Below are 144179 nucleotides of genomic sequence, written 5' to 3' on the forward strand. Positions count from 1 at the left end.
TTGAACCTTAAGCATTATGTTTTAAACATCTTTATTGGATCAAATAGCCAAACACACAAAGACAGAAAGCAAACAAACTTCTTTTTGATGTGAGAAACACAGGTTCCAAACTCAAATTTAATAAATATCTATTAAATACCTAAAATATATGCAAACTCCCTTTTTCTTCGGTTTTATATGTATCACTAGAAATAGGCCCGATGCTATTGCATCGGGAGTGCAGTGAAATGAACATCTGTGTATCCTTAGTGATGCTAACAGGAGCAGTGCAGATTTGAATTCCACTAGCAGCTGCTGTGATTGGTTGCCTGCCACCGGGTTGCCCATCTATCAGCTGTTAGCAGTATTGCTGATTTCCCGATGGTGTGGCCGCAGGAGATTTTAAACACAGCCATGTTTAAATCTCCTGTGCCGACACCGGCAGGAGATCAGCAATATCACTAACAGCTGATAGATCGGCAACCCGGTGGCGGGCGACCAATCACATCAGCTGCTAGCGGTATTCAAATCTGGCGACAATATCGCTACCAGCTGATTGGTCACCAGCCTTGGTGGGGATTTGAATCCCTCGCGGCACCTCTCTTTGGCTCAGCCGGTGGGGCAGGGAATTTGAATCCCGCGCCGCTCATTGGCTGAGCCGGCCCTGGCTGTGCAGCTTTGGTGGGGGATTCAGTCAAATCCTGCGCGGCACCTCTCATTGGCTCAGCTGACAGGGCGGGGCATGGAATTTGAATCCCGCGCCGCTCATTGGCTCAGCCGGCAGCAGCTCAGCCAATGAGCGGTGCTGCGTGGCTTTGAGTGGCGCGGGATTCAGTGTATGTGCACACGTTGTAGATTTAGAAGAAAAAAAACCCTTTGCTTATTTAATATGCCAAAAGTGGAGATACTAAGTAGTATCAACTCACATTCACAATATTTTATTGACTCCGTAATGTAACTATATAAATAGGAGAAAAACTGGAGTAACCAATAAATAAGTAAGAAAGTACAAAATTTATTTAAAAAAATCAAAGAAAAACACATATAATAAAATTGTCAATCAGGACAAGGACACGGAAGTACATACAGTAGTGAGGTGCACATGGGAGTTCAGAGGTAGTACATCAATCTGATTTACATTTGAATGCTTGTCCATATGCTAGGTAAGTAGAGCCATAAATAAGGCACAATAAATAAAGCCCAAGTATTGTATAACAATGCGGGGATCCACAGAAGCTGCGGGAGCTCTATAGCAAGGTTTAAAGCCAAAAGTAAGGCAAAAAAAAAAAAAAGGTCACGGTAAATCAACATAGATCAAGCCCAGCTGGAGATCCGCAGAGTAAAGGGACTGTATCATAAATTAAGGGCAAAACTTACCTGGCCCAGTGCACAACACTACACAGATGGTAATGAGCCCCAAATGAAAAAGAGCTTATTTAATCAGCCCAGAAAGAGACGTTTCGGTCCCAACAGGAACCTTTCTCAAGCCAATAGATATAAGAGATAGATAGATAGATAGATAGATAGATAGAAGGAATGGGACAGATAGATAAATAGATAGATACATATGGGATAGATAGATAGATAGATAGATAGATAGATAGATAGATAGATAGATAGATAGATAGATATGGGATAGGTAGATATGGGATAGATAGATATATCTATTCATATATTTTGCTGTATGTACTGTATGTTGTATGTTCTATGTACTGTATGTTGTATGTACTGTGCTTACTGTATGTTGTATGTTGTATGTACTGTGTGTTGTATGTACTGTATGTTGTATATACTATATGTATTGTATGTTGTATGTATTGTATGTTGCATGTACTGTATATTGTATGTACTGTATGTGCTGTATGTTGTCTGTACTGTATGTACTGTATGTTGTATGTCAAATGCACTGTATGTTGTATGTACTGTATGTACTGTATGTACTGTACGTTGTATGTTGTATGTGCTATATGTTGTGTGTCATGTATGTACTGTATGTACTGTATGTTGTATGCACTGTATGTTGTTTGTTTCTATGTACTGTATGTTGTATGTACTGTATGTACTGTATATTGTATGTACTGTATGCACTATATGTTTATTTACATGTATGTTGTATGTCATGTATGTACTGTATGTACTGTATGTTGTATGCACTGTATGTTGTATGTTATTTATGTTGTATGCACTGCATGTTGTATGTTCTGTATGTGCTGTATGTTGTATGTTGTATGTACGGTGTTTACTGTATGTTGTATGTACTGTATGTTTATGTACTGTAGGTTGTATGTCATGTATGTACTGTATGTATTGTATGTTGTCTGCACTGTATGTTTTATGTATTGTATCTTGTATGTACTGTATGTACTGCATGTACAGTATGTTGTATGTACTGTATGTACTGTATGTTGTATGTTGTATGCACTGTATGTTGTATGTACTGTATGTACTGTATATACTGTAAGTTGTATGTTGTATGTACTGTATGTTGTATGTATTGTATGTGCTGTATGTTGTATGTACTACATGTTGTATGTCATGCATGTACTGTATGTACTGTATGTTGTATGCACTGTATGTTGTTTGTTGTATGTACTGTATGTTGTATGTACTGTATATTGTATTTACTGTATGTTGTATGTACTGTATGCACTGTATGTTGTATGTACTGTTTGTTGTATGTATTGTATGTACTGTATGTTGTATGTACTATATGTATATGTTGTATGTCATGTATGTACTGTATGTACTGTATGTTGTATGCACTGTATGTTGTGTGTACTGTATGGTGTATGTTTTCTATGTTGTATATACTGCATGCTGTATGTACTGTATGTGCTGTATGTTGTATGCTGTACGTACGGTATGTATTGTATGTACTGTATGTTGTATGTGCTGTATATACTGTATGTAGTATGTACTGTATGTTGTATGTCATGTATGTACTGTATGTATTGTAAGTTGTCTGCACTGTATGTTGTATGTTGTATGTAATGTATGTTGAATGTACTGTATGTGCTGTATGTTGTATGTACTGTATGTTGTATGTACTGTATGTACTGTATGTTGTTTGTACTGTATGTTGTATGTTGTGTGCCATGTATGTACTGTATGTTGTATGCACTTTATGTTGTATTTTATATGTACTATATGTTGTATGTACTGTATATTTTATGTACTGTATGTTGCATGTACTGTATGTTGTATGTACTGTATGTAATGTATGCTGTATGTACTGTATGTTGTATGTTGTATGTCATATATGTACTATGTGGACTGTATGTTGTATGCACTACATGTTGTATGTACTGTATGTTGTATGTACTGTATGTTGTATGTACTGCATGTTGTATGTTCTGTATGTGCTGTATGTTGTATGTATGGTATGTACTGTATGTACTGTATGTTGTATGTACTGTATGAACTGTATGTTGTATGTTATTATTATTATTTATTTATATAGCACCATTAATTCCATGGTGCTGTACATGTGGAAAAGGGTTACACACAGGGTTATAGATATCATTAGCAGTAAACAAATTTACAATGACAGACTAGTACAGAGGGGAGAGGACCCTGTCCTTGCAGACTTACATTCTTCGGGATAATGGGGAAGAGACAGGAGGTCAGTGTGCTGCAGCAGTGGTGGTGGTGAGGCGGCAGCTCTGGTAGTGGTGAGGTGTCAGCTTGGGTGGTTGGTGAGGCGGCTGCTATGGCAGTGGTTACACGGAAGCTCGGGTGGTTGATGGGGCGGCATCAGCTCAGGTGGTTGATGGGGTGGCAGCTTGGGTGGTTGGTGAGGCCGCAGCTCAGGTGGTTGGTGAGGCGGCAGCTTGGGTGGTTGGTGAGGTGGCAGCTCGGGTGGTTGGTGAAGCGGTAGAATGGTTATTGCAGGCTGTAGGCTTTCCTGAAGAGATGGGTTTTCAGGTTCTGTCCGAAGGATCCAAGGGTGATGGATAATCGGACGTGTTGAGGCGTGGATTTCCAGAGGATGGGGGATATTTGGGAGAAATCTTGGAGGCGGTGGTGTTGGGAACGAATAAGTGTGGAGGAGAGTAGGAAGTCTTGGGAGGATCGAAGATTACGTGACGGAAGATAGTGGGAAATTATTTCAGAGATATAGGGAGGGGACAGGTTGTGGATGGCTTTGCAGATCAGTGTTAGTAGGTAGTTTGAACTGGATTTGTTGGGGAATTGGGAGTCAGTGGAGGGATTTCCAGAGGGTGAAGCAGGGGAGTAGCGAGGAGAGAGGTGGATTAGCCGAGCAGCAGATTTGAGGACAGACTGGAGTGGTGCAAGGGAGTTAGCGGGGAGGCCACAGAGGAGGGTATTGCAGTAATCGAGGCGGGAGATGATGAGGGCATGCACAAGAGTTTTAGTAGATTGTGGTCTGAGGAAGGGACGGATTCTGGCAATATTTTTGAGTTGGAGGTGACAGGAGGTGGCAAGAGTTTGAACGTGCAGTTTGAAGGACAGGGCAGAATTGAGAGTTACCCTGAGGCAGCGGATTTCAGGTGCGGGAGAGAGCATAATGCCATTTACCATAACAGATAGATCAAGTAGTGGGGTTATGCAAGATGGGGGCAAGATCATGGAGTTTTAGAAAGCAAGAGTTGAAGAAGGAGGATATGGCTGACAGACACTCCAGGATTCTGGACTGAAGAGAGGTGACATCTGAGCCAGAGAGGTAGATTTGAGTGCCATCCGCATATAGGTGGTACTGGAAGCCATGGGACTTTATCTGTTGTCCTAGGCCAAGGGTATAGATGGAAAAAAGTAGAGGCCCTAGGACAAAACCTTGAGGGACTCCAACAGAGAGGGGGTGGGGTGAGGAGGTAGTGTAAGAGTGGGAAACGCTAAATGTGCAGTCAGAAAGGTATGAGGCAATCCAGGACAGGGCAAGGCCTTTGATGCTGAGGGAAGAAAGAATCTGTAGCAGTATGCAGTGGTCGACTGTGTCGAAAGCAGAGGACAGGTCGAGAAGGAGGAGGATGGAGAATTGTCTGTTAGCTTTGGCTGTGAGTAAGTCATTAGCAATTTTGGTCAAAGCAGTTGCGGTGGAGTGATGGGGGCTAAAGCCAGATTGGAGGTTGTCAAGGAGAGAATTAGATGAGAGGTGGGAGGAAAGATGACCATGGACATGCTGCTCAAGGAGTTTGGAAGCAAAAGAGAGCAGTTACAGTGGGGCAAAAAAGTATTTAGTCAGTCAGCAATAGTGCAAGTTCCACCACTTAAAAAGATGAGAGGCGTCTGTAATTTACATCATAGGTAGACCTCAACTATGGGAGACAAACTGAGAAAAAAAAATCCAGAAAATCACATTGTCTGTTTTTTTAACATTTTATTTGCATATTATGGTGGAAAATAAGTATTTGGTCAGAAACAAAATTTCATCTCAATACTTTGTAATATATCCTTTGTTGGCAATGACAGAGGTCAAACGTTTTCTGTAAGTCTTCACAAGGTTGCCACACACTGTTGTTGGTATGTTGGCCCATTCCTCCATGCAGATCTCCTCTAGAGCAGTGATGTTTTTGGCTTTTCGCTTGGCAACACGGACTTTCAACTCCCTCCAAAGGTTTTCTATAGGGTTGAGATCTGGAGACTGGCTAGGCGACTCCAGGACCTTGAAATGCTTCTTACGAAGCCACTCCTTCGTTGCCCTGGCGGTGTGCTTTGGATCATTGTCATGTTGAAAGACCCAGCCACGTTTCATCTTCAATGCCCTTGCTGATGGAAGGAGGCTTGCACTCAAAATCTCACGATACATGGCCCCATTCATTCTTTCATGTACCCGGATCAGTTGTCCTGGCCCCTTTGCAGAGAAACAGCCCCAAAGCATGATGTTTCCACCACCATGCTTTACAGTAGGTATGGTGTTTGATGGATGCAACTCAGTATTCTTTTTCCTCCAAACACGACAAGTTGTGTTTCTACCAAACAGTTCCAGTTTGGTTTCATCAGACCATAGGACATTCTCCCAAAACTCCTCTGGATCATCCAAATGCTCTCTAGCAAACTTCAGACGGGCCCGGACATGTACTGGCTTAAGCAGTGGGACACGTCTGGCACTGCAGGATCTGAGTCCATGGTGGCGTAGTGTGTTACTTATGGTAGGCCTTGTTACATTGGTCCCAGCTCTCTGCAGTTCATTCACTAGGTCCCCCCGTGTGGTACTGGGATTTTTGCTCACCGTTCTTGTGATCATTCTGACCCCACGGGGTGGGATTTTGCATGGAGCCCCAGATCAAGGGAGATTATCAGTGGTCTTGTATGTCTTCCATTTTCTAATTATTGCTCCCACTGTTGATTTCTTCACTCCAAGCTGGTTGGCTATTGCAGATTCAGTCTTCCCAGCCTGGTGCAGGGCTACAATTTTGTTTCTGGTGTCCTTTGACAGCTCTTTGGTCTTCTTCACCATCGTGGAGTTTGGAGTCAGACTGTTTGAGGGTGTGCACAGGTGTCTTTTTATACTGATAACAAGTTTAAACAGGTGCCATTACTACAGGTAATGAGTGGAGGAAAGAGGAGACTCTTAAAGAAGAAGTTACAGGTCTGTGAGAGCCAGAAATCTTGATTGTTTGTTTCTGACCAAATACTTATTTTCCACCATAATATGCAAATAAAATGTTAAAAAAACAGACAATGTGATTTTCTGGATTTTTTTTTCTCAGTTTGTCTCCCATAGTTGAGGTCTACCTATGATGTAAATTACAGACGCCTCTCATCTTTTTAAGTGGTGGAACTTGCACTATTGCTGACTGACTAAATACTTTTTTGCCCCACTGTATATGGGGCGATAGCTGCAAAATTTGTTGGTAGTCTTCAGACTTCAAAATGCCATGCACACAGTCAAGCAGTCCAGTGCCAGAGGCAGCAAAGCAACCCCAAAACATCAGGAAACCTCTGCCATGTTTGACTGTAGGGACCGTGTTCTTTTTTTTAATGCCTCTTTTTTTCTCCTGCAAACTCTATGTTGATGCCTTTGCCCAAAAAGCACTACTTTTGTCTCATCTGACCAGAGAACATTCTTCCAAAACGTTTTAGGCTTTTTCAGGTAAGTTTTGGCAAACTCCAGCCTGGCTTTTTTATGTCTTGGGGTAAGAAGTGGGGTCTTCCTGGGTCTCCTACCATACAGTCCCTTTTCATTCAGACGCCGATGGATAGTACGGGTTGACACTGTTGTACCCTCGGACTGCAGGGCAGCTTGAACTTGTTTGGATGTTAGTCGAGGTTCTTTATCCAACATCCGCACAATCTTGCGTTGAAATCTCTTGTCAATTTTTCTTTTCCGTCCACATCTAGGGAGGTTAGCCACAGTGCCATGGGCTTTAAACTTCTTGATGACACTGCGCACGGTACACACAGGAACATTCAGGTCTTTGGAGATGGACTTGAGATTGCTCATGCTTCCTCACAATTTGGTGTCTCAAGTTCTCAGACAGTTCTTTGGTCTTCTTTCTTTTCTCCATGCTCAATGCGGTACACACAAGGACACAGAACAGAGGTTGAGTCAACTTTAATCCATGTCAACTGGCTGCAAGTGTGATTTAGTTATTGCCAACACCTGTTAGGTGCCACAGGTAAGTTACAGGAGCTGTTAATTACACAAATTAGAGAAGCATCACATGATTTTTCGAGCAGTGCCAATGCTTTTGTCCACCCCCTTTTTTATGTTTGGTGTGGAATTATATCCAATTTGGCTTTAGGACAATACTTTGTGTGCTATTTCATTTTAGACAAATTAAATGAAGATAATAATACCAAATAATTTGTGTTTGCAATCATTTTCAGGAAGAAAATGAGTATTATCTGACAGAATTGCAGGGGTGTCAATACTTTTGGCCATGACTGTATGCTGTATTTTGTATGTACTGTATGTTGTATTTTGTACTGTATGTTGTATGTACAGTATGTACTGTATGTTGTATGTACTGTATGTTGTATGTACTGTAGGTTGTATATACTGTATGTTCTGTATGTACTGTATATTGTATGTACTGTATGTTGTGTGTACTGTTTCTACTGTATAGTGTATGTTGTATGTGCTGTATGTTGTATGTACTGTATGTTGTATGCACTGTATGTACTGTATGTTGTATGCACTGTATGTACTGTATGTTGCATGTACTGTATGTACTGTATGTTGTATGTACTGTATGTACTGTATGTTGTATGTACTGTATGCTGTATTCTGTATGTACTGTATGTTTATGTACTCTATGTTGTATGTACTGTATGCACTGTAAGTTGCATGTACTGTATATTGTATGTACTGTATTTACTGTATGTTGTATGTACTGTATGTGTACCTTCCCAGGTCTTCTCTCTGTGCTGGCTTACACCCTCCTGGCCTGCGCCTCACACACAGCATCCCAAGCCAGCAACCTCAGGTCCTGTCGGGCAATGACCTCCTGGTCCCCTTGACCCTATGTGGCTGCCTTTTTAGCGATTATGTGTCACTTTGGCTGTCGCACATACAGAAACTACACCCTCCCCTTCGCTAGCTGAGTTCTACTGATTCTCCACTAGCCTGGGGCCTGTCCCAACTGTGACCTGGTCTCTCCACCCGACTACGGTCGGTGTGGATTCGAGCGCCACAGGTGATTCTTCACTTCCTTGGCCCATAAGAACCCTTCTCTCTCTCTGGAAATCATCTCCGACCCCTCTGTCACTCCTCTCTCCGCACTAGATCCACCTCACTCCCGTTTCCATGACAACTCTCCGCTACCAACTGTCAACTTTCTCTCCAACTGTCACTCTACCTAAAGGTCTCCTACCCTTATCTACTTCCTTCATCCACACCATCTACCTAGTTCCCCCTCCAGCCTAAGATGGGGCCCTCCCTATATAGGGTCAGGCCCAGATCCCTGGCCTGGAGTGGTGTGGTGTTGGATGCTAGTGTGCGGGTACCGGGTAGTGCCCCCTCCTTACCCGAGAGTGTGGTACCACACCTCTGGCTGAGGTGCAATAGCTTTGTGGAAACTGGACCCTCAGGGGTGCCACACATAGCGTAACATAGAATTACACTGGCCCGAGTGTGACCTGATGTTTTGTCGGATCATACTTGGACCGATAATACAGTTGTCTGCATGACCCCTTATATTTAGAAAACACAAACAAATGCTTTGAATGCCAGAAAAGAGATTGTGAAGGATTGCATTGTCAACCTTCCAGTCCATCATGAACTAAGGCCACTCCTCAACAACTTTTGTTTCTAACATTATGAATCAGTGATCTAGAAATCAACCCACATGTGAAGAACACAACCTACACCTGCTACTTGTTACACTACTTACCTTATCACACCCCACATATGCACTAGCAGTGACCTAGGTTTATGTCTACTTAGGATGAAGGCAAGTCTTCAACACTTACAACAACAGTTGTCCTTACTGAAGGGCTGAACAGTAAAATTACTTAGTTAACAAAAAAAACATTTTTGTGCTTAGGTTTGCTGCTGCCAACTAAAATTCAAAACGATGAAGACTGCAAATCTATCAGCATCTTTTAGTATTAACAAAGAGGCAATTTGTCTCCGGCTACGGGGCATCTGACAGAGCTTTAATTGTCATTCTGCAAATCTTTCAGAGAGAAGTTGATTTTTAAAGAGAAGCTTTACTATGGAATGACAGTTTAGAACAATGTATGAAGAATTGCTCGTACTGCAATGCTCAATATGCACAATGCAATCTATGAGTATATGCAGAAGTTATTTTCTTTGTGAGGAATTGCCTATGTGTTGTGGGTAAGCAAGGAAAAACTGCCTTATAAATAGTGTATTTTTGGCTTATAAAAAAAAGTGGTGCATTTCCAGTACCTGCATACATTACTCCATTACCTCTCTTTCTTTCAGATTTTGCTCACTTTCATCATATCCTTTTAGTTAACTCTCTAGATCATTCTCTAAAAGAGAATTTCTATTTTAAGCTCTGTGATCATTTATACAATGCGCTATGTATAACTCGAGTCAGCTCTTTTATTTGCAGATCAGTGTCATCCCCAGCAGAAGTGCATATGTTACATCTTGTTATTCTTCCTTGTGGCTAAAGAGCATGATATTGTATGAATGCTGAAACAGGAAAAACCCACAAGGTTTGTATAAGAATTTACAGTAATGTGTACTGACTGACATTTTATTTCTAAGTGCAGTGAATTGTGTTATCCAGTGACCATAGACATATGCCATTTGGTATCTGAACACGTTGGCATTATATTTCAATAGCAGTCATTTATATATTACATATTCTGACATAATATAAATTCATGCCTTCTTCCTGAATGTTCCCACACCTTACAATCCAAAATTGAAAGGCATATTACGCATTATATCTATTCTTTCACTAGTATTGAGCTTGCTCTAGACCTTCACTGATCATCTAGAATTATACAGTGTATAAGTAGTGTTGAATTTACACTCATAGTTTACCTTTGACAGATATTGGGAATGTGAAGAAAAAAATGACAGCATGGAATACAGGAAATAAAAACTGGCAAGACAATGAAAAAGAACTAAATAGTGTATATCCCATTTAGGTGTTTTATTTTCATTCTAAAGGGTTTCGTTCTATTTTGCTGACATATATTTATTGAAAGATGTTATCTTAACAATTTGTATTGAAGGCTATGATAAACCTCAGGATCAGAATTACAGATACATTTAGAGCCTATAAACCAACTGTGTGTTATAGATATGCATAGCAGTTACAATTGACAGCTTATTTTATTACACACATGTACGCACGTCAATATCATGAGCTGCAGAAATGCCTTCATAAAATATACAGATACATAGATAAATAGACATACAGACAGACAGATACATAAAGTGTGGGAGTGTTTGTGTGGGAACGTGTGTGAGTGCGCGTGTCACTAAGTGATCAAGTATATGATCTGAGTAATGTCACAAGTAGGGTTGAGCGACCTTGACTTTTTTAGAGTCGAGTCGGGTTTCGCAAAACCCGACTATCTAAATAGTCGGGTCGAGTGAAATCGGCCGATTATGACGTAAAGTTGGGATCGACCGAAACACGAAACCCAATGCAAGTCAATGGGGCAGCATAGTCGGCAGTGAGTGGGGGCCAGGAAAACACCTAGAGTGCCAATTTTAATGCCAAAACCATGCATTCTTCTTAATGAAGCTTGTCAATCTTAATTTCCCTTATAATAATAGTGAAAGTAAGGTAAGTATTTAAACTTTGCAAGTGCTGTGATCCTGAGCAAGCAGGGGGGGCCCACTCGTTGGCATTGGCACTGGCACAGGGCCCCTCAAAGTACAGCGGTGTGTTTGCACAGCAGGGGCGCCTCCCACCGGCAGCGACACTTTTGCGTACTATGAGGGGCCCTGTGCCAGTGACGTTGCCAACGAGTATTCCTCCCCTCACCTGATGAAGGAACCTGCACTTTCATCTGCACCTTCCTCTTTGTCCCCGTGTAAGGTGGTATGGTATGCGGGAAGAGGAACCTGACTTTCAGCAGGGTCACAATCTTGCTGTGTAGCGTGCACGGGGAATGTTGCGTTATGGGTCATTGTACCAGCAGACTCATCTATCACTGGCTGGGCAATGGGCAGGATGAGGAGGAAACACAGATATAGGCCCAAAGAATAAAGTGGTTTAAATGCAGTTCAAAATTGGTAAGAGGACTAACTAGGGGGCATTGCTTTGTTCAGTGGAGGACAACTGTAATGAGAGGCTGACACAGAGAGTAGGCCCAAATCAGTAATTAGTCTAAATGCAGTTCGAAATTGGCAACATTAGTAAACAGGCGGCACAGCTTTGTTCAGTGGAGGAGAACAGCAAGGAGCGGCAGACACCAATAGTAGGCCCCAACCCAACTAGTAGGCCAAATGCAGTCTAACATTAACAACTACTTAACGAGAGCCTGAAAATGGAATTTCAGGACAGGAAACCAGGAGAACAGCAAGGAGCGGCAGACACTGTTAGTAGGCCCCAACCCAACTAGTAGGCCAAATGCAGTTGTTCCATTTAACAACTATTTAACAAGAGCCTGAAGATAGAAGCACAGGAAAGGTAACCTGGAGAACACCTTGGAGCGGAAGACACTGTCTCTACAACCCAGACCCAACTTGTAGGCCGAATGCAGTGTTGTTTTCAACAACTACTTAAGAAGAGCCTCAAGATTGAAGCAATGGAGAGGCAACCTGGGGAACACCTTGGAGTGGAACACACCGTCTCTACACCCCTGACCCAACTTGTAGGCCGCATGCAGTGTTGTTTTCAACAACTACTAAACGAGAGCCAGAAGATTGAAGCAATGGAGAGGCAACCTGGAGAACACCTTGGAGCGGCAGACACTGGTAGTAGGCCCCAACCCAAGTACTAGCCCCACTGCAGTTAGATTTACAAAAAAATACTAAACGAGAGCCTGAAGATCAAAGTTCAGAAAAGGCAACTTGGAGAACACCTTGGAGCGGCAGACACTGGTAGTAGGCCCCAACCCAAGTACTAGCCCCACTGCAGTTAGATTTAAAAAAACTACTAAACGAGAGCCTGAAGATCAAAGCTCAGAAAAGGCAACCCGGAGAACACCTTGGAGTGGCAGACACTGGTAGTAGGCTTTAAACCCAAAATTTTGGTCAATGGAGTTTATAAAATGTTCCAGGGGTACACAGGCAGCATTGGTGTGGTAAGCGGAGGACAATTTCTATTTGGGACTGCAGACAGACTTAGTAGGCTGTCCCCTGTGGACCATGCATCCACAACATTAACCCAGTGCGCCGTAATGGACATGTAACCTTTCGTGGACATGCCTACTGGTCCATGCATCTGTTGTCAGGTGCACCTTTCTACTATTAGATAGCCTGAGAGCATGGACAATGCGGATTTTTACATGATGGTGGAGGGCTGGGATGGCTTTTCTCGCAAAAGAAGTGACGACTGGGTAGCTCTTACCGTGGTACAGCGTAGTCCATCTGGGCTTTATAATTATAAATTAAAGAAAAAAAGTAGGCTGTATGCACTTTGAAATAGGTTCCAGGGGTACACGGGCGGCAGTGGACTGGTCACTGTAGGACTAGTGGAAGGAGGGACCGCAGACAGGTGTAGTAGGCCTAACATTATAAAATTGGGCTGTAGGCATTTTATAATTGGTTCCAGGGGTACATAGGCAGCATTGGTCTGGTCAGTGGAGGAGTAGTAGAAAGAACGGACCGCAGACAGGCTTCGAAGACCTAACATAAAAAAATTGGACTGTAGGCACTTTTAAATAGGTTCCAGTGGTACACGGGCAGCAGTGGTCTGGTCAGTGGAGGAGTAGTAGAAAGAATGGACCGCAGACAGGCTTCGAAAGCCTAACATAATAAAATTGGGCTGTAGGCACTTTATAATTGGTTCCAGGGGTACACAGGCAGCATTGGTCTGGTCAGTGGAGGAGTAGTAGAAAGAAGGGACCGCAGACAGGCTTAGAAGGCCTAACATAAAAAAATTGGGCTGTAGGCACTTTTAAATAGGTTCCAGGGGTACACGGGCAGCATTGGTCTGGTCAGTGGAGGAGTAGTAGAAAGAAGGTACCGCAGACAGGCTTCGAAGGCCTAACATAAAAAAATTGGGCTTTAGGCACTTTATAATTGGTTCCAGGGGTACACAGGCAGCAGTAGACAGGTCAGTGAAGGCCTAGTGGATGGAGGGACCGCAGACAGGCTTCGAAGGCCTAACATAAAAAAAATTGGGCTGTAGGCACTTTAAAATAGGTTCCAGGGGTACACGGGCAGCAGTGGTCTGGTCAGTGGAGGAGTAGTAGAAAGAAGGGACCGCAGACAGGCTTCGAAGGCCTAACATAAAAAAATTGGGCTGTAGGCACTCTTAAATAGGTTCCAGGGGTACACGGGCAGCAGTGGTCTGGTCAGTGGAGGAGTAGTAGAAAGAACGGACCGCAGACAGGCTTCGAAGGCCTAACATAAAAAAAATTGGGCTGTAGGCACTTTAAAATAGGTTCCAGGGGTACACGGGCAGCAGTGGTCTGGTCAGTGGAGGAGTAGTAGAAAGAAGGGACCGCAGACAGGCTTCGAAAGCCTAACATAATAAAATTGGGCTGTAGGCACTTTATAATTGGTTCCAGGGGTACACAGGCAGCATTGGTCTGGTCAGTGGAGGAGTAGTAGAAAGAAGGGACCGCAGACAGGCTTAGAAGGCCTAACATAAAAAAATTGGGCTGTAGGCACTTTTAAATAGGTTCCAGGGGTACACGGGCAGCATTGGTCTGGTCAGTGGAGGAGTAGTAGAAAGAAGGTACCGCAGACAGGCTTCGAAGGCCTAACATAAAAAAATTGGGCTTTAGGCACTTTATAATTGGTTCCAGGGGTACACAGGCAGCAGTAGACAGGTCAGTGAAGGCCTAGTGGATGGAGGGACCGCAGACAGGCTTCGAAGGCCTAACATAAAAAAAATTGGGCTGTAGGCACTTTAAAATAGGTTCCAGGGGTACACGGGCAGCAGTGGTCTGGTCAGTGGAGGAGTAGTAGAAAGAAGGGACCGCAGACAGGCTTCGAAGGCCTAACATAAAAAAATTGGGCTGTAGGCACTTTTAAATAGGTTCCAGGGGTACACGGGCAGCAGTGGTCTGGTCAGTGGAGGAGTAGTAGAAAGAACGGACCGCAGACAGGCTTCGAAGGCCTAACATAAAAAAAATTGGGCTGTAGGCACTTTAAAATAGGTTCCAGGGGTACACGGGCAGCAGTGGTCTGGTCAGTGGAGGAGTAGTAGAAAGAAGGGACCGCAGACAGGCTTCGAAGGCCTAACATAAAAAAAATTGAGCTGTAGGCACTTTTAAATAGGTTCCAGGGGTACACGGGCAGCAGTGGTCTGGTCAGTGGAGGAGTAGTAGAAAGAACGGACCGCAGACAGGCTTCGAAGGTTTAACATAAAAAAATTGGGCTGTAGGCACTTTTAAATAGGTTCCAGGGGTACACGGGCAGCATTGGTCTGGTCAGTGGAAGAGTAGTAGAAAGAAGGTACCGCAGACAGGTTTCGAAGGCCTAACATAATAAAATTGGGCTGTAGGCACTTTATAATTGGTTCCCAGGGTACACGGGCAGCAGTAGACAGGTCAGTGGAGGCCTAGTGGAAGGAGGGACCGCAGACAGGCTTCGAAGGCCTAACATAAAAAAAATTGGGCTGTAGGCACTTTAAAATAGGTTCCAGGGGTACACGGGCAGCAGTGGTCTGGTCAGTGGAGGAGTAGTAGAAAGAAGGGACCGCAGACAGGCTTCGAAGGCCTAACATAATAAAATTGGGCTGTAGGCACTTTATAATTGGTTCCAGGGGTACACGGGCAGCAGTAGACAGGTCAGTGGAGGCCTAGTGGAAGGATGGACCGCAGACAGGCTTCGAAGGCCTAACATAAAAAAAATTGGGCTGTAGGCACTTTAAAATAGGTTCCAGGGGTACACGGGCAGCAGTGGTCTGGTCAGTGGAGGAGTAGTAGAAAGAAGGGACCGCAGACAGGCTTCGAAGGCCTAACATAAAAAAATTGGGCTGTAGGCACTTTTAAATAGGTTACTAAAAAAGAAAGTAAAAAGCACTGGCGCTCCTGACAGTCCCTAGTGGGGAAACAAAATTGCTGAATGTAGCGTGCTGCTGGTGATTGTGACAGGTTCTGTGTAGACCTGTAAAGTATATAAAATGAAAAAGAGTGGTATTCACCTGCGCTGTCTACAAAAACGAACAATAAAATGAAAAATAAATGAATAAATGAATAAGAGAGCACTTACTTAATGAGTAATCATTGGTTATGCAGTGGATGTTGCAATGGGTCCTTAAAGTACTACCAGAATCTTAGGGGAATGAGGAGAGAAAAAAAAAAGGGGGTAAATGTTTGTATTGGTGAATATAGTGAGACTAAATAGATTTATAATATATACTCACTCAGATATTAAATGGAAATGTGCAATGAAGAGACGTGATCCCTGTGTATCTGCAATTGATGCGGGTATTGTGATGACCACGGTTGCTTAATCTTCAGAGGTTTATAGTAGATGCCCCTGCTTAGATAAATGTACAACCTTTATAGGTAATGGTGGTTTTAAATAAATGTGGTCTAGTTTTCCCAGTACACAATAAACTTACTGCTGGTGGGAGTAGCGCAGGATTCCGTTAGGTTAAGGTAGTAAGATGACCATCAGATGCTGGCTGACAAGGATTACTGTGATTAGAATTGATTGCCCATATGTTGAGATGAGGAGAAATGCTCCCCTAGTATGTTGGAGCACTAATATGCCACAATTGCTATGTGCACATAAAATATGCTATACTCACTGTGGTGCTGAGTGCGGAGGGAAGCGGTTCCGGAAAGTCTGAGCCACCGCTAGGTGTACCACTACGACAGAGCGGTGGGTTAAGGAGAGAGTGGCGGCAGAAGCCGTGCGACCGCAAAACCTTGCGTGCCCCGGCCGGATGCAGCGCTGAGGTAGCGGTCGGAGAGGGTGGGTAGAGCTGCTGGTGATGTCACCACGCTACGGGGCTAAAGAGGACAGGTGTGCTAGTATAGCTAGTCAGCAAACCAATGCATTTCAAGGGCTCAGGCCCTCTTCATCAGGGTTAAACCCTTGACGTCACCAGCAGCTCTGCCCACCCTCTCTGACCGCTACCTCAGCGCTGCATCCGGCCGGGGCACGCAAGGTTTCGCGGTCGCACGGCTTCTGCCGCCACTCTCTCCTTAACCCACCGCTCTGTCATAGTGGTACACCTAGCGGTGGCTCAGACTTTCCGGAACCGCTTCCCTCCGCACTCAACACCACAGTGAGTATAGCATATTTTATGTGCACATAGCAATTGTGGCATATTAGTGCTCCAACATACTAGGGGAGCATTTCTCCTCATCTCAACATATGGGCAATCAATTCTAATCACAGTAATCCTTGTCAGCCAGCATCTGATGGTCATCTTACTACCTTAACCTAACGGAATCCTGCGCTACTCCCACCAGCAGTAAGTTTATTGTGTACTGGGAAAACTAGACCACATTTATTTAAAACCACCATTACCTATAAAGGTTGTACATTTATCTAAGCAGGGGCATCTACTATAAACCTTTGAAGATTAAGCAACCGTGGTCATCACAATACCCGCATCAATTGCAGATACACAGGGATCACGTCTCTTCATTGCACACTTCCATTTAATATCTGAGTGAGTATATATTATAAATCTATTTAGTCTCACTATATTCACCAATACAAACATTTACCCCTTTTTTTTTTTTTTTCTCTCCTCATTCCCCTAAGATTCTGGTAGTACTTTAAGGACCCATTGCAACATCCACTGCATAACCAATGATTACTCATTAAGTAAGTGCTCTCTTATTCATTTATTCATCTATTTTTCATTTTATTGTTCGTTTTTGTAGACAGCGCAGGTGAATACCACTCTTTTTCACTTTTAAATAGGTTCCAGGGGTACACGGGCAGCAGTGGTCTGGTCAGTGGAGGAGTAGTAGAAAGAATGGACCGCAGACAGGCTTCGAAAGCTCAACATAAAAAAATTGGGCTGTAGGCACTCTTAAATAGGTTCCAGGGGTACACGGGCAGCAGTGGTCTGGTCAGTGGAGGAGTAGTAGAAAGAACGGACCGCAGACAGGCTTCGAAGGCCTAACACAATAAAATTGGGCTGTAGGCACTTTATAATAGGTTCCAGGGGTACACGGGCAGCAGTGGTCTGGTCAGTGGAGGAGGAGTAGAAAGAAGGGACCGCAGACAGGCTTCGAAGGCCTAACATAATAAAATTGGGCTGTAGGCACTTTTAAATAGGTTCCAGGGGTACACGGGCAGCAGTAGACAGGTCAGTGGAGGCCTAGTGGAAGGAGGGACCGCAGACAGGCTTCGAAGGCCTAACATAAAAAAAATTGGGCTGTAGGCACTTTAAAATAGGTTCCAGGGGTACACGGGCAGCAGTGGTCTGGTCAGTGGAGGAGTAGTAGAAAGAAGGGACCGCAGACAGGCTTCGAAGGCCTAACATAAAAAAATTGGGCTGTAGGCACTTTTAAATAGGTTCCAGGGGTACACGGGCAGCAGTGGTCTGGTCAGTGGAGGAGTAGTAGAAAGAACGGACCGCAGACAGGCTTCGAAGGCTCAACATAAAAAAATTGGGCTGTAGGCACTCTTAAATAGGTTCCAGGGGTACACGGGCAGCAGTGGTCTAGTCAGTGGAGGAGTAGTAGAACGAACGGACGGCAGAGAGGCTTCGAAGGCATAACACAATAAAATTGGGCTGTAGGCACTTTATAATTGGTTCCAGGGGTACACGGGCAGCATTGGTCTGGTCATTGGAGGAGTAGTAGAAAGAAGGTACCTCAGACAGGCTTCGAAGGCCCAACATAAAAAAATTGGGCTGTAGGCACTTTTAAATAGGTTCCAGGGGTACACGGGCAGCATTGGTCTGGTCAGTGGAGGAGTAGTAGAAAGAAGGGACCGCAGACAGGCTTTGAAGGCCTAACATAAAAAAATTGGGCTGTTGGCACTTTTAAATAGGTTCCAGGGGTACACTGGCAGCATTGGTCTGGTCAGTGGAGGAGTAGTAGAAAGAAGGTACCGCAGACAGGCTTCGAAGGCCTAACATAATAAAATTGGGCTGTAGGCACTTTATAATTGGTTCCAGGGGTACACGGGCAGCAGTAGACAGGTCAGTGGAGGCCTAGTGGAAGGAGGGACCGCAGACAGTCTTCGAAGGCCTAACATAAAAAAATTGGGCTGTAGGCACTTTAAAATAGGTTCCAGGGGTACACGGGCAGCATTGGTCTGGTCAGTGGAGGAGTAGTAGAAAGAAGGGGCCGCAGACAGGCTTCGAAGGCCTAACAGAAAAAAATTGGGCTGTAGGCACTTTATAATTGGTTCCAGGGGTACACGGGCAGCATTGGTGTTGTCAGCGGAGGCCGATTGTAATGAGTGTCTGCCAGTTAGTAGTCCCAAACAATAAATAGATGTTAATCTCTCGCATGACAACAAAACAAAACCACCAAAGGGTGCAATCATTCGGTACTGGGGTGGGCTCCTCTGCGGAGTTTCAGACCTAGTAATTTGGCGCAAAGTATATACTTGGGTAAATATAGGACACTGCCCCGGACTATGTTAAGTACCATCATACATGTCAATACAATGGTATTGTCAGTGGCTGGAATTTAAGGATGTCAGCGTATAGACTAAACATTGGTGGAACTGTGAGAGATAATTGTGCAAGTGGTTTAGCAATGTTTGAGCTGGGGGTGGGGGAACTCTCTTGTGGCCGGCGGTACAGGCCCAGGGCCCCTCATGTTACAACAGTGTGTCTGACATTGGGTGCGCACCACCACCGCCAGAGACACTTTATTGTACTATGAGGGACCCAGTGGCAGTGCCATCGACCAAAAGCTGGCACACCCACCTCTTCAGACAAACAGCACTCTCACGGGTGCTGGCGCCAAGTGGCGATACCACGGCCCCGTGTGGGGAGTTTGGCCATTTAGGGAGGTGTAAACATGTCGTATGCTGGACAATCAGGTGCTGCAAGTTACGAGATTGGAAAAGTCATTCAGAATAGTCCACAGGCAAGACCTTTTCATAGGAAAGCTAGGTGTCGGCCGGGCAAGGTGGGGCAAAAGATTTCGAAATCCAGTTGTGGTTCATTTTAATGAAGGTTAGATCATCTACATTTTGGGTAGCCAGACGAGTCCTTTTTTCGGTTAATATTGAACCTGCAGCACTGAGTACTCTTTCTGATAGGACACTAGCTGCCGGGCAAGCAAGCTCCTGCAATGCATATTCTGCCAATTCTGGCCAGGTGTCTAATTTGGATGCCCATTAATCAAATGGGAATGACGGTTGAGGGAGAACGTTGATAAGGGATGAAAAATAGTTAGTAACCATACTGGACAAATGTTGTCTCCTGTCACTTTGAATTGATGCTGCAGTACCTGTCCTGGCTGCGGTCATAGCAAAATCACTCCACAACCTGGTCAGAAAACCCCTCTGTCCAACGCCACTTCTGATTTCTGCCCCTCTAACACCTCTGGTCTGCTGGCCCCTGCAGCTCGTGTGAGAACGATCACGGGCGCTGTGTGCTGGGAATGCCTGAAGCAAACGGTCAACAAGAGTTGATTGTTTGGTTGCTAATATTAGTTCCAAGTTCTCATGTGGCATTATATTTTGCAATTTGCCTTTATAGCGAGGATCAAGGAGGCAGGCCAACCAGTAATCGTCATCGTTCATCATTTTAATAATGCGTGTGTCCCTTTTGAGGATACGTAAGGCATAATCCGCCATGTGGGCCAAAGTTCCAGTTGTTAAATCTGCGGTTGTGCTTGGTTGAGGGGCAGTTTCAGGCAAATCTACGTCACTTGTGTCCCTCAAAAAACCAGAACCCGGCCTTGCCACGCCACCAATTTCCAGTGGCCCCGGAAAAGCTTCCTCATTAAAAATATAATCATCCCCATCATCCTCCTCGTCCTCCTCCTCCTCTTCGCCCGCTACCTCGTCCTGTACACTGCCCTGGCCAGACAATGGCTGACTGTCATCAAGGCTTTCCTCTTCCTCTGCTGCAGACGCCTGATTTTTTATGTGCGTCAAACTTTGCATCAGCAGACACATTAGGGGGATGCTCATGCTTATTATGGCGTTGTCTGCACTAACCAGCCGTGTGCATTCCTCAAAACACTGAAGAACTTGACACATGTCTTGTATCTTCGACCACTGCACACCTGACAACTCCATGTCTGCCATCCTACTGCCTGCCCGTGTATGTGTATCCTCCCACAAAAACATAACAGCCCGCCTCTGTTCGCACAGTCTCAGAAGCATGTGCAGTTTTGAGTTCCACCTTGTTGCAACGTCTATGATTAGGCGATGCTGGGGAAGGTTCAAAGACCGCTGATAGGTCTGCATACGGCTGGAGTGTACGGGCGAACGTCGGATATGCGAGCAAAGTCCGCGCACTTTGAGGAGCAGGTCGGATAACCCCGGATAACTTTTCAGGAAGCACTGCACCACCAGGTTTAACGTGTGAGCCAGGCAAGGAATGTGTTTCAGTTGGGAAAGGGAGATGGCAGCCATGAAATTCCTTTCGTTATCACTCACTACCTTGCCTGCCTCAAGATCTACAGTGCCCAGCCACGACTGCGTTTCTTTCTGCAAGAACTCGGACCGAACTTCCGCGGTGTGTCTGTTGTCGCCCAAACACTTAATAGCCAATACAGCCTGCTGACGCTTGCCAGTAGCTGCCCCATAATGGGAGAAATGGTGTGCAACAGTGGCAGATGCGGATGGAGTGGTTGTGCGACTGCGATCTGTGGACGAGCTCTCGCTTCTGCAGGAGGACGAGGAGGAGGAGGAGGGGGTGCGAACGGCTACAGCCAACTGTTTCCTTGACTGTGGGCTAGGCAGAACTGTCCCAAAATTGCTGTCCCCTGTGGACCCTGCATCCACAACATTCACCCAGTGTGCCGTGATGGACACGTAAAGTCCCTGGCCATGCCTACTGGTACATGCATCTGTTGTCAGGTGCACCTTTGTGCTCACAGATTGCCTGAGTGCATGGATGATGCGCTCTTTAACATGCTGGTGGAGGGCTGGGATGGCTTTTCTCGAAAAGAAGTGTCGACTGGGTAGCTCGTAGCGTGGTACAGCGTAGTCCATCAGGGCTTTGAAAGCTTTGCTTTCAACTAACCGGTGGGGCATCATCTCTAACGAGATTAGTCTAGCTATGTGGGCGTTCAAACCCTGTGTACGCGGATGCGAGGCTAAGTACTTCCTTTTTCTAACCATAGTCTCATGTAGGGTGAGCTGAACTGGAGAGCTGGAGATCGTGGAACTAGCGGGGGTGCCGGTGGACATGGCAGACTGAGAGACGGTGGGAGATGGTATTGTTGCCGCCGGTGCCCTAGATGCAGTGTTTCCTACTACGAAACTGGTGATTCCCTGACCCTGACTGCTTTGGCCTGGCAAAGAAACCTGCACAGATACTGCAGGTGGTGCGGAAAATGGTGGCCCTATACTGCCGGAAGGGATGTTGCGTTGCTGACTAGCTTCATTGGCCAAGGGTGCTACAACCTTAAGGGATGTTTGGTAGTTAGTCCAGGCTTGCAAATGCATGGTGGTTAAATGTCTATGCATGCAACTTGTATTGAGACTTTTCAGATTCTGACCTCTGCTTAAGGTAGAGCAGCTTAGTATACATTTTTTGCAAAAAACGTATCAACCAAATACCCTGTTTTTTACATCTTTTACTAGCACTTGCGGATTACTGCAACATTTTTTCAAACTGAGTGATTTTGGTTTTACTATTCTCTTTTGTGTCTTCAGGTTTCTTGGTGGTGTGTGAACATGATCATACAGACTTGTTCACTGTGCAAGTAGCCCATGTGTTCCTGTTTCCATAATTGTTCTCTTGTGTCTACAAGACTGGGGAGTTCCACCACTCCTCTTGGGCTATCTGCACAAAAAGCTGTTCTACCCTGTATGCACACATGGATTTTTCCTCTCTGAACCCTGTTCACACAGGTTATATACAGATGATCAGGTTTTTAAATACATCAGATAGGGATTGCATACATTAGTTAGGACTGCTCTGATAAGGGTATACCGTGAAGATTGGTAGAGCAGCTTAGTATACATTTTTTGCAAAAAACGTATCAACCAAATACCCTGTTTTTTACATCTTTTACTAGCACTTGTGGATCACTCCACAAACTCACTCACCCTCGCCACTCATGCATAGTAAAACTCGTACAATTAACAGGCAGCCCTGGCTGACCAGCCTGACCAAAGAATTGAGACGGGCTTCCAGGATTGCTGAGCGGAGATGGAAGCGATCCCACTCTGCCGACCACTTCACTGCATACAAGCAGTCCCTCGCCAGCTTCAAGTCTGCGCTCACTGCCGCAAAACAAACTTACTTCTCATCCCTCATATCCTCCCTGTCCCACAACCCTAAACAGCTTTTCAACACTTTCAATTCTCTACTCCGTCCCCCCGCACCTCCTCCTTCCCCCCTCATTTCTGCTGATGACTTCGCCTCTTTCTTTAAACAGAAGATCGATACGATCAGAGAAAGCTTTGGCCCACAGCGCCCACTGCCCCTCTTAGCTGCTCAACCCTGCTCCTCCAAAACCAGCTTCTCCACCATGACAGAAGATCAGCTCTCCACCCTCCTGTCAAGATCACACCTCACCACCTGCACGCTTGACCCGCTCCCATCCCACCTCATCCCTAACCTTTCCACGGTCTTCATCCCAACCCTAACGCACCTCTTCAACCTCTCACTCACAACAGGTGTCTTTCCCTCATCCTTCAAGCATGCCAAGATCACACCCATCCTCAAAAAGCCCTCCCTCGACCCATCCTCTGTGTCTAGCTATCGCCCGATATCTCTTCTCCCTTATGCCTCCAAATTGCTGGAGCAACACGTCCATCTTGAACTGTCCTCCCACTTCTCCTCCTGCTCCCTCTTTGATCGGTTACAATCAGGCTTCCGTTCCCATCACTCAACTGAAACTGCCCTAACTAAAGTCACCAATGACCTACTAACTGCCAGGAGCAAGCGACACTACTCTGTCCTCCTTCTCCTGGACTTGTCTTCTGCCTTTGACACTGTAGACCACTCCCTTTTGCTACAAATCCTCTCATCCCTTGGCATCACAGACTTGGCCCTTTCCTGGATCTCGTCATATCTGACAGACCGAACATTCAGTGTCTCCCTCCCCCACACCACCTCCTCACTTCGCCCCTTGTCAGTCGGTGTTCCTCAAGGCTCTGTTCTAGGACCCCTACTCTTCTCCATCTACACTTTCGGCCTGGGACAGCTCATAGAATCCCACGGTATGCAGTACCATCTCTACGCTGACGACACGCAGATCTACCTCTCCGGACCTGACCTCTCCTCCTTGCTTACCAAAATCCCGCACTGTCTGTCTGCCATTTCAGCCTTCTTTTCTGCTCGCTTTCTACAACTGAACATGGACAAAACAGAATTCATCATCTTTCCCCCATCTCACTCTACCCCTCCACCAGACCTATCCATCAATGTCAATGGCTGCTCACTATCCCCAGTCCCACACGCCCAGTGCCTCGGGGTGATCCTCGACTCTGCCCTCTCTTTCAAGCCACATATCCAAGCCCTTGCCTCCTCCTGTCGTCTCAAACTCAAAAATATTTCCCGGATCCGTGCTTTCCTTGACCGCAACACTGCAAAAACGCTAGTGCATGCCCTTATCATCTCCCGCCTCGACTACTGCAACCTCCTACTCTCTGGACTCCCCTCTAGCACTCTGGCACCACTCCAATCCATCCTACACTCTGCTGCCCGACTAATCCACCTGTCCCCCCGCTATTCCCCAGCCTCTCCCCTGTGTCAAGCCCTTCACTGGCTTCCTATCGCCCAGAGACTCCAGTTCAAAACCCTCACACTGACATACAAAGCCATCCACAACCTGTCTCCTCCATACATCTGTGACATGGTCTCCCGGTACCTACCTACACGCGACCTCCGGTCCTCCCAAGACCTCCTTCTCTACTCCCCTCTCATCTCTTCTTCCCATAACCGCATCCAAGACTTCTCCCGTGCTTCCCCCATACTCTGGAACTCTCTACCCCAACACATCAGACTTGCGCCTACCATAGAAACCTTCAAAAAGAACCTGAAGACTCATCTCTTCCGACAAGCCTACAGCCTGCAGTGATCCTCAACCTACTGAACAGCCGCACAGCCAGCTCTTCCCTCTCCTAGTGTATCCTCACCCACCCCCTGCAGACTGTGAGCCCTCGCGGGCAGGGTCCTCCCTCCTTATGTACTCGTGTGCCTTGTTATCTGCTCATGTTTAATGTATTTGTCTATATTTGCCCCGTATTCACATGTAAAGTGCCATGGAACAAATGGCGCTATAAAAATGTATAATAATAATAAAAGTATAATAATAATTACTGCAACATTTTTTCAAACTGAGTGTTTTTGGTTTTACTATTCTCTTTTGTGTCTTCAGGTTTCTTGGTGGTGTGTGAACATGATCATACAGACTTGTTCACTGTGCAAGTAGCCCATGTGTTCCTGTTTCCATAATTGTTCTCTTGTGTCTACAAGACTGGGGATTTCCACCACTCCTCTTGGGCTATCTGCACAAAAAGCTGTTCTACCCTGTATGCACACATGGATTTTTCCTCTCTGAACCCTGTTCACACAGGTTATATACAGATGATCAGGTTTTTAAATACATCAGATAGGGATTGCATACATTAGTTAGGACTGCTCTGATAAGGGTATACCGTGAAGATTGGTAGAGCAGCTTAGTATACATTTTTTGCAAAAAACGTATCAACCAAATACCCTGTTTTTTACATCTTTTACTAGCACTTGCGGATTACTGCAACATTTTTTCAAACTGAGTGTTTTTGGTTTTACTATTCTCTTTTGTGTCCTCTGCTTAAGGTAGTTGAACATTTTTGACAGATGACTTTGCGCTGATCAATTGGATGTTGTTTAAAAAAATGCCAGACTGCACTCTTTCTAGCATCGGATACCTTTTCAGGCATTGCAGACTGATCTTTAACCGGATGGCCACGCTGTCCTCCAACAGGTTTTGACTTTGCCACGCGTTTTGGGCCAGATACGGGCCCGGCAGATGGAACCTGTTGCGATGTTGATGCCTGCTGCGGCCCCTCCTCCTCCGCTTCAGAACTACTGCCGCCTGCACCCTGTTCCCCCAATGGCTGCCAATCGGGGTCAACAACTGGGTCATCTATAACCTCCTCTTCTAGCTCGTGCGCAACTTCGTCTGTGTCACCGTGTAATTCGGTGGTAGAGCGTTCGTGACGGGGCAACATAGTCTCATCAGGGTCTGATTCTGGATCAGTACCCTGCGAGGGCAATGTTGTGGTCTGAGTCAAAGGACCAGCATAGTAGTCTGGCTGTGGCTGTGCATCAGTGCACTCCATGTCAGATTCAACTTGTAATGGGCATGGCCTGTTAACTGCTTCACTTTCTAAGCCAGGGACGGTATGTGTAAAGAGCTCCATGGAGTAACCCGTTGTGTCGCCTGCTGCATCCTTCTCTGTTGTTGTTTTTGCTGAAGAGGACAAGGAAGCGACTTGTCCCTGACCGTGAACATCCACTAACAACGCGCTGCTTTTACATTTACCAGTTTCACGAGAGGAGGCAAAAGAGCTAGAGGCTGAGTCAGCTGTTATGTTTGCTAATGACAGGTGTTATGAAGGCAATCCAGAAACACAGTGTGCTTAGCGATCAGAGCGCACACAGTGATCTGACAAATACCCAAAAATACAAGAACGAGCTCTGAGACGTGGAAACTCTGTAGACTGCACACCTGATCCTATCCTAAACACAACTAAAAGCGGCTGTGGATTGCGCCTAACAACTACCTAGGCAACTCGGCACAGCCTAAGAAACTAGCTAGCCTGAAGATAGAAAAATAGGCCTGACTTGCCCCAGAGAAATTCCCCAAAGGAAAAGGCAGCCCCCCACATATAATGACTGTGAGTAAGATGAAAAGACAAAACGTAGGGATGAAATAGATTCAGCAAAGTGGGGCCCGATATTCTAGGACAGAGCGAGGACAGTAAAGCGAACTTTGCAGTCTACAAAAAACCCTAAAGCAAAACCACGCAAAGGGGGCAAAAAAAACCCACCATGCCGAACTAACGGCACGGCGGTACACCCTTTGCGTCTCAGAGCTTCCAGCAAAACAAAAGACAAGCTGGACAGAAAAAAAGCAACAAAAAAGCAAAAGGCACTTAGCTATACAGAGCAGCAGGTCACAGGAACAATCAGGAGAAGCTCAGATCCAACACTGAAACATTGACAAGGAGCAAGGATAGCAGCATCAGGCGGAGTTAAGTAATGAAGCAGTTAACGAGCTCACCAGAACACCTGAGGGAGGAAACTCAGAAGCTGCAGTACCACTTGTGACCACAGGAGTGAATTCAGCCACAGAATTCACAACAGTACCCCCCCCTTGAGGAGGGGTCACCGAACCCTCACCAGAGCCCCCAGGCCGACCAGGATGAGCCGCATGAAAGGCACGAACAAGATCGGAAGCATGAACATCAGAGGCAAAAACCCAGGAATTATCTTCCTGAGCATAACCCTTCCATTTAACCAGATACTGGAGTTTCCGTCTAGAAACACGAGAATCCAAAATCTTCTCCACAATATACTCCAATTCCCCCTCCACCAAAACCGGGGCAGGAGGCTCAACAGATGGAACCATAGGTGCCACGTATCTCCGCAACAACGACCTATGGAATACATTATGTATGGAAAAGGAGTCTGGGAGGGTCAAACGAAAAGACACAGGATTGAGAACCTCAGAAATCCTATACGGACCAATAAAACGAGGTTTAAATTTAGGAGAGGAAACCTTCATAGGAATATGACGAGAAGATAACCAAACCAGATCCCCAACACGAAGTCGGGGACCCACACGGCGTCTGCGATTAGCGAAAAGTTGAGCTTTCTCCTGGGACAAGATCAAATTGTCCACTACCTGAGTCCAGATCTGCTGCAACCTATCCACCACAGAATCCACACCAGGACAGTCCGAAGACTCAACCTGTCCTGAAGAGAAACGAGGATGGAACCCAGAATTGCAAAAAAATGGAGAAACCAAGGTAGCCGAGCTGGCCCGATTATTAAGGGCAAACTCAGCCAACGGCAAAAAGGACACCCAATCATCCTGGTCTGCAGAAACAAAACATCTCAGATATGTTTCCAAGGTCTGATTGGTTCGTTCGGTCTGGCCATTAGTCTGAGGATGGAAAGCCGAGGAAAAGGATAGGTCAATGCCCATCCTACCACAAAAGGCTCGCCAAAACCTTGAAACAAACTGGGAACCTCTGTCAGAAACAATATTCTCAGGAATGCCATGCAACCGAACCACATGCTGAAAGAACAAAGGTACCAAATCAGAGGAGGAAGGCAATTTAGCCAAGGGCACCAGATGGACCATTTTAGAAAAGCGATCACAGACCACCCAAATGACTGACATCTTTTGAGAAACGGGAAGGTCAGAAATGAAATCCATCGAAATATGTGTCCAAGGCCTCTTTGGGACCGGCAAGGGCAAAAGCAACCCACTGGCACGAGAACAGCAGGGCTTAGCCCTAGCACAAATCCCACAGGACTGCACAAAAGTACGTACATCCCGTGACAGAGATGGCCACCAGAAGGATCTAGCCACTAACTCTCTGGTACCAAAGATTCCAGGATGACCAGCCAACACCGAACAATGAAGTTCAGAGATAAGTTTATTAGTCCACCTATCAGGGACGAACAGTTTCTCTGCTGGACAACGATCAGGTTTATTCGCCTGAAATTTTTGCAGCACCCGCCGCAAATCAGGGGAGATGGCAGACACAATGACTCCTTCCTTGAGGATACCCGCTGGCTCAGATAAACCCGGAGAGTCGGGCACAAAACTCCTAGACAGAGCATCCGCCTTCACATTTTTAGAGCCCGGAAGGTACGAAATCACAAAGTCGAAGCGGGCAAAAAATAACGACCAACGGGCCTGTCTAGGATTCAAGCGCTTGGCAGACTCGAGATAAGTCAAGTTCTTATGATCAGTCAATACCACCACGCGATGCTTAGCTCCTTCAAGCCAATGACGCCACTCCTCGAATGCCCACTTCATGGCCAGCAACTCTCGATTGCCCACATCATAATTACGCTCAGCGGGCGAAAACTTCCTGGAAAAGAAAGCACATGGTTTCATCACTGAGCAATCAGAACCTCTCTGTGACAAAACCGCCCCTGCTCCAATCTCAGAAGCATCAACCTCGACCTGGAACGGAAGAGAAACATCTGGCTGACACAACACAGGGGCAGAACAAAAACGACGCTTCAACTCCTGAAAAGCTTCCACAGCAGCAGAAGACCAATTAACCAAATCAGCACCCTTCTTGGTCAAATCGGTCAATGGTTTGGCAATGCTAGAAAAATTACAGATGAAGCGACGATAAAAATTAGCAAAGCCCAGGAACTTTTGCAGACTTTTCAGAGATGTCGGCTGAATCCAATCCTGGATGGCTTGGACCTTAACTGGATCCATCTCGATAGTAGAAGGGGTAAAGATGAACCCTAAAAATGAAACTTTCTGCACACCGAAGAGACACTTTGATCCCTTCACAAACAAAGAGTTAGCACGCAGGACCTGAAAAACCATTCTGACCTGCTTCACATGAGACTCCCAATCATCTGAGAAGATCAAAATGTCATCCAAGTAAACAATCAGGAATTTATCCAGATACTCACGGAAGATGTCATGCATAAAAGACTGAAACACAGATGGAGCATTGGCAAGTCCGAACGGCATCACTAGATACTCAAAATGACCCTCGGGCGTATTGAATGCAGTTTTCCATTCATCTCCTTGCCTGATTCTCACCAGATTATACGCACCACGAAGATCTATCTTAGTGAACCAACTAGCCCCCTTAATCCGAGCAAACAAGTCAGATAACAATGGCAAGGGATACTGAAATTTAACAGTGATCTTATTAAGAAGGCGGTAATCAATACACGGTCTCAGCGAACCATCCTTCTTGGCTACCAAGAAGAACCCTGCTCCCAGTGGTGATGACGATGGGCGAATATGTCCCTTCTCCAGGGATTCCTTCACATAACTGCGCATAGCGGCGTGTTCAGGCACTGATAAATTAAATAATCGACCTTTAGGGAATTTACTACCAGGAATCAAATTGATAGCACAATCACAATCCCTATGCGGAGGTAGAGCATCGGACTTGGGCTCTTCAAATACATCCTGATAATCAGACAAGAACTCTGGGACCTCAGAAGGGGTGGATGACGAAATCGACAAAAATGGAACATCACCATGTACCCCCTGACAACCCCAGCTGGATACCGACATGGAATTCCAATCCAATACTGGATTATGGGTTTGTAGCCATGGCAACCCCAACACGACCACATCATGCAGATTATGCAACACCAGAAAGCGAATAACTTCCTGATGTGCAGGAGCCATGCACATAGTCAGCTGGGCCCAGTATTGAGGTTTATTCTTGGCCAAAGGTGTAGCATCAATTCCTCTCAATGGAATAGGACACCGCAAAGGCTCCAAGAAAAACCCACAACATTTAGCATAATCCAAATCCATAAGATTCAGGGCAGCGCCCGAATCCACAAACGCCATGACAGAAAACGACGACAAAGAGCATATCAAGGTAATGGACAGAAGGAATTTGGACTGTACAGTACCAATGACGGCAGACCTAGCGGACCGCTTAGTGCGCTTAGGACAATCAGAAATAGCATGAGTGGAATCACCACAGTAGAAACACAGACCATTCAGACGTCTGTATTCCTGCCGTTCAACTCTAGTCATAGTCCTATCGCACTGCATAGGCTCAGGTTTAACCTCAGGCAGTACCGCCAAATGGTGCACAGATTTACGCTCGCGCAAGCGTCGACCGATCTGAATGGCCAAAGACAAAGACTCATTCAAACCAGCAGGCATAGGAAATCCCACCATGACATCCTTAAGAGCCTCAGAGAGACCCTTTCTGAACAAAGCTGCCAGTGCAGATTCATTCCACTGAGTGAGTACTGACCATTTCCTAAATTTCTGACAATATACTTCTATATCATCCTGACCCTGGCACAAAGCCAGCAAATTTTTCTCAGCCTGATCCACTGAATTAGGCTCATCGTACAGCAATCCGAGCGCCAGGAAAAACGCATCGACACTACTCAATGCAGGGTCTCCTGGCGCAAGAGAAAATGCCCAGTCTTGAGGGTCGCCGCGCAAAAAAGAAATAATAATCAAAACCTGTTGAATAGGATTACCAGAAGAATGAGGTTTCAAGGCCAGAAATAGCTTACAATTATTTTTGAAACTTAGAAACTTAGTTCTATCTCCAAAAAACAAATCAGGAATAGGAATTCTTGGTTCTAACATAGATTTCTGATCAATAGTATCTTGAATTTTTTGTACATTTATAACGAGATTATCCATTGAAGAGCACAGACCCTGAAAATCCATGTCCACACCTGTGTCCAGAATCACCCAAATGTCTAGGGGGAAAAAAAAAAGTGAACACAGAGCAGAAAAAAAAAAAAAAAAATGATGTCAGAACTTTTTCTTTCCCTCTATTGAGAATCATTAGTTTGGCTCCTTGTACTGTTATGTTTGCTAATGACAGGTGTTATGAAGGCAATCCAGAAACACAGTGTGCTTAGCGATCAAGAGCGCACACAGTGATCTGACAAATACCCAAAAATACAAGAACGAGCTCTGAGACGTGGAAACTCTGTAGACTGCATACCTGATCCTATCCTAAACACAACTAAAAGCGGCTGTGGATTGCGCCTAACAACTACCTAGGCAACTCGGCACAGCCTAAGAAACTAGCTAGCCTGAAGATAGAAAAATAGGCCTGACTTGCCCCAGAGAAATTCCCCAAAGGAAAAGGCAGCCCCCCACATATAATGACTGTGAGTAAGATGAAAAGACATAACGTAGGGATGAAATAGATTCAGCAAAGTGGGGCCCGATATTCTAGGACAGAGCGAGGACAGTAAAGCGAACTTTGCAGTCTACAAAAAACCCTAAAGCAAAACCACGCAAAGGGGGCAAAAAAAACCCACCATGCCGAACTAACGGCACGGCGGTACACCCTTTGCGTCTCAGAGCTTCCAGCAAAACAAAAGACAAGCTGGACAGAAAAAAAGCAACAAAAAAGCAAAAGGCACTTAGCTATACAGAGCAGCAGGTCACAGGAACAATCAGGAGAAGCTCAGATCCAACACTGAAACATTGACAAGGAGCAAGGATAGCAGCATCAGGCGGAGTTAAGTAATGAAGCAGTTAACGAGCTCACCAGAACACCTGAGGGAGGAAACTCAGAAGCTGCAGTACCACTTGTGACCACAGGAGTGAATTCAGCCACAGAATTCACAACAGTACCCCCCCCTTGAGGAGGGGTCACCGAACCCTCACCAGAGCCCCCAGGCCGACCAGGATGAGCCGCATGAAAGGCACGAACAAGATCGGAAGCATGAACATCAGAGGCAAAAACCCAGGAATTATCTTCCTGAGCATAACCCTTCCATTTAACCAGATACTGGAGTTTCCGTCTAGAAACACGAGAATCCAAAATCTTCTCCACAATATACTCCAATTCCCCCTCCACCAAAACTGGGGCAGGAGGCTCAACAGATGGAACCATAGGTGCCACGTATCTCCGCAACAACGACCTATGGAATACATTATGTATGGAAAAGGAGTCTGGGAGGGTCAAACGAAAAGACACAGGATTGAGAACCTCAGAAATCCTATATGGACCAATAAAACGAGGTTTAAATTTAGGAGAGGAAACCTTCATAGGAATATGACGAGAAGATAACCAAACCAGATCCCCAACACGAAGTCGGGGACCCACACGGCGTCTGCGATTAGCGAAAAGTTGAGCTTTCTCCTGGGACAAGATCAAATTGTCCACTACCTGAGTCCAGATCTGCTGCAACCTATCCACCACAGAATCCACACCAGGACAGTCCGAAGACTCAACCTGTCCTGAAGAGAAACGAGGATGGAACCCAGAATTGCAAAAAAATGGAGAAACCAAGGTAGCCGAGCTGGCCCGATTATTAAGGGCGAACTCAGCCAACGGCAAAAAGGACACCCAATCATCCTGGTCTGCAGAAACAAAACATCTCAGATATGTTTCCAAGGTCTGATTGGTTCGTTCGGTCTGGCCATTAGTCTGAGGATGGAAAGCCGAGGAAAAGGATAGGTCAATGCCCATCCTACCACAAAAGGCTCGCCAAAACCTTGAAACAAACTGGGAACCTCTGTCAGAAACAATATTCTCAGGAATGCCATGCAACCGAACCACATGCTGAAAGAACAAAGGTACCAAATCAGAGGAGGAAGGCAATTTAGCCAAGGGCACCAGATGGACCATTTTAGAAAAGCGATCACAGACCACCCAAATGACTGACATCTTTTGAGAAACGGGAAGGTCAGAAATGAAATCCATCGAAATATGTGTCCAAGGCCTCTTTGGGACCGGCAAGGGCAAAAGCAACCCACTGGCACGAGAACAGCAGGGCTTAGCCCTAGCACAAATCCCACAGGACTGCACAAAAGTACGTACATCCCGTGACAGAGATGGCCACCAGAAGGATCTAGCCACTAACTCTCTGGTACCAAAGATTCCAGGATGACCAGCCAACACCGAACAATGAAGTTCAGAGATAAGTTTATTAGTCCACCTATCAGGGACGAACAGTTTCTCTGCTGGACAACGATCAGGTTTATTCGCCTGAAATTTTTGCAGCACCCGCCGCAAATCAGGGGAGATGGCAGACACAATGACTCCTTCCTTGAGGATACCCGCTGGCTCAGATAAACCCGGAGAGTCGGGCACAAAACTCCTAGACAGAGCATCCGCCTTCACATTTTTAGAGCCCGGAAGGTACGAAATCACAAAGTCGAAGCGGGCAAAAAATAACGACCAACGGGCCTGTCTAGGATTCAAGCGCTTGGCAGACTCGAGATAAGTCAAGTTCTTATGATCAGTCAATACCACCACGCGATGCTTAGCTCCTTCAAGCCAATGACGCCACTCCTCGAATGCCCACTTCATGGCCAGCAACTCTCGATTGCCCACATCATAATTACATAGTAACATAGTAACATAGTAACATAGTTAGTAAGGCCGAAAAAAGACATTTGTCCATCCAGTTCAGCCTATAATTACGCTCAGCGGGCGAAAACTTCCTGGAAAAGAAAGCACATGGTTTCATCACTGAGCAATCAGAACCTCTCTGTGACAAAACCGCCCCTGCTCCAATCTCAGAAGCATCAACCTCGACCTGGAACGGAAGAGAAACATCTGGCTGACACAACACAGGGGCAGAACAAAAACGACGCTTCAACTCCTGAAAAGCTTCCACAGCAGCAGAAGACCAATTAACCAAATCAGCACCCTTCTTGGTCAAATCGGTCAATGGTTTGGCAATGCTAGAAAAATTACAGATGAAGCGACGATAAAAATTAGCAAAGCCCAGGAACTTTTGCAGACTTTTCAGAGATGTCGGCTGAATCCAATCCTGGATGGCTTGGACCTTAACTGGATCCATCTCGATAGTAGAAGGGGTAAAGATGAACCCTAAAAATGAAACTTTCTGCACACCGAAGAGACACTTTGATCCCTTCACAAACAAAGAGTTAGCACGCAGGACCTGAAAAACCATTCTGACCTGCTTCACATGAGACTCCCAATCATCTGAGAAGATCAAAATGTCATCCAAGTAAACAATCAGGAATTTATCCAGATACTCACGGAAGATGTCATGCATAAAAGACTGAAACACAGATGGAGCATTGGCAAGTCCGAACGGCATCACTAGATACTCAAAATGACCCTCGGGCGTATTGAATGCAGTTTTCCATTCATCTCCTTGCCTGATTCTCACCAGATTATACGCACCACGAAGATCTATCTTAGTGAACCAACTAGCCCCCTTAATCCGAGCAAACAAGTCAGATAACAATGGCAAGGGATACTGAAATTTAACAGTGATCTTATTAAGAAGGCGGTAATCAATACACGGTCTCAGCGAACCATCCTTCTTGGCTACAAAGAAGAACCCTGCTCCCAGTGGTGATGACGATGGGCGAATATGTCCCTTCTCCAGGGATTCCTTCACATAACTGCGCATAGCGGCGTGTTCGGGCACTGATAAATTAAATAATCGACCTTTAGGGAATTTACTACCAGGAATCAAATTGATAGCACAATCACAATCCCTATGCGGAGGTAGAGCATCGGACTTGGGCTCTTCAAATACATCCTGATAATCAGACAAGAACTCTGGGACCTCAGAAGGGGTGGATGATGAAATCGACAAAAATGGAACATCACCATATACCCCCTGACAACCCCAGCTGGATACCGACATGGAATTCCAATCCAATACTGGATTATGGGTTTGTAGCCATGGCAACCCCAACACGACCACATCATGCAGATTATGCAACACCAGAAAGCGAATAACTTCCTGATGTGCAGGAGCCATGCACATAGTCAGCTGGGCCCAGTATTGAGGTTTATTCTTGGCCAAAGGTGTAGCATCAATTCCTCTCAATGGAATAGGACACCGCAAAGGCTCCAAGAAAAACCCACAACATTTAGCATAATCCAAATCCATAAGATTCAGGGCAGCGCCCGAATCCACAAACGCCATGACAGAAAACGACGACAAAGAGCATATCAAGGTAATGGACAGAAGGAATTTGGACTGTACAGTACCAATGACGGCAGACCTAGCGGACCGCTTAGTGCGCTTAGGACAATCAGAAATAGCATGAGTGGAATCACCACAGTAGAAACACAGACCATTCAGACGTCTGTATTCCTGCTGTTCAACTCTAGTCATAGTCCTATCGCACTGCATAGGCTCGGGTTTAACCTCAGGCAGTACCGCCAAATGGTGCACAGATTTACGCTCGCGCAAGCGTCGACCGATCTGAATGGCCAAAGACAAAGACTCATTCAAACCAGCAGGCATAGGAAATCCCACCATGACATCCTTAAGAGCCTCAGAGAGACCCTTTCTGAACAAAGCTGCCAGTGCAGATTCATTCCACTGAGTGAGTACTGACCATTTCCTAAATTTCTGACAATATACTTCTATATCATCCTGACCCTGGCACAAAGCCAGCAAATTTTTCTCAGCCTGATCCACTGAATTAGGCTCATCGTACAGCAATCCGAGCGCCAGGAAAAACGCATCGACACTACTCAATGCAGGGTCTCCTGGCGCAAGAGAAAATGCCCAGTCTTGAGGGTCGCCGCGCAAAAAAGAAATAATAGTCAAAACCTGTTGAATAGGATTACCAGAAGAATGAGGTTTCAAGGCCAGAAATAGCTTACAATTATTTTTGAAACTTAGAAACTTAGTTCTATCTCCAAAAAACAAATCAGGAATAGGAATTCTTGGTTCTAACATAGATTTCTGATCAATAGTATCTTGAATTTTTTGTACATTTATAACGAGATTATCCATTGAACAGCACAGACCCTGAAAATCCATGTCCACACCTGTGTCCAGAATCACCCAAATGTCTAGGGGAAAAAAAAAAAGTGAACACAGAGCAGAAAAAAAAAAAAAAAATGATGTCAGAACTTTTTCTTTCCCTCTATTGAGAATCATTAGTTTGGCTCCTTGTACTGTTATGTTTGCTAATGACAGGTGTTATGAAGGCAATCCAGAAACACAGTGTGCTTAGCGATCAGAGCGCACACAGTGATCTGACAAATACCCAAAAATACAAGAACGAGCTCTGAGACGTGGAAACTCTGTAGACTGCACACCTGATCCTATCCTAAACACAACTAAAAGCGGCTGTGGATTGCGCCTAACAACTACCTAGGCAACTCGGCACAGCCTAAGAAACTAGCTAGCCTGAAGATAGAAAAATAGGCCTGACTTGCCCCAGAGAAATTCCCCAAAGGAAAAGGCAGCCCCCCACATATAATGACTGTAAGTAAGATGAAAAGACAAAACGTAGGGATGAAATAGATTCAGCAAAGTGGGGCCCGATATTCTAGGACAGAGCGAGGACAGTAAAGCGAACTTTGCAGTCTACAAAAAACCCTAAAGCAAAACCACGCAAAGGGGGCAAAAAAAACCCACCATGCCGAACTAACGGCACGGCGGTACACCCTTTGCGTCTCAGAGCTTCCAGTAAAACAAAAGACAAGCTGGACAGAAAAAAAGCAACAAAAAAGCAAAAGGCACTTAGCTATACAGAGCAGCAGGTCACAGGAACAATCAGGAGAAGCTCAGATCCAACACTGAAACATTGACAAGGAGCAAGGATAGCAGCATCAGGCGGAGTTAAGTAATGAAGCAGTTAACGAGCTCACCAGAACACCTGAGGGAGGAAACTCAGAAGCTGCAGTACCACTTGTGACCACAGGAGTGAATTCAGCCACAGAATTCACAACAGTACCCCCCCCTTGAGGAGGGGTCACCGAACCCTCACCAGAGCCCCCAGGCCGACCAGGATGAGCCGCATGAAAGGCACGAACAAGATCGGAAGCATGAACATCAGAGGCAAAAACCCAGGAATTATCTTCCTGAGCATAACCCTTCCATTTAACCAGATACTGGAGTTTCCGTCTAGAAACACGAGAATCCAAAATCTTCTCCACAATATACTCCAATTCCCCCTCCACCAAAACCGGGGCAGGAGGCTCAACAGATGGAACCATAGGTGCCACGTATCTCCGCAACAACGACCTATGGAATACATTATGTATGGAAAAGGAGTCTGGGAGGGTCAAACGAAAAGACACAGGATTGAGAACCTCAGAAATCCTATACGGACCAATAAAACGAGGTTTAAATTTAGGAGAGGAAACCTTCATAGGAATATGACGAGAAGATAACCAAACCAGATCCCCAACACGAAGTCGGGGACCCACACGGCGTCTGCGATTAGCGAAAAGTTGAGCTTTCTCCTGGGACAAGATCAAATTGTCCACTACCTGAGTCCAGATCTGCTGCAACCTATCCACCACAGAATCCACACCAGGACAGTCCGAAGACTCAACCTGTCCTGAAGAGAAACGAGGATGGAACCCAGAATTGCAAAAAAATGGAGAAACCAAGGTAGCCGAGCTGGCCCGATTATTAAGGGCGAACTCAGCCAATGGCAAAAAGGACACCCAATCATCCTGGTCTGCAGAAACAAAACATCTCAGATATGTTTCCAAGGTCTGATTGGTTCGTTCGGTCTGGCCATTAGTCTGAGGATGGAAAGCCGAGGAAAAGGATAGGTCAATGCCCATCCTACCACAAAAGGCTCGCCAAAACCTTGAAACAAACTGGGAACCTCTGTCAGAAACAATATTCTCAGGAATGCCATGCAACCGAACCACATGCTGAAAGAACAAAGGTACCAAATCAGAGGAGGAAGGCAATTTAGCCAAGGGCACCAGATGGACCATTTTAGAAAAGCGATCACAGACCACCCAAATGACTGACATCTTTTGAGAAACGGGAAGGTCAGAAATGAAATCCATCGAAATATGTGTCCAAGGCCTCTTTGGGACCGGCAAGGGCAAAAGCAACCCACTGGCACGAGAACAGCAGGGCTTAGCCCTAGCACAAATACCACAGGACTGCACAAAAGTACGTACATCCCGTGACAGAGATGGCCACCAGAAGGATCTAGCCACTAACTCTCTGGTACCAAAGATTCCAGGATGACCAGCCAACACCGAACAATGAAGTTCAGAGATAAGTTTATTAGTCCACCTATCAGGGACGAACAGTTTCTCTGCTGGACAACGATCAGGTTTATTCGCCTGAAATTTTTGCAGCACCCGCTGCAAATCAGGGGAGATGGCAGACACAATGACTCCTTCCTTGAGGATACCCGCTGGCTCAGATAAACCCGGAGAGTCGGGCACAAAACTCCTAGACAGAGCATCCGCCTTCACATTTTTAGAGCCCGGAAGGTACGAAATCACAAAGTCGAAGCGGGCAAAAAATAACGACCAACGGGCCTGTCTAGGATTCAAGCGCTTGGCAGACTCGAGATAAGTCAAGTTCTTATGATCAGTCAATACCACCACGCGATGCTTAGCTCCTTCAAGCCAATGACGCCACTCCTCGAATGCCCACTTCATGGCCAGCAACTCTCGATTGCCCACATCATAATTACGCTCAGCGGGCGAAAACTTCCTGGAAAAGAAAGCACATGGTTTCATCACTGAGCAATCAGAACCTCTCTGTGACAAAACCGCCCCTGCTCCAATCTCAGAAGCATCAACCTCGACCTGGAACGGAAGAGAAACATCTGGCTGACACAACACAGGGGCAGAACAAAAACGACGCTTCAACTCCTGAAAAGCTTCCACAGCAGCAGAAGACCAATTAACCAAATCAGCACCCTTCTTGGTCAAATCGGTCAATGGTTTGGCAATGCTAGAAAAATTACAGATGAAGCGACGATAAAAATTAGCAAAGCCCAGGAACTTTTGCAGACTTTTCAGAGATGTCGGCTGAATCCAATCCTGGATGGCTTGGACCTTAACTGGATCCATCTCGATAGTAGAAGGGGTAAAGATGAACCCTAAAAATGAAACTTTCTGCACACCGAAGAGACACTTTGATCCCTTCACAAACAAAGAGTTAGCACGCAGGACCTGAAAAACCATTCTGACCTGCTTCACATGAGACTCCCAATCATCTGAGAAGATCAAAATGTCATCCAAGTAAACAATCAGGAATTTATCCAGATACTCACGGAAGATGTCATGCATAAAAGACTGAAACACAGATGGAGCATTGGCAAGTCCGAACGGCATCACTAGATACTCAAAATGACCCTCGGGCGTATTGAATGCAGTTTTCCATTCATCTCCTTGCCTGATTCTCACCAGATTATACGCACCATGAAGATCTATCTTAGTGAACCAACTAGCCCCCTTAATCCGCGCAAACAAGTCAGATAACAATGGCAAGGGATACTGAAATTTAACAGTGATCTTATTAAGAAGGCGGTAATCAATACACGGTCTCAGCGAACCATCCTTCTTGGCTACAAAGAAGAACCCTGCTCCCAGTGGTGATGACGATGGGCGAATATGTCCCTTCTCCAGGGATTCCTTCACATAACTGCGCATAGCGGCGTGTTCATGCACTGATAAATTAAATAATCGACCTTTAGGGAATTTACTACCAGGAATCAAATTGATAGCACAATCACAATCCCTATGCGGAGGTAGAGCATCGGACTTGGGCTCTTCAAATACATCCTGATAATCAGACAAGAACTCTGGGACCTCAGAAGGGGTGGATGACGAAATCGACAAAAATGGAACATCACCATGTACCCCCTGACAACCCCAGCTGGATACCAACATGGAATTCCAATCCAATACTGGATTATGGGTTTGTAGCCATGGCAACCCCAACACGACCACATCATGCAGATTATGCAACACCAGAAAGCGAATAACTTCCTGATGTGCAGGAGCCATGCACATAGTCAGCTGGGCCCAGTATTGAGGTTTATTCTTGGCCAAAGGTGTAGCGTCAATTCCTCTCAATGGAATAGGACACCGCAAAGGCTCCAAGAAAAACCCACAACGTTTAGCATAATCCAAATCCATAAGATTCAGGGCAGCGCCCGAATCCACAAACGCCATGACAGAAAACGACGACAAAGAGCATATCAAGGTAATGGACAGAAGGAATTTGGACTGTACAGTACCAATGACGGCAGACCTAGTGGACCGCTTAGTGCGCTTAGGACAATCAGAAATAGCATGAGTGGAATCACCACAGTAGAAACACAGACCATTCAGACGTCTGTATTCCTGCCGTTCAACTCTAGTCATAGTCCTATCGCACTGCATAGGCTCAGGTTTAACCTCAGGCAGTACCGCCAAATGGTGCACAGATTTACGCTCGCGCAAGCGTCGACCGATCTGAATGGCCAAAGACAAAGACTCATTCAAACCAGCAGGCATAGGAAATCCCACCATGACATCTTTAAGAGCCTCAGAGAGACCCTTTCTGAACAAAGCTGCCAGCGCAGATTCATTCCACTGAGTGAGTACTGACCATTTCCTAAATTTCTGACAATATACTTCTATATCATCCTGACCCTGGCACAAAGCCAGCAAATTTTTCTCAGCCTGATCCACTGAATTAGGCTCATCGTACAGCAATCCGAGCGCCAGGAAAAACGCATCGACACTACTCAATGCAGGGTCTCCTGGCGCAAGAGAAAATGCCCAGTCTTGAGGGTCGCCGCACAAAAAAGAAATAATAATCAAAACCTGTTGAATAGGATTACCAGAAGAATGAGGTTTCAAGGCCAGAAATAGCTTACAATTATTTTTGAAACTTAGAAACTTAGTTCTATCTCCAAAAAACAAATCAGGAATAGGAATTCTTGGTTCTAACATAGATTTCTGATCAATAGTATCTTGAATTTTTTGTACATTTATAACGAGATTATCCATTGAAGACCACAGACCCTGAAAATCCATGTCCACACCTGTGTCCAGAATCACCCAAATGTCTAGGGGAAAAAAAAAAAGTGAACACAGAGCAGAAAAAAAAAAAAAAAATGATGTCAGAACTTTTTCTTTCCCTCTATTGAGAATCATTAGTTTGGCTCCTTGTACTGTTATGTTTGCTAATGACAGGTGTTATGAAGGCAATCCAGAAACACAGTGTGCTTAGCGATCAAGAGCGCACACAGTGATCTGACAAATACCCAAAAATACAAGAACGAGCTCTGACACGTGGAAACTCTGTAGACTGCACAACTGATCCTATCCTAAACACAACTAAAAGCGGCTGTGGATTGCGCCTAACAACTACCTAGGCAACTCGGCACAGCCTAAGAAACTAGCTAGCCTGAAGATAGAAAAATAGGCCTGACTTGCCCCAGAGAAATTCCCCAAAGGAAAAGGCAGCCCCCCACATATAATGACTGTGAGTAAGATGAAAAGACAAAACGTAGGGATGAAATAGATTCAGCAAAGTGGGGCCCGATATTCTAGGACAGAGCGAGGACAGTAAAGCGAACTTTGCAGTCTACAAAAAACCCTAAAGCAAAACCACGCAAAGGGGGCAAAAAAAACCCACCGTGCCGAACTAACGGCACGGCGGTACACCCTTTGCGTCTCAGAGCTTCCAGCAAAACAAAAGACAAGCTGGACAGAAAAAAAGCAACAAAAAAGCAAAAGGCACTTAGCTATACAGAGCAGCAGGTCACAGGAACAATCAGGAGAAGCTCAGATCCAACACTGAAACATTGACAAGGAGCAAGGATAGCAGCATCAGGCGGAGTTAAGTAATGAAGCAGTTAACGAGCTCACCAGAACACCTGAGGGAGGAAACTCAGAAGCTGCAGTACCACTTGTGACCACAGGAGTGAATTCAGCCACAGAATTCACAACAGTCAGCAAGGTAAGCCAAAACTTGCTCTTGCTGCTCCGGCTTTAAAAGCGGTTTTCCTACTCCCAGAAAAGGGAGCGTTCGAGGCATTGTGCAGCCAGACGACGAACCTGGCTCCACAGCTCCAGACTTAGGTGCAATATTTTTTTCCCACGACCACCTGATGCTCCACCACTACCACTACCCTCATTACCAGCTGACAATGAACGCCCCCGGCCACGACCTCTTCCACCAGACTTCCTCATTGTTTTAAAAACGTAACCAAACTAACGGTATTTGTTGCTGTCAAACAACTTACACGGTGAGCTATAACTTCAGTATGATTTAGATACCCCTTTACAGGTGGGTGAGACCGCAAGGAAAAGCAGGCACAATGTTACACACTCTGTTTTTGGTGGCACCAAATGAGAGAGATGCCACACACGCAGGACTGTCACTCAAGCACAAATGTCAATATTAATCTCCCACTGTTTGTTTTTATTTTTTCAGGGAGAATTTAGAAACCCAAAAAAAAAAAATGATTTTTTAAGGAAGAATTTAGAAACAAATTAAAAAAAAGTGATTTTTTTCAGAGAGTATTTAGAAACCAAATAATAAAAAAAAAATAGGCTTTCTATGGCCCACTATCTGAGAGAGAGAGATGGCACACCCAGGAGTCAGGACTGGCACACAAGCAGAAAGGCCAATATTAATCTCCCACTGTTTTTTTTTATTTTTTCAGGGAGAATTTAGAAACCCCTAAAAAAAATGATTTTTTTAAGGAAGAATTTAGAAAACAAATTAAAAAAAGTGATTTTTTTCAGAGAGAATTTTTAAACCAAATAATAAAAAAAACAAATAGGCTTTCTATGGCCCACTATCTGAGAGAGAGAGATGGCACACCCAGGAGTCAGGACTGGCACATAAGCAGAAAAGCCAATATTAATCTCCCACTGTTTTTTTTTATTTTTTCAGGGAGAATTTAGAAACCCAATAAAAAAAAATAGGCTTTCTATGGCCCACTAGAGAGATGGCACGCTCAGGACTGGCACATAAGCCCAAAGGGCAATATTAATTTCCCATTGTTTTTTTTTTTCCGGGAGAATTTATAAAACCAATTAAAAAATAAATAAATAGGCTTTCTATGGCCCACTATTTGAGAGAGAGATGGCACGCTCAGGACTGGCACACAAGCCCAAAGGGCAATATTAATCTCCCACTGTTTTTTTTTTTTTCAGGGAGAATTTATAAAACCAATGAAAAAATAATAAATAGGCTGTTCGGAGTCGAGTTTCCTCTGCTGCACTGGGGGAATCTCAATCCGTCTCCGCTGCGGTCTCCCATTCTTCTCCAGCCGCGGTGGAGTCTGCTCAGCAGGGACGTCGATCCCAGCGTCTTGCTCAGTCTGACTCTATGCGAAGAGTTACTGCTGCTTTTCCTGCTTCTGCCATTGAAGCCAGTGCTGGGCAGCGGCGAGTGGACGTTTCTGGATCTAAGTCCTGCTTTTCTCTGTCTGAGCATGCCCAGGGCAGGATCTCCCGTTGGAGATCGAGGGTCACATGCTCAGGTATTGCAGCACATCCCATTGGTCCTCTTGGCAGGTCCTGAAAGGGCAAAACTTCTGGAGCTGCTTCCTGTGCTGCTACTATATAAACTGCGCATGACCGCACGGCCATGCGCTAGTATTGTCTTGTAAATATGTGTGTGTGTTGTGAGTGAAAGTTGCTCTTTAAATAACCCTCCCTATTGAATGTCTGTTCGCGGAAGGTGTATGTTTGCTATCTAGTGCCCGACTTATCCAACAGCACGAAACACACATTACAGCTACCAGTTGCTGTGTCCGCCAGTACGGCGCCGTGCGCTTGCTCTGCGCTTTCCTGACCCAAGCCTGGGTGGTTAGTGGCGTCCGTCAGTGCGGCACCGCACGCACTCTTGTGCCTTTATATTATTATTTATGTTCCTCTGACACACCCAGTTGCGGTGTTGTGCCAGCAAGTGTCTAATCGGACTTCAATCCTGTGTAGGGGTTAAGTCCGCTGACTTCTTGCTCGCGCTTTATGTGCGGTACTGCGGTCCTGTGACGCAACAGGATCGCTTCCTTCACGCAGGGTGAAGTTAACCCATGTGTGTATACTTAGTACCGCCATATAGTCCGTCTTACTAGCAGCAGGGTCTTTTACCTGCACGGTGGACCTCGGACTGCGAACGCACCTAGTTTCTTATTATCTATACTTGGTGCGTTCCACCGGTCCTTAACATAATACTAGCGCCAAGGTCTGGCTAGTAAATGATGGACGATCAGCGTTCACAGCGGTACATCCAGCAGCTGGAGGGAAGGTTGGCGGCTCTTGAGCGTTCAACCTCAGCTGTGGATGTCACTGCTGTCGCTGTTCAGGCTGCTAGTGTTGCTGCAGCCACTTTGTCCACTGCCGCTCCTGTCCCGACTCTTACTCGCCTCCCGTTTCCAGAGAAATTCTCTGGTGACAGTAAGTCTCGTAGGGGTTTCGTGAGTCAGTGCTCTATCCATCTCGAGCTTCTGGCCTCTCGTTTCCCTACAGAGCGGGCTAAGGTGGGATTTATAGTGTCTCTTCTATCAGACAGGGCGTTGCAGTGGGCTACGCCGCTATGGGAGCGTAACGATCATGTGGTACAGAGTGCTCCGTTGTTTCTGAGCACTCTGAAACAGGTCTTTTTAGGACCTCGTGTCACCCATGATACGGCGCTCCAATAGTTGGCATTGACTCAGGGCTCGTCCTTGGTCAGTCATTTTGCCGTCCACTTTCGCACTTTAGCATCTGAGCTGGAGTAGTCGGATAAAGCTCTCATTCCAATATTTTGGAGGGGGCTGGCTGACCACGTTAAGGACGCCCTGGCCACTAGGGAGATTCCCGCCACACTGGAGGAATTAATAACTCTATCCACTCGTATTGATCTCTGTTTCCACGAGCGGAGGTTAGAACGAGCCCAGTGTAGGCAGAGGTTTCGGCTGGCTCCCACCTTCGCCAAACCTTTGGAATCTCCAGACCAGGCTCCTGAGCGCCATGAGCCTGTGGTAGAGTCACGAGCGGGATCTAAGTCCCGGACCGCTCGTGCACTCCAGATTTGTCATCTTTGCCAACAGTCAGGACATCTTGCCTCCAGATGTCTCCAGCGGTCGAGGAAACGTCAGCGTCTAGTGGTAGTTGGTGGAGGTGCACTAGACACGGCGACGTTTGCCTCCAAATTGTCCTTTAAGGGGACAATAACATTGGGCTCATCCTCTCACTCGGTAGAACTCTGCGTGGATTCTGGGGCGGAGGGCAATTTTATGTCTTCAGCCTTCGCCCAACGTCACGCAATTCCTCTGGTCATGCTATCTCAACCAGTAACGGTACGAGTGGTGAATGGGTCGACACTGCCCGCACAGATTACACATCAAACTATCCCTTTTACTCTGTCCATGTCACCATCTCATCAGGAGGTTATATCTCTACTCGTCATTCCTGAGGGAATTGATGAGGTTCTCTTAGGGATACCTTGGTTACGGTACCACTCTCCTCACATCGAGTAGTCCTCAGGCAGAATTCTGGCATGGGGTGAATCTTGTGGGAACAGGTGTCATCAAGAGTGCGTTCAGGTTGCTACTATAGAGGTACCCGCAGATCTTTCCTCTCTCCCCAAGCAATATTGGTCTTATGCAGACGTGTTCTCCAAAAAGGCAGCGGAGACCCTTCCGCCCCATCGCCCCTATGACTGTCCTATTGATCTCTTGCCTGGTGCTGAGCCTCCCCGGGGTCGAGTCTATCCATTCTCTCTCCTGGAAATGGAGGCAATGTCTCAGTACATTCAAGAGAATTTGGCAAGAGGGTTCATCAGGAAGTCAGTGTCACCTGCTGGGGCAGGGTTCTTTTTCGTGCAGAAAAAGAGTGGAGAACTACGTCCATGCATAGACTACAGGGGTCTTAATGCTATCACAGTTAAGAACAAGTACCCTTTGCCTTTGATATCTGAGCTTTTCGATGGGCTTCGGAGAGCTAGAGTGTTTACTAAACTAGATCTGCGGGGTGCTTATAACCTGATTCGCATCCGTGAGGGGGACGAATGGAAAACGGCGTTTAACACCAGAGATGGGCACTATGTGTATCTGGTGATGCCCTTCGGGCTCTGTAATGCACCTGCCGTGTTCCAAGACTTTGTCAACGACATCTTCCGTGATATGCTTTCCACCTCGGTTGTAGTCTATCTGGATGATATCCTCATCTTTTCTCCAGATATTGACTCCCACCGGAGAGATGTTGGCAGAGTCTTCGACCTCCTACGGGCAAACTCTCTTTATGCGAAGTTGGAGAAGTGTGTGTTTGAGCAGGAGTCCTTACCTTTCCTGGGCTATATCATCTCCGCCCAGGGATTGGCTATGGATCCTGCCAAGCTACAGGCTGTGATGGACTGGCAAGAGCCCCATTCTCTTAAAGCGGTGCAGCGCTTTATGGGGTTCATAAACTATTACCGCCAGTTCATTCCCCACTTCTCAACTCTGGTAGCTCCCTTGGTGGCCCTCACCAAGAAGGGAGCGAATCCCAAATTGTGGTCGGAAGAGGTCTCCAAGGCCTTCACTTCTATTAAGTCCCACTTTGCTAGCGCTCCCATCTTACATCGTCCCGACATGGATAAGCCATTCCTAATGGAGGTGGATGCCTCGTCCGTTGGTGCTGGAGCAGTCCTCTATCAAAAGGATGCTCAAGGTCGGAAGCATCCATGCTTCTTCTTCTCTAAGACCTTCACGCCAGCGGAGAGAAACTACTTTATCGGGGACAGGGAGTTGCTAGCAATGAAGTTGGCCTTTTCGGAGTGGAGACACCTTCTGGAGGGTGCGCGGTTTCCCTTCCAAGTTTACACGGACCACAAAAATTTGGTCTATTTACAAACAGCCCAGCGGCTAAATTCTCGCCAGGCCAGATGGTCCCTGTTCTTCTCCCAGTTCCACTTTTCCCTTCATTATCTCGCCGGGGAGAAGAATATCCGTGCTGACGCTCTCTCTCACTCCCTTATGTCAACTGAGGAGGAGGAAGAGGAGCCTCGTCTTATTGTCCCTTCCGAGAGCCTGAGAACCGTAGCGCCGGTTTCGCTAGAGTCTGTGCCTCCGGGCAAGACTTTTGTGCCCATTAATTTGTGACCGGAGGTTCTCTCTTGGGCTCATTCGTCCAGGGTGGGTGGACACTTTGGGACAAAGAGGACATCTGAGCTACTGGCGAGGACGTACTGGTGGCCGCATATGGTCTGGGATGTCAGGGATTATATTCTGGCGTGTGTCTCCTGCGCCAAAAATAAATCTCCACGTCAAAGGCCAGCTGGGTTGCTCTATCCCTTGCCGGTGGCAGATAGGCCCTGGGAGATGGTCGGGATGGACTTTGTTGTGGGTTTACCCAAGTCTCGCGGCTGTACCATCATTTGGGTTATCACCGATCATTTCTCAAAAATGGTGCATTTGGTGCCCCTACCACGGTTACCTTCTGCACGGGCCTTGGCAGCGTTGTTCATCAAACACATCTTCCGCCTATATGGTATGCCTGACAAAATTGTCAGTGACCGGGGTCCCCAATTTGCGTCTCGGTTCTGGAGAGAGCTTTGTCGTCTTCTCAGTATTGAGTTGAATCTCTCTTCCGCTTATCATCCCGAGACGAATGGGTTGTTAGAGAGGGCCAACCAGACCTTGGTCACATACCTGCGACATTTTGTTTCAGACAGGCAGGATGACTGGGCATCCTTGCTATCATGGGCAGAGTTTGCACTGAACAACGCTGTAGCCGACTCCACTGGACAAACCCCTTTCCTCCTCAACTATGGTCAGCATCCATGGGTACCTGTGCCTATGCCCGTGTCTTCCGCCGACTCCAGGGTGGCAGACTGGGCTGTGGAGGCACGGGATATTTGGGACCGCACTCAGGATGCCATTCGGGCCTCTAAGGAGAGAATGAGGTCCTCCGCCGATGCTCATCGGTGCCCCGCTCCGACCTTTGCTCCTGGCGACTTAGTGTGGCTCTCCGCCCGTAACATCAGGCTGCGAGTTGAGTCCACTAAATTTGCTCCTCGCTACTTGGGTCCGTTCAAGGTCCTCGAGCAGGTTAATCCTGTGGTCTATCGTTTGGCCCTTCCGCCACGCCTGGGTATCACCGACACCTTTCATGTGTCCCTCTTGAAACCTGTGTATATGTCCTGGTTTTCCGAGTCATCTGCTGGGACATCGGGTTTGTCTACGGACGATTATGAGGTGAACGCTATTTTGGGGTTCAAGGTGGTACGTGGCAAAAAATTTTATTTGGTGGACTGGAAGGGTTATGGCCCCGAGGACAGGTCCTGGGAGCCTGTTGAGCACATTCGGGCCCCGCAGCTCATTGCTGCCTTCGAACGTGGCGAGGCCCAAGGAGGGGGGGGCCTTAGGAAGGGGGGTAATGTTAGGAGTCGAGTTGCCTCTGCTGCACTGGGGGAATCTCGATCCGTCTCCGCTGCGGTCTCCCATTCTTCTCCAGCCGCGGTGGAGTCTGCTCAGCAGGGACGTCGATCCCAGCGTCTCGCTCAGTCTGACTCTATGCTAAGAGTTACTGCTGCTTTTCCTGCTTCTGTCATTGAAGCCAGTGCTGGGCAGCGGCGAGTGGACGTTTCTGGATCTAAGTCCTGCTTTTCTCTGTCTGAGCATGCCCAGGGCAGGATCTCCCGTTGGAGATCGAGGGTCACATGCTCAGGTTTTGCAGCACATCCCATTGGTCCTCTTGGCAGGTCCTGAAAGGGCAAAACTTCTGGAGCTGCTTCCTGTGCTGCTACTATATAAACTGCGCCTGACCGCACGGCCATGCGCTAGTATTGTCTTGTAAATATGTGTGTGTGTTGTGAGTGAAAGTCGCTCTTTAAGTAACCCTCCCTATTGAATGTCTGTTCGCGGAAGGTGTATGTTTGCTATCTAGTGCCCGACTTATCCAACAGCACGAAACACACATTACAGCTACCAGTTGCTGTGTCCGCCAGTACGGCGCCGTGCGATTGCTCTGCGCTTTCCTGACCCAAGCTTTTAGGACTGGCGGAACGCACCAAGAAAGATGTAATAGATGCATTCGCAGTCCGGGGTCCACCGTGCAGGTAAAAACCTGCTGCTAGTAAATGGCAGCGTAATATGGCGGTGGAAGCGAACCCGGTAAAACCACAGGTCCGCAATACCGCACTAAAGAGTGCAAGCAAGGAGTCAGCGAACACAACCCCAAGACACAGGATTGAAGTCCGATTAGACCACTTGCTGACACAACACCGCAACAGGGTGTGTTAGGCAACTCTTATAATTAGAGCACCGAAGTGCGAACTGTGCCGTGCTGGCAGGCACCACTAAGCACCCAGACATGGGTCAGGAAGCGCACTACTGGCACGTGGCGCCGCACTGGCGGTCACAGCAATAGACGCTGATACGTGTGTGACACGTTGAGTGATTAGTCGGGCGCTAGATAGCAGCCATACTCCATACGTGAACAGTCATACAATAGGGTAGGGGTATTTAATGAACGACTTGCACTCACAACAAACACACGTATTCAATTGTAAGACAATACTAGCGCATGGCCGTGCGGTCATGCGCAGTTTATATAGCAGCAGCACAGGAAGTGGCTACAGTACCTTTGCCCTTCCAAGACCTGCCAAAAGGACCAATGGAATGTGCTGCAGAGCCTGAGCACATGACTCTCGATCTCCAACGGGAGATCTTACCCTGGACATGCTCAGTACGTGCAGACAAGGACTTAGTCCCAGAGAAGTCCGCTCGCTGCTGACCAGCACTGACTTTAATGGCAGAGACTGGAGAAGCAGCAGTAACTCTCAGAACAGAGTGAGAATGAGCAAGACGCTGGGACCGACGTCTTTGCTGAGCAGACTCCACTGCGGCTGGACAAGAATGGGAGACTGCAGCGGAGGTGGCTCGAGATTTCCCCTGTGCAGAAGCGGGAACTCGACCCCTAACATTACCCCCCCTCCTAGGGCCCCCCCCTCCTTGGGCCTCGCTACGCTCGAAGGCAGCAATGAGCTGCGGAGCCTGAATGTGCTCAGCAGGATCTATCCTCAGGACCGTAACCCCTCCAATCCACCAAATGAAATTTTTTGCCACAAACCACCTTGTAACCCAAGATAGCGTTCACCTCGTAATCGTCCGTAGATGAACCCTACGTCCCAGTAGATGACTCAGAAAACCGGGACATGTAGATGGGCTTAAGGAGGGACACGTGAAAGGTGTCGGTGATACCTAGGCGTGGAGGAAGGGCCAGACGGTAAACCACAGGATTAACCTGTTCGAGGACCTTAAAAGGACCTAAGTAGCGAGGTGCAAACTTGGTAGACTCAACTCGCAGCCTGATGTTACGGGCGGAGAGCCACACTAAGTCGCCAGGAGCAAAGGTTGGAGCGGGGCGCCGATGTGCGTCGGCGGAGGACCTCATTCTCTCCTTGGAAGCCTGAATGGCATCCTGAGTGCGATCCCAAATGTCCCGTGCCTCCACAGCCCAGTCTGCCACCCTGGAATCGGCGGAAGACACGGGCATGGGCACAGGTACCCGCGGATGCTGACCATAGTTAAGGAGGAATGGAGTCTGTCCAGTGGAATCAGCGATGGCATTGTTAAGAGCAAACTCCGCCCATGGTAGCAAAGATGCCCAGTCATCGTGCTTAGCCGAAACAAAATGTCGCAGATATGTGACCAAGGTCTGGTTGGCTCTCTCTACCAACCCATTCGTCTCGGGATGATAAGCCGAAGAGAGATTCAACTCGATACTGAGAAGACGACAAAGCTCTCTCCAGAACCGAGACGCAAACTGGGGACAGATGGATCTGGATAAGTTGGAAACTTGGGCTGAAAGGTGGCAGATGAGGTTTAACAATGATAAATGTAAGGTTATACACATGGGAAGAAGGAATCAATGTCACCATTACACACTGAATGGGAAACCACTGGGTAAATCTGACAGGGAGAAGGACTTGGGGATCCTAGTTAATGATAAACTTACCTGGAGCAGCGAGTGCCAGGCAGCAGCTGCCAAGGCAAACAGGATCATGGGGTGCATTAAAAGAGGTCTGGATACACATGATGAGAGCATTATACTGCCTCTGTACAAATCCCTAGTTAGACCGCACATGGAGTACTGTGTCCAGTTTTGGGCACCGGTGCTCAGGAAGGATATAATGGAACTAGAGAGAGTACAAAGGAGGGCAACAAAATTAATAAAGGGGATGGGAAAACTACAATACCCAGATAGATTAGCGAAATTAGGATTATTTAGTCTAGAAAAAAGACGACTGAGGGGCGATCTAATAACCATGTATAAGTATATAAGGGGACAATACAAATATCTCGCTGAGGATATGTTTATACCAAGGAAGGTGACGGGCACAAGGGGGCATTCTTTGCGTCTGGAGGAGAGAAGGTTTTTCCACCAACATAGAAGAGGATTCTTTACTGTTAGGGCAGTGAGAATCTGGAATTGCTTGCCTGAAGAGGTGGTGATGGCGAACTCAGTCGAGGGGTTCAAGAAAGGCCTGGATGTCTTCCTGGAGCAGAACAATATTGTATCATACAATTAGGTTCTGTAGAAGGACGTAGATCTGGGGATTTATTATGATGGAATATAGGCTGAACTGGATGGACAAATGTCTTTTTTCGGCCTTACTAACTATGTTACTATGTTACTATGTTACTATGACCTCGGTCACTGACAATTTTGTCTGGCATACCGTGAAGACGAACGATGTGTTTGACAAACAACGCTGCCAAGGCCCGTGCAGAAGGTAACCGGGGAAGCGGCACCAAATGCACCATTTTAGAAAAATGGTCGGTGATTACCCAAATAATGGTACAGCCACGAGACTTGGGCAGACCCACAACAAAATCCATCCCGACCATCTCCCAGGGCCTGTCTGCCACCGGCAGAGGGTATAACAAACCAGCTTGCCGTTGTCGGGAAGACTTATTCTTGGCACAAGAGACACATGCCTGAACGTAGTCTCCGACGTCACGAACCATATGTGGCCACCAGTACGTCCTCGCCAGTAGCTCAGATGTCCTTTTTGCCCCAAAGTGTCCACCCACTCTGGATGAATGAGCCCAAGCGAGAACCTCCGGACGCAAATTGATGGGAACAAAAGTCTTGCCCGGGGGCACAGACTCTAGCGAAACCGGAGCTACAGTTCTCAGACTCTCCGAAGGGACAACTGCATGCTCGCAAACGCCAGAAGCCTGACAAACAAGATGGAAGAACTAGAAGCAGAAATATCTACAGGTAACTTTGACATAGTGGGAATAACCGAGACATGGTTAGATGAAAGCTATGACTGGGCAGTTAACTTACAGGGTTACAGTCTGTTTAGAAAGGATCGTAAAAATCGGAGAGGAGGAGGGGTTTGTCTCTATGTAAAGTCTTGTCTAAAGTCCACTTTAAGGGAGGATATTAGCGAAGGGAATGAGGATGTCGAGTCCATATGGGTTGAAATTCATGGAGGGAAAAATGGTAACAAAATTCTCATTGGGGTCTGTTACAAACCCCCAAATATAACAGAAAGCATGGAAAGTCTACTTCTAAAGCAGATAGATGAAGCTGCAACCCATAATGAGGTCCTGGTTATGGGGGACTTTAACTACCCGGATATTAACTGGGAAACAGAAACCTGTGAAACCCATAAAGGCAACAGGTTTCTGCTAATAACCAAGAAAAATTATCTTTCACAATTGGTGCAGAATCCAACCAGAGGAGCAGCACTTTTAGACCTAATACTATCTAATAGACCTGACAGAATAACAAATCTGCAGGTGGTTGGGCATTTAGGAAATAGCGACCACAATATTGTGCAGTTTCACCTGTCTTTCACTAGGGGGACTTGTCAGGGAGTCACAAAAACATTGAACTTTAGGAAGGCAAAGTTTGAACAGCTTAGAGATGCCCTTAATTTGGTAGACTGGGACAATATCCTCAGAAATGAGAATACAGATAATAAATGGGAAATGTTTAAGAACATCCTAAATAGGCAGTGTAAGCGGTTTATACCTTGTGGGAATAAAAGGACTAGAAATAGGAAAAACCCAATGTGGCTAAACAAAGAAGTAAGACAGGCAATTAACAGTAAAAAGAAAGCATTTGCACTACTAAAGCAGGATGGCACCATTGAAGCTTTAAAAAACTATAGGGAGAAAAATACTTTATCTAAAAAACTAATTAAAGCTGCCAAAAAGGAAACAGAGAAGCACATTGCTAAGGAGAGTAAAACTAATCCCAAACTGTTCTTCAACTATATCAATAGTAAAAGAATAAAAACTGAAAATGTAGGCCCCTTAAAAAATAGTGAGGAAAGAATGGTTGTAGATGACGAGGAAAAAGCTAACATATTAAACACCTTCTTCTCCACGGTATTCACGGTGGAAAATGAAATGCTAGGTGAAATCCCAAGAAACAATGAAAACCCTATATTAAGGGTCACCAATCTAACCCAAGAAGAGGTGCGAAACCGGCTAAATAAGATTAAAATAGATAAATCTCCGGGTCCGGATGGCATACACCCACGAGTACTAAGGGAACTAAGTAATGTAATAGATAAACCATTATTTCTTATTTTTAGTGACTCTATAGCGACAGGGTCTGTTCCGCAGGACTGGCGCATAGCAAATGTGGTGCCAATATTCAAAAAGGGCTCTAAAAGTGAACCTGGAAATTATAGGCCAGTAAGTCTAACCTCTATTGTTGGTAAAATATTTGAAGGGTTTCTGAGGGATGTTATTCTGGATTATCTCAATGAGAATAACTGTTTAACTCCATATCAGCATGGGTTTATGAGAAATCGCTCCTGTCAAACCAATCTAATCAGTTTTTATGAAGAGGTAAGCTATAGACTGGACCACGGTGAGTCATTGGACGTGGTATATCTCGATTTTTCCAAAGCGTTTGATACCGTGCCGCACAAGAGGTTGGTACACAAAATGAGAATGCTTGGTCTGGGGGAAAATGTGTGTAAATGGGTTAGTAACTGGCTTAGTGATAGAAAGCAGAGGGTGGTTATAAATGGTATAGTCTCTAACTGGGTCGCTGTGACCAGTGGGGTACCGCAGGGGTCAGTATTGGGACCTGTTCTCTTCAACATATTCATTAATGATCTGGTAGAAGGTTTACACAGTAAAATATCGATATTTGCAGATGATACAAAACTATGTAAAGCAGTTAATACAAGAGAAGATAGTATTCTGCTACAGATGGATCTGGATAAGTTGGAAACTTGGGCTGAAAGGTGGCAGATGAGGTTTAACAATGATAAATGTAAGGTTATACACATGGGAAGAGGGAATCAATATCACCATTACACACTGAACGGGAAACCACTGGGTAAATCTGACAGGGAGAAGGACTTGGGGATCCTAGTTAATGATAAACTTACCTGGAGCAGCCAGTGCCAGGCAGCAGCTGCCAAGGCAAACAGGATCATGGGGTGTATTAAAAGAGGTCTGGATACACATGATGAGAGCATTATACTGCCTCTGTACAAATCCCTAGTTAGACCGCACATGGAGTACTGTGTCCAGTTTTGGGCACCGGTGCTCAGGAAGGATATAATGGAACTAGAGAGAGTACAAAGGAGGGCAACAAAATTAATAAAGGGGATGGGAGAACTACAATACCCAGATAGATTAGCGAAATTAGGATTATTTAGTCTAGAAAAAAGACGACTGAGGGGCGATCTAATAACCATGTATAAGTATATAAGGGGACAATACAAATATCTCGCTGAGGATCTGTTTATACCAAGGAAGGTGACGGGCACAAGGGGGCATTCTTTGCGTCTGGAGGAGAGAAGGTTTTTCCACCAACATAGAAGAGGATTCTTTACTGTTAGGGCAGTGAGAATCTGGAATTGCTTGCCTGAGGAGGTGGTGATGGCGAACTCAGTCGAGGGGTTCAAGAGAGGCCTGGATGTCTTCCTGGAGCAGAACAATATTGTATCATACAATTATTAGGTTCTGTAGAAGGACGTAGATCTGGGTATTTATTATGATGGAATATAGGCTGAACTGGATGGACAAATGTCTTTTTTCGGCCTAACTATGTTACTATGTTACTATGTTACTATGACAATGAGCCGAGGCTCGTCCTCCTCCTCCTCAGCTGACACGAAGGAGCGAGAGAGAGCATCAGCACGAATGTTCTTCTCCCCGGCGAGATAATGTAGGGTAAAGTGGAACCGGGAGAAAAACAAGGACCATCTGGCCTGACGAGAATTCAGCCGCTGGGCTGTTTGTAAATAGACCAAATTCTTGTGATCCGTGAAAACTTGGAATGGGAACCGAGCACCCTCCAAGAGATGTCTCCACTCCGAAAAGGCCAACTTCATTGCCAGCAACTCTCTATCCCCGATGGAGTAATTTCTCTCCGCTGGTGTGAAGGTCTTTGAGAAAAAGAAGCATGGGTGCTTCCGACCCTGAGCATCCTTTTGATAGAGGACTGCTCCAGCACCAACGGATGAGGCATCCACTTCCAAAAGGAATGGCTTACCCACATCGGGACGATGTAAGATAGGAGCACTGGCAAAATGGGACTTTATAGAAGTGAAGGCCTTGGAGACCCCTTCGGACCACGATTTGGGATTCGCTCCCTTCTTGGTGAGGGATACCAAGGGAGCTACCAAAGTTGAGAAGTGGGGAATGAACTGGCGATAGTAATTTATGAACCCCATAAAGCGCTGCACCGCTTTAAGAGAATGGGGTTCCTGCCAGTCCATCACTGCTTGTAGTTTGGCAGGATCCATAGCCAATCCCTGGGCCGAGATGATATAGCCCAGGAAAGGCAAGGACTCCTGCTCAAACACACAATTCTCCAACTTTGCATATAAGGAATTCGCCCGTAAGAGTTCGAAGACTCTGCCAACATCTCTCCGGTGGGAGTCAATATCTGGAGAGAAGATGAGAATATCATCCAGATAGACTACAACCGAGGTGGAAAGCATATTCCGGAAGATATCGTTGACAAAGTCCTGAAAAACGGCTGGGGCATTACAGAGCCCGAAGGGCATCACCAGGTACTCATAGTGCCCATCCCTGGTATTGAAAGCCGTTTTCCATTCGTCCCCCTGACGGATGCGAATTAAGTTGTAGGCACCCCGCAGATCTAGTTTGGTGAATATCTTTGCTCCCCTTAGCCTGTCAAAGAGCTCCAATATCAGGGGCAACGGGTACTTATTTTTAATGGTGATAGCATTGAGACCCCTGTAATCAATGCAAGGACGTAATTCCCCGTTCTTCTTCTGTACAAAGAAGAATCCCGCCCCTGCAGGAGACACTGACTTCCTAATGAATCCTCTTGCCAAATTCTCCTGGATGTATTGAGACATAGCCTCCGTCTCAGGGAGAGAGAGGGGATATACCCTTCCCCGAGGAGGTTCAGCTCCAGGCAAGAGGTCAATAGGACAGTCATAGGGGCGATGAGGCGGTAGAGTCTCTGCTGCCTTTTTAGAGAATACATCTGCATAGCACCAATAGTACCTTGGAAGAGATGAAAGGTCTGCGGGTACCTCGGTAGTAGAGACCTGTACACACTCACTCACACACCTGCCCATACAAGACTTACTCCAACCCAATATTCTCCCAGAGGACCACTCAATATGTGGGGAGTGGTAACGGAGCCAGGGTATTCCCAGTAAAATCTCATCCATTCCCTCGGGTAGGACTAGAAGGGAAATAATCTCCTGGTGGGAAGGGGACATGGACAACGAGAATGGAACAGTCTGGTGTGTGATTTGTTGTGGAAGTGTCGACCCATTCACAACTCTAACAGTTACAGGTTTGGCGAGCATAACAAGTGGTACAGCGTGGCGCAGAGCAAAAGCAGAGGACATGAAATTTCCCTCTGCTCCTGAATCCACACAAAGCTCGACTGGTAGAGTGGATGAGTCAAACAGGATTGTCCCTTTAAAGGACAGTTTGGAGGAAAAAGCCGCTGTGTCTAGTGAACCTCCCCCTAAGGTCACTAGACGCGATCGTTTTCCCGACCGCCGTGGACATTTATTAGTGTAATGTCCTCGTTGGTGACAATTTTTACAAACCATGGGTACTCGAGCGGCCTGAGACTTAGGTCCCGCTCGAGAAACCTCCATGGGCTCATGGGAGTCGGACGCCAAAACGGAAGATTCAAGAGGTCTGGTGAAGGTGGGAGCCAGTTTAAACCTCTGCCTACACTGGGTCTGCTCTAACCTTCGTTCGTGAAAACGGAGGTCGATGCGGGTAGATAGAGAAATAAGCTCATCCAGTGTGGTGGATATCTCCCTGGTGGCTAAGGCGTCCTTCACGTGGTCTGCCAGTCCCCTCCAGAACACCGGAATTAGAACTTTATCCGACCACTCTAACTCCGAGGCTAGAGTCCGGAACTGGATGGCAAACTGACTGACCACGGACGAACCCTGAGTGATTGTCAATAACTGGAGTGCGGTATCGTGTGTAATACAGGGTCCCAAAAAGACCGGCTTCAGAGCATCCAGAAAGAGCGGAGCACTCTGTACCACACGGTCATCACGCTCCCAAAGTGGCGTTGCCCACTCCAATGCCCTGCCCGACAAGAGAGATAAAATAAATCCCACTTTCGCCCGTTCCGTAGGGAAACGCGCCGCCAGGAGCTCAAGGTGTATGGAGCACTGGCTTACGAATCCGCGACATTGTTTACTGTCACCAGCAAACTTGTCAGGAAGCGGGAGACGGGATAAAGTCGGGGCAGAGGTGGCAGCGGACAAACTGGCTGCGGCTACACTTGCAGCCTGAACAGCGACAGCAGTGACATCCACAGCTGAGGTTGAACGCTCTAGAGCCGCCAACCTTCCCTCCAGCTGCTGGATATACCGCTGTAAACGCTGATAGTCTGCCATTTACTAGCCAGACCCTGGCGCTAGTATTCTGTTAGGAACAGTACGTGCAGACAAGGACTTAGTCCCAGAGACTAGTCCCAGGATTGCTTCTTTCACGCTGGGTGAGGTTTAACCCACGCGTGTATACTTTAGTGTACCGTCATATAGTCTGCAAATTGCTAGCAGCAGGTTTTCACCTGCACGGTGGACCCCGGACTGCGAACGCATCTATTTAATCTGTCTTGGTGCGTTCTGCCAGTCCTAACATAATACTAGCGCCAGGGTCTGGCTAGTAAAATGGCGGACGACCAGCGTTTACAGAGGTACATCCAGCAGCTGGAGGGAAGGTTGGCGGCTCTTGAGCGTACAACCTCAGCTGTGGATGCCACTGCTGTAGCTGTGCAGGCTGCAAGTGTAGCCGCAGCCAGTTTGTCCGCTGCCGCCCCTGCTCCGACTTTATCCCGTCTCCCGCTTCCTGACAAGTTTGCTGGCGACAGTAAACATTGTCGCGGATTCGTGAGCCAGTGCTCTATACATCTTGAGCTCCTGGCATCACGTTTTCCTACGGAGCGGGCGAGAGTGGGATTTATCCTATCTCTCTTGTCGGGCAGGGCGTTGGAGTGGGCAACGCCACTCTGGGAGCGAGATGATGTGGTACAGAGTGCTCCTCTCTTCTTGGACACTCTGAAGCAGGTCTTTTTAGGGCCTCGGGTTACCCACGACACCGCACTCCAATTGTTGTCTATTACACAGGGTACGTCCGTGTTCAGCCAGTTTGCCATCCAGTTCCGGACTCTAGCTTCAGAGTTAGAGTGACCAGATAAAGTTCTTATTCCGGTGTTCTGGAGGGGACTGGCAGACCATGTGAAGGACGCCTTGGCCACTAGGGAGATACCGGCCACACTGGAGGAACTTATCTCTGTGTCTACCGGCATCGACCTCCGTTTTCACGAGCGGAGGTTGGAGCGGACCCAGTGTAGGCAGAGGTTTCGGCTGGCTCCAACTTTCGCCAGACCTCTGGAATCCCCTGTCTTGGCGTCAGATTCCCATGAGGCCATGGAGGTTTCTCGAGCGGGACCTAAATCTCTAGCTGCTCGAGTACCCGTGGTTTGTAATAACTGTCAACAACATAGACATTACGTCAATAAATGTCCGCGGCGGTCGGGAAACGATCGCGTCTAGTAACCATTGGGGGAGGTTCACTAGACACAGCAGCATTCTCCTCCAAACTGTCCTTTAAAGGGACAATCCTGTTAGGCTCCTCCACTCTAACAGTCGAGCTTTGTGTGGATTCAGGAGCAGAGGGAAACTTCATGTCCTCTGCTTTTGCTACACGTCATGCTATACCACTAGTCATGCTCGCCAAACCAATAACGGTTAGAGTTGTGAATGGGGCGACACTCCCACTGCAAATCACACACCAGACAGTTCCGTTCTCGCTGTCCATATCTCCTTCCCACCAGGAGATTATTTCCCTTCTTGTCCTTCCTGAGGGAATGGATGAGATTTTGCTGGGAATACCCTGGCTCCGTTTCCACTCCCCACATATTGAGTGGTCCTCAGGGAGAATATTGGGTTGGAGTAAGTCTTGTTTGGGCAGGTGTGTGAGTGAGTGTGTATAGGTCTCTACTACTGAGGTACCCGCAGATCTTTCATCACTTCCCAGGTATTATTGGTGTTATGCAGACGTGTTCTCTAAAAAGGCTGCTGAGACTCTACCACCCCATCGCCCTTACGACTGTCCTATCGACCTCTTGCCTGGAGCCGAACCTCCTCGGGGAAGGGTATATCCCCTCTCTCTCCCTGAGACGGAGGCTATGTCTCAATACATTCAGGAGAATTTGGCAAGAGGGTTTATAAGGAAGTCAGTGTCTCCGGCAGGGGCGGGATTCTTCTTCGTGCAAAAGAAGAACGGGGAGTTACGTCCTTGCATCGATTACAGGGGTCTCAATGCTATCACTATTAAGAACAAATACCCGTTGCCCCTGATATCGGAGCTCTTTGACAGATTAAGGGGAGCTAAAATATTCACCAAATTAGATCTGCGGGGTGCCTACAATCTGATTCGCATCCGTGAGGGGGACGAGTGGAAAACGGCTTTCAATACCAGGGATGGGCACTATGAGTACCTGGTGATGCCTTTCGGGCTCTGTAATGCTCCAGCCGTTTTTCAGGACTTTGTCAACGATATCTTCCGGGATATGCTTTCTACCTCGGTCGTAGTCTATCTGGATGATATTCTCATCTTCTCTCCAGATATCGACTCCCACCGGAGAGATGTTGGCAGAGTCTTCGAACTCTTACGGGCGAATTCCTTATATGCAAAGTTGGAGAAGTGTGTGTTTGAGCAGGAGTCCTTGCCTTTCCTGGGCTATATCATCTCGGCCCAGGGATTGGCTATGGATCCTGCCAAACTACAAGCAGTGATGGACTGGCAGGAACCCCATTCTCTTAAAGCGGTGCAGCGCTTTATGGGGTTCATAAATTACTATCACCAGTTCATTCCCCACTTCTCAACTTTGGTAGCTCCCTTGGTATCCCTCACCAAGAAGGGAGCGAATCCCAAATCGTGGTCCGAAGGGGTCTCCAAGGCCTTCACTTCTATAAAGTCCCATTTTGCTAGCGCTCCCATCTTACATCGTCCCGATGTGGGTAAGCCATTCCTTTTGGAAGTGGATGCCTCATCCGTTGGTGCTGGAGCAGTCCTCTATCAAAAGGATGCTCAGGGTCGGAAGCACCCATGCTTCTTTTTCTCAAAGACCTTCACACTAGCGGAGAGAAATTACTCCATCGGAGATAGGGAGTTGCTGGCAATGAAGTTGGCCTTTTCGGAGTGGAGACATCTCTTGGAAGGTGCTCGGTTCCCTTTCCAAGTTTTCACGGATCACAAGAATTTGGTCTATTTACAAACAGCCCAGCGGCTGAATTCTCGTCAGGCCAGATGGTCCTTGTTTTTCTCCCGGTTCCACTTTACCCTACATTATCTCGCCGGGGAGAAGAACATTCGTGCTGACGCTCTCTCTCGCTCCTTCGTGTCAGCTGAGGAGGAGGACGAGCCTCGGCTCATTGTCCCTTCGGAGAGTCTGAAAACTGTAGCTCCGGTTTCGCTAGAGTCTGTGCCTCCGGGCAAGACTTTTGTTCCCATCAATTTGCATCCGGAGGTTCTCTCTTGGGCTCATTCGTCCAGAGTGGGTGGACACTTTGGGGCAAAAAGGACATCTGAGTTACTGGCGAGAATGTACTGGTGGCCACATATGGTTCGTGACGTCGGAGACTACGTTCAGGCATGTGTCTCTTGTGCCAAGAATAAGTCTTCCCGACAACGGCCAGCTGGTTTGTTATACCCTCTGCCGGTGGCAGACAGGCCCTGGGAGATGGTCGGGATGGATTTTGTTGTGGGTCTGCCCAAGTCTCGTGGCTGTACCATTATTTGGGTAATCACTGACCATTTTTCTAAAATGGTGCATTTGGTGCCGCTTCCCCGGTTACCTTCTGCACGGGCCTTGGCAGCGTTGTTTGTCAAACACATCTTTCGTCTTCACGGAATGCCAGACAAAATTGTCAGTGACCGAGGTCCCCAGTTTGCGTCTCGGTTCTGGAGAGAGCTTTGTCGTCTTCTCAGTATCGAGTTGAATCTCTCTTCGGCTTATCATCCCGAGACGAATGGGTTGGTAGAGAGAGCCAACCAGACCTTGGTCACATATCTGCGACATTTTGTTTCTGCTAAGCAGGATGACTGGGCATCTTTGCTACCGTGGGCGGAGTTTGCTCTTAACAATGCTGTCGCTGATTCCACTGGACAGACTCCATTCCTCCTTAACTATGGTCAGCATCCGCGGGTACCTGTGCCCATGCCCGTGTCTTCTGCCGATTCCAGGGTGGCAGACTGGGCTGTGGAGGCACGGGACATTTGGGATCGCACTCAGGATGCCATTCAGGCTTCCAAGGAGAGAATGAGGTCCTCCGCCGACGCACATCGGTGCCCCGCTCCAACCTTTGCTCCTGGCGACTTAGTGTGGCTCTCCGCCCGTAACATCAGGCTGCGAGTTGAGTCTACCAAGTTTGCACCTCGCTACTTAGGTCCTTTTAAGGTCCTCGAACAGGTTAATCCTGTGGTTTACCGTTTGGCCCTTCCTCCACGCCTAGGTATCACCGACACCTTTCATGTGTCCCTCCTTAAGCCCGTCTACATGTCCCGGTTTTCTGAGTCATCTACTGGGACGTCGGGTTCGTGTACGGACGATTACGAGGTGAACGCTACCTTGGGGTACAAGGTGGTTCGTGGCAAAAAATTTTATTTGGTGGACTGGAGGGGTTACGGTCCTGAGGATAGATCCTGGGAGCCTGCTGAGCACATTCGGGCTCCGCAGCTCATTGCTGCCTTTGAACGTAGCGAGGCCCAAGGAGGGAGGGCAATGTTAGGGGTCGAGTTCCCGCTTCTGCACAGGGGGAATCTCGAACCACCTCCGCTGCGGTCTCCCATTCTTATCCAGCCGCAGTGGAGTCTGCTCAGCAAAGACGTCGGTCCCAGTGTCTTGCTCATTCTCACTCTGTTCTGAGAGTTACTGCTGCTTCTCCAGTCTCTGCCATTAAAGTCAGTGCTGGTCAGCAGCGAGCGGACTTCTCTGGGACTAAGTCCTTGTCTGCACGTACTGAGCATGCCCAGGGTAAGATCTCCCGTTGGAGATCGAGGGTCATGTGCTCAGGCTCTGCAGCACATTCCATTGGTCCTCTTGGCAGGTCTTGGAAGGGCAAAAATGCTGTAGCCACTTCCTGTGCTGCAACTATATAAACTGCGCATGACCGCACGGCCATGCGCTAGTATTGTCTTGCAATTGCTAATGTGTGTATGTTGTGAGTGCAAGTCGTCCTTGGATACCCCTACCCTATTGAATGTCTGTTCGCGGAAGGTGTATGGTTGCTATCTAGCGCCCGACTTATCCTACAGCACGAATCACACATTACAGCGTCCAGTTGCTGTGACCGCCAGTACGGCGCCGTGCACTTCCTCTGTGCTTTCCTTACCCAAGCCTGGGTGGTTAGTGGCGTTCGTCAGTGCGGCACCGCATGCACTCTTGTGCCTTAATATTGTTATTCTGTTTCCTTACACACCCAGTTGCGGTGTTGTGCCAGCAAGGGTCTAATCGGACTTCAATCCTAGTTGGGGTTGAGTTCGCTGACTACTTGCTCGCGCTTTAGGTGTGGTACCGCGGTCCTGTGACTTAACAGGATTGCTTCTTTCATGCTGGGTGAGGTTTAACCCACGCGTGTATACTTTAGTGTACCGCCATATAGTCTGCAAATTGCTAGCGGTGGACCCCGGACTGCGAACGCATCTATTTCATCTGTCTTGGTGCGTTCCGCCAGTCCTAACATAGGCTTTCTATGGCCCACTATTTGACAGAGAGATGGCACGCTCAGGACTGGCACACAAGCCCAAAGGGCAATATTAATCTCCCACTGTTTTTTTTTTTTTTCAGGGAGAATTTATAAAACCAATGAAAAAATAATAAATAGGCTTTCTATGGCCCACTATTTGACAGAGAGATGGCACGCTCAGGACTGGCACACAAGCCCAAAGGGCAATATTAATCTCCCACTGTTTTTTTTTTTCAGGGAGAATTTAGAAACCCCACAAAAAAAAACAAAAAAAAAAAATTAGGCTTTCTATGGCCCACTATGTGAGATGGCACACACAGGGATGGCACTCGAGCAGAAATGCCAATGTTAATCTCCCACAGCTTTTTTTTTTTATGGAGAATTGAAAAAAAAAAAAAAAACACACAGGGACTGTCCTACAATTACTATCTCCCTGCAGTAATCTCAGCCAGGTATGGCAGGCAGCAATAAGGAGTGGACTGATGCACAAATTAAATAAAAATTGTGGACAAACAAACAAGATAGCTGTGCAGAAAGGAAGGAACAGCAGGATTTGTGCTTTGAAAAAAGCAGTTGGTTTGCACAGCGGCGTACACACAGCAATGCAGCTATCAGGGAGCCTTCTAGGGCAGCCCAATGAGCTACAGCGCTGAGGAAAAAAAATGTAGCTTCCACTGTCCCTGGAAACAAAGGTGGTGTTGGACAGTGGAAATCGCTACAGCACAAGCGGTTTGGGGGTTAATGGACCCTGCCTAACACTATCCCTGCTTCTGAAGAAGTGGCAGCAACCTCTCCCTATGCTCAGATCAGCAGCAGTAAGATGGCGGTCGGTGGAAACGCCCCTTTATAGCCCCTGTGACGCCGCAGACAGTAAGCCAATCACTGCAATGCCCTTCTCTAAGATGGTGGGTACCAGGACCTATGTCATCACGCTGCCCACACTCTTCGTCCACCGTCATTGGCTGAGAAATGGCGCTTTTCGCGTCATTGAAACGCAACTTTGGCGCGAAAGTCGCGTACCGCATGGCCGACCCCGCACAGGGGTCGGGTCGGGTTTCATGAAACCCGACTTTGCCAAAAGTCGGCGACTTTTGAAAATGAACGATCCGTTTCGCTCAACCCTAGTCACAAGTATGGGGGGTTTACACCTTTTTTATTATACTGGCATATGATAGATTTTGATGTACATTCTCTATCAACTGATGAATGATGAGTATCAAAATATATTGACGCAGGAGAGTAACTTGCAGGTATGTCTCGCACACAAATATATATATATATATATATATATATATATATATAAAAATATATATATATATATATATATATATATATATTCAGTATACATCTTTTTGGCGGATTGTAAGATGCACTGGTTTATAAGACACACCCCAAAATTTGGGGAGGAAAACAGGAAACAAATGTTTTTTTTTAATAACATGGTGTGTTTTATTATCCGCTTTTGAGGTAGCTTCACTGGGGGGCAACAATGGGGTCCGATCCACGCCCCTGTGCTCCAATCCACCCCCGTGTTCCAATCCACCCTTCCGTGCTCCGATCCACCCCCCTGTGCTCCGATCCACCCCCCCATGCTCCGATCCACCCCCCCGTGCTCCCCTCCCCACCCCATCATACTTACCAAGCCTCCCGGGGTCCGTCTGTCTTCTCCATGGGCGCCGCCATCTTCCAAAATGGGGGGCGCATGCGCAGTGCGCCCGCCGAATCTGCCGGCTGGCAGATTCGTTTCAAGTGCATTTTGATCACTGTGATAAAACCTATCACAGTGATCAAAATAAAAAAAATACTAAATGACCCCCCCCCCCCTTTGTCACCCCCATAGGTAGGGACAATAATAAAATAAAGCATTTTTTTTTTCTTCCACTAAGGTTGAGGTAAGATTTGATAAATCCGCAGTGCTAAACCGTTGCGGATTTATAGCGGATTTACCTCGGTTTTTCTGCGCATTTCGCTGCGGTTTTACAACTGCAGTTTACTATTGGAGCAGTTGTAAAACCGCTGCGGAATCCGCAGAAAGAAGTGACATGCTGCGGAATGTAAACCCCTGCGTTTCCGTGCAGTTTTACGCAGCATGTGTACAGCGATTTTTGTTTCCCATAGGTTTACATTGAACTGTAAACTCATGGGAAACTGCTGCGGATCCGCAGCGTTTTCCGCAGTGTGTGCATATACCTTTAGAACAGCGGTTCTCAACCTGGGGGTCGCGACCCCGAGGGGGGTCGAACGACCAAAACACAGGGGTCGCCACCAGTGGCGTAGGAAGGGGGGAGAAGAAGAAAAAAAAAAAAAAAGACGCCCCTTTAAATCTTCGGGCGGCGCCGTCCGCCGCCACGACCAGGGCCAGCTCCCCCCACCCCCGGGCCCCGCCCCCGCTCTAATACTCACCTCTATTGGTTCCTGCAGCGCCGGCAGCTGCAGCGTCCTCTGACTCTGCGACGTTTTAGAGCAGAGGGTGCCATGACGTCACTACTGTGCGCGCCGCTCTGCCTCTCTGTCCTGAGCGTCGCAGAGCCGGAGAGACGCTGACTGGCTGCACCGGACCTGCGCTAGGAACGGGAGAGGTGAGGATTTTACTTTTTTTTTTTTTTCTTTATGTCTGACTGTCTGGGGGCAATGCTGGACACACTGGGACAATACTGGAGACCATGGGGCAGATTGCTGGACACACTGGGGCAATACAGGAGACCATGTGGCAGAATGCTGGACACACTGGGGCAATACAGGAGACCATGGGGCAGATTGCTGGACACACTGGGGCAATACAGGAGACTATGGGGCAGATTGCTGGACACACTGGGGCAATACTGGAGACCATGGGGCAGAATGCTGGACACACTGGGGCAATACAGGAGACCATGGGGCAGATTGCTGGACACACTGGGGCAATACAGGAGACTACTATGGGGCAGATTGCTGGACACACTGGGGCAATACTGGAGACCATGGGGCAGAATGCTGGACACACTGGGGCAATACTGGAGACCATGGGGCAGATTGCTGGACACACTGGGGCAATACAGGAGACCATGTGGCAGAATGCTGGACACACTGGGGCAATACAGGAGACCATGGGGCAGATTGCTGGACACACTGGGGCAATACAGGAGACTATGGGGCAGATTGCTGGACACACTGGGGCAATACTGGAGACCATGGGGCAGAATGCTGGACACACTGGGGCAATACAGGAGACCATGGGGCAGATTGCTGGACACACTGGGGCAATACAGGAGACTACTATGGGGCAGATTGCTGGACACACTGGGGCAATACTGGAGACCATGGGGCAGAATGCTGGACACACTGGGGCAATACTGGAGACCATGGGGCAGATTGCTGGACACACTGTGGCAATACAGGAGACTATGGGGCAGATTGCTGGACACACTGGGGCAATACTGGAGACCCTTTGGCAGATTTCTGGACACATTGAGGCAATGCTGGAGACCCTGGGGCAGACTTCTGGACACACTGGGGCAATGCTGGACACTGGGGCAGATTGCTGGACACACTGGGGGTAATATGCTGGACACACTGGGGCAATGCTGGACACTGGGGGTAATATGCTGGACACACTGGGGCAGATTGCTGGACAACATGGGGGTAATATGCTGGACACACTGGGGGCAGGACTTGAGGCATGGGCAGAATGTAGATACGGGGCATGATTGGAGACACGGGGCAGGATTGGATCATGGGGCAGGACGGATACGATGGAGGCTGGTGGGGCAGGATGGGGAGATCATATGGAGTAGAATGGATACTCATGAGGGCAGGATGCGAGAACATATGGCTGGAGCTAGGAATGAGATAAACGGGGCCAGGGTGGGGAATAGTGTTACCATAAGCATAATAGGGGATAATTAAGGGATATTATTACTGCAGTGATGTATTTATTTTATTTTTTGAGTATACTGTTTTAAATGGGGGGGCGGTCCTGTTACTGTGCAGAGTGACACTATATCGCCTTTTTATCTTCATGTGGTGTAATGTAGAAGTTGTGAAAAATTAAGTAATGTGTTCTGCAAGCGGAGCTCTAGATAACTGTGTTATTTCCTGCAGAAACGAGTCCTGGCTGGAAGGAATGATGGCGGTCTGTGCTGGATGAAAGATGAAGGACTTCACCTAGAGACGTCACTGGTGAGTCAGTGTTACCTATACACTGACACTATACACTGTATACTATATAGAGGTCCTGTGTATAATGTCACCAGTGATCTCTGTATTACCTCTATACATAATGCATATCAGATATTTACATTCCGAATCATAACTAATAAAATTACAGTTTTAAAGTAGCCACCAAAATTATTTTTTGGGTTGGGGGTCACCGCAACATGAGGAACTGTATTGCGGGGTCACGGCATTAGAAAGGTTGAGAACCACTGCTTTAGAATTAGGCTATGTGCACACGGTGCGGATTTGGCTGCGGATTCGCAGCAGTGTTCCATCAGGTTTACAGTACCAAGTAAACCTATGGAAAACCAAATCCGCTGTGCCCATGGTGCGGAAAATACCATGCAGAAACGCTGCGTTGTATTTTTCGCAGCATGTCAATTCTTTGTGCGGATTCCGCAGCGTTTTACACCTGTTCCTCAATAGGAATCCGCAGGTGAAATCTGCACAAAAAACACTGGAAATCCGCAGTAAATCCGCAGGTAAAACACAGTGCCTTTTACCCGCGGATTTTTCAAAAATGGTGCTGAAAAATCTCATACGAATCTGCAACGTGGGCACATAGCCTTAGGGTTAGGGTTGGAATTAGGGTTGGGGTTAGGGGTGTGTTGGGGTTAGGGTTGTGATTAGGGTTATGGCTGCAGTTGGGATTAGAGTTAGGCATGTGTTGGGGTTAGTGTTGGAGGTAGAATTGAGGGGTTTCCACTGTTTAGGCACATCAGGGGTCTCCAAACCAACATGGCGCCACCATTGATTCCAGCCAATCTTGTATTCAAAAAGTCAAATGGTGCTCCCTTACTTCCGAGCCCCGACGTGTGCCCAAACAGTGGTTTACCCCCACATATGGGGTACCAGCATACTCAGGACAAACTGCGCAACAATTATTGGGGTCCAATTTTTCCAAGTACCCTTGTGAAAATAAAAAATTGCTTGATTTTTTATTTTCACGGCTCCGCGTTGTAAACGTCTGTGAAGCACTTAGGGGTTCAAAGTGCTCACCACATATCTGGATAAGTTCCTTGGGGGGTCTAGTTTCCAAAATGGGGTCACTTGTGGGGGGTTTCTACTGTTTAGGCACACCAGGGGCTCTGCAAAGGCAACGTGACGCCCGCAGACCATTCCATCAAAGTTTGCATTTCAAAAGTCACTATTTCCCTTCTGAGCCCCGACGTGTGCCCAAACAGTGGTTTACCCCCACACATGGGGTATCGGCGTACTCAGGAGAAACTGAACAACAACTTTTGGGGTCCAATTTCTCCTGTAACCCTTGGGAAAATAAAAAATTCTGGGCTAAAAAATTATTTTTGAGGAAAGAAAACGTATTTATTATTTTCACGGCTCTGCGTTATAAACTTCTTTGAAGCACTTGGGGGTTCAAAGTGCTCACCACACACCTAGATAAGTTCCTTTCAGGGTCTAGTTTCTAAAATGGGGTCACTTGTTGGGGGTTTCTACTGTTTAGCCACATCAGGGTCTCTTCAAAGGCAACGTGACGCCCACAGAGCATTCCATCAAAGTCTGCATTTCAAAACGTCACTATTTCACTTCCGAGCCCAGGCATGTCCCCAAACAGTGGTTTATCCCCACATATGGGGTATCACCGTACTCAGGAAAACCTGCACAACAACTATTGGGGTCAAATTTCTCCTGTTACCCTTAGGAAAATTAAAAAATTCTGGTCTAAAAAATTATTTTTTGAGGAGAGAAAACTTATTTATTATTTTCACGGCTCTGCGTTATAAACTTCTGTGAAGCACTTTGAGGTTCAAAGTGCTCACCACACATCTAGATAAGTTCCTTTGGGGGTCTAGTTTCCAAAATGGAGTCACTTGTGGGGAGTTTCTACTGTTTACGCACATCAGGGGCTCTGCAAACGCAGTGTGATGCCCGCAGAGCATTCCATCAAAGTCTGCATTTCAAAACATCACTACTTCCCTTCCAAACCCCGACGTGTGCTCAAACAGTGGTTTACCCCCACATATGGGGTATCAGCGTACTCAGGAGAAACTTGACAACTTTTGGGGTCAAATTTCTCCTGTTACTCTTGGGAAAAGAAAAAATTGCGGGCTAAAAAATCATTTTTGAGAAAAGAATTTTTTTTTTATTTTCATGGCTCTGCGTTATAAACTTCTGTGAAGCACTTGGGGGTTCAAAGTGCTCACCACATATCTAGATTAGTTCCTTTGGGGGTCTAGTTTCCAAAATGGGGTCATTTGTGGGGGATCTGCAATGTTTAGGCACACAGGGGCTCTCCAAACGCGACATGGTGTCCGATAATGATTGGAGCTAATTTTCCATTTAAAAAGCCAAATGGCGTGCCTTCCCTTCCGAGCCTTGCTGTGCGCCTAAACAGTGGTTTACCCCCACATATGGGGTATCAGCGTACTCAGGACAAACTGGACAACAACATTTGGCATCCAATTTCTCCTATTACCCTTGGCAAAATAGGAAATTCCAGGCTAAAAAATAATTTTTGAGGAAAGAAAAATTATTTTTTATTTTCATGGCTCTGCGTTATAAACTTCTGTGAAGCACCTGGGGGTTTAAAGTGCTCAATATGCATCTAGATAAGTTCTTTGGGGGTCTAGTTTCCAAAATGGGGTCACTTGTGGGGAGCTCCAATGTTTAGGCACACAGGGGCTCTCCAAACGCGACATGGTGTCCGCTAACAATTGGAGCTAATTTTGCATTCAAAAAGTCAAATGGCGCGCCTTCCCTTCCGAGCCTTACCATGTGCCCAAACAGTGGTTTACCCCCACATGTGAGGTATCTGTGTACTCAGGAGAAATTGCCCAACAAATTTTAGGATCCATTTTATCCTGTTGCCCATGTGAAAATGAAAAAATTGAGGCGAAAAGATATTTTTTTTGAAAAAAAAGTACTTTTTCATTTTTACGGATCAATTTGTGAAGCACCTGAGGGTTTCAAGTACTCACTATGCATCTAGATAAGTTCCTTGGGGCGTTTAGTTTCCAAAATGGGGTCTCATGTGGGGGAGCTCCAATTTTTAGGTACACGGGGGCTCTCCAAACGCGACATGGTGTCCGCTAAAGAGTGGAGCCAATTTTTCATTCAAAAAGTCAAATGGCGCTCCTTCCCTTCCAAGCCCTGCTGTGCACCCAAACAGTGGTTTACCCCTACATATGAGGTATCATCATACTCAGGACAAATTGCTCAACAACTTTCATGGTTCAGTTTCTCCTTTTACCATTGAGAAAATAAAAAAATTGTTGCTGAAAGATCATTTTTGTGACCAAAAAGTTAAATGTTCATTTTTTCCTTCCATGTTGCTTCTGCTGCTGTGAAGCACCTGAAGGGTTAATAAACTTCTTGAATGTGGTTTTGTGCACCTTGAGGGCTGCAGTGTTTAGAATGGTGTCACTTTTGGGTATTTTCAGCCAGATAGACCCCTAAAACTGACTTCAAATGTGAGGTGGTCCCTAAAAAAAATGGTTTTGTAAATTTCGTTGTAAAAATGAGAAATCGCTGGTCAATGTTTAACCCTTATAACTTCCTAGCAAAAAAAAAATTTGTTTCCAAAATTGTGCTGATGTAAATAGACATGTGGGAAATGTTATTTATTAACTATTTTGTGTCACATAACTCTCTGGTTTAACAGAATAAAAATTCAAAATGTGAAAATTGCGAAATTTTCAAAATTTTCGCCAAATTTCCATTTTTATCACAAATAAACGCAGAATTTATTGACCTATATTTATCACTAACATGAAGCCCAATATGTCACGAAAAAACAATCTCAGAACTGCTAGAATCCATTGAAGCGTTCCTGAGTTATTACCTCATAAAGGGACACTGGTCAGAATTGCAAAAAACGGCCATGTCATTAAGGTCAAAATAGGCTGGGTCATGAAGGGGTTAAAGCTAAATGAATAAAAGAGAAATTATAATCAAATCAATATTTAGTATGACCACTCTTTGCCTTCAAAACAGAATTAATTATTCTAGTGACACTTGCAATTTCTGAAGGATCACTTCACCATGGAGATGGTGTCATTTTTTTCTGCAGTTTTACGGCGTTTTAATGTGTGATGTGAACTGCATCATGTGGTTTTTAGCAATGCAATGTAACTGATGTGAAGTGTTGTAATAATGTACATATGCTGCTGTGTAAATACTGTAAACATAATGCCTATTGTGAGTAACATGCACTTAGTTCAGGTGTAGAGAAAGTATAGGATATACTGTAGTTTAGCATTTATAACATAGAGATGGTTAGACAGTGACAGGCATTAAAAAATATAATATGCTTAGTGCATACTGTTTGAAGCTAGTGACTATAGTTAAATAGGTGAAAGGTTAAGTTTTCACATCAAAAGACAACTGGGGCAGACAGAGTAAAGAGACAGTAAATGATCGGTCCAGCCCAAAGTGGGAGAGGATAGGGCCAGTAAAAAGCATCAACTTCCTGGTTTAGTCAGTTAGTGAAGGAGTTTGTGGGTGACAGTTGCTATGGGTAGTTCAAGGTGCAGTGGGCTGAAGCATGGCATTGGCAAAGACATTCTGGCGTTATGAGGTTTCACAAAATTCTATATGGACATTCTTGCAACGCCCGGAGCCTAATGCTCAAGTCTGGGGCCGTGGAGAGCAATGACAACCCTTCCATACAGTAGAAAATGGGTGTGGAACCCCGTAAGGGAAACGTTGTGGATTTCTGGCATACTGCGGAGCCAGATTGGGAAACCTAGAGGCTGACAGGAGGATCAGGAATAGGGGTAATCTGTGCTGAATGTGAGAACATGAGTGAGATGTACTGTGTGAAGGAAGGATGTGATGGAGGGTGCTGTCCCTGTTACTGTGTGTTAAAGATGGCTGTACTTGAACTGTTCAGTAAAGACAAACTTGTTCAAACAAACCAGGTGTTGCCTACTGAATGTGCGTCTGTTCCTTAATCTGGGATCGTGAAGACAGCGGAGGCCTGCAGTTAAAACATGAGTGAATTGCAGTGCGCTTACAGCACACGGTAACTGGGACACCGTTTGTAAGGCATTGGGATTATCCCACTGCACGGGATAAATCCTAAGCCTTATTTGTCTCTGCGGTCTCCCATTCGGACTCGGCCGCTGCAGGTGCTGCTCAGCATATATGTCGGTCCCAGCGTCTTGCTCAGGCTCACAGTGTTCGTTTGGTTACTGCTGGCTCTCCAGCCAAGTCTATGACAATCAGCGATAGGCAGCTGAATCCTGATGCTCTGGAGTCTAAGTCCAGAAATCACCTTACTGAGCATGTCCGTGATATGGCATCTTCCTATTGCTGGTCGGACGTCTCCTGCTCTGGTGATGTGGCAGCTCCGGATTGGCCCATGGGCGTTGTCTTGGCCGACTGCGTGTGAGTGTTTGGGGTGGAGCCTTTTGTATAAAAGATCCCCAATGGCACCCGCGGATGCGCTAGTATCATTTATGTATGGCTATGTGAGTGGAGACTCTACTACTCTGTCTGCATGTGTTGTGTGTCTAGTTTTGGGACTGTGCACTTAGGCAGGCAGCTAGTATCAGTGGGGGCAATTAGCCGCTTCGCTTAGCATCTGTTTCCTACATGTGTGCAGTTAGCACAGTAGAGCCTCAGATCAAGCTTAACCCTAGTCAGGGTATTATATACAGCATCTGTTACCGTGTGTGATTTACACGATTCGGTTGCAGTGCTTGTTCTATCCATATGCTTTAGTCCTGTGACATCTAACATGGCACTGCTCTTAGTAATCTTCTGTTCCATACCGCTCAGGGAATTAAGAGAGCAGGGTACTGTGCATTCTGTTCACACTGTGTGGCCTTAACTCAGTGTGCACGAGCAATTGCTCGCTGCTGCGCTTCTGCCATTGTTCACTAGCAGCAGTTTTCTATCTCTCCCCGTGGACCCGGGTTGCGATTGCACTTTATTGCTTATATATAGTTAGTGCAATCCGCCAACCCTAATGCCATTTATTTGTGGGTTGCCAGGGTCTGGGAGAACAACAGTCCCTCTCCCATTAATACCACCCTGCACACCTTACAACTATTCAAAACATCTTGGAGAAATAATCACAGATCTTCTGTGGATGTTGGCCTGTGCAAAGCCTTCTGTCTCTTTATGCAGTCCAATACATACTAGATGATGTTAAGATCAAGGCTTTGATGTTGAGATCAAGGGTCTGACAGTTCTTAATGACATTAGCTATATGTGTGGTGTCATTGTCCTGCAACAGAATAAATTTGGAGCTAATCAGACACTTCTCTGATGATATTGCTTGATGGATAAGGGCATTGAGGACACCATGATTTCTGACAAAGTCCCCAGTGCTGTTTTCAGAAATACAACTTCAACCTTGCAAGAAACGTCCACAGTGCTTCATTGTTGCCTGTATGGACTCATTATTGTATCTCTCGTCAGCCATTTGGTGAACAAACTGACTTGTGTTACAGATTAATTTTTTGAATTTTGACTCGTCCGTCCAGACCATCTGCTGCAATTTTCCTGCACCACATTCCTATGTTTTCATGACTAGTTGACTCACTTGGCCTTGTTGTCATATAGAAGTATGGGCTTTGGTTGAAATTCTTCCATGAAGACCACTTTTGATCCGATATCTCTGAACATCAAATGGGTGTTGCTAGGTCCATAGGGTTGCAGCTAATTCTTAGGAGCTGAAATTGTAGGAAAATAAGCATGATGTGTCTTTCATCTGCTGCACTGTTTCCTTGGCTGACTACTGAATCTGAGGTCTTCAATTTTTGCTCATTTCATGAAAAAAACAACATATTTTGAAACCTCTATGTGCTTTGAAATTTTTGCCTGGTTGAGATGTTGTTGATGCAGTTTAACTATCTTGTGTCTATTTGCTGTGTCAAATTTTGCCATGGTGTTTGTATGACCTGTGACATGAAACTGCCTTCCACAACCTCACCTTTGTAGAAGAGTTTGGCTTTTCCTCGCTCAGTGTTAAACCTCCTACACAGCTTTTTATGCTTCAGTTAGCAACTGTATTCCAGTCTACACATGAAAGTGATCATTATTATTTAGATTTCTCTTTGCATTTTGTTTAATTGATAAAATACTACCAAAACTTCCACTTTTGAATGCATTCTTACTTTGCAGCATTTTTTTCATTTATGCAATAAAAATTACATGTGGACTATAATATGATAACTTTGTAAACAAGTGGAATTGAATCCCAAAAGGGTTAACTTTATTTTATGGCAACAGCAAGACATGGAAGAAAATTGCAAACCTACAGCCTTCAGAATTTCATCAGTAACAGCAAATCTACTGTTGCTCCATTGGTGACTCCAAATCTTATTAGTTAGTTAATAGATTTGTATTCATATTTTAAAGTCAATGATGATATACTTAATGTGAAAGTCCTAATAATGGTCCTGTATTCAGTAAATTGTAACTAGGGAAGGGTAATATTGGAATGAAGTATACTCATAGTATATTTGTGTGTTTTCCTATGACACTGCAACTTTTTTGTTAATTGGCTTCTAGGGAAATTAATTCTTACCATGTCAGATTATGCTTATGTACAGAATACATGGCTGAGTTATAGAAATGAATCTAGTTAGTGATTTCACAAAGGACAGGCTGGGATCAATGATGTATGCAAGCTTTTGAGTTGCTATAAAATTGCTAGATAAGCAATTAGCATGAATACATGCACGTTTCTACAAGTTTTTATACAAAATCATGGATTTGATGCTTCATAAACATTGTTTATTAAATCATATATGTACTAGTGATGTGCCCAACGTCATGTATCTCTGTGCTGGAGAATATATAGGATTAGGCATGTTAAATTGTACATGCCCAATCCTTTTATCTTGGAGATAAACTGCCTCCATAGATATCTGGATGCAGCATAATATCCAGTCAACACATGCACTCTTAACTGAACAAAGTGAGCATGTACAATATTTGGGAAGAGTGTTAGAAATAGATGTTGTACAAAATAAATCAATTGAATGTTTATGGTCAGCCTTACGGAAGTAGACTAAAAGGAACCTATCACCAGAAAAAAGTTATTAACTTGCATATATAAAAATAAAAAATCATATTTTTTCACAAAAATTATATTTTTGCCCCCAATATTTTATTTTCCCAAGGGTAAGAGAAAAAATTGGACCTCAAAAGTTGTTGTACAATTTGTCCTGAGTACGCTGATACCCCATAGGTGGGGGTAAACCACTGTTTGGGCGCACGGGAGAGCTCGGAAGGGAAGGAGCGCCGTTTGACTTTTCAAGGCAAAATTTACAGGAATTGAGATGGGACGCCATGTGTTGTGAATTCAGCTTTTGGGCTCCCTCCGGTGGTTGTAGAGGGTAATGCAGTTGTGCCTGGACTGCAGGAGTGGACAGGTGTATCTACTGATTGCAAAACTGACTGGGGTATATAGCTTTGCAGGATCCTTTAGTCAGTGCCAGTTGTCCATTGTTCTGGAAGGATTCACTTCCCTGCTGGTCTCTCCAGTTTGCTGTGCTTTTCTACAAAGACAAGTCCTGGCTTTGTTTTTGCTGTCCACCTGCAGTGGACCTTATAGTTCTGTGCTTTTTCATGTTCTTGTCTTGTCCAGCTTAGTCTGTGAAGGATTTTTTGCAGCCTGGCTATTTCTCTGGAGATGCAGATATACCCCCCATGTCTTTAGTCAGATGTGGTAATCCGTATTTTCTGCGGTGGATATTTTCTAGTGTTTTTATACTGACCGCATAGTACTCTGTTCTTTTCTTTCTTTTTAGCTAGTATGGCCTCCTATGCTAAAATCTGATTTCATATCTGCGTATGTTATTTCCCTCTCCTCTCACAGTCAATATTTGTGGGGGGCTATCTATCCTTTGGGGATTTTCTCTGAAGCAAGATAGGTTTCCTGTTTCTGTCTGTAGGGGTAGTTAGATCTTAGGCTGTGCCGAGGGGTCTAGGGAGTGTTAGGTACCCCCCACGGCTACTTCTAGTTGCGCTGCTAGATTCAGGGTTTGCAGTCAGTACAGGGACCACCTTCTCCAGAGTCCGTCTCATGCTGCTCCTAGGCCACCAGATCATAACAGCCATGTTGCATTTGGAGAGCCACTTATGTGCCTAAACTTTGAAACCCCCCACAAGTGACACCATTTTGGAAAGTAGACCCCCTATGGAACTTATCTAGATGTGTGGTGAGCACTTTGACCCACCAAGGGCTTCACAGAAGTTTATAATGCAGAGCCGTAAAAATAAAACAAACATTTTTTCCCACAAAAATTATTTTTTTAGTCCCCAGTTTTGTATTTTCCCGAGGGTAACAGGAGAAATTGGACACCAAAAGTTGTTATCCAATTTGTCCTGAGTACGCTGATACCCCATATGTGGGGGGAACCTGTCATGATCCCAATGGCAGGGGATCACAAAAGGACAAGCACAAAAACAAAACAAGCTCTAGGGTGATGGAACCTGAGCTGACCACGATCCTGAACCTAATCACACAACTAGCAGTAGCCGGGGAACGTGCCTATGATGATTCCTAGACGTCTTGCGCCAGCCGAAGGATTAACTTCCCCTATTAGAAGAAACACAGACCTCACTTGCCTCCAGAGAAACACCCCACAGAAATAGCAGCCCCCCACATGTAATAACGGTGAAATGAGAGGAAAGCACATACGTAGTTATGAAAATAGAATCAGCAAAAATGAGGCCCGCTAAAGCTAGATAGCAGAGGATACAAAAGTGAACTGCGCGGTCAGCGAAAAACCCTTCAAAAAACCATCCTGAAATTACTTGAACTCATGTGCCAACTCATGGAACATGAGGAGTAATTTCAGCCCACTAGAGCAACAAGCAGCAAGGAATCACATATCTGCAAGCTGGACTAAGACAAAAATAAAGCAAAACGTGGAACAGGAAAATCAAAACTTAGCTTGTCCTGAAGATAACAGACGCAGGGAGCAGAGGTAAAAAGACACGCTGATTACATTGCTAGCCGGCGAGGAAATGACAAAAAAGCCAGGTTAAATAGGAAACTCCCATAACCTGATGGAACAGGTGGACACCAGAGACCGCAGAGAACACAAGTCACCCAGTACCATCAGTAACCACCAGAGGGAGCCCAAAAACAGAACTCACAACAGGAACCACCGTTTGGGCGCATGGGAGGGCTCGGAAAGGAAGGAGCGCCATTTGGAATGCAGACTTAGATGGAATGGTCTGCAGGCATCACATTGTGTTTGCAGAGTACCTAATGTACCTAAACAGTATAAACCCCCACAAGTGACACCATTTTGGAAAGTAGACCCCCTAAGGAACTCATCTAGATGTGTTGTGAGAGCTTTGAACCCCCAAGTGTTTCACTACAGTTTATAACTCAGAGCCGTGCAAATAAAAAATATTTTTTTCCTCAAAAATTATATTTTAGTTCCCAGTTTTGTATTTTTCCAAGGGTAACAGGAGAAATTGGACCCTAAATATTGTTGTTCAATCTGTCCTGAGTACGCTGATACCTGATATGTGGGGGGGGAACCACCGTTTAAGCACATGGCAGAGCTCTGAAGGGAAGGAGCATCATTTGGAATGCAGACTTAGATGGATTGGTCTGCAGGTGTCACATTGCGTTTGCAGAGCCCCTAATGCACCTAAACAGTAGAAACCTCCCACAAGTGACCCCATATTGGAAACTAGACCGCCCAATGAACTTATCTAGATGTGTTGTGAAAACTTTGAAGCCCCAAGTGTTTCACTACAGTTTATAACGCAGAGCCGTGCAAATAAAAAATATTTTTTCCACAAAAATTAATTTTTAGCCCCCAGTTTTGAATTTTTCCAAGGGTAACAGGAAAAATTGGACCCTATATATTGTTGTCCAATTTGTCCTGAGTATGCTGATACCCAATATGTGGGGGGGAACCACCGTTTGAGCGCATGGCAGAGCTCAGAAAGGAAGGAGCATCATTTGGAATGCAGACTTAGATGGATTGGTCTGCAGACGTCACATTGCGTTTGCAGAGCCCCTAATGTACCTAAACAGTAGAAACCCCCCACAAGTGACCCATATTGGAAGCTAGACCCCCCAGTGAACTTATCTAGATGTGTTGTGAGAACTTTGAGCCCCCAAGTGTTTCACTACAGTTTATAACGCAAAGCCATGAACATAAAAAAAAAAAATTCCCCCAAAAATAATTTTTTAGCCCACAGTTTTGTATTTTCCCAAGGGTAACTGGAAAAATTGGACCCCAAAAGTTGTTTTTCAATTTGTCCTGGGTACGCTGATACCCCATATGTGGGGGGGAACTACCGTTTGGGCGCATGGGAGGGCTAGGACGGGAAGGAGCGCCATTTGGAATGCAGACTTAGATGGAATGGTCTGCAGGCGTCACATTGCGCTTGCAGAGCCCCTAATGTACCTAAACAGTAGAAACCCCCCACAAGTGACCACATATTGGAAACTAGACCCCAGAAATGAACTTATCTAGATGTGTTGTGAGAACTTTGAGCCCCCAAGTGTTTCAGTACAGTTTATAACGCAGAGCCGTGAAAATAAAAAATCTTTTATTCCCAGAAAAATTATTTTTTAGCCCCCACTTTTGTATTTTCCCAAGGGTAACAGGAGAAATTGGACCCCAAAAGTTGTTGTCCTATTTGTCCTGAGTACGCTGATACCCCATATGTTGGGGATAACCCCTGTTTGGGCACATGGGAGAGCTCGGAAGGGAAAGAGCACTGTTTTACTTTGTCAACGCAGAATTGGCTGGCATTGAGATTGGACGCCATGTCCTGTTTGGAGAGCCTCTGATGTGCCTAAACAGTGGAAACCCCCCAATTATAACTGAAGCCCTAATCCAAACACACCCCTAACCCTAATCCCAATGGTAACCCTAACCACACCTCTAACCCAGACACACCCCTAACCCTAATCCCAACCCTATTCCCAAGCGTAAATGTAATCCAAACCCTAACCCTAACTTTAGCCCCAACCCTAACTGTAGCCTTAACCCTAGCCCCAACCCTAACCCTAGCCCTAACCCTAACCCTAGCCCTAACCCTAGCCCTAACCCTAGCCCTGACCCTAACCCTAACCCTAGTCCTAACCCTAATGGGAAAATGGAAATAAATACATTTTTTTAATTTTTTAATTTTTCCCTAACTAAGGGGGTGATAAAGGGGGGCTTGATTTACTTTTATAGCTGGTTTTTTAGCGGATTTTTATGATTGGCAGCCGTCACACACTGAAAGACGCTTTTTATTGCAAAAAATATTTTTTTGCGTTACCACATTTTGAGAGCTATAATTTTTCCATATTTGAGTCCACAGAGTCATGTGAGGTCTTGTTTTTTGTGGGACGAGTTGACGTTTTTATTGGTAACATTTTCGGGCACGTGACATTTTTTGATTGCTTTTTATTCTGATTTTTGTGAGGCAGAATGACCAAAAACCAGCTATTCATGAATTTCTTTTGGGGGAGGCGTTTATACCATTCCGCGTTTGGTAAAATTGATAAAGCAGTTTTGTTCTTCGGGTCAGTATGTTTACAGCGATACCTCATTTATATCATTGTTTTATGTTTTGGCGCTTTTATACGATAAAAACTATTTTATAGAAAAAATAATTATTTTTGCATCACTTTATTCTGAGGACTATAACTTTTTAATTTTTTTGCTGATGATGCTTTATGGCAGCTCTTTTTTTGCGGGACAAGATGACGTTTTCAGCGGTATCATGGTTATTTATATCTGTCTTTTTGATCGCGTGTTATTCCACTTTTTGTTTGGCGGTATGATAATAAAGCGTTGTTTTTTGCCTCATTTTTTTTTTCTTAAGGTGTTAACTGAAAGGGTTAATTACTGGGACAGTTTTATAGGTTGGGTCGTTACGGACGCGGCAATACTAAATATGTGTACTTTTATTGTTTTTTTTATTTAGATAAAGAAATGTATTTATGGGAATAATATTTTTTTTTCTTTATTTAGGAATGATTATTATTTTTTTTTTTACACATGTGGAAATTTTTTTTTAAACTTTTTTACTTTGTCCCAGGGGGGACATTACAGATCGCTGATCTGACAGTTTGCACAGCACTCTGTCAGATCAGTGATCTGACTTGCAGCGCTGCAGGCTTACCAAGCACCTGCTCTGGGCAGGCACTTGGTAAGCCACCTCCCTCCCTGCAGGACCCGGATGCCTCGGCCATTTTGGATCCGGGGCTGCTGCAGGGAGGAAGGGAAGAGACCCTCGCAGCAACGCGATCACATCGCGTTGCTGCGGGGATCTCAGGGAAGCACGCAGGGAGCTTGGTAAGTCCGTGACAGCTCCTGGCACATAGTGTCAGATGTCAGCTGCGATAGGTAGCCGTTTTGAAACTGTGCAGAAGGGTGCATAGGTCCTTAATTTGTGCCCACTTCATAAATGTGATATGTGCCACATCTGTACTGCATTTCCCCAGGCTATACGACATGACATACTATATCAGGGCTCATTGCTGCTGCTACAGTTGCTGCAACATGTGAAGAGTGAAATTCCACCTTGTCAGCACATTGCATATCAACCTATTAACTGGCATGGACAAAGACTTCGGCATTGATGCAAATCGATAACCTGAGGGGTTCAAACGGCAGAAGTGAGCAAACAGCTTCCGTGCTTTTTGCAGCAACTCACCCAGTCCACGATAATGGCAGAGAAAATGCTGCACCACCAGAGAACTCAGCCTAGAGAGCTGTCCAAAACTCTTCAGCTGTATGACTGCGATCTCCAAGGCATATCAATTTTAACACTGCCTGCTTGCGGGTGAGCCCTGGCTGCGCAGTATGGAGGTGGTGGGGATTCGCTCTGCACTGTTGGAATGCGTGTCTTATTAAGGAAGAGGTTGAGGGTGCAGTTAGAGGCCCTAGAGGAGATAGAGGAGGAGGCAGAAACAGTGGAGGAAGTGTTAAATATAGAGGTTTGTCCTGAAAGATTTGGAGATTCCAAGACTTCTGGAGCAGTGCCTGCCCCCACAGCCACCAGAGTCACCCAGTACCCAGTCAGCGAGGTGCAATGACCTTGGTCATGCTTACTCTTCCATGTGTCTGTGGTGAAATGCACCCTAGCAGACATAGATTTGGTCAAGGAATGGGTGATATTGTCTGCGATGCTGGTGTAGCACAGGCACAGCTTTCTTAGAAATGTAATGGCGACTGGGCAACTGGTCCTGGGGGACTGCGACGACCATTAGCTTTCGGAAACCATCTGAATCAGGTAGAAAGGCAGCATTTCCGTGGCTGCATAGGCAGCATCAATAGTAAAAAGGTGGACACACAGGGTTAATAGCGGTAATGGACTGCATTACACCGCGGCAGAACGCGGTCCGTTAACGCTGCCATTAACCCTGTGTGAGCGCTGACTGGAGGGGAGTATGGAGCGGGCACTGACGGCAGGGGAGCAGGGAGCGGTCATTTCGCGGCCGCACTGTGCCCGTCGCTGATTGGTCATGGCCGTTTGACCGCGACCAATCAGTGACTTGGGATTTCCGTGACAGACAGACAGAAAGACAGACAGAAATAAAGATAGAGGAGGCCTCCTGAAGAAGCCGTCAGTGAAACGCGTGTCGTGGCAGAGGGACGCCGAGGAAAGACCACACCACACACTACGGTAATGTGTATTTGCTTTACCTTATGGAGCGCTATTTTCCGCACTTACCACTCTGGTTTTCAGAGCTCCCTTATATAGGGTACTATATGTTGTTATAGCCATAGCACAGGATAGTCTAAATCTTAGACAGGAATACACTATATACTATTTGGCTTACATTGGCCATGGCACTTTCTTCATTGTACCTAATTGGGCACCTATGTGCGGTATTTTGCCTCACTTTATCTAGCTACACCACAGTGTCACAAGATTTGGTGGCTTTCCAATGGTTTTGTCCCTCTTTTTATTGGATCCTGCACTTTTTTGTCATTGTTTGTTATCATCATTTTTTCAGTGTATGTCCTTTCATGTTTTATTTTTTGTTTAATAAATTATATTTTATCCAGAAAGTACCTCTTGTTTTGGGATTTACTGTTTAGTATTAAGCACCCAAAAAAATGTGATTTATACAAAAATATTTGAAGACTACATTGGATTTAAAAAGAAATCCTGATTTAAACAATAGATCATTTTTTTATTTATTGTTTTCCTTTTAACACAATGTTGGGTTATATTTACATAATTTCAAAATTAAATTTTCTGAAATAAAAATGTTTTCATACATTTCGAAAATAAGTAATGCAAGTACAGACAAATAGCTAATAGTTGATTATTGCCCAAAGTCATAGATGCGCCAAACTTTTGTTATATATACAGGTACTTCTCACAAAATTTTAACTAATAACAAACTCTGAGACCTTGATTTATAAGGTATAGTGTGAAATTTCCAAAATCAGCGATGGTTTGGGGAGCCATGTCATCTGCTGGTGTAGGTCCATTGCGTTTTATCAAGACCAAAGTCAGCACACTGTCTACCAGGACATTTTAGAGCACTTCATGCTTCCCTCTGCCGACAAGCTTTTTGGAGGTGGATATTTTATTCTCCAGCAGGACTTGGCACCTTTCTACACTGCTAAAAGTACCAATACCTGGTTTAAAAATAACAGTATCACTGTGCTTGATTGGCCAGCAAATTCGCCTGACCTTAATCCCATAAAGAATCTATGGTGTATTGTCAAGAGGAAGATGAGAAACACCAGATCCAACAATGCAGACAAGCTGAAGACTGCTATCAAAGCAACCTGGGCTTCCATAACACCTCAGCAGTGCCACAGGCTGATCGTCTCCATGCCTCGCTGAATTGATGCAGTAATTGATGCAAAAGGAGCCTCAACCAAGTATTGAGTGTATTAATGAACATACATTTCAGTAGGCCAACATTTCAGATTTTAAATCAACCTGGTGTTATAATGTATTCTAATTTACTGAGATAATGACTTGTTGTTTTTTTGCTGTAAGCCATAATCATCAACATAAACAGATATAAGCACTTGAAATAGATCACTCTGTGTGTAATGACTCTACATAATATATGAGTTTCACTTTGGGTATTAAAAAACTTAAATAAATTAACTTTATGATGATATTCTAATTTTGCGAGAAGCATCGGTAGATATGCATAGACATGAAATGGTGCTTTGTTCATCAAAATAATTACAACATACAAAATATCCTTTCTGATTGCACAATGATGCATAATATATCACAGATTAAAACAACGTTCATTCAGCTAGAGAACTTATACTGTTCCATTAATACAGCTTCTGAATTTAACAATATATTTTGTGACATCTTATTGGAACAAAGTTCAAATTAAAATGCATTGAAATACATTTGACTCAGCCAGAGGCCTAAAACCCATTTGCAATTGTATGCTGGCACCCCAGAAACTCAAAACTTTAAAAATGAAAATGCTTTTCACTTTCTAATGTCGAGAGAATAAATAGTTTTCCATTCATGAGCATTAATGGAAATTGAACTAGCAATGAATAATGCTTGCTGTGTTATTGCTAGTAGCTTTTAATAGCTATTCAGTGAGTTTTCATCTACCCACTACATAGGTTTGTTTGGAAAATAAATTGTATATATTGCATTTTTTATGCAATTAATAACATTTTGTGCTGCCATAGTTTCATAGGCATACTGGGATTCTCATCCTTTTAACATTGCTTAACATAATTTATAACTTTATTATAAGCACTTTAGAGAATAGTTGAGGATCTAAGGTGAAGAAGAATAATTTGTCTCCTTATCATTCAGTTGAATATGGCAAATAAAACCTTTAGTAAATGTATTATTGTTGCATTTCCTGATAATGCTGTAAAAAACTGTTTGTCAGTTGAAGAAGTGGTGATCGTCATAGAAACAGTATTTTTGCTAGTAGTTCAAAAGTCATTCTTTATGGCAACCAAGTAGAAATTAGTTATCACAGCTTGAACTAAATTACACGAGAGCTACTATCAAGACTGCTTCCGACTCAAACTCAGTTGGTTTAATGAAATAGGGCAAGGCAATTTCAGCAGGGATTGGATTGACATCTACCTTTGAGTAGAGACATCTATGATGCTTTGGAAGATCCACCAAAAATATTTTATATTTAGCTTTGGAATATGTTGCTATAAGATCCTCATCTAAAAAAAGTTATTTTTTTTACTACTATTGACTAGTCCTAGCTGATTTCTATTTGGAGATAATTTCTGACAATTAATTTATCCATAAAGTAAAATTATTCACTCATTCAACTTGTACTTACTTTATCATGATTATATTATTTTTAAGCACGTAAAAAAATAAATTGGAACATCATAATTGTAGTCATTGTTACAGATTCAGAATCATCCTCATAGTTTAAAGGTTTGTCTCAACTTCTTCAATGGTTATAAGCAACTTTGCAACGTATTTTTCGGACTAAAAGACGCACTTTTTCCCCCCCAAAAAAGGGGGGAAAATAGGGGGTGCGTCTAATAGTCGCAATGCAGGCTTACCTAGGTGGCAGAGGTGCGGTGGCAGAGGTCCGGTGGCAGAGGTGCGGTTGCGGGGGTGTGGCGGCAGAGGAGGCGCAGTAAGCGGGGTCCCTTTCCCCGGTATGGTGATGCAGCAGGCCCGGTATGCAGCAGAGCCGGGTGAATCCTCTTGTTATCGGTGGTGGCGGCCATTTTCCGGAGGCCGCGCGTGCGCAGATGGAGCGCTCTGCTTCCCGGGGCTTCAGGAAAATGGCCGCCGCGATCTCCATCTGCGCACGCGCGGCCTCCCGCGGCCATTTTCCTGAAGCCCCGGGAGCAGAGCGCTTCATCTGCACACGCGCGGCCTCAGGAAGATGGCCGCGCCCACCGATAACAAGAGGATTCACCCGGCTCTGCTGCATACCGGGCCTGCTGCATCACCATACCGGGGAAAGGGACCCCGCTTCCTGCGCCTCCTCTGCTGCCACACCCCCGCCACGGCACCTCTGCCACCGGACCTCTGCCACCGCACCTCTGCCACCTAGGTAAGCCTGCATGGTACGCCAGGGACCCCTCTCACGCCATACCTCTCACTGCACCTCCTGATCCCAGCACCTCCTGATCCCAGCACCTCCTGATCCCAGCACCTTTCATCCCAGCACCTCCTGATCCCAGCACCTCCTGATCCCAGCACCTCCTGATCCCAGCACCTTCTCATCCCAGCACCTTCTCATCCCAGCACCTTCTCATCCCAGCACCTCCTCATCCCAGCATCACCCCACCTTGCCTCCTGTGACCCTGCTCTGCCACCGCCATAAGATACTGTAAATTCGGACAATAAGACGGACCCCCATGTTATAAAAAATCTTTTTTTCTGCAATTTTCACCCCAAATTTGGGGTGCGTCTTATGGTCCGGTGCGTCTTATAGTCCGAAAAATACGGTAAATTCTAATTAAAAATCCTTTCCATTCTCAAGAAAAGTGGTATTTTATTTGTATAGTTTTCTGCTCATTGCACATTTTAAGACTAATGGTATTAGTTGGCAACATCGCGTGAAGAAAGGAACTATATTCAACCAATATTACACGCTAGCCGGACTAATGAGAAGCTCAGTCGTAACTACATCATATGAAGGGGGGGTGGGAGGGGTGTGGAAACCACACAAAGTACGACCCAAGAGCAAAAATTGAACTATAAAAACTAACAATCTTTATTCATAACACAGTATAAAAGGACATGACATGAGACACAGTGATGGAAAACAATGTTGCACAGAGAAGGACCGCGGCTGTGCAGGAATATGACATGCAGGACAAGAACTGGCTCATAAATATACCACAGTGGTGTAAAGAGGGGGGATAGCAAACCATAGAGGCATATATAGAAACTAACCATTAATGTCCATGTGGATCTTACAATAGGGCCCCATAGCACCCAATAAAGAGTCTAAAACAAAGCTGTACCATGCTGCACAATATGTAGGTTGCATATAGTGGGCACCCAAACAATAATCAAATGCAGGATGACAAGGATGCCACAGATCACACAGGACAAAACTGCTAGTATGGATGAAACCTATGTTGCGCCCCCATGGCCGCTACCACACTAGTACAACCACTCCCCATGTAGTAATGAGCGCACTCAGCTGCTCCCTCATATTACCTAATAATGGGCGGCCAACTTCACTTCTGCCAGCTCAGTGTCCTGCATGTCGCCCGACACGTGTTTCGGAGATAGACTCCTTCGTCAGGGGGCATGTCAGATGGATCCCATGCCCGGGTTAATATAGTCCACCGCTTACTTCGTCATCGGCGTGCACCAGAAGTGATGCAGGCGTTGCTGCGGCAACCAGTAGCTCCCGGCGGCGGCATCATGTGAGGGTGCTGCCAGCGTCATGGCAACCACCCACACATAGAGACACCGCAGGCCGCCCAGAGCAGTGGCGCCCAGCACGCCTGCGTACAGGTGATGCCGAGGAGGAAAAGGTGCCCAGATATAGAATGTGGGCCAATCAACAGGGGGGAAAAAAACAACCATGCTGCATATAAAAGGCGCCTGCCCCTAGTGATGGATACAATATGGTAAGCAATACCCCTCACAATAATTAGCCGCTGCATTGCACCCACAAAGGCACTTTCCCCTAGTGATGGAATACCATATAACTGCGGTACGGAAAAAGAAACCCCGCATAAGACCGATATAACTAGAAGAGACATAGTGCTACATCAAAGTCCCAGCCTAAAATACAGACTAACCTAAGACCGTATCAAAACACATAAGACTCACACGTACAATAACAAAAAAGGAAAAAGAAAACACAAGGTAGGTTGTACTCTGCATCAAGTTGTATGGCGCTATATTGGATCAGGTACTGGCCTCAAAATCTGGGTATGTCTATTGCACTCTCAGTTACATGTAATTGACATATTAAAGCAACAAATTTGTAGATTACTTTGGTTTCTCAATTGTAAAATTAAGACAAAATTAAAATTATAGATATATCTAGCATATAAATAGGATGTTATAGTAGTGAAAAATAATATAGGAAACATAATGCAAATTAGTATCAGAACATGGGCATAAAATGCAACAAAAATACCTAGAACTGCAATGTGTGAACGAAGACATGTGTGAACCAAGGACAACGGCCACATAGCAGATGTAAACTGCAAGTACATTGATCATTAATCCAGTATGTCTCTACTATAAAAATACATTAATGATCCGATGAATACATCCTGTGTAGAGCTTTCATCAAGGACAAATTGATATAAAGTATTCAGATAACCAGAAGTATTTTAGCTGCAGATTCTATTACCCAAGTTTCCACTTTATTTGATCAATACTTGATTACTCCTAGCCCTGGATCCATGATTGGATTATGCATCATTCTTTACTTAGTTGTGCCACCACAACCAAATCAGGGGAGCTACCAACCTTCTGACTCACCTTCACCTGTTCACTACGGTGTGGCACAGGGAGGTCTTATTTTTAATTTCTCCAGATATTTTATATGTATATTTATTTTTCATGATTTGTTCTTCAAGCGATAATGAAAAAACTATATTATTAAAAATTAGCAAAATAAATAAGCAAGCCCAAATGCATAGTTGATTAAAGTATAACATAAGAAGCAAAGATGTAAGTTAGTTGAATAGCATAAATAAGACCATATACAAAGAACACACATAAACTAAGATAGGATAGATAAACATAAAATAATCCTGGAGAATTTTTTCTGAAAAGATTCAAAACTTACATAGTAACATAGTTAGTAAGGCCGAAAAAAGACATTTGTCCATCCAGTTCAGCCTATATTCCATCATAATAAATCCCCAGATCTACGTCCTTCTACAGAACCTAATAATTGTATGATACAATATTGTTCTGCTCCAGGAAGACATCCAGGCCTCTCTTGAACCTCTCGACTGAGTTCGCCATCACCACCTCCTCAGGCAAGCAATTCCAGATTCTCACCGCCCTAACAGTAAAGAATCCTCTTCTATGTTGGTGGAAAAACCTTCTCTCCTCCAGACGCAAAGAATGCCCCCTTGTGCCCGTCACCTTCCTTGGTATAAACAGATCCTCAGCGAGATATTTGTATTGTCCCCTTATATACTTATACATGGTTATTAGATCGCCCCTCAGTCGACGTTTTTCTAGACTAAATAATCCTAATTTTGCTAATCTATCTGGGATTTGTAGTTCTCCCATCCCCTTTATTAATTTTGTTGCCCTCCTTTGAACTCTCTCTAGTTCCATTATATACTTCCTGAGCACCGGTGCCCAAAACTGGACACAGTACTCCATGTGCGGTCTAACTAGGGATTTGTACAGAGGCAGTATAATGCTCTCATCATGTGTATCCAGACCTCTCTTAATGCACCCCATGATCCTGTTTGCCTTGGCAGCTGCTGCCTGGCACTCGCTGCTCCAGGTAAGTTTATCATTAACTAGGATCCCCAAGTCCTTCTCCCTGTCAGATTTACCCAGTTGTTTCCCGTTCAGTGTGTAATGGTGATATTGTTTCCTTCTTCCCATGTGTATAACCTTACATTTATCATTGTTAATCCTCATCTGCCACCTTTCAGCCCAAGTTTCCAACTTATCCAGATCCATCTGTAGCAGAATACTATCTTCTCTTGTATTAACGGCTTTACATATTTTTGTATCATCTGTAAATGTCAATATTTTACTGTGTAAACCTTCTACCAGATTAATAATGAATATGTTGAAGAGAACAGTTCCCAATACCGACCCCTGCGGTACCCCACTGGTCACAGCGACCCAGTTAGAGACTATACCATTTATAACCACCCTCTGCTTTCTATCACTAAGCCAGTTACTAACCCATTTACACACATTTTCCCCCAGACCAAGCATTCTCATTTTGTGTACCAACCTCTTGTGCGGCACGGTATCAAACGCTTTGGAAAAATCGAGATATACCACGTCCAATGACTCACCGTGGTCCAGCCTATAGCTTACCTCTTCATAAAAACTGATTAGATTGGTTTGACAGGAGCGATTTCTCATAAACCCATGCTGATATGGAGTTAAACAGTTATTCTCATTGAGATAATCCAGAATAACATCCTTCAGAAACCCTTCAAATATTTTACCAACAATAGAGGTTAGACTTACTGGCCTATAATTTCCAGGTTCACTTTTAGAGCCCTTTTTGAATATTGGCACCACATTTGCTATGCGCCAGTCCTGCGGAACAGACCCCGTCGCTATAGAGTCCCTAAAAATAAGAAATAATGGTTTATCTATTACATTACTTAGTTCTCTTAGTACTTGTGGGTGTATGCCATCCGGACCCGGAGATTTATCTATTTTAATCTTATTTAGCTGGTTTCGCACCTCTTCTTGGGTTAGATTGGTGACCCTTAATATAGGGTTTTCATTGTTTCTTGGGATTTCACCTAGCATTTCATTTTCCACCGTGAATACCGTGGAGAAGAAGGTGTTTAATATGTTAGCTTTTTCCTCGTCATCTACAACCATTCTTTCCTCACAATTTTTTAAGGGGCCTACATTTTCAGTTTTTATTATTTTACTATTGATATAGTTGAAGAACAGTTTGGGATTAGTTTTACTCTCCTTAGCAATGTGCTTCTCTGTTTCCTTTTTGGCAGCTTTAATTAGTTTTTTAGATAAAGTATTTTTCTCCCTATAGTTTTTTAGAGCTTCAATGGTGCCATCCTGCTTTAGTAGTGCAAATGCTTTCTTTTTACTGTTAATTGCCTGTCTTACTTCTTTGTTTAGCCACATTGGGTTTTTCCTATTTCTAGTCCTTTTATTCCCACAAGGTATAAACCGCTTACACTGCCTATTTAGGATGTTCTTAAACATTTCCCATTTATTATCTGTATTCTTATTTCTGAGGATATTGTCCCAGTCTACCAGATTAAGGGCATCTCTAAGCTGGTCAAACTTTGCCTTCCTAAAGTTCAGTGTTTTTGTGACTCCCTGACACACTTGCAATACATACTGTATGTATGAGGAACTAATAAATTATAATAATGTGCAAAATACAGTTGTCAAATAGGGATGGATATCTTAAAAAACAGATCAAAAGAGTGCAACAAGAGATAAAGATTACTGGTAAAAAAAAATTACATTAATAGCACAGAGCATGCAATACAAACACTGTATATGAGGAGCTGAATGAATTCATGTGCAAAATGCAATAATCATGTAAAATGGATGTCTCTAGAAACCATATCAAAAGCATATAAATAGAAATGTAAACCAGTGGTCAGAAGCCCGAAATGGCTGCTAGTATGCAGTAATGACTTGCCCACCAAGAGCATACAATTTTTCAGATTACTACAGCTATGTGGATACATAATTTGTGTAGCTTATATGTACAGTACTTTGCAAAAGTTTTAGGTGGGTGTGGAGAAAATGCTGCAAAATAAGAGTGCTTTCAAAAATAGAATGGTTTGTAGCTATTTTTAACAATTAACAAAATGCAGAGGATGGACAAAAGATACATTTAAATCAATATTTGGTGTTACCTCCCTTTCCTTTCGAGCCAGCAATTCTTTTAAGTACCTCTGCAAACAGTTTTTGAAAAAATGTGACAGGGATTTTGTTCCAACTGACCATAAATCGTCTATGAATATTGGCTTGCACAATTTATTTTGACTCTTCATATAGTCGCACACAGACTTGATAATGTTGAGATCATGGCTCAGTGAGGGCCATGCTATCATTTCTAATATGTACTGTTTCTATTAACACCAAAGATAGTTCAGAATGACATCGGCTGCTTGCTCAAGGTCATTGTCCTGCTGCAGAATAAATTTGGAGCCAATCTGATGCCTCCCTGATAGCATTACATGATGGATAATAATCTGCTTGTTGTTCTCAGCATTGAAGACACCATTCATTTTGACCAAATTTCTAACTTCATTTGCAAAACTGCAGCTCCAAACTTGAAAGGAAGCTCCACAATGTTTCACTGTTGTCTGCAGACACTCATTATTATGCTGCTCTCCAGCACTTCTGCAAACTGCCTTCTGTTCCAGGCAAATAAGTTACCATTTTTCTGTACTCTATGTTTCCTTCAATAGATGAGCTGTTTGGCCTTGTTCCCATGTCAGAGATATGGTTTGTGGTCACAATTCTTCCATGAAGACCACTTCTGATTAGACTTTGCTGAACAGTAGATTAGTGTAGATGGATCCCACTAGTTGCTGCCAAATCTAAGCTAATGGCACTGCTTGACATCTTCCAATTTCAAAGGGAAGAATGCTTTGTGTGCCTTTCATCTGCTGCACAAAGTTTCTTCGGCCAACCACTGTATTTACTGTCCCCAAGGTTACCCAATTCTTGGTGTTCTCAATGCTTGAGTATAAAAGGTTGAAACTTATGCATATAGCAAAACTATAATGGTGGCATTCAAATTGCTACAAATGTATTCTACTGCAACAAATTTACAACATATATAGAACCCTAAAGAACAAGAAAGAACTCTGGAAATTATAATATGACTCCTTCAAAGTCTTGATCTTAGCATCATGATGTCAGTGTGAGATTACATGAAAAGACAGAAGGGTTTCCACAAGCCTACATCCACAGAAGATCAAGAATTAGTTCTCTAAGATTTTTGAACAATCTCTTAGACAAGCTGCATCAAAAACTGTTTGAATGTGTACATATAAAACTTGATGCTCTTATGCTATTATGAAGGCTTCAGGTGTTGTCTTTCATTCTTTCACTTTGTACTTTAATTGATAAAAATAAACTATTAAAACTTACATTTTTTAAAGTCATTGTTTTTTAGCAACATATATACTATATATATACATATATATAAAGAACCTGAAGACCTACCTCTTCCGACAAGCCTACAACCTGCAGTTAACACAGATCGACCAAAGCGCTGCACGACCTGCTCTACCCTCGCTTACTGTATCCTCACCCATCCTTTGTAGATTGTGAGCCTTTGCGGTGAGGATCTTCTCTCCTCCTGTACCAATTGTGACCTGTATTGTTTAAGATTATTGTACTTGTTTTTATTATGGATACCCCTTCTCACATGTAAAGCGCAATGGAATAAATGGCGCTATAATAATAAATAATAGGGTTGAGCGACTTTTACTTTTATAGGGTCGGGTTTCACGAAACCCGACTTTCTCAAAAGTCGGGTCGATTGAAATCGGCCGATCCTATAGAAAAGTCGGGGTCGGGGTCGGCCGAAACACGAAACCCAATGCAGTGCATTGGGTTTCTAATGGTTCCCAGGGTCTGAAGGAGAGGAAACTCTCCTTCAGGCCCTGGGATCCATATTCAAGTGTAAAATAAAGAATTAAAATAAAAAATATTGCTATACTCACCCTCTGACGCGCCCTGGTACTAACCGGCAGCCTTCCTTCCTTAGAATCAGCGCGTGAAAGACCTTAGATGACGTTGCGGCTTGTGATTGGTCGCGCGACCACCCATGTGACCGCTCACGCGACCAATCACAAGCCGCGACGTCACCGAAGGTCCTTCAAGCGCTGATTCTAAGGAAGGAAAGCTGCCGGTTAGTACCAGGGCGCGTCAGAGGGTGAGTATAGCAATATTTTTTATTTTAATTCTTTATTTTACACTTAAATATGGATTCCGATACCGATTTCCGATATTGCAAACATATCGGAACTCGGTATCGGAATTCCAATATCAGATTCAGAAGATCGCCGACCTCATGGCCGACCCCACACAGGGGTCGGGTCGGGTTTCATGAAACCCGATTTTGCCAAAAGTTGGCAACTTCTGAAAATGGCCGACCCGTTTCGCTCAACCCTAATAAATAATAATAATCTATACAGTACAGACCAAAAGTTTGGACACACCTTCTCATTTAAAGATTTTTCTGTATTTTCATGACTTTGAAAATTGTAAATTCACACTAAAGGCATTAAAACTAGGAATTAACACATGTGGAATTATATACTTAACAAAAAAGTGTGAAACAACTGAAAATATGTCTTACAGTATATTCTAGGTTCTTCAAAGTAGCCACCTTTTGGTTTGATGACTGCTTTGCACATTCTTGGCATTCTATTGATGAGCTTCAAGAGGTAGTCACCGGGAATGGTTTTCACTTCACAGGTGTGCCCTGTCAGGTTTAATAAGTGGGATTTCTTACCTTATAAATGGGGTTGGGACCATCAGTTGTGTTGTGCAGAAGTCTGGTGGATACACAGCTGATATTCCTACTGAATAGACTGTTAGAATTTGTATTATGGCAAGAAAAAAGCAGCTAAGTAAAGAAAAACGAGTGGTCATCATTACTTTAAGAAATAAAGGTCAGTCAGTCCGAAAAATTGGGAAAATTTTGAAAGTGTACCCAAGTGCAGTTGCAAATACCATCAAGCGCTGCAAAGAAACTGGCATCTTCATATAGTACTTTACAGACACCACACTGGTCCCGCAACAGGATCTTCTACCTGTAGCTTCCAACATAGTAAAATACTATTACAGTTAGGGCCAGAAATATTTGGACAGTGACACAATTTTCGCGAGTTGGGCTCTGCATGCCACCACATTGGATTTGAAATGAAACCTCTACAACAGAATTCAAGTGCAGATTGTAACGTTTAATTTGAAGGGTTGAACAAAAATATCTGATAGAAAATGTAGGAATTGTACACATTTCTTTACAAACACTCCACATTTTAGGAGGTCAAAAGTAATTGGACAAATAAACATAACCCAAACAAAATATTTTTATTTTCAATATTTTCTTGCAAATTCTTTGGAGGCAATCACTGCCTTAAGTCTGGAACCCATGGACATCACCAAACGCTGGGTTTCCTCCTTCTTAATGCTTTGCCAGGCCTTTACAGCCGCAGCCTTCAGGTCTTGCTTGTTTGTGGGTCTTTCCGTCTTAAGTCTGGATTTGAGCAAGTGAAATGCATGCTCAATTGGGTTTAGATCTGGAGATTGACTTGGCCATTGCAGAATGTTCCACTTTTTGGCACTCATGAACTCCTGGGTAGCTTTGGCTGTATGCTTGGGGTCATTGTCCATCTGTACTATGAAGCGCCGTCCAATCAACTTTGCAGCATTTGGCTGAATCTGGGCTGAAAGTATATCCCGGTACACTTCAGAATTCATCCGGCTACTCTTGTCTGCTCTTATGTCATCAATAAACACAAGTGACCCAGTGCCATTGAAAGCCATGCATGCCCATGCCATCACGTTGCCTCCACCATGTTTTACAGAGGATGTGGTGTGCCTTGGATCATGTGCCGTTCCCTTTCTTCTCCAAACTTTTTTCTTCCCATCATTCTGGTACAGGTTGATCTTTGTCTCATCTGTCCATAGAATACTTTTCCAGAACTGAGCTGGCTTCTTGAGGTGTTTTTCTGCAAATTTAACTCTGGCCTGTCTATTTTTGGTATTGATGAATGGTTTGCCTCTAGATGTGAACCCTTTGTATTTACTGTCATGGAGTTTTCTCTTTACTGTTGACTTAGAGACAGATACACCTACTTCACTGAGAGTGTTCTGGACTTCAGTTGATGTTGTGAACGGGTTCTTCTTCCCCCAATTAAGTATGCGGCGATCATCCACCACTGTTGTCATCCGTGGACGCCCAGGCCTTTTTGAGTTCCCAAGCTCACCAGTCAATTCCTTTTTTCTCAGAATGTACCCAACTGTTGATTTTGCTACTCCAAGCATGTCTGCTATCTCTCTGATGGATTTTTTCTTTTTTTCAGCCTCAGGATGTTCTGCTTCACCTCAATTGAGAGTTCCTTTGACCGCATGTTGTCTGCTCACAGCAACAGCTTCCAAATGCAAAGCCACACACCTGGAATCCACCCCTGACCTTTTAACTACTTCATTGATTACAGGTTAACGAGGGAGACGCCTTCAGAGTTAATTGCAGCCCTTAGAGTCCATTGTCCAATTACTTTTGGTCCCTTGAAAAAGAGGACGCTATGCATTACAGAGCTATGATTCCTAAACCCTTTCTCCGATTTGGATGTGGAAACTATCATATTGCAGCTGGGAGTGTGCACTTTCAGCACATATTATATATATAATTGTATTTCTGGACATGTTTTTGTAAACAGCTAAAATAACAAAACTTGTGTCACTGTCCAAATATTTCTGGCCCTAACTGTATATATATTAACACCACATATAATACTATAATAATGTTATTTATGTTATTAAATATTTTACCACTTTTTTTGCTTCAAATATTTTTTCTCTATTTTCCACCTCTAAAACCTGGGTGCATCTTATAGTCCGGTGCGTCTTATGATCTGAAAAATACCGCATATATACATACACACATATACACATATACATATATACATACAAACATATACACTATGTGTACTTTTGCAGTAATGGGGACATATTTGTTTATTTTTGATAATATGTCCTCTAAAAGATTTGTGTGAATCATATATTTTTTTAAATTTCTTTATTGTTAATTATTTTTCACTGGAATTAAGGAATCAATGGAGGTCACAGTTACAGAGAAAAACATCCCAATACAGGAGTTCTACTTTGCTGGGCACACACCATAAAAACTCCAGTAAAAGCTTTGGCAGTGCTTATGCTAAAATTCCGCCCATGGAAAATGAAGAGCAGGAAGGAGGTGTCATTCAAATGCACTGCTGATGAAAGCCGATGGCCGGATAAAATCAAAAGGAATTTTATTGATTTACAGATCAACAACATTTCAAGGTCCCACACGACCTCTTCATCAGGACAAAAACCTAAAAGTGACTGTCAGGAATGTTTGTCTTGTAAGTGGATTTAAAAAAAAATGTCGTTGGAAGCCTGGGCTACTTTATATTTTTGATGTTGATGGTAATTGCTTCATGCTTACCTTGCTAGATATAAGTAATTGCATGCTCCTGTGACCCTTACCATTTTTTGAAGTTATATCTATTTTTATACATATTTTTAATTTCCCATGATGTAACAAATATATTAGGGCATGTTTCTAAGTTCTGTCCTGTATAAAGATGTAACTTTGATTGTTTGTGCATTTTATATTTAAGTTCTTCTCTTACAAAGTGAACATAAAAATTTAAAATTTGTGAAATAACTTTCTACCTTCTCATTTTAAACATAAACTAGATGTTACATTTTCTGCTATAAATTTATGTGCTAGTAGGTCATCTAAAAGCTCATTTGCCTGTATTTTATATTCCTGTGTAATGCTGGATTAATTACAACGATATTTACAGATTGCAGAATTCACGACAATTCCTGACATCTAATTTTAAATACTTCTCTAGGAAATGTTAATCAAAGGAATCAATAGTAACTAAACATTTCCTTGAGATCATTTTTTCCAGCTGTCATTTGATGTGATAAATTGAACCTTGACATAATCAATAAAATGCGTGAGATTTGTTAATGTGCATTAGAACATCCTGAAAATATTTCATACTGCTTCTTCCTAGTAAATTGCTGACGCAGTACTGAAAACGATAGCTCTAATTATGTACATATTATCTGTGCATTTCTCAAAAAACAGATTCCAAAACTAAATTCACAATTTTGTAGATAAAGTATTGTTATATCCTAGGAAACAAATAAGCATATGACATTTAATTACTGTATTAAATTGCACTTTAGTTTATGTGAAGTATGGATATGAAGAAGTCACATTTATGAGTACAAAATGGCCTTCATTTTACAATTTTGTTATTCACTATTCTTATCCTGGCAATAACATTTTCGACTAAAAAATTTTAATATTATATATAATTCTGTCAAAGCATGATTTACAGAGGCCTTTGAGGCTTTACAGCCAAGATAGAGAGTGAGGATTTCTATAAAACTGCAGACTATACTCCCTGTTGGCTCACAGACTCTTTGCTGACTAAAAGCATTTATAATGTTGCTCTCAGAACTATTCTCTTTTTCCCTGAATATAATTATAATATAGCTACTTCTAAAACTCACTGAATAATGCAAAAAATATTAGAATATATTATACACGGAATATTAAGTAATAATAATATTAGTTAAAGGCTAAGTATTTCAATAGATAAAACAAAATATAAACATAAGAGTTTTCAAAATTTTGGTAATTTTGAGAGATGATTAGTGCTAATTTTGGGGAATTTAAAACAAATTTATATAGAGATTAAGCAATAGAGTCAGCAGAAGTTTTATTTTAGACTTTGAAGTGACACATAAAACTAGATTTTATTCTGCTGGAAAAAAATACAGCTATTTTCTGCATGGACTTTCAAAGAATACTTGAAGTAATATACTTATATAAGACAAAAAAGACAAACATCCATCAAGTTCAACCAAGTCTTAAAGTATTAAAGGATACATCATGAGTAGAGATGATCTAATCTTTTGAAAATCAAATTTACCTTGTTCAACAAAAAAATAATTCACAACAAAGTGCAATGCTGTAATTGCCCTTCAAAGATGTGTGTGACATGTTGAGATCTCCAAAGACTGTAGCAAACCTCCATCAAGCTCTTTCACACAAACACAGTCTTAATAATGTTAAAGTGATGTCACCATAAAATTGGATGGTAAAATTGTCCAAAAATTATCCCTTTTAGTCATTTGTGATCATACAGACTAACTTAAGCTGACAGTGTTGCTGACAGAGGAAAAAGTCCTGCTGTGACTTAGACTAATGATGTGCTATATATTCCACAACCATCTCCACTTCCTCACCAATTAAACATTTGTCGAAAGCATAAAAGGCCAATTGTGATTTTCAGTTTTGGTAGTAATATAGCTGGAATTACTGGTTGCTGTGGTGGTTCTCCTTCTGCTTGTGCCTCTCACATTTTTGGCTGTGGCGTGTGTTTTTTAGCTTTTACACTGCCCCTTCCTTTGTCATTGCCACGTTATCTTTAAAAATACATTGTGCATAACACTATAATTACTTTTGACACTCGTTTCAGCCTATATTATTTGATCCTTGCAAAAAAAAAAGCAAAAATTAGTTAAGTACGTACATGCACAGAAAGCAAGATACAGCAGCAGACTTTAGAATGGATGTGAAACCAATAGAATGAGCTGGGGCACATGTTGATATAAGTGCAATGTGTAGGTGCATGGGCAGGTGCAAAACAGTAATATGGGTCCTGCTCTGATGCTGTCTATTTTGAGGTTTGCTGACACATGGTATGGTGAACTGCAAGAGTTAGGGTCCATCTGTACTTCTTCTTATGGTGAGATGGCATGGTGGGATAGTGTCAACTAAGCACCCTATGCTTTTTACATGTACCATTACTATTTATTTATTTACTTATTGCAGGTTGTTTGCCCATATTGCTTTTATTCTACGTTCCATAGTTTAGATGTGGTATGTATGTCACATTTCACTAGTAAAACAGGTGTGCGAAAACACATATTCAAATTAAGATGTCTATATTTTAAAAAAATGTTGCAATATCTTAACACAATTTTACCCTCATCCCCAAAATGACAACATAAGACATACTAGTACATACATGTAATACCTATACAAAAATCCAGGAACATCCTGTAACAGGATGTAGTTTTGGTGTGGCATGTATGGATGTAACGTTTCACTAGTGAAACCATGTGCCAAAAAATGCTTATAACAGACCCTTTGTGAAGTAGACAGTTACAGCCCGGGGCTGTTAGGTACAGTGTGGTCTGCTCCCCTAATCTACCTATGGGTAAGCATTTATTACTATAAAGATCTTGGGGCTACTAATATGGGGACATTATGATATATGCATGGCTGTATGGCCAAGTTATTTTTTGGATTTTTGGTCCCTTTGATGATGACTTCTTTGATATACGCACTGATTATGTGTATCCCAGGGATGAACTGTGCTGACAACATGTCACCATATGTACCGATATGCTTCCTCAACCATACCTTTCTGTTCTGTACACACTGCATACAGCAGGTATACACATATAGATGTTACGTGTTATTGATTGATTAACCCCTTCCCGACCTTTGATGCCACGTAGGCGTCATGAAAGTCGGTGCCAATCCGACCCATGATGCCTATGTGGCATCATGGAAAGATCACGTCCCTGCAGATCGGGTGAAAGGGTTAACTCCCATTTCACCCGATCTGCAGGGACAGGGGGAGTGGTAGTTTAGCCCAGGGGGGTGGCTTCACCCCCCCATGGCTACGATCGCTCTGATTGGCTGTTGAAAGTGAAACTGCCAATCAGAGCGATTTGTAATATTTCACCTATTAAAACTGGTGAAATATTACAATCCAGCCATGGCCGATGCTGCAATATCATCGGCCATGGCTGGAAACACTTATGTGCCCCCACCCCACCGATCGCCCCCCCAAGCCACCGATCTGTCCGGTACACTGCTCCGGCTCCCCTCCGTCCTGTGCTCCGCTCCCCCCGTGCTCTTGTCCGCTCTCCCCCATGCTCCAATCACCCCCCTGTGCTCCAATCACCCCCCTGCACTCCGATCCACCCCCCCGTGCTCCATTCCACCCCCCCATGCTCCGTTCAACCCCCCCGTGCTCCGTTCCACCCCCCCATGCTCCGTTCCACCCCCCCATGCTCCGTTCCACCCCCCGCTCTCCGATACACCCCCCCATGCTCCGATTCCCACCCCCGTGCTCCCCTCCCACCCCATCATACTTACCTATCCTGCCAGGGTCCGTCCATCTTCTCCCTGGGCACCGCCATCTTCCAAAATGGCGGGCGCATGCGCAGTGCGCCCGCCGAATCTGCCAGCCGGCAGATTCGTTCCAAAGTGCATTTTGATCACTGAGATATAATCTATCACAGTGATCAAAATAAAAAAAATAATAAATGACCCCCCCCCCCTTTGTCACCCCCATAGGTAGGGACAATAAAAAAATGAAGAATTTTTTTTCCCCACTAATGTTAGAATAGGGTTAGGGTTAAGGGTAGGATTAGGGGTAGTGTTAGGGGTAGGGTTAGGGGTAGGGTTAGGGCTAGGGGTAAGGGTAGGGTTAGGGTTAGGGGTAGGGTTAGGGCTAGGGCTAGGGTTAGGGTTTCAGTATGTGCACACGTATTCTGGTCCTCTGCGGATTTTTCCACTGCGGATTTCATAAATCCGCAGTGCTAAACCGCTGCGGATTTATGGCGGATTTACCGCGTTTTTTCTGCGCATTTCACTGCGGTTTTACAACTGCGATTTTCTATTGGAGCAGTTGTAAAACCGCCGCGGAATCCGCAGAAAGAAGTGACATGCTGCGGAATGTAAACCGCTGCGTTTCCGTGCAGTTTTTCCGCAGCATGTGTACAGCGATTTTTGTTTTCCATAGGTTTACATTATCTGTAAACTCATGGGAAACTGCTGCGGATCCGCAGCGTTTTCCGCAGCGTGTGCACATACCTTTAGAATTAGGCTATGTGCACACCGTGCGGATTTGGCTGCGGATCCGGAGCGGATTGGCCGCTGCGGATTCGCAGCAGTGTTCCATCAGGTTTACAGTTCCATGTAAACCTATGGAAAACCAAATCCGCTGTGCCCATGGTGCGGAAAATACCGTGCGGAAATGCTGCATTGTATTTTCCGCAGCATGTCAATTCTTTGTGCGGATTCCGCAGCATTTTACACCTGTTCCTCAATAGGAATCCGCAGGTGAAGTCCGCACAAAAAACACTGGAAATCCGCGGAAAATCCGCAGGTAAAACGTAGTGCCTTTTACCCGCGGATTTTTCAAAAATGATGCTGAAAAATCTCACACGAATCCGCAACGTGGGCACATAGCCTTAGGGTTAGGGTTGGAATTAGGGTTGTGGTTAGGGTTAGGGGTGTGTTGGGGTTAGGGTTGTGGTTAGGGGTGTGTTGGGGTTAGGGTTGGAATTAGGGTTGTGGCTACAGTTGGTATTAGGGTTAGGGGTGTGGGGGGGTTAGTGTTGGAGGTAGAATTGAGGGGTTACCACTGTTTAGGCACATCAGGGGTCTCCAAATGCAACATGGCGCCACCATTGATTCCAGCCAATCTTGTATTCAAAAAGTCAAATTGTGCTCCCTCACTTCCGAGCCCCGACGTGCGCCCAAACAGTGGTTTACCCCCACATATGGGGTACCAGCATACTCAGGACAAACTGCGCAACAATTACTGGGGTCCAATTTCTCCTGTTACCCTTGTGAAAATAAAAAAATGCTTGCTAAAACATCATTTTTGAGGAAAGAAAAATTATTTTTATTTTCACGGCTCTGCGTTGTAAACGTCTGTGAAGCACTTGGGGGTTCAAAGTGCTCACCACATATCTAGATAAGTTCCTTGGGGGGTCTAGTTTCTAAAATAGGGTCACTTTTGGGGGGGTTTCTACTGTTTAGGCACACCAGGGGCTCTGCAAACGCAACGTGACGCCCGCAGACCATTCCATCAAAGTCTGCATTTCAAAAGTCACTACTTCCCTTCTGAGCCCCGACGTGTGCCCAAACAGTGGTTTACCCCCACACATGGGGTATCAGCGTACTCAGGAGAAACTGGACAACAACTTTTGGGGTCCAATTTCTCCTGTAACCCTTGGGAAAATAAAAAATTCTGGGCTAAATAATTATTTTTGAGGAAAGAAAACGTATTTATTATTTTCACGGCTCTGCATTATAAACTTCTATGAAGCACTTGGGGGTTCAAAGTGCTCACCACACATCTAGATAAGTTCCTTTCGGGGTCTAGTTTCCAAAATGGGGTCACTTGTTGGGGGTTTCTACTGTTTAGCCACATCAGGGGCTCTGCAAATGCAACATGACGCCCGCAGAGCATTCCATCAAAGTCTGCATTTCAAATCGTCACTACTTCAATTCCGAGCCCCGGCATGTGCCCAAACAGTAGTTTACCCCCACATGTGGGGTATCACCGTACTCAGGAGAAACTGGACAACAAATATTGGGGTCAAATTTCTCCTGTTACCCTTGGAAAATTAAAAAATTCTGGGCTAAATAATTATTTTTGAGGAAAGAAAACGTATTTATCATTTTCACGGCTCTGCATTATAAACTTCTGTGAAGCACTTGGGGGTTCAAAGTGCTCACCACACATCTAGATAAGTTCCTTTCGGGGTCTAGTTTCCAAAATGGGGTCACTTGTGGGGGGTATCTACTGTTTAGCCACATTAGGGGCTCTGCAAACGCAACGTGACGCCCACAGAGCATTCCATCAAAGTCTGCATTTCAAAACGTCACTACTTCACTTCCGAGCCCCGGCATGTGCCCAAACAGTGGTTTACCCCCACATATGGGGTATCAGCGTACTCAGGAGAAACTGGACAACAACTTTTGGGGTCAAATTTCTCCTGTTACCCTTGGGAAAATAAAAAATTGCAGGCTAAAAGATCATTTTTGAGAAAATAATTTTTATTTTTTATTTTCATGGCTCAGCGTTATAAACTTCTGTGAAGCACTTGGGGGTTCAAAGTCCTCACCACACATCTAGATTAGTTCCTTTGGGGGTCTAGTTTCCAAAATTTGGTCATTTGTGGGGGATCTCTAATGTTTAGGCACACAGGGGCTCTCCAAACGTGACATGGTGTCCGCTAATGATTGGAGCTAATTTTCCATTTAAAAATCCAAATGGCGTGCCTTCCCTTCCGAGCCCTGCCATGCGCCCAAACAGTGGTTTACCCCCACATATGGGGTACTATCGTACTCAGGACAAACTGGACAACAACAATTGGGGTCCAATTTCTCCTATTACCCTTGGCAAAATAGAAAATTCCAGGCTAAAAAATAATTTTTGAGGAAAGAAAAATTATTTTTTATTTTCATGGCTCTGCGTTATAAACTTCTGTGAAGCACCTGGGGGTTTAAAGTGCTTAATATGCATCTAGATAAGTTCTTTGGGGGGTCTAGTTTCCAAAATGGGGTCACTTGTGGGGGAGCTCCAATGTTTAGGCAAACAGGGGCTCTCCAAACGCGACATGGTGTCCTCTAACAATTGGAGCTAATTTTCCATTCAAAAAGTCAAATGGCGCGCCTTCCCTTCCGAGCCCTGCCGTGTGCCCAAACAGTGGTTTACCCCCACATATGAGGTATCAGCGTACTCAGGAGAAATTGCCCAACAAATTTTATGATCCATTTTATCCTATTGCCCATGTGAAAATGAAAAAATTGAGGCTAAAATAATTTTTTTGTGAAAAAAAGTACTTTTTCATTTTTCCAGATCAATTTGTGAAGCACCTGAGGGTTTAAAGTGCTCACTAGGCATCTAGATAAGTTCCTTGGGGGGTCTAGTTTCCAAAATGGGGTCACTTGTGGGGAAGCGCCAAAGTTTAGGCACACAGGGGCTCTCCAAACGCGACATGGTGTCCGCTAACGATGGAGATAATTTTTCATTCAAAAAGTCAAATGGCGCTCCTTCCCTTCCGAGCTTTACCTTGTGCCCAAACAGTGGTTTACCCCCACATGTGAGGTATTGGTGTACTCAGGAGAAATTGCCCAACAAATTTTAGTATCCATTTTATCCTGTTGCCCATGTGAAAATGAAAAAAGTGAGGCTAAAAGAATTTTTTTGTGAAAAAAAAGTACTTTTTCATTTTTACGGATCAATTTGTGAAGCACCTGGGGGTTCAAAGTGCTCACTATGCATCTAGATAAGTTCCTTGGGGCGTCTAGTTTCCAAAATGGGGTCACTTGTGGGGGAGCTCCAATTTTTAGGCACTCGGGGGCTCTCCAAACGTGACATGGTGTCCGCTAAAGAGTGGAGCCAATTTTTCGTTCAAAAAGTCAAATGGCGCTCCTTCCCTTCCAAGCCCTGCCGTGCGCCCAAACAGTAGTTTACCCCCACATGTGAGGTTTAAGCGTACTCAGGACAAATTGGACAACAACGTTCATGGTTCAGTTTCTCCTTTTACCATTGGGAAAATAAAAAAAATTGTTGCTAAAAGATAATTTTTGTGACTAAAAAGTTAAATGTTCATTTTTTCCTTCCATGTTGCTTCTGCTGCTGTGAAGTACCTGAAGGGTTAATAAACTTCTTGAATGTGGTTTTGAGTACCTTGAGGGGTGCATTTTTTAGAATGGTGTCACTTTTGGGTATTTTCAGCCATATAGACCCCTCAAACTGACTTCAAATGTGAGGTGGTCCCTAAAAAAAATGGTTTTGTAAATTTCGTTGTAAAAATGAGAAATCGCTGGTCAAATTTTAACCCTTATAACTTCCTAGCAAAAAAAAATGTTGTTTCCAAAATTGTGCTGATGTAAAGTATACATGTAGGAAATGTTATTTATTAACTATTTTGTGTCACATAACTCTCTGGTTTAACAGAATAAATATTCAAAATGTGAAAATTGCAAAATTTTCAAAATTTTCGCCAAATTTCCGTTTTTATCACAAATAAACGCAGAATTTATTGACCTAAATTTACCACTAACATGAAGCCCAATATGTCACGAAAAAACAATCTCAGAACCGCTAGGATCCGTTGAAGCGTTCCTGAGTTATTACCTCATAAAGGGACACTGGTCAGAATTGCAAAAAACGGCAAGGTCTTTAAGGTCAAAATAGGCTGGGTCATGAAGGGGTTAATAAATATTGTATTTGTTTTTTAACTTTGTTGTTCGGGACTCTTTTACTCTATCTTTTTTTGGTCTCATGTTTCCGGAGTTGTCCTTTGAGGGGATACCGTTGAGGTGTCCAGGGAGAGTTATTTACTCTCAGTTATATTACTGATTCGTGCTTTATGATTACTCATATATAAGTTACACCTAAATGTCTGGAGTTTGAGGAATTTTCTTTTGTATTTTTGAAGAAAAATTATTACCTGTTCACAAAAAGGAGGGCAAAAGAAAAGCATAAAATCAGTACAGTTGCTTGTGGCAACAAACCACATTGTCTCTGACTGACAAATATTCCAGACTAATTTTTCATTTACTATGATATGATATTTTATTTTCTTATCCTTCCATTAATATAGTTCCCTACCAGGCTAGATTTCATACCAGTTTGCCATATTATTGATACAATTCCCCTGTAAACACATATTTATTATATTTCACTCATCCTTTGCTTATGGACCTGAAGTCTTTGTAGCTTACAAGTGCTATGCGCCTTTACAAGATATGTATTCCTGTCAGAGACTAGAGAATTTTTCTAGAGTAAAGTACGCCACTAAAGATGTATAACTTTTAATGAATTTGACTTGAGAACTTATCCGCACTCTGTCCCACCAATGCTCCTTCCATATTGGTGTAGATGACCATGAGTCACAAAATTTTTGCACAACTTCCACATTACATGAACATTTATCATTTGAAGGTGTTTTACATAGGAAAACTCAATTAAAATGCCTTCATAAATTGGTGACCTAATCTTTTATTTGCAGAAGGTATCCTAAATTGTAACTTTTTTTTTTAAAAAAGCAGATGTTGAACTTTGCATTTTTTGTTATTTTTTGCACACCTTTTTTTACTAGTTAAATTATTTGTGTAAATGAAATTAATATGCAGCAGGACCAATGGCAGTTACACTATATCAATGATCAATGTGACACTGATGCTGGCACCTTTCTCAATTTAATTTATTTGTAGAATTATTCTTAGATTATTACGCTCATCTTCCTCAGTGCTGCAGCCGTAAAACATCATACTGTTAAGAGTATTTGTCTAAAGTCGGGCTTTCTCTTCCTATATCTACAGCTCAACTGTGAGCTCTGACTTCCTCTCACAATACAAAATCATCCTAAAAAGGCTGCTGTATTCCCTTTCTCAGCTTTTATATGGACTATTACATGTCCTCCTGCTTGTCTGCCATATACCATGGAAAGTAATAGTTGCAAGGAAGTATGAAGCAGCCCACACAGTTATGTCTGCAGTTGTGTAAGTCTTATTTGGTTGATTTAATCTTCTGCAATGTGTAAAATAATGGCAAACATTTTGGGGGAAACTTAAAGAAATTGAATTGCAAATTGATTGAACTCATTGGGATCTGCAAATTTAAAAAAAAAAATTGATACAAATTTGATTCACATTGAATTAATTTGCCCATCTTTAGTTCTGATACAAAACTTCATTTGATAAATTAAAATTTCCTCCCAATCCACCTTAATTTGATGATTTGAAAAATTGTACTATTTATTTATTCACTTCAGACTTAATTGCAGGTGGACATGCAAATAACTAGCAAAATATGCCTGCTTTGAAAATTCTTGGATTGTGCTAAGGTGTATTGGTCGAATGGACCAACCATTTAAAAGATTTATGCAAACTGTCAGATTTATACAAAAAATGTCTTAAAAGTATAGAAGAAGCCATGATTATACTATATTTATAATTTCAATTAGATGGTGGCCCGATTCTAACGTATCGGGTATTCTAGAATATGCATGTCCACGTAGTATATTGCACAGCTCACGTAGTATATTGCCCAACCACGTAGTATATTGCCCAGCCATGTAGTATATTGCCCAGCCACGTAGTATATTGCCCAGCCATGTAGTATATTGCCCAGTCACGTAGTATGACTACGACTGCATACGCAGCATCAATAGTAGAAAGTTGGTCACACAGGGTTAATAGCTGCATAACCAGAGTGAGTTACACTGCGCTCCGGTATCGCTGGCATTATCCCTGTGTGAGGGCTGACTGGATGACTGGAGGGGAGTATGGAGCGGGCACTGACTGCGGGGAGGAAAGAACGGCCATATTGCTGCCGGACTGTGGCTGTCGCTGATTGGTCGTGGCAATGGTCGTGGGCATTTTGCCACGACCAATCAGCGACTTGGATTCCATGACAGACAGAGGCTGCGACCAATGAATATCCATGACAGTAAGACAGAAGGACAGACAGAAGGAAAGACAGAAAGAATGACGGAAGTGACCTTTAGACAATTATATAGTAGATAAAAGCAATAAAGAATGGTTTTGAACATGAATTAACATATTTATACATTACACAATGCCACAAACACTTAAGGGGAATGTGTCACCAGGTTTTTCCCCTCCAATCTAAGACTAATAGAGTAGTGCAAAACTTCTGAAATTCAAATTCACAAGCTTCACTGTATTTTCCCCCAAAGTTGAACTCATGAAGAATAAATTCTCCACAAATGTCAATACTGCAAAGCCTCTAATTCAAAGCCTGCAAATACGTCAAAACCTCTAGGTGTATATCTCTCAAATATCTCCACTTTGAGGCCTAGGTGTAGAGGAGAAGACTGGGCTGTGAGTGCTGACAGGGCACAGGGTCCGGAACTGCTGGGGCCGAACCTACTGTTGCAGGGGGAAGGAGATTGGAGATGGTGCAAACCCTTATCCTGTGTAGAAAGGGTGTGGCCAGCCAGCGAGGTATAAAACGGTTTGCACAGGAAAATAAGGGAGCGACGAGTCAGAGAGGACCAGCACGGGGCTGCGGGGAAAGATAGGCCACATAGTAGCTATCATGGCCGGGAACAGGGAGGACTCCCAGGTTTTGGTGTGCGTGCGGTGGAACGCATGCCGAGTGGAGGATTGTGGTGAACACCACTTTGCTGCGCTGCAGCATAACGGACTAGAGGCTCAGTGGGTAAGACCGGTGACTGCCCGCAGAACTGATGCTGACATGTTAGGCGGGGAAGCCAGAAGAACTTAGCAATGGCCTCAGCTGGTAGCCGATCAGCCATCTGACTCAGGAGAATAAACGGACAACCGAGTTATGCTAATTGGAATTAATATATAGACTGCCATTCTGAATTACTCTTTCCCCTGTTTACCCCTCAATCTTTATATGTTTATTTTCTGTTGCTCTTTGTGAAGAGGTTACCCCTTTATCGATAAAATAAGTAATTGATAACCCCTGCTCTGTGCTTTTGTGTCACTGCATCCGAATACTTGTGTTACGTATGCACCTCTTTAACTCCTTGCATTCCTTGAACTACTTTTGAATAGTAATCTAAAGAAAATTTTGAATGCTGGAAAGTAATGCATTTCATAGGCCTTCTGCCAAGCAATCAGAGATTCTTTGGAATTTTCCCTTCTCTAGTAGACCATTTTGTTTAAATTATAGGTTTCACATCTCACAAGCCAGGAAGCACCCTTTCCCTGACACACACAATTTTTTATAGATAAGCAAAATTGGGACAGATGGCTATTAAACTTCCCTTCTTGTTTGCATAAATTATGCTGTTATAACAGTGCTGTTACTGCAGTAAATTTTCTTCTGCTTCTTGGCCAGCTCTTTTTTTAGTGACTGTGATAGCCTTCTTTTATTGGCTGTGCTAGACCTTGTTATGTGATAGCTACAAGGCATTACAGTGAAGCTTGAGTGGCCCAGCCAGTCTTCACTATCCCACTCTCTAGCTGCTGCAGGATTCAGCAGTTTGTGAAATTGTGCCGGTGCTTATTCTTTTTTGATCTTTGCAAATTGAATTGCAAGGGGTTCGAGTACCAGGGACCTGTGAATTTGAGGAGATTCAACTCAAAGTCAATCAATATGCTCATTTCTAGAGAGCAGCATAATGTACAGATAGAGTGTTAGGGCTAGCGGAACGCACCAAATAATAGGAAGATGGTATAAGGTGCGTTCGCAGCCCGGGGTCCACCGTGCAGAGCTGGAACCTGCTGCTGAGTAATGACGGACTATATGGTGGTATAATGTGGATACACACACACGTTTTACCTTCACCTGGTATGAAGGAAGCTATCCCTGTTGCGTCACAGGGCCGTGGTACCGCACAAAGAGCGCAAGCAAGGAGTCACAGAACTCTACCCCAAGACTCAGGGAAAGAGTTCCTTTAGACCTCTTGTGCTCGACACCACTACTGGGGTGTCAGAGTTAAACAGAAATAATAATTTAATGCACAAGAGTGTGTGCAGTGCCGCTCTGGCGGACGCCATTAACCACCCAGACTTGGGTCAGGAAAGCGCTCTATTAGCGCACGGTGCCGCACTGGCGGTCACTGCAATAAGATGCTGGATCGTGTGCTAGGTGTGCAGGTAGCACTGTCGGGCGCTAGATAGCAAGCATCCACCATTCGTGAGCAGTCAACACTAGGAAGGGGAATGAATAAAGAGCGACAGTCACACATCTACACACACACGTTTTCAAGTATATACTCTTAGGACTGGCGGAACGCACCAAGTTTAAGATGAAATAGTATTAGGTGCGTTCGCAGTCCGAGGTCCACCGTGCTAGTAATGATGGACGATATGGCGGTACAATGTGAATACACACATGGGTTAACTTCACCCTGTGTGAAGGAAGCGAACCCTGTTGCATCACAGGGCCACGGTACCGCACCAAGAGCGCAAGCAAGAAGTCTCAGAACTCAATCCCAAGACACAGGATTTGAGTTCATAAAGACCTCATGCGCTCGACACCGCTACTGGGGTGTCAGAGTGACAGAAATAATTGTATTAAGATGCACGAGAGTGCGTGTGGTGCCGTACTGGCGGACGCCACTAACCACCCAGGCTTGGGTAAGGAAAGCGCAGAGAAAGTGCAGAGCGCCACACTGGCGGTCACAGCAATTAGACGCTGTAATGTGTGTTACGTGGTGATGGCTTGGACGGGCGCTAGATAGCTTCCATCATTCACGAACAGTCATCAACACAAGGAATGGGAATGATTTAGGAGCTTTCATCCATCGACATACATCCATCTACACACACACTGTTAGGGCTAGTGGAACGCACCAAATAATAAGACTGATAGTGTACGGTGCGTTCATAGCCCGGGGTCCACCGTGCAGAGATGGAACCTGCTGCTGAGTAATGACGGACTATATGGCGGTACTCATAAGTAGAGATGAGCGACCTTGACCTTTTTAGAGTCGAGCCGGGTTTCGCGAAACCCGACTATCTCAAAAGTCGGGTCGAGTGAAATCGGCCGATTATGACGTAAAGTCGGGATCGACCGAAACACGAAACCCAATGCAAGTCAATGGGGCAGCATAGTCGGCAGTGAGTGGGGGCCAGGAAAACACCTAGAGTGCCCATTTTAATGTCAAAACCATCCATTCTTCTTAATAAAGCTTGTCAAGCGTAATTTACCTTATAATAATTGGAAGGCATTTGAAATTGGGGGTCATTTGGCTAAAGTTGTGTGGGGTAGGGCTGGTTCAAGTAATTAGTGGGCCCAGGAAATCTGGACCACGTCACGGCAGTGGAGCAGGGAGAGGTAAGTATTTCAACTTTGCAAGTGCTGTGATCCTGAGCAAGCAGGGGGGCCCACTTGTTGGCATTGGCACTGGCACAGGGCCCCTCAAAGTACAGCGGTGTGTTTGCACGGCGGGGGCGCCTCCCACCGGCAGCAACACTTTTGCGTACTATGAGAGGCCCTGTGCCAGTGACGTCGCCAACTAGTATTCCTCCCCCCACCTGATGAAGGAACCTGCACTTTCATCTGCACCTTCCTCTTTGTCCCCGTGTAAGGTGGTATGGTATGCGGGAAGAGCAACCTGACTTTCAGCAGGGTCACAATGTTGTTGTGTAGCATGCACGGGGAATGTTGCGTTATGGGTCAATGTACCAGCAGACTCATCTATCACTGGCTGGGCAATGGGCACGATGAAGTGGAAACACAGATATAGGCCCAAAGAATAAAGTGGGCTAAATGCAGTTCAAAATTGGTAACACAGGAATAACCAGGGGGCATTGCAGTGGAGGACAACTGGAATGAGAGGCTGACACAGAGAGTAGGGCCAAATCAGTAAGTAGTCGAAATGCAGTTCAAAATTGGCAACCGTAGTAAACAGGCGGCACAGCTTTGTTCAGTGGAGGAGAACAGCAAGGAGTGGCAGACACCGATAGTAGGCCCCAACCCAAATAGTAGGCCAAATGCAGTCTAACATTAACAACTACTTAACGAGAGCCTGAAAATGGAATTTCAGGACAGGAAACCAGGAGAACAGCAAGGAGTGGCAGACACCGATAGTAGGCCCCAAACCAACTAGTACGCCAAATGCAGTTGTTCCATTTAACCACAATTTAATGAGAGCCTGAAGATAGAAGCTCAGGAAAGGCAACCTGGGGAACACCTTGGAGTGTAACACACCCTCTCTCTCCACCCCATACCCATTTTGTAGGCCTAATGCAGTGTACTTTTCTACAACTACTAAACGAGAGTCGGAAGACCAAAGCAATGGCAAGGAAACCTGGGGAACACCTTGGAGTGTAACACACCATCTCTCTCCACCCCATACCCAATTTGTAGGCCTAATGAAGTGTAGTTTCCAAGAACTACTAAACGAGAGCCGGAAGATCGAAGCTCAGGAAAGGCAACCTGGGGAACACCTTGGAGTGTAACACACCCTCTCTCTACACCCCATACCCAATTTGTAGGCCTAATGCAGTGTAGTTTCCAAGAACTACTAAACGAGAGCCGGAAGATCGAAGCTCAGGAAAGGCAACCTGGGGAACACCTTGGAGTGTAACACAACGTCTCTCTACACCACGGAAGGGCTGATTCTTAGGAAGGAAGGCTGTTGGAAATAAGCATTGCCCGTCCGAGGGTGATTATATTCTTATTAGGTATATACTCACCCTCGGACGCGCCCTGCTTCTTTATTTGGAATGAATGTTTATTTGCAATGTGGTGTTGACTTTCTCTATTATTTTGGTAATTAATGATTTTATTATTTTCATTGTTTTGCATCTTCTCGGCAATAATATAAAGAAGACGCGACAGGACAACACTCGGTGGATGCCATATGTGTGTTTTCAATTTAAAAAACCTTTCAGTTAACTACTTGCAGGAGAAAGTAATTGTAGCTGGTGGCCATTTTTAGTACTGTACCAGATTTTAGTTGTGTGTTTGTTTTTAATGTTAAAATGTCTGCATTTGATATCTCTCCAGTATTTTCTTTTTTGTAAGCAAAATACTTATTTTTATATTTTCTGATGTTGGTTCCAGGGGTACACGGGCAGCAGTGCCCTGGTCAGTGTAGTAGTAGTTGAAAGAATGGACCGCAGACAGGCATCGAAGGCCTAAAATAAAAAAATTGGGCTGGCTGTAGGCAATTTTAAATTGGTTCCAGGGGTACACGGGCAGCAGTGGTGTGGTCAGTGGAGGCCTAGTGGAAGGAGTGACCGCAGACAGGCATCGAAGGCCTAAAATAATAACACATGGCTGTAGGCAATTTTAAATTGGTTCCAGGGGTACACGGGCAGCAGTGACCTGGTCAGTGTAGTAGTAGTTGAAAGAATGGACCGCAGACAGGCATCGAAGGCCTAAAATAAAAAAATTGGGCTGGCTGTAGGCAATTTTAAATTGGTTCCAGGGGTACACGGGCAGCAGTGGTGTGGTCAGTGGAGGCCTAGTGGAAGGAGTGACCGCAGACAGGCATCGAAGGCCTAAAATAATAACACATGGCTGTAGGCAATTTTAAATTGGTTCCAGGGGTACACGGACAGCAGTGGTGTGGTCAGTGGAGGCCTAGTGGAAGGAGTGACCACAGACAGGCATCGAAGGCCTAACATAACAAAAATGTCAATACAATGGTATTGTCAGTGGCAGGCATTGAAGGATGTCAGCGCATAGACTAAACATTGGTGGAGCTGTGAGATAATTTTGCAAGTGGTAGAGCACTGTTTGAGCTGGGGTGGGGGGAAACTGTCTTGTGGCCGGCGGTACAGGCCCAGGGCCCCTCATATTACAACGGTGTGTCTGACGTTGGGTGCGCACCACCACCGCCAGAGACACTTTATTGTACTAGGAGGGACCCAGTGGCAGTGCCGTCGACCAAAAGCGGGCTCACCCACCTCTTCAGACAAACTGCACTCTCACGGGTGCTGTCGCCAAGTGTCGATACCACGGCCCCGTGTGGGGAGTTTGGCCATTTAGTGAGGTGTAAACATGTCGTATGCTGGACAATCAGGTGCTGAAAATTACGAGATTGGAAAAGGCATTCAGAATAGTCCACAGGCAAGACCTTTTCATAGGAAAGCTAGGTGTCAGCCGGGCAAGGTGGGGCAAAAGATTTCGAAATCCAGTTGTGGTTCATTTTAATGAAGGTTAGATCATCTACATTTTGGGTAGCCAGACGAGTCCTTTTTTCTGTTAGTATTGAACCTGCAGCACTGAATACTCTTTCTGATAGGACACTAGCTGCCGGGCAAGCAAGCTCCTGCAATGCATATTCTGCCAATTCTGGCCAGGTGTCTAATTTTGATGCCCAGTAATCAAATGGGAATGACGGTTGAGGGAGAACATCGATAAGGGATGAAAAATAGTTTGTAACCATACTGGACAAATGTTGTCTCCTGTCACTTTGAATTGATGCTGCAGTACCTGTCCTGTCTGCGGTCATAGCAAAATCACTCCACAACCTGGTCAGAAAACCCCTCTGGCCAACGCCACTTCTGATTTCTGCCCCTCTAACTCCTCTGGTCTGCTGGCCCCTGCAGCTCGTGTGAGAACGATCACGGGCGCTGTGTGCAGGGAATGCCAGAAGCAAACGGTCAACAAGAGTTGATTGTTTGGTTGCTAATATTAGTTCCAAGTTCTCATGTGGCATTATATTTTGCAATTTGCCTTTATAGCGAGGATCAAGGAGGCAGGCCAACCAGTAATCGTCATCATTCATCATTTTAGTTATGCGTGTGTCCCTTTTGAGGATACGTAAGGCATAATCCGCCATGTGGGCCAAAGTTCCAGTTCTCAAATCTGCGGTTGTGCTTGGTTGAGGGGCAGTTTCACGCAAATCCACGTCACTTGTGTCCCTCAAAAATCCAGAACCCGGCCTTGCCGCGCCACCAATTTCCAGTGGCCCCGGAAAAGCTTCCTCATTAAAAATATAATCATCCCCATCATCCTCCTCGTCCTCCTCCTCCTCTTCGCCCGCTACCTCGTCCTGTACACTGCCCTGGCCAGACAATGGCTGACTGTCATCAAGGCTTTCCTCTTCCTCAGCTGCAGACGCCTGATCCTTTATGTGCGTCAAACTTTGCATCAGCAGACGCATTAGGGGGATGCTCATGCTTATTATGGCGTTGTCTGCACTAACCAGCCGTGTGCATTCCTCAAAACACTGAAGGACTTGACACATGTCTTGAATCTTCGACCACTGCACACCTGACAACTCCATGTCTGCCATCCTACTGCCTGCCCGTGTATGTGTATCCTCCCACAAAAACATAACAGCCCGCCTCTGTTCACACAGTCTCTGAAGCATGTGCAGTGTTGAGTTCCACCTTGTTGCAATGTCTATGATTAGGCGATGCTGGGGAAGGTTCAAAGAACGCTGATAGGTCTGCATACGGCTGGAGTGTACGGGCGAACGGCGGATATGTGAGCAAAGTCCACGCACTTTGAGGAGCAGGTCGGATAACCCCGGATAACTTTTCAGGAAGCACTGCACCACCAGGTTTAAGGTGTGAGCCAGGCAAGGAATGTGTTTCAGTTGGGAAAGGGAGATGGCAGCCATGAAATTCCTTCCGTTATCACTCACTACCTTGCCTGCCTCAAGATCTACAGTGCCCAGCCACGACTGCGTTTCTTTCTGCAAGAACTCGGACAGAACTTCCGCGGTGTGTCTGTTGTCGCCCAAACACTTCATAGCCAATACAGCCTGCTGACGTTTGCCAGTAGCTGCCCCATAATGGGAGACCTGGTGTGCAACAGTGGCAGCTGCGGATGGAGTGGTTGTGCGACTGCGGTCTGTGGACGAGCTCTCGCTTCTGCAGGAGGACGAAGAGGAGGAGGAGGGGGTGCGAACGGCTACAGCCAATTGTTTCCTAGACCGTGGGCTAGGCAGAACTGTCCCAAACTTGCTGTCCCCTGTGGACCCTGCATCCACCACATTTAACCAGTGTGCCGTGATGGACACGTAACGTCCCTGGCCATGCCTACTGGTCCATGCATCTGTTGTCAGGTGCACCTTTGTGCTCACAGATTGCCTGAGTGCATGGACGATGCGCTCTTTAACATGCTGGTGGAGGGCTGGGATGGCTTTTCTGGAAAAAAAGTGTCGACTGGGTAGTTCGTAGCGTGGTACAGCGTAGTCCATCAGGGCTTTGAAAGCTTCGCTTTCAACTAACCGGTAGGGCATCATCTCTAACGAGATTAGTCTAGCTATGTGTGCGTTCAAACCCTGTGTACGCGGATGCGAGGCTAAGTACTTCCTTTTTCTAACCATAGTCTCATGTAGGGTGAGCTGGACTGGAGAGCTGGAGATCGTGGAACTAGCGGGGGTGCCGGTGGACATGGCAGACTGAGAGACGGTGGGAGATGGTATTGTTGCCACCGGTGCCCTAGATGCAGTGTTTCCTACTACGAAACTGGTGATTCCCTGACCCTGACGGCTTTGGCCTGGCAAAGAAACCTGCACAGATACTGCAGGTGGTGCGGAAAATGGTGGCCCTACACTGCCGGAAGGGATGTTGCGTTGCTGACTAGCTTCATTGGCCGAGGGTGCTACAACCTTAAGGGACGTTTGGTAGTTAATCCAGGCTTGCAAATGCATGGTGGTTAAATGTCTATGCATGCAACTTGTATTGAGACTTTTCAGATTCTGTCCTCTGCTTAAGGTAGTTGAACATTTTTGACAGATGACTTTGCGCTGATCAACTGGATGTTGTTTAAAAAAATGCCAGACTGCACTCTTTCTAGCATCGGATACCTTTTCAGGCATTGCAGACTGAGCTTTAACCGGATGGCCACGCTGTCCTCCAACAAGTTTTAGCTTTGCCACGCATTTTGGGCAAGATACGGGCCCGGCAGATGGAACCTGTTGCGATGTTGATGCCTGCTGCGGCCCCTCCTCCTCCGCTTCAGAACTGCTGCCGCCTGCACCCTGTTCCCCCAATGGCTGCCAATCGGGGTCAAGAACTGGGTCATCTATTACCTCTTCTTGTAGCTCGTGTGCAACTTCGTCTGTGTCACCGTGGCGGTCGGTGGTATAGCGTTCGTGATGGGGCAACATAGTCTCATCAGGGTCTGATTCTTGATCAGCACCCTGCGATGGCAATGTTGTGGTCTGAGTCAAAGGACCAGGATAGTAGTCTGGCTGTGGCTGTGCATCAGTGCACTCCATGTCAGATTCAACTTGTAAAGAAAATAAAATGATTGTTTCAGGGAGAATTTAGAAAACAAATAAAACAAAAAATAGGCTTTCTAGGGCCCACTGAGTGACAGATGACGCACACAGGAGTCAGGAGTGGCACACAAGCCCAGAGGCCAATATTAATCTCCCACTGATTGATTTAGTGATTTTTTTCGGTAGATTTTGGAACACAAATCAAGCAAAAAAATTAATAGGCTTTCTATGGCCCACAATTGGGGAGAGAGAGAGAGATGGCACACCCAGGAGTCAAGACTGGCACACAAGCAGAAGGGGCAATATGAATCTCCCACAGATTTTTTTTTTTTTCAGGGAGACTTGAGAGAAAAAAAAATACAAAAAAATGATTTTTTTCAGGAATAATTTAGAAACCAAAGAAAATAAAATGATTGTTTCAGGGAGAATTTAGAAAACAAATAAAACAAAAAATAGGCTTTCTAGGGCCCACTGAGTGACAGATGACGCACACAGGAGTCAGGAGTGGCACACAAGCCCAGAGGCCAATATTAATCTCCCACTGATTGATTTAGTGATTTTTTTCAGGTAGATTTTGGAACCCAAATCAAGCAAAAAAATTAATAGGCTTTCTATGGCCCACTGAGTGAGAGATGGCACACACAGGAGTAAGTAGTGGCACACAAGCCCTGAGGCCAATATTTTTCTCCCACTGATTGATTGATTGATTTTTTCAGGTAGAATTAGGAACCCAAATCAACCCAAAAAATAAATAGGCTTTCTATGGCCCACTATTTGTGAGAGAGATGGCACGCTCAGGACTGGCACACAAGCCCAGAGGCCAATATTAATCTCCCACTTTTTTTTTTTTCCAGGGAAAATTTATAAACCCAATAAAAAAAATAATAATAAATAGGCTTTCTATGGCCCACTATCTGAGAGAGAGAGATTGCACGCTTAGGACTGGCACACAAGCCCAAAGGCCAATATTAATCTCCCACTGATTGATTGATTGATTTTTTCAGGTAGAATTATGAACCCAAATCAACCAAAAAAATAAATAGGCTTTCTATGGCCCATTATTTGTGAGAGAGATGGCACGCTCAGGACTGGCACACAAGCCCAGAGGCCAATATTAATCTCCCACTTTTTTTTTTTCCAGGGAAAATTTATAAACCCAATAAAATAATAAAATAATAGGCTTTCTATGGCCCACTATCTGAGAGAGAGAGATGGCACGCTTAGGACTGGCACACAAGCCCAAAGGCCAATATTAATCTCCCACTGATTGATTTATTGATTTTTTCAGGTAGAATTTAGAACCCAAATCAAGCAAAAAAATTAATAGGCTTTCTATGGCCCACTGAGTGAGAGATGGCACACACAGGAGTAAGGAGTGGCACACAAGCCCTGAGGCCAATATTTTTCTCCCACTGATTGATGTTGTGATTTTTTCTGGTAGATTTTGGAACCCAAATCAAGCAAAAAAATAAATAGGCTTTCTATGGCCCACTGAGTGAGAGATGACACAGACAGAGATGGCACTCTAGCAGAAATGTCAATCTTAATCTCCCACAAAAAAAAAAAAAAAAAAAAAAGGAACTGTCCTTCAATTACTATCTCCCTGCAGTAATCTCAGCCAGGTATGGCAGGCAGCAATAAGGAGTGGACTGATGCACAAATTAAATAAAAAGTGTGGACAAACAAACAAGATAGCTGTGCAGAAAGGAAGGAACAAGAGGATTTGTGCTTTGAAAAAAGCAGTTGCTTTGCACAGCGGCATACACACAGCAATGCAGCTATCAGGGAGCCTTCTAGGGCAGCCCAATGAGCTACAGCACTGAGGAAAAAAAAAAAAAAAAAAAAGGAGCTTCCACTGTCCCTGCACACCGAAGGTGGTGTTGGGCAGTGGAAATCGCTACAGCACAAGCGGTTTTGTGGTTAATGGACCCTGCCTAACGCTATCCCTGCTTCTGACGAAGCGGCAGCAACCTCTCCCTAAGCTCAGATCAGCAGCAGTAACATGGCGGTCGGCGGGAACTCCCCTTTATAGCCCCTGTGACGCCGCAGACAGCAAGCCAATCACTGCAATGCCCTTCTCTAAGATGGTGGGGACCAGGACCTATGTCATCACGCTGCCCACACTCTGCGTTTACCTTCATTGGCTGAGAAATGGCGCTTTTCGCGTCATTGAAATGCGACTTTGGCGCGAAAGTCGCGTACCGCATGGCCGACCACGCACAGTGGTCGGATCGGGTTTCATGAAACTCGACTTCGCCAAAAGTCGGCGACTTTTGAAAATGTTCGACCCGTTTCGCTCAACCCTACTCATAAGTATACTCGCGTGGGTTAAACTTCACCCAACGTGAAGGAAGCGATCCTGTTGTGTCACAGGGTCGCGGTACCGCACATAGAAAGCGAGCAAGCAGTCAGCGAACTTAACCCCAACTAGGATTGAAGTCCGATTAGACCCTTGCTGGCACAACACCGCAACAGGGTGTGTTAGGCAACTCTTATAATTAGAGCACCGAAGTGCGAACTGTGCCGTGCTGGCAGGCACCACTAAGCACCCAGACGTGGGTCAGGAAGCGCACTGCTGGCGCGTGGCGCCGCACTGGCGGTCACAGCAATAGACGCTGATACGTGTGTGACACGTTGAGTGATTTGTCGGGCGCTAGATAGCAGCCATACTCCATACGCGAACAGTCATACAATAGGGTAGGTGTATTTAATGAACGACTTGCACTCACAACAAACACACGTATTCAATTGTACACTAGCGCATGGCCGTGCGGTCATGCGCAGTTTATATAATTGCAGGACAGGAAGTGGCCACAGAAACTTTGCCCTTCCAAGACCTGCCAAGAGGACCAATGGAATGCGCTGCAGAGCCAGAGCACATGACCCTCGATCTCCAACGGGAGATCTTGCTCTGGGCATGCTCAGTGTGCGCAAACAAGGACTTAATTCCAGGGAAGTCCGCTCGCCGCTGACCAGCACTGACTTTAATGGCAGGAGCTGAAGAAGCAGCAGTAACTCTCTGTACAGAGTGAGAGCGAGCAAGACACTGGGAGCGACGTCCCTGCTGAGCAGACTCCACTGCGGCTGGAGGAGAATGGGAGACCGCAGCGGAGACGGATCGAGATTCCCCCTGTGCAGCAGAGGAAACTCGACTCCTAACATTACCCCCCCTCCTAGGGCCCCCCCCTCCTTGGGCCTCGCTACGCTCGAAGGCAGCAATGAGCTGTGGGGCCCGAATGTTTTCAGCAGGCTCCCAAGACCTGTCCTCTGGACCATAACCCTTCCAATCCACCAAATAAAACTTTTTGCCGCGTACCACCTTGCACCCCAAAATAGCGTTCACCTCGTAATCGTCCGTAGACGAACCCGATGTCCCGGCAGATGACTCGGAAAACCGGGACATGTATACGGGTTTCAAGAGGGACACATGAAAGGTGTCGGTGATACGCAAGCGTGGAGGAAGAGCCAGGCGGTAGACCACAGGATTAACCTGTTCGAGAACCTTGAAGGGACCCAAGTAGCGAGGAGCAAACTTAGTGGACTCAACTCGCAGCCTGATGTTACGGGCGGAGAGCCACACCAAGTCGCCAGGGGCAAAAGTCGGAGCGGGGCGCCGATGAACATTGGCGGAGGACCTCATTCTCTCCTTGGAGGCCCGAATGGCATCCTGCGTGCGATCCCAAATGTCCCGTGCCTCCACAGCCCAGTCTGCCACCCTGGGATCAGCGGAAGACACAGGCATGGGCACAGGAACACGCGGATGCTGGCCGTAATTTAAGAGGAATGGAGTCTGACCGGTAGAGTCGGCTACGGCATTGTTAAGTGCAAACTCTGCCCACGGTAGCAAGGATGCCCAGTCATCCTGTCTGGCAGAAACAAAATGTCGCAGATATGTGACCAAGGTCTGGTTGGCCCTTTCTACCAACCCATTCGTCTCGGGATGATATGCCGAAGAGAGATTTAACTCAATACTGAGTAGACGACATAGCTCCCTCCAGAATCGAGACGCAAACTGGGGACCCCGGTCTCTAACAATTTTGTCTGGCATACCATGTAAGCGAAAGATATGCTTGATAAACAAGACAGCCAACGCCCGTGCAGATGGTAGCCGTGGAAGAGGCACCAAATGCACCATTTTGGAAAAATGATCGGTGATCACCCAGATAATGGTGCAATTACGAGACTTGGGTAAGCCAACCACAAAGTCCATCCCGACCATCTCCCAGGGCCTGTCAGCCACGGGCAGAGGATAAAGCAACCCAGCTGGCCGTTGCCGAGGAGTCTTGTTCCTGGCGCAAGAGACACACGCCCGAACGTACTCCGCGACATCACGAGCCATATGCGGCCACCAGTATGTCCTCGCCAGTAACTCTGATGTCCTTTTAGTACCAAAATGTCCACCCACCCTGGACGAGTGCGCCCAAGAGAGAACCTCCGGTCGCAAACTAGATGGAACAAAAGTCTTGCCCGGGGGCACAGACTCCAGCGAAACCGGGGCCACGGTTCTCAAACTCTCGGTGGGGACAATAAGCCAAGGCTCCTCCTCCTCCTCCGCAGATGACACAACGGAGCGAGAGAGAGCGTCAGACCGAATGTTCTTCTCCCCAGAAAGGAAATGGAGGGTGAAATGAAATCGGGAGAAGAACAAGGACCATCTGGCCTGGCGAGAATTCAACCGCTGAGCTGTCTGCAGATACACCAAATTTTTGTGATTTGTGAAGAAAACGTGCTCCCTCCAAGAGATGTTCCCACTCCGAGAAAGCCAACTTCATGGCTAGCAACTCCCTGTCCCCGATGGAATAATTCCTCTCTGCTGGTGCGAAGGTCTTGGAGAAAAAGAAGCAAGGATGCTTCCGACCTTGAGCATCCTTTTGGAAGAGGACTGCTCCAGCACCAACAGAAGAGGCATCCACCTCCATGATAAATGGCTTATCAACATCGGGGCGATGAAGAATGGGAGCGCTAGCGAAGTGTGACTTTATAGAGATAAAAGCCTTGGAGACCTCCTCAGACCACAATTTGGGATTCGCCCCCTTCTTGGTGAGGGCAACCAAGGGAGCTACCAAAGTTGAGAAATGCGGGATGAACTGGCGATAATAATTGATGAACCCCATAAAGCGCTGCACCGCTTTAAGAGAATGGTATTCCTGCCAGTCCATCACAGCCTGTAGTTTGGCAGGATCCATAGCCAATTCCTGGGCTGAGATGATGTAGCCTAGGAAAGGTAAGGACTCCTGCTCAAACATACACTTCTCCAACTTGGCATAGAGGGAGTTTGCCCGTAGGAGGTCGAAGACTTTGCAAACATCTCTCCGGTGGGAGTCAATATCTGGAGAGTAGATGAGAATATCATCCAGATAGACTACGACCGAGGTGGAAAGCATATCCCGGAAGATATCGTTCACAAAGTCTTGGAAAACGGCTGGGGCATTACAGAGCCCAAAGGGCATCACCAGATATTCATAGTGCCCATCCCTGGTGTTAAAAGCCGTCTTCCATTCGTCCCCCTCACGGATGCGAATCAGGTTGTAAGCACCCCGCAGATCTAATTTAGTAAATACCCTTGCTCCCCGAAGCCTATCGAACAGTTCAGATATCAAAGGCAAAGGGTATTTATTCTTAACGGTGATGGCGTTAAGACCCCTGTAGTCTATGCATGGACGCAATTCCCCACTCTTCTTCTGCACGAAGAAGAACCCTGCCCCAGCAGGTGACACTGACTTCCTGATGAACCCTCTTGCCAGATTTTCCTGGATGTACTGTGACATTGCCTCCGTCTCCGGGAGAGATAGCGGATAGACTCGACCCCGGGGAGGCTCAGCACCAGGCAAGAGGTCAATAGGACAGTCATAGGGGCGATGGGGCGGAAGGGTCTCCGCCGCCATTTTGGAGAATACGTCTGCATACGACCAATACTGCTTGGGGAGAGAGGAAAGATCTGCGGGTACCTCAGTTGTAGCTACCTGAACGCACTCCCTCTGACACCTACCCCCACAAGATTCACCCCATCCCAGAATTCTGCCTGAGGACCACTCGATATGAGGAGAGTGGTACCGTAGCAAAGGTATTCCCAACAGGACTTCATCAATTCCCTCTGGAATGACGAGCAGGGAAATAATCTCCTGATGAGATGGCGACATGGACAGAGTAAAAGGGATGGTCTGGTGAGTTATCTGTGAGGGCAGAGTCGACCCATTCACCACTCGTACCGTTACAGGTTGAGCTAGCATAACCAGAGGTATTGCGTGGCGTTGGGTGAAGGCAGAAGACATAAAATTGCCCTCCGCCCCAGAATCCACGCAGAGCTCTACCGAGTGGGAGAATGAGCCTATAGTAATTGTCCCCTTAAAGGACAATTTAGAGGCAAACGTCGCCGTGTCTAGTGTACCTCCACCTACGACCACTAGACGCTGACGTTTCCTCGACCGCTGAGGACATCTGGTGGCTAAATGTCCAGACTGCTGGCAAACATGACAGACCCTGAGTGCACAAGCGGTCCGGGACTTAGGTCCCGCTTGTGACACTTCCCTGGCCTCATGTGACTCAGGAACCAGGACCGGAGATTCCAGAGGTTTGGCGAAAGTAGGAGCCAGCCGAAACCTCTGCCTACACTGGGCTCGCTCTAACCTCCGCTCGTTAAAACGGAGGTCAATTCGAGTGGAGACTGTTATTAACTCCTCCAGTGTGGCAGGAATCTCCCTAGTGGCCAGAGCGTCCTTTACATGGTCAGCCAAGCCCCTCCAAAATATGGGGATAAGAGCTTTATCCGACCATTCCAGCTCAGATGCTAAAGTGCGGAATTGGACGGCAAAATGACTGACCAAGGACTCACCCTGAGTTAATGCCAGCAGTTGGAGCGCAGTATCATGGGTGACTTTAGGTCCTAAAAAGACCTGTTTTAAAGTGCTCAAAAACAGAGGAGCACTCTGCACCACATGATCGCCACGCTCCCACAGCGGCGTAGCCCATTCCAACGCCCTGTCCGACAATAGAGACACAATAAATCCCACCTTAGCCCGCTCTGTGGGGAAACGTGCCGCCAGAAGCTCGAGATGAATAGAGCACTGACTCACGAATCCCCTACAAAATTTGCTATTACCAGAAAATTTTTCTGGCAGCGGGAGGCGAGAAAATGTCGGAACAGGGGTGGCAATGGACAAAGTTGCTGCAGCCACGCTGGCAGCCTGTACAGCAACTGCGGTAACATCCACAGCTGAGGTTGCGCTCTCGAGAGCCGCCAACCTACCCTCCAGCTGCTGTATATACCGCAGGGATTGCTGTTTGTCCGTCATCACTAGCCAGACCCTGGCGCTAGTGTAATGTTAGGGCTAGCGGAACGCACCAAATAATAAGACTGATAGTGTACGGTGCGTTCGTAGCCCGGGGTCCACCGTGCAGAGATGGAACCTGCTGCTGAGTAATGACGGACTATATGGCGGTACTCATAAGTATATTCGCGTGGGTTAAACTTCACCCAACGTGAAGGAAGCGATCCTGTTGCGTCACAGGGTCGCGGTACCGCACATAGAAGGCGAGCAAGCAGTCAGCGAACTTAACCCCAACTAGGATTGAAGTCCGATTAGACCCTTGCTGGCACAACACCGCAACAGGGTGTGTTAGGCAACTCTTATAATTAGAGCACCGAAGTGCGAACTATGCCGTGCTGGCAGGCACCACTAAGCACCCAGACGTGGGTCAGGAAGCGCACTGCTGGCGCGTGGCGCCGCACTGGCGGTCACAGCAATAGACGCTGATACGTGTGTGACACGTTGAGTGATTTGTCGGGCGCTAGATAGCAGCCATACTCCATATGCGAACAGTCATACAATAGGGTAGGGGTATTTAATGAACGACTTGCACTCACAACAAACACACGTATTCAATTGTACACTAGCGCATGGCCGTGCGGTCATGCGCAGTTTATATAATTGCAGGACTGGAAGTGGCCACAGAAACTTTGCCCTTCCAAGACCTGCCAAGAGGACCAATGGAATGCGCTGCAGAGCCAGAGCACATGACCCTCGATCTCCAACGGGAGATCTTGCTCTGGGCATGCTCAGTGTGCGCAAACAAGGACTTAGTCCCAGGGAAGTCTGCTCGCCGCTGACCAGCACTGACTTTAATGGCAGGAGCTGAAGAAGCAGCAGTAACTCTCTGTACAGAGTGAGAGCGAGCAAGACACTGGGAACGATGTCCCTGCTGAGCAGACTCCACTGCGGCTGGAGGAGTATGCTTCTGATCCTTGGCTCCCCTGGAAGGTTTCCCTTGGATGTTTGCTCCCACCCGCAGCTATCTGGATTTACAGTGCATTTGTGATCACCTTGCAATCTAGGACTGGTATTATACGCACCTACTGCCAGGCGGCCACTACCTGTCTGGGAATTGGCACAGCTATGTCTGGAGGAGTGCACTGTATGCCTCCCTACACGGACAGGCTTAGTGCGACTAACATGGGCAAGGTTTTGATTGATGTCCCTAAGTCTGTTCATAAACGTGTTGCTTACTCAAGGGGTCGACTTCTGGAGCTGCGCAGGCTAATGCCTTCTCCTGCAGTGGGTAGGCCACATGTCCCGTGTGAGGTAAGGTGACCCTACAGAGGCTGCAGAGCGGGCAAAAAATTTAAGGCAAGGCGAAGACGGTTTAAACCTGTAGTTCCGTCCATCATCATGGGGAATGTTCAATCACTGGGTATTAAGTCGGATGAACTGCTGGCATTAATACGGACCCAGAGGGAATACAAGGAATGCAGTTTGATGTGTTTTACTGAAACATGGTTATGTGGCGAGATCCCAGACTCAAGTGTCTCAGTACCAGGATTTCACATGGTCCGGGTGGATAGAGACACTATGAAGAGCGGCAAAAAAAAGGGAGGTGGAGTTATACTCTATATAAACAATGGTTGGTGCAATCAGGGGCATGTGACTGTAAGGGAGTGCCATTGTTGTCCGAACATTGAATTGCTAGCTGTTGGCCTCAGACCTTACTATATTCCTAGAGAATTCTCGCTTGTTATTGCAATAGTGTTGTACATACCACCAACTGCAAACCATGAGGCTGCAGGTGAAGTGCTGTCAGGAGTCATTGCTCGGCTCCAGCTGAAACACCCCAACTCGCTTACTGTAATCTCTGGGGATTTTAACCGAGCTAAAATTTCTACTGCCTTACCTAAATTCTATCAATTTGTTAAATGTACAACACGTGACAAAATTACTTTGGACTTACTCTATGCGAATGTCAAGAATGCTTATTCATCCTCTATCCTGCCGCCCTTGGGGAAGTCTGATCACAATCTTGTACTATTGTCACCAGTCTACTAACCTGTTGTTAGTACACAGCCTGCTACCATTAAATCAGTTAGAATGTGGAGTCCAGCAAATGAACAGGTTTTGCAGGATTGCTTTCATCTTACAGACTGGGATGTGTTGCTTGGGACAATGGACGAGTATACAAATGTTAATGAAGTGGTTGGTAGAGTGACTGACTACATTAACTTCTGCACTAATATGTTGGTGCTGGCTAAAAAGATTAGGTGTTTTGCAAACAACAAGCCATGGATAACAAAGGAATTGAAGCATTTGCTCAACAGGAAAAAAAAGGCATTTAAACTGGGTGACAAAGAGGAAATTAAAATGATACAGCATGAATTGAAGCATAAAATAAAGGAGGCCCAGGAAGCCTTCAGAATTAAACTTGAAAAGAAACTGTCCCACAATAATACCAGAGAGGTTTGGTCAGGAATGAAATTACTGACTAGGCTTAAGGTGAGGCCTGAAAATGATCGAGGAACAATGGACAAGGCTAATGAGATGAACGAGTATTTCAACAGGTTTAGTAGTACATGTGCACTGCCAACTGATAGTGGATGGGAACTGGGTGCAAATTCTGCAACATCGATATTGGAGGATGAGCAGACTAAATTTAGAGTATCTGAAAATGATGTGAGGAGGCAGTTTAAGTCACTTAACATTGGTAAAGCTGCAGGACCTGATGGTCTCAGCTCACGTGTCCTTAAAGTTTGTGCAGACCAGCTGTGTACTGTCTTTACACGCCTATTTAATGGAAGTATACAAACACAGAGGGTACCAGTGTTATGGAAAACTTCCTGTCTGGTGCCAGTACCCAAGACTCCTGCAACCCTAACTGACTATCGTCCTGTAGCCTTAACATCTCACGCTATGAAGGCCTTGGAAAGATTAGTGCTTGCTCACTTAAGACCAAGGGTCAATGCTTTTATCGATTCCCTTCAGTTTGCCTACCGACATAGATTGGGGGTGGATGAAGCTATTCTTTCTCTGTTACATAGGGTACATTCATTTCTGGAGACTGACGGAACCATGGTGCGAGCGATGTTCTTCGATTTCTCGAGTGCATTTAACTCCCTGCAGCCACTTTTACTACACAAAAAGATGACTGATATGAAGATTGAGGAGGGGATGAGAAATTGGATAACTGACTACCTATCAGATCGGCCACAGTTTGTACAGATGGGAGCAGTTGTGTCAAGCAGATTACTGAGCAGTGTAGGTGCCCCCCAGGGAACGGTGCTTGCGCCCTTTCTATTCACACTGTATACTTCAGACTTTCAGTATAAATCTGAACTTTGCCACCTTCAAAAATTTTCGGATGACTCCGTGGTTGTGGGATGCATTAGGGGAGATCAGGGGATGAGGAATATGGAAGGGCGGTGTCGAATTTCGTGGATTGGTGCAATGGTAACTATCTACAACTAAATGTTAAGAAAACCAAGGAGTTGGTGGCCAACTATAGCAGGATTAAGTTGGAATGCTTGCTGATCACTATTGCTGGTCAGGAGGTAGAGCAGGTGGAGAGTTACAAATAATTGGGGGTCCATTTGGATAGCAAACTGGACTGGAGATGCCACTCAGAGTTTGTCTACAAGAAGGGGATGAATGAAAAAACTCAGAGCAAGGGATACATAAGTATTTCGGTAACTTAATAGGACGCCCAATATATATATACAGTGGGGCAAAAAAGTATTTAGTCAGTCAGCAATAGTGCAAGTTCCACCACTTAAAAAGATGAGAGGCGTCTGTAATTTACATCATAGGTAGACCTCAACTATGGGAGACAAACTGAGAAAAAAAAATCCAGAAAATCACATTGTCTGTTTTTTTTATCATTTTATTTGCATATTATGGTGGAAAATAAGTATTTGGTCAGAAACAAAATTTCATCTCAATACTTTGTAATATATCCTTTGTTGGCAATGACAGAGGTCAAACGTTTTCTGTAAGTCTTCACAAGGTTGCCACACACTGTTGTTGGTATGTTGGCCCATTCCTCCATGCAGATCTCCTCTAGACCAGTGATGTTTTTGGCTTTTCGCTTGGCAACACGGACTTTCAACTCCCTCCAAAGGTTTTCTATAGGGTTGAGATCTGGAGACTGGCTAGGCCACTCCAGGACCTTGAAATGCTTCTTACAAAGCCACTCCTTCGTTGCCCTGGCGGTGTGCTTTGGATCATTGTCATGTTGAAAGACCCAGCCAGTTTCATCTTCAATACCCTTGCTGATGGAAGGAGGTTTGCACTCAAAATCTCACGATACATGGCCCCATTCATTCTTTCATGTACCCGGATCAGTCGTCCTGGCCCCTTTGCAGAGAAACAGCCCCAAAGCATGATGTTTCCACCACCATGCTTTACAGTAGGTATGGTGTTTGATGGATGCAACTCAGTATTCTTTTTCCTCCAAACACGACAAGTTGTGTTTCTACCAAACAGTTCCAGTTTGGTTTCATCAGACCATAGGACATTCTCCAAAAACTCCTCTGGATCATCCAAATTCTCTCTAGCAAACTTCAGACGGGCCCGGACATGTACTGGCTTAAGCAGTGGGACACGTCTGGCACTGCAGGATCTGAGTCCATGGTGGCATAGTGTGTTACTTATGGTAGGCCTTGTTACATTGGTCCCAGCTCTCTGCAGTTCATTCACTAGGTCCCCCCGCGTGGTTCTGGGATTTTTGCTCACCGTTCTTGTGATCATTCTGACCCCACGGGGTGGGATTTTGCGTGGAGCCCCAGATCGAGGGAGATTATCAGTGGTCTTGTATGTCTTCCATTTTCTAATTATTGCTCCCACTGTTGATTTCTTCACTCCAAGCAGGGTTGGCTATTGCAGATTCAGTCTTCCCAGCCTGGTGCAGGGCTACAATTTTGTTTCTGGTGTCCTTTGACAGCTCTTTGGTCTTCACCATAGTGGAGTTTGGAGTCAGACTGTTTGAGGGTGTGCACAGGTGTCTTTTTATACTGATAACAAGTTTAAACAGGTGCCATTACTACAGGTAATGAGTGGAGGAAAGAGGAGACTCTTAAAGAAGAAGTTACAGGTCTGTGAGAGCCAGAAATCTTGATTGTTTGTTTCTGACCAAATACTTATTTTCCACCATAATATGCAAATAAAATGTTAAAAAAACAGACAATGTGATTTTCTGGATTTTTTTTTCTCAGTTTGTCTCCCATAGTTGAGGTCTACCTATGATGTAAATTACAGACGCCTCTCATCTTTTTAAGTGGTGGAACTTGCACTATTGCTGACTGACTAAATACTTTTTTGCCCCACTGTATATTATGTGTATCCCAAGATGGACATAATGAGGACAAATCGGAAAAATATATATAACCAAACAGAGAACACACAACCAAACGAATGCCCAAAAATAAATTCAAAATAGATTTATTTATACAAAAATATATACCAATTGTTAGGGGGAAAGAAACCAAAAAAAAGGCACAACAGCTGTGCCAGGACTGGCACATCCAGGAGAAGGGCAGCATTACAGGTAAAGCCTGCTTTGAGACACTTTATTTTAGCTATTTGCAGCAACAATAGAATTCACTCTATGTGTTATATGTCATAGTGTCTCCAAATTTATGTAGCAGTCTCCTGTACTCCTTATTAGTATTTAAGCATATTAGCATATATTATATGTAGCCGCGCAATTTCCACATTTTCAAGTATTGGGTCTTACATTTCTATAGATTTAGATTCCTACCGCAATTACAGACATCATATTAACCCTCTTGGGTCTCTTTTAAAGGTGTATCACCCATTTTTCATTCATTCATTTTTTATTTTTGTTTAGTGCGTGCACATATATATATATATATATATATATATATGTTAGGAGTCGAGTTTCCTCTGCTGCACAGGGGGAATCTCGATCCGTCTCCGCTGCGGTCTCCCATTCTCCTCCAGCCGCAGTGGAGTCTGCTCAGCAGGGACGTCGATCCCAGCGTCTCGCTCAGTCTGACTCTGTGAGAAGAGTTACTGCTGCTTCTCCAGCTTCTGCCTTTAAAGTCTATACTGGTCAGCAGCGAGCGGACTTCTCTGGGACTAAGTCCTTATCTGCACACAATGAGCATGCCCAGGGCAAGATCTCCCGTTGGAGATCGAGGGTCATGTGCTCAGGCTCTGCGGCACATTCCATTGGTCCTCTTGGCAGGTCTTGGAAGGGCAAAAGTTCTATAGCCACTTCCTGTGCTGCAGCTATATAAACTGCGCATGACCGCACGGCCATGCGCTAGTATCAAGTCATATGTGCTTTGCGCCAGTGTGGTTAGCATAAGTGTGTTCAGGGACCCGGCTGAAATAAGCCCCTAGAATACCGGCACCTCCGGTGAGGAGATTGTATGAGTGTGTTCAGGGACCCGGCTGAAATAAGCCCCTAGAATACTGGCTTCTCCGGTGAGGAGATTGCGTGTTGCTTAACCACAGACTGCTATCAGCTTGGCAGTAAGCTTGTGCTCCTGTGAGGCTAACAGGGCGCAGTGCTTTCCTCTCGCGGCTGCTCTGTGAGGTAACAGAGCTAGTCTACACCGCCATATTGTGCCACCATTCACTAGCAGCAGGTTCTTCCTGCACGGTGGACCCCGGGCTGCGAACGCACCATTAATAATAAATATCTATTTCTACTCGGTGCGTTCCGCTAGCCCTAACAATATATATATATCTTTTATACATATATATATTTTTTCTATAATTGTTGTATATATATATATTTTTTTTTTCAATTCTGTGGTTGGCTTTATATTTATTATTTTTTTCTATTTACATTACGCCATCATTCTACCATTACAGGATTGTATGTTGCCCTGTCTCCTAGTTGTTGTGCCTTTTTTTTGGTTTCTTTCCCCCTACCAATTGGTATATATTTTTGTATAAATAAATCTATTTTGAATTTATTTTTGGGCATTCGTTCGGTTGTGTGTTCTCTGTTTGGTTAAGAAGGGGATGAGCAGATTGTATTTCCTAAGGAAACTGAGGTCTTTTAATGTGTGCAGCAAAATGTTAGAAATGTTCTACCAGTCTGTGGTGGCAAATGCCATCTTTTATGCAATCACATGCTGGGGTAGTAGTGTGCGGACCTCTGATGCTAATAAGCTGAATAAGATTATTAAGAAGGCAAGTTCTGCTGTGGGCTGCAATCTGGACTCTTTTGGGGAGGTAGTGGAGAAAAGAACTCTGAGAAACTGTATGGCAATTATGAACAATAATGCACATCCACTATATGAGCTATTCATGAGACAGAAGAGCACATTCAGTAACCGGCTAATACTTCTGAGGTGTAAGAAGGAAAAATATAGGAAATCGTTTGTGCCAACTGCCATGGGAATGTACAACAATAACATTAGGGTTAAACCGCCAAGGTGAATGTCTACTTATTTCTCTACATTTCAGTTCACTCGTTGTGTATGTCCTATTCTAATGTATAATGTATAATGTTCTTCTGTCAACTCCACTGTCATGTCAACTATGTAATTCTTTTATGATTTTTATGATTTGATTTAAGTTGTGCTGCTGTGATACACTTTATTGATCCCGTGGGAAATTATGGTATCGTATCGTATCGTATCGTATCGTGACCCCAGATCTCCACTGAGAGATCTTGCCCTGGGCATGCTCAGAGTGCAAAGCAGGACTTAGTCCTAGCACCTACAAGGACCTTCCAAGAAGGAACAATGACCTTAGCTGCAGTATCTGATCATGTGACCCTCGATCTCCACTGAGAGATCTTACTCTGGGCATGCTCAGAACGTGAAAAGCAGGACTTAGTCCCAGAAGCGTCTGCTCGCCGCTGCCCAGCACTGACTTCAATGGCAGAAGCAGGAAATGCAGCAGTAACTCTTAGCACAGAGTCAGACTGAGCAAGACGCTGGGATCGACGTCTCTGCTGAGCAGGCTCCACTGCGGCAGGAGAAGAATGGGAGACCGCAGCGGAGACGGCCCGAGATTCCCCCTGTGCAGAGGCAGGAACTCGACCCCAAACATACCGTATATACTCAAGTATAAGCCGAGATTTTCAGCTCAAATTTTTGGGCTGAAAGTGCCCCTCACGGCTTATACTCGAGTCAAGGTGGGTGGCAGGGTCGGCGGCTGAGGGGGTGAGGGCGCTGAGGCATACTTACCTGCTTCCAGTGGTCCTGACGCTCCCCCTGCCGTCCCACGGTCTTCGGTGCTGCAGTTCTTCTATCAGTGGTCACGTGGGACCGCTCATTAGAGAAATTAATAGGCGGCTCCACCTCCCATAGGGGTGGAGCAGCCTATTCATTTCTCTAATCAGCGGTGCGGGGACCGCTGACAGAGAAAGAAGCTGCGGCACCGAAGACAGCTGTCTGGGAGAAGGAGCCGGACGCCAGGACCAGGTAAGTATCGCATAGTCACCTGTCCACGTTCCAGCCGCCGGGCGCCGCTCCATCTTCCCGGCGTCTCTGCGCTCTGACTGTTCAGGTCAGAGGGCGCGATGACGCATATAGTGTGCGCGCCGTCCTCTGTCTGAGCAGTCAGAGTAGAGAGACCCCGGGACCGGACACTGGGAGCTGCAAGCAAGAGAGGTGAGTATGTGTTTTTTTTTTTTTACTGCAGCAGCAACAGTGACAATGGCAGAGCTTTCTATTGGGAAATATGAACGGTGCAGAGCACTATATGGGGCACAGCTATGGGGCAATAATGAACGGTACAGAGCACTATATGGGGCACAGCTATAGGACAATAATGAACGGTGCAGAGCACTATATGGGGCACAGCTATGGGACAATATGAACGGTGCAGAGCACTATATGGGGCACAGCTATGGGACAATATGAACGGTGCAGAACACTATATGGGGCACAGCTATAGGGCAATAATGAATGGTGCAGAGCACTATATGGGGCACAGCTATAGGGCAATAATGAACGGTACAGAGCACTATATGGGGCACAGCTATAGGGCAATAATGAACGGTGCAGAGCACTATATGGGGCACAGCTATAGGGCAATAATGAACGGCGCAGAGCACTATATGGCACAGCTATGGGGCAGTATGAACGGTGCAGAGCACTATATGGGGCACAGCTATGGGACAATATGAACGGTGCAGAGCACTATATAGGGCACAGCTATGGGACAATATGAACGGTGCAGAACACTATATGGGGCACAGCTATAGGGCAATAATGAATGGTGCAGAGCACTATATGAGGCACAGCTATAGGGCAATAATGAACGGTACAGAGCACTATATGGGGCACAGCTATAGGGCAATAATGAAAGGTGCAGAGCACTATATGGGGCACAGCTATAGGGCAATAATGAACGGCGCAGAGCACTATATGGCACAGTTATGGGGCAGTATGAACGGTGCAGAGCACTATATGGGGCACAGCTATGGGGAAATAATGAACGGTGCAGAGCACTATATGGCACAGCTATGGGGAAATAATGAACAGTGCAGAGCACTATATGGCACAGCTATGGGGAAATAATGATCTATTTTTATTATTGAAATTCACCGGTAAATGCTGCATTTCCACCCTAGGTTTATACTCGAGTCAATAAGTTTTCCCAGTTTTTTGTGGCAAAATTAGGGGGGTCGGCTTATACTCGGGTCAGCTTATACTCGAGTATATACGGTATACTAGCGCATGGCGAACCTGTTATACCTGTAGCACTCAAGGACCTTCTTAGTGATCCAATAGGAGCTGCTACAGGACCTGAGCGTGTGACCACCGACCTCCAATGGGAGGTTATCCTGTGGGCATGCTCAGTATGGGAAAAGTAGGACTTAGTCCCTGAAATGCCTGCTCGCTGCTGATCAGTACTGGCTACAAAGGTAGAGCCTGGAAAGGCTTCAGTTACCAATCGCACAGTATCAGCTTGAGCCAGATGCTGGGACCGACGTCTCTGCTGAGCAGGTTCCACTGTGGCTGTAGGAGAATGAGAGACCGCAGAGGACATGGTTCGAGATTTCCCCTGTGCAGCGGCGGGAACTCGACTCCTAACACAGAGACAGTGATTTCAATGCTACTATACTTAGTGGGCCGGTTGTTGTACTTTTGATAAAATCACTGTTTTATAACCTACTGGACTAGTGACCCTGCTGGCATTTAGTCCTCCGTATTCATGAGATCTGTATTAGCCTTCCAAACCACTGATTGGCAGTTTTCTGCATATGCATAAAGTGCACAGAAATCTGTCAAGCAGTGAGGTGGGCAAGGGTATGCATAACTGAGCATTCAGAGAACTAATTGCAGATGCAACAGTGATTTTATCAAAAATTCAGCAATAAAACCAGTAAGTGACGTATTGTTGGTGTCACGATGTGTCTCTAAATAGTGCTGCTCTCAGAAGACGTAGAAAGACCTATATGTCAAAATCCCTTTAAATATTACAGCAGAAAAAGAGCAACAAAAATAATTGCAAATGTTTTAAAAAGTTTAGTAACAATTAAATACTAACAACTTTTAAAGTCCTGGTAGACTAGTTGAACTAAATCAAAGTCTTACCACACTTTATTGTGGTCCCACATGAGGTTTTGTTGAAACTATGTCACAGTACAAGGATTTACTGTTGGAATATCTTATGCTTTTGCATATAGTATATTAATTATTTCTCGTCATATTTAATGTTATCCTCTTCTAACAAAACAGATAATGTATGTTTATTACTAATACACTTTATTGCTGTTGTAAATGTTTTTATCTTTACGGTCTGTATTACCTTAGCACAAATCGAATTTTGGTTGAGTAATTTTTTAAATATATTTGTATGCAATAATATTAATTGTTGTAAATAAGTCCTAAATTTAGAACTTTGTCAGTGAGTTTTACTTAGTAGTATACCTGATCATGTTTTCTTTGAATATTTGAATAAATATTAGAAATTTTAGAAGAAGACATGCTGGATTAAGCGAAGTACATAAACAGTGCTTACAGAGTAACTTTCACCAAGTATTCATGTTGTACTGGACACACAAAATTATGTCTCTTCGTTGAGGAGATATTAGCAGTCAAATTATTTCACACCTAAAGAGTTAACTTTTGATAAGTCAAACATGAACAAAAGGTGAAACGACCTCCTTAACCCCTTTACCCCTGAGCGTGGTTTGCACGTTAATGACAGGGCCAATTTTTACAATTCTGACCACTGTCCATTTATGAAGTGATAACTCTGGAAGGCTTCAATAGATTACAGTGATTCTGAGAATGTTTTTTTTTTTTTCGTGACATATTGCAGCTCATGCTAGTGTTAAAGATTCTTTGATATTACTTGTGTTTATTTGTGTAAAAAATGGAAATTTGGCAAAAATGTTGAAAATTTATCAATTTTTTTTTATTTTTCACTCCCTTAATTTATAGACATATGTCACACAAAATGATCATAAATAACATTTTACATATGTCTACTTTACATCACCACAATTTTTTAAAGAATTTTGAATTCTTAGTACGTTATAAGGGTTAAAAGTTGACCAGAGTTTTTTCATTTTTACAACAAAATTTGCAAAAAGTTTTTCAGGGACCACCTCACATTTGATGTCACTTTGAGGGGTCTATATGATAGAAAATACCCCAAAGTGATAGCATTCTAAAAATGTAACCCCTCAAGCTGATCAAAACCACAGTCAAGAAGTTTATTAACCCTTCAGGTGCTTCACAGGAATTAATGAAATGTGAAAGGAAAAAAAATGAACATTTAACTTGTTTTCACTAAAATTTAACTTTAGACCAATTTTATTTAGTTTCACAAGGGTAACAGGAAAAAATGAACCCCAACATTTATAAGGCAATTTCTCCTGAACATGTCAATACCCCATATATGAGGAAAAACACTGCTTAAGCGCATGTCAGAACTCAGAAGAGCAGGAGCGCCGTTTGACTTTTTCAACATAAAATTGGCTGGACTGGAGATCCAACGCCATGTCGCGTTTGGAGAGCCCCTGATATGCCTAAACAGTGGAAATCCCCCACAAGTGACCCCATTTTGGAAGCTAGACCACCCAATTAACTTATCCAGATATGTGGGGAGCACTTTGAACCCCAAAATGCTTCACAAAAGTTTATAACGAAGAGCCATGAAAATAAAAAATCATATTTTTTCCACAAAAATTATCTTTTAGTCTCAATTTTTTTATTTTCTCAAGGATAACCGAAGAAATTGGACCCCAAAAGTTGTAGTGCCATTTGTCCTTTGTGATGTTCTGGAATGCAGACTTTGATGAAATGGTCTACGGGCAGCATGTTGCATTTACAAAGCTCCTGATGTGCCTAAATGATAGAAACTCCCCACAAATCACCTCATTTTGGAAATTAGACCCCTTAAGGAATTTATCTAGATGTGCCTTAAATGTGACAATGTCAAACAAGTGCCCCCTTTTTAGAACTGATCTACTTTTTCCTGGTATGTGAATTCAATAATGTTTAATCCGGTTTGCAGACCTGTGTAGAGGTACCTCATACAGTGCTAACGGTGCTGCCATCACAATGTATGATGGTCAAGAAAAGGACATCACTCTTGTCCTTGTATTTGACCACCTGCAGGTGGTCATTATATTGGGCACTGCTGTCACCCCTTCTGAGCATCTGCTCAATTAGCGTTCTTGGAAGGCCTCTCTGATTTTTGCAGACAGTGCCGCAGTCTGCTGTACCATGTGCAAAGAGGGATTTGAGTGGGATGCTAATATGAAAATTATCCATATAGAGAGTTAATAACCTTTATCCAGCTGTAAGTGTACCAAATCCAAGACAATTTTTCCCACTTACTACCATGACAAGGGGGCATTCAGCTGGCTCAATCCTGGTGTCCTTATCTTCATAAATTCTAAACCTGTAGTGTAGGTGTACCCTGACACAGCTTATAGAGGTTAATTCCATACCTGGCCTTCTTACTGGGCTGGTACTGAGGCAATTTGAGCCTCACCTTGAAGTGAATTAAAGACTCATCCATGCAGATGTCCATTTTGGGGCAAATGCACTTCCGCAAGCTTTTTGCTGAAGTGTTTGATGACCGGCCAAACATTGAACAGACGGTTAAAGTTGAGGATACTATGCTTCATTATTAAAATGCAGTAATTTGTGGATCCCTCAAAACGTGGCGTGTCCGGGCCACGACTATTTGGAACACTGAAGTGTTGTATAAAACATCAACACTACAATATTGCTGATGTTCTGGCTTCTTCAGGTTCCCCATGTGAAGGACTAGGCCCCAAAACTGCATCACTTCAACTGCGTCTACAGGAGTCCAGTTAGAAAATGATGAATCATGGTTTTGTGCCATGAGCATACAAATTAGTTTGGACCACCAGTGGTGTCAAACTTGATTCCTGATAGCACCACACAAGCAAGAATCAGTGGCTCAAAATTTTCGGGGTCAGTAATGGGGGGTGCTTGTTCACCTTCTGTCCTGGGATGTCTTTATGGTGGTTCAGTAGCACGTGAGGAAGAAGAGGAGGAGAACTTGGAGGATGAATCTGAAAAATAAAGAAAGGCGGGATCCTCTCCCTCACTGTCAGTGTCGGAGGCAAGGAAAGCATATGCCTCCTCCACTGAATAGCATTTTTGGGACAAGTGGCACAACTTTTTTTTAGGTATGTGGTGTTTGTGTCAGTACTTTATTATGTTGTGTGTATGAGAGAGTGTTTGATATAAACTTTTTTTTAAGAAAGAGATAAAAGAAAAAAGCAGCAATTGGAGAGAAGAAAAGTCAGTGAAAAACAAAAAGTATAAAACAGCGAGCACAAGTGCTGATGAGTGAACTTCATCAATAATCAATGCTCAGCGGCTTCTGGATATGTGCACGGAGGTGGTGCAAAGGGGGGGTGGAAAAGAAAAAGTGCTGATAAGTGAACTGCTCCACTAATCAACTCTTGGCAACTCCTGGATGTGCACACAGAGGTGGCGCAAATTGGAGGTGAAAAAGAAAAGTTGAAAACAGTGGGCACGAGTGCTGATGAGTGAACTGCATCACTAATCAACATTCGGCGGCTGCTGGATGTGCGCACAGAGGTGGCGCAAAAGGGGGTGAAAAAATAGGGGAAAACAGGGAGCTCAAGTGCTGATAAATGAACTGCATCATTAATCAACCCTTGGTGGCAGCTGAATGTGTGCATGGAGGAGGTGCAAAGGGGGCGGAGGAGGAAAGGAGGAGAGAGGGGGATTGGGGTGGATGAGGAGAGGAGAGAGATAAGGCAGGGATCAGGGATGAAAACCTTACAGTTGTAGTCTCTCTTCTTTCTTATTCTCTCTTCCTTCTTCTGGAATGCGGGATGGGGAGGAGGCAGAGGGGCATTGGGGTGTAGGAGAGATCAGGAAGGGATCTTCTTTCAGAGATCTTGTCTTCTCTCTTCTTTCTTCTCTGTTCTGTTTTCTTTCTTCTCTGTTCTGTCTTCTGTGTTTTTTGTTCTTTCTTCTCAGAAGCAGGGAGCAATTGTGGTGTCATAGGCTTCTGTGGCACCACAAGGCCCAGCACAAATCCGATAGTGTGACCATCCTGCACAAATCCTCAGCTACTGTGAAGACATGTAGGGTGGTCACAGACAGGTCACAGAGCAGTCACACTGCTTCTGTGCCTTTTGATTGATGCGATTGATGATGACATTGATCACAACAATCGGACCTGGCCCTGGTGACACTGGCTTGCCAGCACTAGCCTAGGGTCGCTGCTCTTACAGCTATGATCCTAGGATGGGCACTGTGGTCACACCGTGGCTGTGCCCTTTGATTGGAGCAATCGATGTAATCATTGATAGCGCCAATCATAGGCTGGGACATTAATGTTTCAGGCAATCTGATTGCCTGAAACACAGAGAAATTCTGGATTGGCTATTCAGAACTGAACAGTCAATCACAGCAATCGTGGTTGCGGGAGGACCATGACACCGCCCAGGATGACAACACCATCTACCCAGAGGTAAGATGGCACTGGAATTTTAATGTGATCACCCCAACTTTAGTAGCAGTGTTGCATTAAAAAAATGATGTAATAATCCATCCCTGGTCAAAAGGCCCAGGGCATATGGACAGATTATTGCATTAGATGTCAAAAAGAGGTTAAAGCTTCAATTTTTGAAAAGTAGGTGATAATCAAGATCCTCTCTTGATATAAAATGTGATTTAACTGCCAAGTTCGTTTGGAATAATATAAATGTAACAAAAAATGAGAAATAAGAACTTTTTTTTCTTCTTTGAGGCAAAATATTGCAGGTTATTTTGTGGCACTTTTGTAAAAGAAATGGGTTTTGTAAAAATATAAAGGAAAGATTTATGTTTCATGCTGGATCCCTTTTGGTTTTGTGTTAGAAGACTGTAAAAAAAAACATCAAAACATGAAACCAATTCAAAAGGTTAATTTTAACCCCTTAGCGACCGCCGATACGCCTTTTAACGGCGGACGCTAAGGGTACTTAAACCACAGCGCCGTTAATTAACGGCGCTGTGGAAAAAGTCCATAGCGCCCCACAGAGGCCGATTTTCTCCGGGGTCTCGGCTGCCGAGGGTAGCCGAGACCCCAGAGAACATGATTCGGGGTTTTTTTAACCCACCCCGCATTTGCGATCGCCGGTAATTAACCGTTTACCGGCGATCGCAAAAAAAACAAAAAACGCGATCTCTTTTTAATTTCTCTGTCCTCCGATGTGATCGCACATCGGAGGACAGAGAAAAGGGGTCCCAGGTGGCCCCCCAATACTCACCTAGCTCCCCCGATGCTCCTCGTGTCTCCCGGTGGGCGCCGCCATCTTCAAAATGGCGGGCGCATGCGCAGTGCGCCCGCCTGCCGGCACCGGGAGAATCTTTGGGGTCTCGGCTGCCGGGGGTAGCCAAGACCCCAAAGAGCATGATCGGGGTCGGTATTACCGACCCCTGTTTTGCGATCGCTGGTAATTAACTGTTTACCGGCGACCGCAAAAAAAAAAAAGTAAAGTGTAATTCTCTGTCCTCTGATGTGATCGCACATCAGAGGACAGAGAAATAGGGGGATTCGAGGACTCTAGCATACTCACCTAGGTCCCTGGATCCTCTTGCTGCTCCTCCTGGCCGCCGGCAGAAGAACATGGCGGACGCATGCCCATTGCGCCCGCCATCTGTCTCCATCTGCCGGCCGGCAGGAGAACAGCAGTTGGGGCTAAAATTAGGGTTAGGGTTAGGGGTAGGGTTAGGGGTAGGGTTAGGGGTAGGGTTAGGGGTAGGGGTAGGGTTAGGGGTAGGTTTAGGGGTAGGGTTAGGGGTAGGGGTAGGGGTAGGGTTAGGGGTAGGGTTAGGGGTAGGGTTAGAGTTAGGGGTAGGGTTAGGGGTAGGGTTAGGGGTAGGGTTAGGGGTAGGGTTAGGGGTAGGGTTAGGGCTAGGGTTAGGGCTAGGGTTGGGGCTAAATTTAGGGTTAGGGTTGGGGCTAAATTTAGGGTTAGGGTTGGGGCTAAATTTAGGGTTAGGCTTCTTTCACACTTACGTCGGTACGGGGCCGTCGCAATGCGTCGGCCCGACATACCGACGCACGTTGTGAAAATTGTGCACAACGTGGGCAGCAGCTGTAGTTTTTCAACGCATCCGCTGCCCAATCTATGTCCTGGGGAGGAGGGGCGGAGTTACGGCCACGCATGTGCGGTCAGAAATGGCGGATGCGACGTACAAAAAAACGTTTCATTGAACGTTTTTTTGTGCCGACGCTCCGCCAAAACACAACTGATCCAGTGCACGACGGACGCGACGTGTGGCCATCCGTCACGATCCGTCGGCAATACAAGTCTATGGGCAAAAAACGCATCCTGCGGGCACATTAGCAGGATCCGTTTCTTGTCCAAAACGACAGATTGTGACGGAATGCCAAACGACGCAAGTGTGAAAGTAGCCTTAGGGCTAGGGTTAGGGTTGGGGCTAAAGTTAGGGCTAGGGTTGGGGCTAAAGTTAGGGTTAGAGCTGGGATTAGGGTTAGGGTTTGGATTAGGGTTGGTATTAGGGTTAGGGTTGGCATTAGGGTTACGCTTGGGATTAGGGTTAGGTTTGGGATTAGGGTTAAGGTTAGGGTTGTGATTAGCGGTGTATTGGGATTAGGGTTAGGTTTGAGGTTAGGGTTGAGATTAGGATTAGGGGTGTGTTGGATTTAGGGTTTTGATTAGGGTTATGGTTAGGGTTGACATTAGGGTTGTTTTGGGGTAAGGGTTGTGATTATGGTTAGGGTTAGTGATTAGGATTATGGATCAGGTTGGGATTAGGGTTAGGGGTGTGTTGGGGTTAGGGTTGGAGCTAGAATTGGGGGGTTTCCACTGTTTAGGTACATCAGGGGGTCTCCAAACACGACAGCCAATTTTGCGCTCAAAAAGTCAAATGGTGCTCCCTCCCTTCTGAGCTCTGCCGTGTGCCCAAACAGTGGGTTACCCCCACATATGGGGCATCAGCGTACTCGGGATAAATTGGACAACAACTTCTGGAGTCCAATTTCTCTTTTTACCCTTGTGAAAATAAAAACTTGGGAGCTACAAAATCTTTTTTGTGAAAAAAAAAAATATTTTTTCTTTTCACGACTCTGCATTCTAAACTTCTGTGAAGCACTTGGGCATTCAAAGTTCTCACCACACATCTAGATAAGTTCCTTGGGGGGTCTAGTTTCCAAAATGGGGTCACTTGTGGGGGGTTACTACAGTTTAGGTACATCAGGGGCTCTGCAATCGCAACATAATGCCCACAGACCATTCTATCAAAGTCTGCATTCCAAAAAGGCGCTCCTTCCCTTCCGAGCTCTGCCGTGCGCCCAAACAGTGGTTTACCCCCACATATGGCGCATCAGCGTACTCGGGATAAATTGGACAACAACTATTGCAGTCCAATTTCTCCTGTTACCCTTGTGAAAATAAAAACTTGGAGGCTACAATATCTTTTTTGTGGAAAAAAAAATATTTTTTATTTTCACGACTCTGCATTCTAAACTTCTGTGAAGCACTTGGGCATTCAAAGTTCTCACCACACATCTAGATAAGTTCCTTGGGGGGTCTAGTTTCCAAAATGGGGTCACTTGTGGAGGGTTTCTACTGGTTAGGTACATCAGGGGCTCTACAAACACAACATAATACCCGCAGACCATTCTATCAAAGTCTGCATTCCAAAACGGCGCTCCTTCCTTCCGAGCTCTGCCGTGCGCCCAAACAGTGGTTTACCCCCACATATGGGGTACCAGCATACTCAGGACAAATTGGACAACAACTATTGCAGTCCAATTTCTCCTGTTACCCTTGTGAAAATAAAAACTTGGGGGCTAAAAATCTTTTTTGTGGAAAAAAAAAATATTTTTTATTTTCACGGCTCTGCATTATAAACTTCTGTGAAGCACTTGGGCATTCAAGGTTCTCACCACACATCTAGATAAGTTCCATGGGGGGTCTAGTTTCCAAAATGGGGTCACTTGTGGGGGATTTCTACTGTTTAGGCACATCACGGGCTCTCCAAACACGACATGGCGTCCGATCTCAATTCCAGCCAATTCTACATTGAAAAAGTAAAACGGCACTCTTTCTCTTCCAAGCTCTGCGGTGCGCCCAAACAGTGGTTTACCCCCACATGTTGGGTATCGACGTACTCAGGAGAAATTGCACAACAACTTTAGTGGTCTAATTTCTCCTGTTACCCTTGTGAAAATAAAAATTTGTGGGCAAAAAGATCATTTTTGTAGAAAAAATGCAATTTTTTTTTCACGGCTCTACGTTATAAACTTCTGTGAAGCACATGGGGGTTCAAAGTGCTCGCCACACATCTAGATAAGTTCCTTAAGGGGTCTAGTTTCCAAAATGATGTCACTTGTGGGGGGTTTCCACTGTTTAGGCACATCAGGGGCTCTCCAAACGCGACATGGCGTCCAATCTCAATTCCAGCCAATTCTACATTGAAAAAGTAAAACGGCACTCCTTCTCTTCCAAGCTCTGCGGTGCGCCCTAACAGTTGTTTACCCCCACATATTGGGTATCAGCGTACTCAGGAGAAATTGCTCAACAACTTTTGTGGTCTAATTTCTCCTGTTACCCTTGTGAAAATAAAAATTTGTGGGCAAAAAGATCATTTTTGTAGAAAAAATTCGATTTTTTTTTTCACGGCTCTACGTTATAAACTTCTGTGAAGCACTTGGGAGTTCAAAGTGCTCACCACACATCTAGATAAGTTCCTTAAGGGGTCTAGTTTCCAAAATGGTGTCACTTGTGGGGAGTTTCCACTGTTTAGGCACATGAGGGGCTCTCTAAACGTGACATGGCGTCCGATCTCAATTCCAGCCAATTCTGCATTGAAAAAGTCAAACGGCGATCCTTCACTTCTAAGTTCTGCGGTGCGCCCTAACAGTGGTTTACCCCCACATATAGGGTATTGGCGTATTCAGGAGAAATTGCATAACAAAATTTATGGTTACATTTCTGTTTTTACACTTGTGGAAATAAAAAAAATGGTTCTGAATTAAGATGTTTGCAAAAAAAAGTTAAATGTTCATTTTTTCCTTCCACATTGTTTCAGTTCCTGTGAAGCACGGAAAGGGTTAATAAACTTCTTGAATGTGGTTTTGAGAACCTTGAGGGGTGTAGTTTTTAGAATGGTGTCACACTTCATTATTTTCTATCATATAGACCCCTCAAAATGACTTCAAATGTGATGTGGTCCCTAAAAAAAAATGGTGTTGTAAAAATGAGAAATTGCTGGTCAACTTTTAACCCTTATAACTCCCTAACAAAAAAAAATGTTGTTTCCAAAATTGTGCTGATGTAAAGTAGACATGTGGGAAATGTTATTTATTAACTATTTTTCGTGACATATCTCTCTGATTTAAGGGCATAAAAATACAAAATTTGAAAATTGCAAAATTTTAAAAATTTTCGCCATATTTCCGTTTTTTTCATAAATAATCGCAAATAATATCGAAGAAATGTTACCACTAACATGAAGTACAATATGTCACGAAAAAACAATCTCAGAATCAGTGGGATCCGTTGAAGCGTTCCAGAGTTATAATCTCATAAAGTGACAGTGGTCAGAATTGCAAAAATTGGCCTGGTCATTAAGTACCAAATTGGCTCTGTCACTAAGGGGTTAACCTTGTCTCGCTAATAAAACACCATTATGTATTGACTTAGGTAAAGTTGATGACAATTTGTTTGGTTATATAATTTATTTTTTGAAGGTTGATTTTTCATGAATATAATATTTTACATTAATTATTTTGGATCAGTTGTCTATACATGAAATTTAATTTTATGCATAACATAGAATTGAAACCTATAAAACACCTGCCAGAGAAATTAATAAATACAAATTTTGGCTATGGAAACATATTTTCTGGCCCAATTATCATGTAGATTTGCTAATTTTTGTTGTAACTTAAAAATGTTATATCATCTGAAAATTTATAATAGTGAGGATTATCCCTATTAGCTTCAGAGAACAGTTTTAATCAGTCTAAAAAATTTTGTAAAGATATAGATTATATTTAGAAGTATCCAAATATTGTAGTGAGAACATGCATAAAAAAGATTACTTAAACATTATTCCTTGGCATTAAAAGACAATTAAGCAGAATTATTTTTATTCACTTTAGGATCCTCATTTAATTTAGGCACTTACAATTTCTAATAGTTAAATATGTTAGTTTTCATTCATAATAATTATAAAACAATTAACTTATGCATTAGAATTATTGATGCTGGATGCTTGTTTAACTCATGGGCAGAGGCGATACCTAAAATGCCCAAATGAGGGCAACACTCTTGGTATGGCATGTGCAAGGTATGTGACAAAGTAATGTA

Source organism: Ranitomeya imitator, chromosome 4, assembly GCF_032444005.1.
Source record: "Ranitomeya imitator isolate aRanImi1 chromosome 4, aRanImi1.pri, whole genome shotgun sequence".
Taxonomy (NCBI): Eukaryota; Metazoa; Chordata; class Amphibia; order Anura; family Dendrobatidae; genus Ranitomeya; species Ranitomeya imitator.